Below are 135,876 nucleotides of genomic sequence, written 5' to 3' on the forward strand. Positions count from 1 at the left end.
CTAAGCAAGGAGAGGGGAACAGTTGTTTTTCAGCAGACCCAGATTCTCCGAGTGCTTAAACAGGTTGTACAGAGAGGGTAACATGGGTCTCCTGGCCGAATGCTCCCTAGGAACCATTGTCTTCAGATCAAACCTACCTCCCATTAAGGTTTTAGATGAGGATCATGCTGTAGCTGTTTACTTTACCTCCAGGACAAGGTGTGAGCTACTGTGCAGCTTTCTGACACCAGAAGATGGTGAGAGATAAGCTTTTCTGTACACTGTATCTCAGGGCTCTGATCTTCTGCCTCCGTCCCTTCCCCAGCCTTCACAACCACCTTGCTCTCTTCCAACTGAAATGATTCTGCAGGGTTATGGAGAGCATCAAGGAAGGAAAGCCTGGCTTAATGGAGGGAAAATACGATTATCTTCTTGTCAGCTTGAAACAGATGCAAATATTTATGATAGTTCAACAGTCAGAGCCATAGGGATGTGAAAAATATAGAATAGTTTATTTACAGAGTGACCAGTTTTCAGGCTTGAAAAGCAAGATGCTCATTTCAGAGGGGCCAGATGGGATCCAGGAGGTGAGCAATGGGGTCCTGGGAGTTTAGTTGTTCCAGGAGCCATCACCAGCTCCGAGAGCTGTGGTGGTGCAGGGGGGATGTCCACTCCGCTCCTCCCTGTCCTGTGTCACACCCCGCAAAAACCCCGCCAGAAATGTATACTTGATGGTTTCCTGGGAAAGAACTGGTCTTTAAGGGATCTGGAAAAATGCTGGTGGTCTGGAGCCAACACAGTCCATCCTTAGTGAGCCTGGTGGGCATTACGCTCTGAGGTCCTGGGATAGTTTTGGAGTTGGGTTAGAAGGAACTATAATACTGTCTGTACTGTCCTGTGCTGGGTCAGGCTGGAGATGTAAATCGTGGCCAGCTGGTTGGAGACACAAGGCGCAGCTGAGTGCCCTCGTCTGCTGTGACAACATCGTCTCCCAGGGTCTTAGTTCTGGAACTGACTGAGAAACAAAACCAGTGTTTAAGAGATTAAAGCAAAAATTCACACAGAGCCTTTCCAGGTCCCATGGAGCAAGGGTGTGTGTTCAGGAGCAGAGAGGGAAACTCAGGGAATAGTTGCTTTTGACTTGTCTTCTGTCTCTGACCCATTTTCTGTCTTGGTAGCAATACTGTAGTAGTAGGAGCGTATTGTGTTTTCCACGGAAATAAATCCTGGGCGCTCTTCCCATCTGCAAGGGCAGAAAGGAACAAATAGAGTCAACAGAAGGGACAAAAGTGGACTGATGCAATAAGAATATACCAAGCACAGAAGAACCTGGGGAAGCACAGCAGCCCGGTTGTACCAGGGGAAGGCAGCTGAGACTTTTCTGGGGTGGAGACGGGCAAAAGCACAAAGGCTGTGACATCTTCCAGGGTTGGAACAGGCAAATGGAGGGGTATGATAATAAAGAAATAAGTGCATCATTTATTGTGGACTGGGCAATGAGACCAAGGCAGGAGGCACCATTTGCTTTGTGTTGTCACCATCTAGATGGTGTGATGGAGCTGTCACCCAGCGAAGAGCAGAGCTGGTGAGAGCCGTACCTGTATGTCCAGCATTGCTGCATGAGCGCGTACATCTCTGCCGGGCAGTCTGTGGGGCAGTCCATGCGCTTCCCTTGTTCTATGAAGCTGATGACCTCTGGGCCTTTCATTTTCTAGGATAGGATCAAGTGGGAAAATGCTTTAATGTTTTTGGAGCTGGCAACAGGGTTAGAAGAGACAGATTAGAGCTAGGCCTGGGGTAATGCTTTGGGTCTGTGCACCACGTGCCCTGTCCAGTCCCTGTCTGCAGCCCCACACTGGTGTTTCACGCTGTGGCCAGCCCAGCCTGCTGACCCCATCCCAATCCTGGCAGTGGCTGAGCAACTGATTTTTCAGTTCTGCAAGCAAGCAGAAGGATCAAAGAAAAGATCTGCTTTGATTCAAACCCAAATTAGTTTTCTGTTTCTTCTGCCCTAAATGAACACAAAGCTGCAGGATCCAAACAATCTAATTTGTGCCTTTTGTAAAGTGGAAGCAATCCTGTCTCCTTGCCTCTCCATTCAGCAATGGGAAGAGCACCAACTCAAGAAAACAGAAACTGTAGTTTCAGTGTGTGTCAGCCTTTTACAGAGCAGGAGAGCAGACTGTGGCATCCACCCGTGATGGGCCCGGCTCTGCCTCACCTTGTAGGGTTTCTGCCCGTAGCTGAAGGCCTCCCACATGGTCACGCCGTAGCTCCACACGTCGCTCTTGCTGGAGAACGTGTGATAGAGGATGCACTCTGGGGCATACCATTTCAGGGGCCACTTTCCTGCCGTCCTGGCCTGTAGCAAAGCAAAGAGGGTCATTTCCACCCCGAGACACAGACTGCTCTGAGCTGAGCTGGGATTCTGCTTTGCTAAATGTTTGTGTCAAGTGTGATCCCACGCTGCTGAAAAATTCCCCGTGCCCTGGGCTGGGAGCTCGCTATCTGGATCCTTTGCTGTGCTGCCACTAACCTTGTAGTAGCTGTCGTCAGCGCCAAGAGCCTTGGACAGTCCAAAGTCACTGATCTTGGCATAATGCTGGTTGACCAGCAGGACATTTCTGGCTGCCAAGTCTCTGTGGACAAAGTGTTTTTCCTCCAAGTATTTCATCCCCATGGAGACTTGGTGCATTAGTTCCACAATATTGCTGACTGTAATCTCGTCCCTGGGGAAGATAAAAAGACAATACAGTAATAAAGGACTTGCCATTACTCTGTACACGACAGTGCCCTCTGAGTTTTCTAGCTGCAGGGGATAATAAATGTGGACATCTCTGCTCCAGAAGCATCAGTCCTTATTACATCGCAAGAAAAGACATCTCTGCTGTTACCAGCTGCTCCGCACCTACAAAGCCAAGCTCGCCTGGCAGCAGAGAGTTTGATGAGAAGCGCAGCACATCAACCAGATGCATTTTATTCACTACTCACTTCCTGGAAGCCAAGAACTTGTTGAGTGGCCCTCCAGAAGCCATCTCCATCACGAGCATCAGGGACTCTGCCTCGCAGACCCCAATCATGCGGACAATGTAGGGGTTGTCCAGCTGATGCATGATCTGCGCTTCCTTCATCATTTCATCCTTCACTGTTTTCTCATTGTTGCTCTTCAGCACCTTTATGGCCACATCGATCTGCTTCCTGCACAGGGTGCAAGAGGAACACATGTGGGAGGAATTAAACAGCAGCTGGACTTGCATATCACAGCCAGGAATGCAAACCACTTCTCACATGATACTGTCCAATCTCTCAACGGCAATCTCAGTAGCCTGTTTGACAGAACCCTGCACAAAAATGGTATCCCAGGCCAAAGAGAGAAGAATCACCTCACCCTTACAAGTGTAGGCCAGTATTTGCCATCTGCAGATCTGAAGGCACATCACCTCACACACCGAGACCCGCATCATCATTGCCACTTTTCAAGGGAGAAACTGAGGCACAAAGTGGGCAAAGGCCAAGGCCATCCTTGTGGACTCATAGGCAAAGAGCAAGAGCCAAGGATGGCACATCTCTTCAGTCTCACTCCTTTGCCCTGCCATGGACCAAGATGACCTCAGAAGCATGGACTTGCTCCTCTGAGCCCCGCAAACGCCTTCAGAAGTGGCAGGTCTGTGCCAGGGTTGGGCAGTGCAGATTACACTCTCAAGGGCAACGAGGCTGTCACTGAAAGTCTGTGGAAAGTCCTCGCTGACCCTCCGGAGCATCTCTTATACCTCCACCCCATAATCACTTTAAGGTCCATCTAGCTAGAAACAGGATAGCTGGGGACACCTCCGAGCTCAGCATCCTCCTCCCACTGCCTCAGCATCCTGCAGGGCAGCACCACTCACTTTCTCATTTTGTAGACTCCTTTCTTAACGCAGCCAAAGTTTCCTGCCCCCAGTTCCACTTCATCAATCATCAGATGATCCCTCTTCAGGAAAAGCTTCTTATCCTTCAGTTCTTCTGGATCACTGTATGGGCTTTCATAGACACTGGTGTCCATAGGTAGCAGGCGTGACTTCCCTGCACCTTCCCAAGAGATACAGGTTTTAATAGCTGTAAATAAGATATCCTTCCCCATCACTCTTTCCCTCGCCAGCTGGGAAGGTTTTCTCTAGTCTCTTGGCCAATTTTCCTTCAAGCTCCAGCATTCAAGCCTCCCTCCTGGTCATCTCCTTTCCTTTCACAACCTGTGGCCTCTCCTAGTGAGCCAGGGTGGGGAGAGGTGTTTGCACATCCTCACTCCACATGTCAGACCCTGCAGGACCTGGGCACGTGCGTGATTCCACCCCACTGCAATGTCACTGAATACACTGAGTTTTTACTAGGAGGAATGGAAGATGGGGAATGAGATGGGGCTTGATTTACTGGGTGCTGAGTGTGGGCAAACAGTTTTGCAATATTTTTGTCTCAAGGCTCTGAAACGAGCGGGATGCTCCTGGGGGCTTTGCAGCACTACTCTTTGAGCAGAAGGTGATAGAGATGTGTCAGGTAACGCCATGGTTCCTGTGGCAGCCCCAGGTCCTATCTCCTCCCGTTAGGAGGAGAGGGCTTTCAGAGACACTTACCTACAGGCTCTGGTGTGTATCCATCTGCATTGAGAGGTCCAAGGTGTCTCTGGAAAAGAAACAGGGATAAAGTAGATAACGCAACCAGGGGAAACTGTTTTGGTTTAAAGTGGGAGGGGAGAGGGATGAGGAGCCTCTGCAGCCTGCTGAGCCCCAGCCAGTGGCTAGAAAGCCTTGAGGTGGGCACGAGAGGCTGGAGTGGTATCGAGACGACTTTTCTCTTCCAGTCATGGCTGGCAGGTACCTCCACTGCAGCTGCACAGCGGGAATCAGACCCCGGGGGGATTCTCTGCACGGATCCTGAATGCAGCATCACCTTCAGCAACCAGGCTGTGGGCTGTGCAGGCAAGGTGCTGAGGGCTCTGTGTCTACCCGAGCAGTGGGGGGGACACACACAGGGCTGCATTTTGCTCTCTGCTCTCCCCCCACTTTCCCCATCCCAAAGTGACAAATCTGCAGCAGCAGGGTCATCCCAGCCAAGTTTCTGCTGGTTGTTTTGAGGCAGGGAGCGAAGGGAAGCCCGGAGGCAGCTCAGCTTGCAGCCAGCCCACCTGCCTGCCTGGAGCGGCCTCTGTGAGCACACACGGACACTGTCAACAGCCACTGTCCCCAAAGCAGACAGTGACAAAGCCGTACGGTACGTTTCTCCAGCACAGCTTTGAACGCCAGTGCTGCTCGCAGCAGAGTTGCCACAACGTGAGAGCCCACAGCAGATTGTGCAAGCTCCCTGAGAAGACGGGTGCATGCTCAGGGCTCTATTTAGCCTCCGCTAGGCTCCAGGATGGGCTTGTGTAGCCCGAAGTAGCTGGTTTCAACACTGCTGGGCACTGGGAGGCGGTGACTGAGCGCAGACGTACCCCGAGGCTGGGGGTGCAGAGGGAGCACAAAGACTGGCCAGGGGCCAGCAGAAAAGGCTGAGCATTCCCAGAATCCCACCACATCTTCCTCGCTCCCGCCTGGCAAGGAGGGCAGGGGGAACAGGGCTCCCCGAGGACAGGCCCACATGTCGCGAGGAGCGCAGGATGAATGGAAACCATTTTCAGCTCAATGGTAGCTGTGCCCAGCTATTCCTTGTTCCCATCCAAGCTGGAAAGGGGACAACATTGCAGCTGGGCTTAATATATTCCATTTGAGTTATTGCCTTGTAGAGAAGAGCGGAGTTTGTTCAGCAAGCTTGAAATGTAATAACATTGAACTACTGAGGTACCAATATACAGATCCTCCTGAAAACTTACGCTTGCGGAGGGGTGGGTTGGTGGAACCGGTGCTGCAGACACTGTGAATCAGGAGAGAGAAGTTGTTATTAATTTATGCCCCAAGCTGGATCAGAGCATCAGTCCTTGAAGGACCGTGTGGATGTCTGGGTCCGATCCCATCTCCTCCAAAGGCAAATTTCCACAACTTTGGCCTAAAAAGGTGTGGAAACATGCCTGGATGTGGGCGTTATTCCCAGAGCAGCCCTCAGGGGAGGCGCAAGCCCTCTGGGGGACCCAGAGTCTCCATCAGTCCCAGGAGAGCAGGAGTCCCACAGGCAGGCTCTAAAGTGATGTTTCTGATACTTGGGCCAGGACTAAGTGACCCATGGTTGAGTGCTTGGCTCGAGAGACCCATCAGGAGCCAGGCTTGCAGGACGTGGTGTTTCCTGCTGCCTAAAAAGCAGGTCATTTTTCAGAAGCCATCTGTTTGGCACCAGAAATCCCTAATCCATTTGGAGCACTGGTTCTCCCATCTGCTCCTGCTTTTGGGCCACCCTAGGCCAGCCCTGGAGAGTGGCCTTTTTCAGCAGAGTTTTCTGACTTGCCCTGTTTGCCAGAGGAGCAGAGACCTCGCTGTTCCCTCAGCACCAGCGTCTGAGCAGGGCTGGACATGGTAAGGGAAATTTGGGTTGGCGTTGCTCGAGCTGGCCCCACTTGGTGCTAAACTGAGGCGAGGGATGGCACTGAGAGACATCAGCTCACCTGGCATGTTGGGGTTGGGGCAGGTTTCCCTCAGGTAGAAAATCAGCCCGTCCGGTTTGAGTTTTAGGTACTCCACCAACTGGGAAGGGAATTGGAGGAAAAAGATATTATTGCAAGGAGAAAATCATCTCTTTTTTTTTTTTTTTTTTTTTTTTTGCTAGCAGCTTGTGTGGCTTATGGTAATGATTTCTCTCAGATTTATGGCAAACAGGGACTTAACTATTTCTTTCCCTCCTTTGTGTGTGCACTCAGGGATCTGCTAGAGCAAGTGCTTGCATACTTGGATGTCTGCCAGAGCTGGGAAGAATTTGGGAAGTTAACTAAGGACCAAAGGAAAAAGGAAAATCTCCAGCAGGAGAGCCAGGTAGGGTGTTTTCAGTCTAATGTTATTGTTGTCCCAGCCAGAAAGGTTTTTAAGTTGTGTCATGTTTGATAAAGTGTCGAAGAAACCTTTTGCTTTCCCAGAGGAACCCCAGGGTTGGCTCTGTGAGCCCTGGGCAGTTTTTCACTGCAGCAACTACTGGTTCAAGCACAGCGGGGACTTGACTCTGGCTGGAGACAACCAGCCCTGCCCCGGCCACCAGGCCGCAGGGGAGACGAGGCTTTCTCCTCCCCTCCTGCCCAGCTCAGATTTCATCTGCAATTGGGAGCCTGGCATGGTTCTGTCTCCATAAAAATGCCCCAAAGTCTTTGTTTTCAATCAAATTCAGAGTGAAAACAGTCCTGGGAATTTGAAAAATTCAGCAAAACAAAATTACTGTCCCCCAGACAGCCCTGCCCGGAGGAAGCACTGGTGTCCATCCCCTGGAGCCAGCCCAAGCTGTGTGCCATGGGGCACAGCTGGGCGCTGGGGGACATGAGATTCCCCAGCAGCACCAAGAGCTGCTGGGCTGTGTGTCCCATTCCCCAAAACCCTGACCCAGCCTCATGAGGGCTGCAGGGGCTTCACAACCCCCTCCACTCCCGAAAGCCCCTGACTCTCAGGTGTGGTGGGATGTGTCTCCTGGCACCCGCATCTTCCGTCCTGTAAAGATTTTGGCAGCTGGCTCAAGACTTCTGGTCTCCTCTATTCTTTGCACAGAAGTCAGTCACTTGGAAAACAGAATTGCAGTCTGCACATAACAGTTTTGCTGGGGCAGGGGCAGCATGGGTGCTGCATGGGAGGAACAGCCTAGGATGAGCATCTTATCGGGGTCTGCTGCAGGCAGAGATTTGAGCTGCACGCTGTGGCTGAACGTGTGACGGTTTGCCTGTGCGGTGCAAGTGTGATTAATATAACCATCTCAAGCATCCTGGCTTAAAGCTAGGAATTAAAAGCACTAATCCTCTTGTTTCCTTGGAGAGGCACCAACCCGGTGTCAGGCATGGAGCCAGTGGTAAAGCCAGCGCTATTTCAGAGCTGCCGTGATTTCCCAGACTTAGATTTCCTGAGCTAGGAGTGCACAGAAATGAATGCAACGAGGCGAGCTGGTGGACAGCCAGGCCCAGGGATGGAAGAGTTTTCCAGAAGGGGCTACAACCACCAACAAATGGCCTAAAAGCCTTTAAAGCTCCACGTGGCCCTTCCTGTCTCTCAAGTCAAGGCCAGCTGTAACAAGGGAAAAGTGCCTTTGTTTTATTAGGACACCAATGATCAGCATCCCACAGTACGGTACCTGCCACAGCGTGTCGAACTTGGTCCCCTCGGGGATTGAGTACTTGCCAGACTTGTCCTGGTCTATCCGATAGTGATACACCGTCTTGCCATAGATGAGGGAGAGGGCATAGGTGCCATTTTCCTTCCTTTCTCTCAGCCTGGTAGGAAGAAGAACTATTAAAAGAGCAACTCTAGGTTTTTCCCTGCAAATTATCATGTCTGCAGTGGTGGGGGGGTCGCTAAGTGGGCACTTGGTAAGGTGTCCCTGCACCCCAGTGTTGGAAGTACACCTTCCCAACACCCCTGTGCAGAGACTGAGGAGGGACCCTTCACCTTCAATCTCTTGCCCCTCTCTTCCATCCTCTCCAGATAATTATTTCTTGCCCTAACTCATTCAGGAGATAATTAAATTAAGGGCTGTCCACCTCTGCAGAGATGCAGAGCAAATGCTCTCTCCTGTATTTTATTAGCCATACGCTGTCTACATGTCAGTGTTAAATGTCTCTATCTACTAAATACCATATCTCATGTCATCCAGTGCATTAGCAAGAACACTTCACAGAGAAACCTAAACATGAAGAACAAATAAAGCCCAGACTGGCTCTTCCTGGCAGCCAGATATTTTCTGGACAATAATGGGTTTGGGGTATCAGACCCTGTTTTTGAAAGATCTATAACCACAGTCTGACCATATTCAGCTAAACCTCCTTTCAGGAACTGTCACATGAAACAACTACGGGGTGTTGGAGGTGGAGAAATGGTAAAAAGTACCGGGATCATCTGCCAGGTTTTTGCCTACTCACAGGAATTTCCCGTCAGGTTGTGCCCCAGAGTAGAGTCTGCGCTCAGCCTCGTCCCGGGCGATGCTGCCGTGGTACCAGGGCATCTTCTCATGGGCTGTGGTGGCAATGAGCTTCTCCACCTGCGGAGCCTGGCTTATGATGGCCTGTTCGAGTGCGTCCCCCTGGAAAAGGGTGAGAAATGAGACCTCCTGGCACTCCGCTGCATTGTTGCATGGCTTCAGCACAGGTTATTTGCACCATTTTGGGCAGATGACACAGAAAACTTGGAAGGCCTTGTAACTGAAGTGCCTGTAGCCTTAATCATGCCTATAAGAAGAGTGGGTCGAATTCTGTTCTGCTGCAGAGCAGAATTTCTTGCTTATCTAAATAGGTCCCATCCCTCAAGTCCAGCTGAAGTCACAGAATCACAGAATGTTAGGGATTGGAAGGGACCTCGAAAGATCATCTAGTCCAATCCCCCTGCCAGAGCAGGAACACCCAGGTGAGGTTACACAGGAGGCGTCCAGGCGGGTTTTGAATGTCTCCAGAGAAGGAGACTCCACAACCCCCCTGGGCAGCCTGTTCCAGTGTTCCGTCACCCTCACTGAGAAGTTGTTTCTTCTCAAATTTAAGTGGAACCTCTTGTGTTCCAGCTTGAAGCCATTACCCCTTGTCTTACTGTTGGTTGTCACCGAGAAGAGCCTGGCTCCATCCTCATGACACCCACCCTTTATATATTTATAAACATTGGTGAGGTCACCCCTCAGTCTCCTCCAAGCTAAAGAGACCCAGCTCCCTCAGCCTTTCCTCATAAGGGAGATGCTCCACTCCCTTAATCATCTTTGTGGCCCTAAGTCCATTGTCTTGCTGGTGAGGGAAGAGAGAAGTCATCGTGTTTGTATGGGGGATTTAACATGAGGCTCACAGGGCGTCTTTCAGCCCCCATTCCTGGGAGCGCAGGACCCTTTTCTGGTGCGTCTGCCTTCCTGGCTGCTCACTGTCCCGGGACACTACAACTTGTCAAGAGCAGTGCAGTCTGGAAATCATGTGGAAGACCCTAAATTACTTTTTCTGTCCCCAGACATTTTATAAACAAGGTGAGTTTTCGTTTGCCAGTAGGTGGCAATGTCCTTTGCGTTATCTACCAGTGTTCACTGATCAGCTTCACCGAGAAACCCGATAGAATACCTCATTCTGTCAAGCACCTTTGGTCTAAAATAGGCCAAATTTAGAGATCTTTCATAGAAAGACTCAAGAAGGAGAATGCCTGAGCCATTTTTCTGTGAGGACTTTGAAGTGTCTGAGTAGCCACGTTCATGGTGACAGCAGGTAGAAGGAAATGAATTATGTGACTGCCTGTGACCATTCACAGAGTTTTGCCTTATACATATTTATATTCCAGTTTGCAATAAAATGCAGGAACTTCTCTGTAGCTACTTTTAAATGTAAATCACAGACCTGATCCAGTACCCAGTACCTCAGTCTCATAGGCAAAACCTCCACTGACTCAAAGAGTGAGGAATACCTGAGGAAGAATTTAATCCTAGTTTCATTACATTCCAGCCCAGTGTTACAGAGGCAAAGGCACCTCATGCGGAGAGCGACGATCTAACTGCAGTGAGTGTCCCATGTGCTGCAGAGGAGCAAACGGCACATGGGGAAATGTTTGCAGAGTGTGCAAAGAGCTCTAAGGCCCTGCAGAGCACACACAGCACCAGCTTGGCAAGATGTTTATTCCTGTTACTGAAAGAGAAACTGGAAAAGAGAGACACTTAAGACTGCTCCTAGTGTCAGCAGCCCCCGAGGAGAAGGACCTTGCTTTACCGTGCTGTAAGAGGGGGACGACAGTGACAGAGGACAGGGCAGCAAGCGGCAGCAAGCTCTGAGGGAGCGCTCCCTGCGCGGTCCCACGACACCTTTGCAATGGCCAGTACCTCTAGTTTCCAGGTCTGCCGGACGTATTCGCGCACCATATTGTCCCTCATGCTGTCGAAGACCCCGGGCTGGGGTTCCACCCCGCTGGGGCGGTTGCAGGGCTTGCGGAGGGTGCAGCACAGCCCGTCAGCGTCCTTGGAGTAAAACTCGCAGAGCTCCTCTGGCCCGCAGTGCGCTTTGCCCCCCGCGATAGCGTAGGTCCCGTTCATCTGGCGCTCAATGGCATAATGGTAGAACTGCAGGTTGTAGACCATGGAGAGGACGTACCCCCCCAGGCTGCGCAGGCATTGCCGCAGCAGGAACAGCCCGTCCGACATCCCCGCCAGCTTGAGGTGCTCCTCCGCTTCCGACCTAGCGATGCTGCCATAGTAAAAGGGCAGGTGAGCAGCAGCATCTGGCATCTCTGCGGGGCTGCCTGGGTTGGCTCACGCGCTGCTGGTGTTCGATCTGGAAGAGAGAAGCAAAATTCTTCACCGACGCATCATTTTGCAAAAAAGTGTAATTGGAATTCTGACTTTGCCTAGAGGTTCTTCAGCCCTGAGCTACCTGTAGGATGACTTCAAACATCTCATGGAGAGCAGCAGTGGGGACATTCATACCCTCAGGCAGAGAATCCCACAGTGATTTCTCTATCCTGCCCTGAATGGGGCTAGAAAGTATAAGTAAAGATCCATCTGATCTTCATTTAAAAATCTGAAGCAATAAAAAATGCACTGAATCCTACAGTGAATTGTTCCAATGGTTAATTACTTTCACTATTAAAAGTGTGCTTCTTGCATACATCCCAAAGTTTTTAGCTTTGACTTCCTACCATTTTCTCTCCAGTCTTGTTCACAATAAAAGGAAATTCTTTTTCCTGTCTGAATAAATTAGTTTTACCATGAGAGTCTATAAGGCAAAATCCTTAAATGGAATAAGACTAAAACATTAAATGTCTGAAAAACTTTTAAATACACATTTGCACCAAGCACAACAAAAGAAGGTAAAGATAAACCCAAGTGCTTCTGGGCAGACATTAACCATCAGTTGACAGGAAGAAGAAGAAACCTTCCTCTAATTGTCTCTTGAAAAAATTTATGGATTTTTCCCCACAATACCTGACTCTGGCTGGTATGTGAATTGGCTGATACTCTGATCCCGTTTGGCGGCTCCTATTTCTACATGATGCACGTGCTCCGGAGAAAGCCGGAGCTCAGATGTGGCCAGCCATCACCGCAAGGTCACTTTAATCCCGCTGGCTCCGTTGAGCTGCAGCGTGGAAATGTTACCAGACCCCCTGTGCAGAGCAGCCTAAAAGCAGAAACAAACCTACCGCCGAGCTGCTGCAGCACCAGCTCGCACTGGGAGTCCAGCGAGAAACGGCACTTTGCTGCCTGAGTCACTGCAGACCTCCTCCTGCCAAAGAGCTGTAGGTCTTGTATCGAATCAGCTAAAATTCCACCCAATTTCCGGTGATTAGTGGAAACATGATCGTATTCGAAGGGTCTCATTTGTTCCCTGGAGCCCGATCTTTGATTCCGTCATTGCGCAGATGCTGACCCCCAAAACATCAGAGTGTTTGTCTCCATCTGCGCGTCCCGCAAATGCGTCACTTGCCTTCAGAGTAAAGAAAACACTGATTCTTCGGCCAGTGCGCTGGGTATTTCATAGAGTCACAGAATCATTTTGGTTGGAAAAGCCCCTCAAGACCACGGAGTCCAACCGTTCCCCCAGCCCTGGCACTGCCCCGTGTCCTGAGAACCTCATGTCCGTCTGTCCAACCCCTCCAGGGATGGTGACTCCAGCACTGCCCTGGGCAGCCTGTCCCAATGCCCCACAGCCCTTTGGGGAAGAAATTGTTCCCCACATCCAACCTCAACCTCCCCTGGCGCAACTTGAGGCCGTTTCCTCTGGTCCTGGCGCTTGTTCCTGGGGAGCAGAGCCCGACCCCCCTGGCTCCAAGCTCCTTTGAGGCAGGTCAGAGATCAGAAGGTCTCCCCTCAGCTCCTGTTCTCCAGCTGAACCCCCAGCTCCCTCAGCCGCTCCCATCACCCTTGTGCTCCAGCCCCCCACCAGCTCCGTTCCCTGCTCTCAACTCGCTCCAGCACCTCAAGGCCTTTCTTGTGAGGGGACCAAAACTGACCCCAGGATTCGAGGTTTGGCCTCCTCAGTGCCCTGATTCTTCCCAACATAACTCTCATTTCTGAACATGACAGGAGAAGTCGCTGCCCGCTGGGTTGTGTCCGCTGCGCTGTGCCAGATGTGGCCTCTGCTCTCGCGCAGTGGCTGGAGCTGTGCCTGGGCTGCTGGTCGCCCGGCTCCGTCTCACCCCGTTTGCCACAGCCCTCTCGGGAGCCCAGAGCCCGGGCTGCCTCCTGCCAACCTCCGGCACCGCTGGAGATGGGAAGGGGTTGGCTGGATATGTGCTCTGTATCAGCAGGAACTGGACAGGGATCAGGAGAAACCGTTCTGCTGTGTGCACCCTGCTCTGCTCAGCCTACAACAGCAAAGAGCCACTGGGAGATGGATTAATGGCAACCAGACTTTTCTCTGCCTATTTGTTTGTTGTCTTCATTAAGCCCAGAAATGGCCCTGATGAGAACAGGAAGGGAGAGCAGGCTCCGGCGAGGAGGCGTTTGAGCCGAGGCAGGAAACCACAACAGGAAGCCGTCGGTGGCGTTTGCAGCTTGGGTGCGGGACCAGCATAAACCGTATCAGGCACAGCATAAATAAGCCTGAACTGTGAAGCCCTTTTCATCAAATTCATCAAATGAAGCAAAGTAGGGTCTTGGCAGACCTGCCAGACTGGGACACAGAGGGCAAATGAGTCAGTGCTTGGAACCCAAATGTCCTGATACCTTGATGCCTCCAGGCATCAAAGCAGCCCAGACACTGGGCAGGCATATCCAGGCTCAGCTCCTTAGATGTGACAACAGCCGGGTCATCCCAACCTCCGCCTGGTCCCAGGGGAGGGCAGGTCCCAGGACGGTGGGTTGAGGGCTGTGGGGAGTAAGGGTTGCAGCTCTTGGTTCCGACTGCAGAGTCAGGCTCGTGAGTCACGTTCACAAGTCAAGGAAGAGGAGGCGCTGAGTGGGCAGTGGAAGGTTGACGGCCTTCTTCGTGTGTTACTAATTTCCGCTCGCTACCTGGGATAAACAGCGATTAGGTACAAGGATGCTGCACCCAAACATGCTGATTCCCTTGTCTGGAAAGCCCATGGCCAGAAGATCACAGCAAATGGAACATGTTTGACAATTGTTCAGACAGGTGAAAGTGAGATGGCAGAAGCCATTGATCACCACTGAGCTCCCTCAAGGTTTCCAGCTGCCTACACAGGCAGTGCTGTTATAAACAGACTGGTTTTCCTTTCCAAGCACAGGGCAGTGGGTCAAGAAGAATCAGAGGTTGGTGCAGGCTATGCGACCCATTTCATACACGCCTTGCTGCCACAAATGAACCCTGCTAGAAAGGGACCCTTATTAGAAAAAACTCCTGAGTCCCCAGCCGTGAGGGAAAGTCACCTCCTGAAGTCTGAGAGCAGATTTAAACAGGAGGATGTATAGCCCCTCTAAAGCTTTTGCTTTAAAAACGTTTGTCCTGCCATCCTGGCTCTTTCTATCGTCTGTACACCAGCCCAGAGTCATCTGGGTGTAGCTAAGCTCAGCTTCCAAACTCCAGCTCTGTCCCTTAACACCACTCCTGGGTGGACACTGATCCAGCCTCAACAGACCTGTGAAAACCTCATAGAACTTTGTTTTCCGGCGCTGCATAATGCAGATGAAAATGAGAATTGATTTAATAGATTGCTTTTATAAACATTGCAAACTGGTGCCTGGAAGAAGCTGTGCAAGGGACCCTCTACCACTATTAATTTCAAGTAACAAGACCTGATTTTTCCAGCACCTGTTTAATCTCTGTCCCTTGGGCTGTAGTGACTCAGACACCGGGTGTTTCTGTTCACTTTGGGCGCTTACCCTCAGTTAGAAACAGCATTTGGGGAGAACAACGGTAAAACCAGGGCTCTTGTGATAATGGCCATGTTTGCAAGTTGGCGTTACGATGTGAAGATGCACTGAAAAAAGCAACACCCACGTAAAAAGCATTCGGATCTGCGCACCGTGACACACAGGAAAGCCAGGCAGGAAACTATTGAGATGTCAGTCAATCAGATCTATATATAGCCGGCCACTTGCTTTTACTTATATCAGACAAGAACTGTCAGGAACTGGTTTGATTTTATAATTTCTCAGAACAGCAGAACCACTTTGTGCAAATCCCGAGCCAGTCCCCGAGAGCAGCAGGGTGCGCCGATGAAAATATTTTCCAATGAAAAATGAGGAGGCACTGACAAACTTTAGCATCCTGTCAGGACCGTGTTTTCTGTCTCATTGTCCTGGCGGCAATCATTCCTTCCAGCACAGCCCCGGGCTGGCCCTTTAAGGTGGCCGGGTCAGAGGAGGGACCTGCCTGGGGGTGGGAACCGTGTGATGGGGATAAAGGGGCTCAGGTGGGGTGCGTGCCGTGGAGGTGGAGCTGCTGCCCGGGTTTGTGTTGGCAACGTGGGCAGGGGTTGTTAACCATTCTTTAAAAGGTGTTTAACTGGGGAGAGGTGGCTGGAAGCAGGATCTGCCGTGGTGAGCGTGCCTGTGGTCAGCCTGGTTGATGGGGTCTCCAGAGAGCCAGGAATCCATATTTAAAGTAAATCAATAAGGGGAGGGGGTGTGTGTTAGAACTAGGTGAATGAGACAGGTAAACTGAGGCAGGCATTGGATAGTCTGTAAACCCTGTGGTACCCGACCAGTGGGGAACAGGGGAGGGAATTTGTGGCTGGGATTTGGGAGGGATATAAACAAGGGCTATTATATTGTCAAGATGATAGTTACCTGTGCTCTGAGCTCTCCAGGAGGGGCTGCGGAAGCTCCGCTGGTCCCCAGGGAGGAGTGAGGCTGGGCCTGCTGAGCAGAGGCTGTTACAGAACACAAGTGTCGGCAGGATTCAGAGGCTGGAGCAGGGCGTGAGGTGCAGAGTCGTGGCAGAAAGCGGAGCGAGTCTCCGGCTTCCCTCCGTACCTGTACACGGACCTTTTGGGCTCCCCAGGGCCGCAGAGGAGCAGCTGTCCCCCGGCCCTTCCCCTGAGGCCCCTTCTGTTGTTCCCAATTTGATCTGAGAATTAGATTTACAATGGAGAGCCTGGTTGAAGATGTGAAGGGCTGAAAAATGTCTGCAGTGTGCAAGTTCCCTTTCCAAGTCATTCTTCCCAGGAATAGCTGGCACTGTGCAAGAGGATGAACTGAAGGGCTGATTCCTGGAGCTTTTTTTTAAAATCTGAAATAACAAAAGACTTGACGTGCTGCTTAGTTCAAAGAAAAAACCTGAAAAACTTAACTTTGGATTGGCCTGGCTACATTCTTCTAATTGTTCTTGATTAATGTTTAATTTTTATTTATGCACTCCACAGCAGCTCTTCCCAAGATTTCCTCATGAGCATTCCTGGCTGTAACCGCTTTCCTAACCTCCCTGCTGGCTGCTCATTAAAACCTCAGCTACTCAACCATTTATTAACACTTGAACTATGTGTGAGTGGGAGTTCATGAAAGTGTGAGCCCATTTATGTTTGTGCTCATAAACAGTGTGCCTTTTCGTTGCATGTGAAGATAATAATCTTTTCAGCTTCTCAGGGAGTATTACTGACTCAGTCCTGCCTGAAATGGTTCTGTTTACAGAAACTCCACAGAAAAACCTGCCTGATTTCCCCTAAGGACCTTGTCTGCTCTTGCTGGCCTCGAAGCAAGCAGGTAAGTCCAAACTGCCCCTCCACTGCCTGCGGATCCCAGGCCAGGTGCAGAAACACTTCATGTACCTCCCGCTTTGAAGTGGAACACGGGAGCTGTTTGGCCCCGGGGACAGTCCACAGTCCTTTTTGGAAGGAAAAATGTAGAACTCCACACTTGCAAGGCCCACAGAGGGACCTGGCGCTCCTGTGATGCGCTTGGTGTGGAGGTTGCTAACAGTGACAGGACAGTACCAGACACGGGCTTTGAGAAAAGCTGGTGCCGTGGATCGGTGCCCCTGTTCTCCCTTCTAAATCCTTGCCCAGAGACCTGGTGCCACCACATCACAGTATTACTGGAGACCAAAACCAGAAGGGAAGGTCCTGCTTCGGTGTGTGTGGCCTTGGTCTTATGGTACATGTGTGCTAGAAGCAGCCAGCGCCGACCCAGTGCCTTGGGTCCCCTTGGCTCCGTTAGAACGTGTGTTCCCGCGAGCCAGCACCCTTGCTTGCAGTTACAGTTCACGGGGGCACCCGCTGCTCACAGCCCCCGCTGCAGAGCCAGCCTGACACTCGTACCTGTGCCCAGAGCCTCGGAAGCTGTCACCTCTGCTCCCATCTTGCAGCTCTCGGATCTTTCCTTCTTGCTGCTCTGAACCTGCCCGAGCGGGCAAGGGTGCTCGTCCTTCTCCAAAAGGGAGAAACGGTGCAACAGAGCACGGAAAATCGATGACATGCTTGTTTGGTACAGTCAGATGGCAATAAAGGCCTGAGCTCATTCATATCCTGCTGGGGGCTTGTTTTCCCTCTGTGCTTATTTGTCAAATGCTAATGAGCGGAAGCAATTTGCTCCTCGAGCTTTGAGATCAGGAGGGGGCTGGGGAGGGAAAGGCCACCTGCATGGGGGCCTGCTAGGTACAACTATCTGCCTTTTATGTTCCAGCCGTTGTTTTAACGGCTGGGATGGCCTTGTTCCCAGAAAGCAGCTTTCTGGTGTTAACCCTGCTTCCTCAGAGTTTTTCACTGATAGCTGTGAGCCTGCAATGCAGATGCCGCAGGGGCAGCATGAAGCGGAGCTTGGTGCTTCTCGCAGGAGCCTGGGGCAGATATTTCTGCCATGCCCTAGCAAGGGAGTTAAATAGGCAGCGCGGGCTTCCAGCAGCCAGAGCACAGTGAGAATATTGCAGCAGGAAGCACCGGTGGGTCTCTGAAACATGCAGATGGTGTGTTAGTACTTCTGGATTAATGCAGGTGAATTGTACGCATGAGCACGTTTCCTATTTGCACATAGTCATGCCTGTGGTGTATCACATGCTCTTTCTAGTGGGGTGCACCCGTCTCTTACTAAAGCCTTGTTGTCTGGCTATACTTTGCTTTGACTGTGGATGGGAAGACACAACCAAGCACCCAGGGAGAGCAGCACAGAGCAATGCAAGCGGCTGCTCTTAGTCTGCTTTGCGCTGGTCATCACAGGTAACAGCTGACCACTATAGATGGTTTGGCTAAATACTTGGCTCTTTCCCTAAATAAAAGGGTATTGATTCTTTATCTTGTGCTTATTTTCCATTAAAAGACCCCTGGGCAAATGTTTACCCTCCACAGTAGCCTGGCAGACCTTGATCAATCAGAACATAAAGAATCATCTTTTTCCTAAAATGCTGCGATGAGAGGCACAGAAGATTGAACTGAATGTGATTCTTTGTTTAAACTCAAGCTGACATTAATATTTCAGGAACATTCAGTGATGTAGACAGGCACAAGTCCCCTGACCCCCACACAGAGCAGAGCTTTGCCGGAGGCTTCAGAGGCTGGATTAGTGTGGGAACAGAGACCTGAGTTTTGGTGCCACTTGGAGCTGCCTGGTTTGTTGTATTATTTTCTCACAAGCCAGTGTCTCTTGGAACAGGGGGTGTTGGGGTCCCCGAGCAGGGTGACACAGCTGTGTGATGGAGGAAAGCAAAGTCACTGTGTCCCCTAAGGCTCAGCTGTTGCATGTGGGTTTGGTTTGGAAGGCTGTGAAAACACCCTGCTGAGCCTTTGTAGAGCCACTGAAAACACTCCTGGCTCCAGACCCATTGATCCTCAACAACTTTTAATTAGGATCTAACGTACATAGTTAAACACAGTTAGGTGCAGTTTCCTGCCTGATATCCCTGAGTGCTCTTGTGGTCCGATAACTCAGCTCTGGGTCATCAGGTGTAAACAAATGTCAAGCTGGAGCTGGTGTTGAAACTAACCCAGAAGAGCACAATCCTCTGGGTTTTGGGTCTAGCAGATGGTTTCATGGAGCCAATGACAGAAGACTGCAGTAACTTATGCATAAATTGGAGGACCAGGGCTCTGGTTTTTGGTTCTTTCTGCCTGGTCTCCCCGCATTACCATGTGAAGGGCTTTTGCTGAAATCACTTAGCACACAATACCAGGGGCCTAGAGCTTGACTCCAACCAGTACAGAGATTTTGGGGAGTGGCAAGCTGCAGAAAGGTTAAATTAGACACTTATGGGAGGGATTGATGGTCTGCGTGTGGCTTGGGTCCATTCATTGGCTCTGCGATGAGTAGTGTGGGTGCAGCGAAGGTGACACGGGGCTTTGAGTCGCATCGCTGTGAGAGCACTGGCTGTGATGCATCTTGCTGGAAATAAGTTTATTATGTCCTGCACTGGCTCGGGTCCTTCTCTGGAAGGACCGAAACCTGCTGAGCAGCGTCAATGCTGCTCTGAACAACGTGCCCCCCTCCCTGCTCTGGGTGGTGAAGTGGCTGACAACTCTATTTCCAACCACAAAATGATGGCTTTGTGGTTTGTTATTTTTTTTTTTTTTTTACATAAACATCTGCATCTGTGCTTTACCACTTAAAAATAAATGTAACTGGTGAGCTTAAAGTTTAGCAGCATTTATTTTTTTGCAATGCCTAGAATCTCCCTGGAAGATCGCAGCCACCGTCTGCACTGCATAGGGGTGTGCAGTTCTTGTCCTGAAAAGCCCAGGAAGAAGAAAAAGTGGAGGAGGAAGAGTAGCTAGAGGCAGATTGAGGAGGGGAGGACTGTGGTGTGTGCAGTTCAGTCAGGTCAGCTGTAGAGCTCCATATTCTTCGGCGTACAGGGCTCTGCAGCCCCTGGGCTGTGATGCCTTCCTGACGGGCGCTGACTTTTTGTGCTGTGCTTGGTGGGCTGCTGGGTCACCAGCTCTACCAGGGGAGAAACAAGCTGTCTAGAGGTAACACTGTTCCCGCAGTTTTAAAAAATACAAAATAAAATACATACCACCCATGTGGTTCGGTACCAGTTGCACCTCGGTGCTATTGAGATTACTTGTTTCAGTAGGTGATTTGATGCTAGAAGTGTTGGAAACGTTGCAAGTTCAGGAGAGAGCAATAAAAGCTGTGAAAGGCCTGACTGGACTGATCAGTGAGCACATGAATGCAGTACGCACATTAGTAGTTGACCAAGGGTGACAGGGAAAAATTTGGCAGCAAGGTAGAAGCATCTAAAGAGTATGATCATCTTTCAGAGAGGAAAAGCTGGTTTGGATGTGCTGATAAGATGATATGGCGGATAAAGGAGAAGATATTAATCAGTGGAAAGTAAGTCTGGTTATCAAGAAACATTTCCTAACAAGAAGATTCATCAGGATGTGGAACATGGGGAAATAGTGGAAGTCCCATTGCTAGTCACTCGAGACCGGATCAGAAAATGCACTGTAGGGAATAATCCTCTACAGGCAGGAAGAAACTGGGATGAGCTAATAGGACTTTCCCATATCTAATTTCTGCAATTCCGAGTTCCATTAGGGAAAATAATACTTTCAATTTCTTTCTCTGGCCAATGTAATTTCCAGTTCAGCTAATGTTCTGTGGAAAACTGAAAAACACTGGATGCAGAAGTATTTTGCTTCTGCTGTTGACATTTTTGGTGGCCTTTTGTTGAACATCAGTGTCTGAAATGAGGATATGTGTGGATTCTGAATGCTGCTGTGGCTCCTGCCCTTGCTTCTTTAGGACATCCTATCCCAGGAGCACCAGCAAACTTTTCAGAGACGTGGGCCCCTCCTCAAGAGGAAAACTGATGATGAAAAGTTGAAAATACAAAAACTGCAAATATATTAGGAAGTGTAACCTTACAGATTAGTTTGTTTATCCCCCCGCTAGCAAAGGAACCTTCCGCCTGATCCCCTCTCCAGTTCTGCCTGTGTGATGGGATTCCTTTGCGTCCCTGGGCGTTTCTTCCATAGCCTAATAGATGTACCCGTTAGGAAAGGTTTTCTGAGGTTTAATCTCAACTTTCCTTCGTTCCAGTTTATTCCGTAACACCACGGACTGTGCTTGAATTGATGGGACTTGGAGTCGTGCCTGTTTGCACAGCAAAGCACAGAGCAGTAACAGATGAAATGACAAAGAAATTAAGGGAAGTAAATGCGAGTTTGCCAGAGGCCTCTGTTTTTCAGTGTATTTGCTGTTATATTTGTCAGTAGGAAATCTCTGAAGTCCTTCTGGAGTATCTGGAGCATTATTCAGCAGGTGCCAGGTATCCTAAGTCGTCCTATGTTGCCGCTGGGGCTCGCAGGCAGTTCAGAGAGAAATTTCCAGAGGAGACAAGTTTTGATGCCGTGTCCAGAGGTCAAGGGAAGGGAATGGCTGGCCCTGAATATTGGACTATAAGCCATCATTTCAACATCTCCTGACCTATCTAAATCTTCAAAAAGAATATGGTGCCCCCTAATTTAAACCTTTTTTTTTCTTGAACCAATGGAGTAATTGATAGAAAAGCTCGAGTGGTCTTGTGATTAATTAATCTGAGACTATTCATGCCAACGTTTCAGAGGATCCCCACTAAATCCTGATGCTACTGGGGTGTGCAGGAAGGTATGAGCCGAGGAACAAAGCGGCCATGTCATGTAAGAGCTGCCGAAGATACCGACGGCAAAAAAAAGCGCCTCTTACCTGGTTTGCGGGTGGGCAGGCTGTCTCGTCGGGGCTTCCTTACGGCAATTTTGAAGAAAGAACAGGACGAAGGGGGAAAATGTTCTTCGGCGAGTGAGAAATGTGTCGATTTTGGAAGGCAGGAGAGGAACGGGCAGCACCATCCAGTGAGCTGTCTGGCATTTGCTAACCTCCGTTTACTGGTTTCTTTGAAATGTGACCTGTTTCCTTGTTGCACAGGAAAGAAAAGAAGAGAAAATAAAAGCTGTGTGGCTCTGAAGAGCTCTGAGACCTTCTCAGTGCCAGGAAATGGGTCTTCTATGGAAGAAAACAAATCAGAGGAAGGTGGTGAGAGCTGCTGTTGTTTAAAAAATAGTACAATTATTAGGAAAAAGTTCTTCCCAGAAAGGGTTTTTGGGCACTGGAACAGGCTGCCCAGGGCAGTGGTGGAGTCACCATCCCTGGAGGGTTGGACAGACAGAGATGAGGCTCTCAGGACATGGGGCAGCGTTGGGGTTGGGGGAACGGTTGGACTCGATCTTGAGGGGCTTTTCCAACCAAAATGATTCGAAGAAGGGCCCTCTGTGTAGGGCTGCTTGGGAGCTGTGGTTTGTGATGGTCAGGACCTCAGCTCAGCAACCCAAGAAGCTTCTCCATGTTGTTGTGGTTTTTTTTCCCTGCCCTGCTTTCTGGGCAGCAATTTGTTGTGCCAGAACAGCCATAACACCAAGAGCTGGGTGGGAACCGCCAACACCAGTCCCACCAGACAGTGCTTGTTTCTGGCAGGGTTTGCAGCTGCTCCTCAGGGACATCTCTCCCGTTCTAGAAAGTGTGTGTGTTTAGTTCTCCCATTGCCCCCCGACAGCTCATTGACCTGGAAGAGATGGGTAAAGGCTCAGAGTTCGGTGCCAGCCCTTGGTGACTGGGCAGAAAGGCTGTAGCACCACAGTTTGTTTCTGCTGAATGCAAAGAGGTGCCCCAAAGAGGTGGGTGGGGAATCCCAAAGTGTTTTGTTGTTGCAGGCAGAAGAAGTTGGGACCAGGGCCCTGATTGTGGCAGGTTGAGTTTGCTGATATCCAAGACTGATTGGAATAAAAACATATAGTAATAGGGTTAGATATGCAAATATCTTTGAGCGTTACTCAACTGTATGACATCTCATTGCCAAATCCCCCTGGAGGAGCCCTTTGACGTTCTGACGTGGAGCTGTAGGTGATGTTTACTCAGAAATCCATATTAAAGGTTTTTCCAAGGACAAGGCGAGATCCTAAGATAGAAGGAATGAGTCACTTGGGCAGTTTGCAAGGGTGAAAATGCAGCATCCCAACACACCCAACCCTGGAGCGCAAGCTCTTGGTCCTGAGCCCTCAGCAAGGCTCACCTGCACTTTTGTCTTTTGCCAAAAATCCCCAAGTTTAGGCAATGTACAATGGTCTTGGCAATTGCTTTTTGACGGCTGTGCTTTCAAAGCCAGCAGTGGCTCTTTCAAGCCGGAGTTACAAGTTTAGGAGACACCAACCCAATTGTATCGAACACCTGGGTTTAATTAAACTGAGTTTTACTGTTGGGCAATTAGTTTGCATGTCTCCACACTAGTGGAAAAAACAAAAACATTTGTTTACAGCTGGGTTTACTTGCAGACCCTCAACCTGCAATATTTGGGCTACAAACAAAGCAGCGTAGTTTGTTTATTACAGCAGTAGCTAAAAGACTGAATGGAGTGTTGTTGTGTTACAGTACAACCATAAAAAGGATTATTCTGTGGCCAAGCAGCGAGTCCCAACATGGACTTGGGGCCAGGCTGTGATGTAGAGGCAGAGCTGGGAAATTTGCCCAGGCCCTGCAGCATAGACATGGCAAAAAAAAGAGAATTTCTTTAATTTTATGTACAAAGTGGTTATACAAAATTACCTCGTTAGGGCTCGGCATCATTCACTATATATTTTAATGGCAAGGAGGATGGAGTTTGCAGCCTTACGAGCCTTTAAATGAGCCTTGACCTGGGTGTCGTGGTGTTGCAGCTGGGCACGCTGGATGCGTTTGAGCACCGGCCAGCACCACCGGGAACGAACGGTGCCAAGTTTTGTCTGGAAGCGTTGAACTTTGTGCTTCCCCAGGGTTCCATGCGCCATCCCCGCAGGGTTTCTACCAGCCTGGTGCTGAGCCTGGAGCTCGCCGCATCCCGGTGTGCTGGATCCCGGCGTAGCCTCTGCCACGCGTAGCCACAGGAGGGTGCAGTGTCACCGGCTGCAGAGCTTTGGGGACACGGACCTGGTGCTGTGCTGAGCACGGGGCTCCGCTCCATCCCAGGAGGGAGAGGATTTCTAGTGTCTCCTGGAAATGCATCCTCATCTCATCCCAGAAAGACAGGAAGCATCTGGCTGACACTGTTTGATGTAGGAGGTGAATTGTAGTGACTGTTCGTTCCCCATGAAACCCTGCGAGTGTCTGGTCCTTTTACCTTTCCCCATTTTCTGGACTCTTGTGCGGATGATGGAGACCTTGGTTTGGGAGGGTTTATACAGCTCTGAGGTGGCTCCACCACCCTTTCAGAGATGCGTCCAGACTGGAGTCAGACCTAGTTTTTGAGCCAAAGAGTTTGCATGGCCTGGTACAAATAAGAGAGTGTCCAGTTACTGTGTTTGGGTACAGCGCTGGCCCCAGGCACAGACTTTGTTTAAAAGACATATAGATGAGGTTCTTAGGGACATGGTTTAGTGCCAGAGTTAATGGTTGGACTTGATGATCTTGAGGGTCTCTTCCAACCAAAATGATCTATGATTCTGTGATTGTGTGTCCTTGTATATCGGGAGTCTATCACACCATATTTACCATCAGGAGGGACTGGAGACATCAGGGAAAAGCAAATTTCACTGGGAAGGGCCAGGGACAGACATGCACAGAGCCGCTCCGTGCTGGGCAGGGAAGATGAATTCCTGCAGCCTCCCTCTTCATTACACACCGAGTGTGTTTGGAGACAAGCTTCAGCAGACAGAGAGCCCCTGGTATGGCACTAGGCCATGCTTTCAGCAATTAAGTAAGCGGCACCATTCAATTAAACCCCAAATACTTTGTTTAGCTGCTCTTTTAAGTGTGTGCTTTGGGGGCTCAGACAATGGCCAGCATGGCCTGGGGAGGAAGGGAACCGCTCTTTCCACCCAGCCAGGGAACTGGCCAAAAACCCAGTGAGCGCAGTCCCTTTGAACTCAGTTTTAAAATGGAGAGCCAGGCTTTTCTAGTCTGAATGCCTGCAAGGAAGAGCGGCCCTTGCTTTGGGATGCTCTGGGGGCCAGGAACTCCCACCATCAGGCATGTCTTTTTGGGAGAAAAGGATCTTTTCCCTTGTTTTCTGAGGGCTGTTAGGATGCACGTGCCTACCGGGCAATGCCAGATATTTGAGGTCCCTCCTGGGTATCTCCTGCTCAGGTCATGCTGCTGCTCCCTCTGAGGAGTGGAGTTCGGAGGGCTTCAATTTGGGTTTACACGAAGCCATGGAAGAAAATGAGTTATGGCTGTTAAATGCAAAGATACGTCTTCTGGCTTGCACTTAGTTTACTGATAGCAGAGGATGTAGGAGAGTATATATCGCAAAAAGTACCACGGCTTCTTGCTTTTTTTCCTAATCCTTCTTCTCAGCATCCCATGGCCAGCATCCCTTTAGGACACAGTGCTGGTGAGGTATTTGTGGCTTTTCCTTCCTCCGTTCCCGTCTGCCGGTCGGACGGTTACAGCCCCGTGCCGGGTCAGCCTGGCTGGCACCCAGGACCGTTGCCAGGAGCCCGGGCTGTGCTGGGCTGCCCAGCGCCGGAGCGGCGGGTTCGGAGATGTCCAGGCCTGGAGGGGCCACGGCAGGACACGCAGGCTGGGGGTGGCTGTCCTGATCCATGCTATGCTTCACAGACCCTCCAGCCCCTTCCTGAGCCTTGCCTTGCAAACTTATCTTCAGGGAGCTTGCTCAGAGGCTTAGCTTATCTCTTCCCCCAGCAATTTTTCACCCCCTTACTTGTCATTCAAATCCTTTTAGACTAAAAGGCTCCTTGGGGGTGGTTTTGGGGTCTGTGTGTCCCCAGAGATGGGCTCAGGCTGGGTCTGCACTGCCTGCTGCCGTCCTTTCCCCGCATCCTTCCCCAGGACAATTCGGAGCCGTCCATTTTTATAACATTTGTAGAATTGCCAGGTAATTCTCTCTTTAAATTCTCTCCTCACCAAGGCTTACATATTCAACTTTCTAATCTCAAAGACGAATGATTTCAGAAGGAAGAAGGAAATGAGCTCCTGCCCTTTATTGTTGCTTATTGTTTAATGTGTCCTGAGAGGGCTTTGTTTTTAAACAAGCAGTATTTTATTATTTGCAGTGTTTACTCTTTGCTTCAGAAATATATTGTCCTCTGTGGGACACTCCACGGTGGCAGCAGAAGAGAAGTGACGGCACCACAAGAGCCAGCGGGGCGAAAATGATGTAACTCGGGAAGGAAGGGGCTTTGTAAAACATTAGCAAATTCTTGAGGGCTTTTTCAAAGACTTTAAAGCCAATACCTAACACTAGCGTAGAGCGCAGCTGCTTTTAAGGCCATTTCATCAGACCAACTTTTTGAAAGCATTTTGAAGACGATGGTTAAAATGAAGGATGGGGGTGGTGTTTGTTGGGAGGAAAACAAAAAATATCCTGGTTTGTTTTGTCTTTTTTTTTTTCCTGCTACTATCAGCATGACCTTTTTTGCTTTATCGCATTTATTGGGATATTTTCTCGCTTTTATGGGGATGTTTTCTCATCCCAGGAGCCGCCTGCATCGCCCCCGGGCTCTGCCTGCGCCAGGGCTGCCGGGGGAAGATCTGCCTGCTCGGAAACGCTGAGCTTTTTAGTTTTATACCCTTGCAGGCGAGACCTGCCTTCTGCACTGATGTCAGCACTCAGGGCGGGACTTTTATTGCCTTGTGGGTTTGGGGATTTTTTTTTTTTTGGATAATCCTGGCAAAATTCCTGAGCAAAGTTTTTTTTTTTTTTGAGCAGCCCCTATACATGCTGCCTCCGAGCCGCTCTCTTATTACTGCTCACTTCCTGAAAGGAGACTTTTTAGCAAAGCCTCGCGCTCCAGTGCTGCCCGGGTCTGACAGAAGAAGGTTATTGAGGAAGGCGACATAAACCCTCAGCCTGGAAACTTTCTGACACACGCAGGACGAACGGGAGAGAGAAGCTTTTGGCTGCTGCTGGGAAAAAGAAAAAAAAAAAAAAGCTTAAGGAGTTAAAAGGGGAAAAAGAAGAAAGAAGGGAAAACACTGGAAAAGGTAAAACACTCTTTAAAATAATTTTTCCAGAGAAATCTCTTTGAGGTTGGAGTGGGGTGGTCTGGGGTGGAGGGAACACGAATGTTCTTTGAAATCAGAACCGTCTCCCTGGAGAAGGAATGAGCCCGAAGAGCATTGCACGCTGGAAAAACATTTATGAGAATGAAAACCATGTTCACCCTTCTCCAACATTCAGAGTTTCCATAAAAACGCAGGGTTGTGTTTCAAAGTGTCTGCAGACGGCAGGAGCGGGGCAGCTGCGCTCGCGCTCTCTCCCTCGCCTCCCCCATCCCCACGCCGCTCGGCTCCTTTTTTTATTGCTTTAACCCATCTGATCGCGTGTTTGCTGCTCTAAAATATAATTCTCTTAATGCAGAGCCGCCGTGGGCGAAACTCGCAATTGCAGAAAGCAACAGCTGTAATCTCTGTTGCAGAATTCTGTGTTCCTTGCTGTCTTCATTCCTGAGAATAAACACACGCTGCGCTCCCTCTCCCTCTTTCCCCGTCTCGCTCCATCTTCAGGAGCTGCCAATGGCTCTTTTCCTCCCGTACGATGTGGTCAGAGGATTATAAACCGTCTGCCCTGAAAAACTTGCGATGTCCTTAACTTCATGTGCATCACCAGGCATTTGGCCCTCTTGCACTAGTCATATATTGCCTTGCTCTGATTATGTTTTAAGTTGTTTTTTTTTTTTTAAAAAAAAAAAATCAATCCTTCAGAACATGTTATTTTAAACATCAAAGTAAATATTAGTGATGGTGAAATGCCAGAAGATTATCTCATTAGAGCTGAAGGAGCTGTGCTATAAATAGAAAGGAGTTTATAAAATAACCTTGGCAAATATCTTCCAGAGGCAAAGAATCACCCGAAGGGCTGCGTGGAGCTGGTGGGAGCCGCGTTCGGGGCAGGTTCCCCGCCAGCCCTGGCTGTGCAGCAAAACTTAACATTTCACACGGAGCCTTGTTTTTTGGGGACTTTTTTTGGCCAAGCGTACACGGGGACATAAACTTCAGGGGCCGCTTGTTTCCCTGTTTCAGGCCACACCAATACCCATGTTGGCTGGAGATAGCTCGGCCACACCAGAGATCTGTTTCTGATTCTGTTCATTAACATTCTCGTTAGCAGAGCTCACGTGGAGACAGCGCGCGATCTAGCACATGATGAGTGAGAGCAGGGAGATTTTTTTTTTTGAAGTCTTTTGTTGGTTTCTGGTCTCCCCCCGTGCTACAGATGGCAGAAGGGGAAACGCTTTGGGCGCCCAGGTAACTGCAGCCGGCGCTGGCGTGTTCGCTCCGCTCGCCATAACCTGGTCCGGGCTAGTCTGAAATGTCTCCGTGAGGCTTCCTCGGGTTCTTGGGAGGTTGTTCCAGTGTCATGAAGTTTCTCCATATATGGAACATGCCGAGTGCTCCAGTTGCTCCATCCTTGGCTTCCCGTTGTTCCCGCTTCGCCCCACGGCAGCGCCGTCTCCTTGCCTTCTCCTCCTTAGATCCCTAAAATCTCCCGCACTCGCCTCCGGGTGCGTTGCCCTGGTTGGGTGGATGGGAACGGTCCTGTCATCTCCTGTAAATCATGCTTTTCCCAGATAAGACTCGGGGGGGCTGAGCTGTTTCGTTTGGCAGAGGAAGATCCCGATAACAGGACTGAGCGATGGGGTGAAGCGTTGCCCTCGGGGAAGGTGTTGCCTGCTCAACATAAACAGTGTCTGCTCCTCATGCCAAAGGCCTTTTAAGTACCAAACCTGTAATGTGAGAGGCCCTGTTATCGCTGGTGGCTCAAGACCACCCAGAAACTCTTATGGGGAGGAGTAAGATGATTATCATCGCGTGAAACCCTGGTCCAGAGGCACTGCGGGCTCAGCTGCCCAGAGGAGCAGCTCCATGGAGGGTTTTTCAGCACAGGTTGCATCAGGCCCACCCAGGGGATGATTCTGTTCAAGCACTTATCTAAAGCTTATCTGAAACCCCCAACTCCAAAACCCACTTTTCTTGCCAAGTTTCCAGCTATTAGTTCATTCTAAGCCTGAAACACTGCAGGATGTGTTTGTCACGTCCTGTCCTGCCTAGATCTCAAGTTAACACAAATTAACTTAAAAACAAACAGAATTTGAACCAAATTTGTCAAGTTTTCAGAAACAATTCGTTAGTGATTGGGATGATGTCAGCTCAGATGTGCTGGAGATATGCAAGTCAAAAAGATCTTCCCTTGACCTCACCACCATAGGAAATGTTTGTAGGGCGAGTAGTTGCAAACATTTCCTGGGAATCTATAAGCAGGTCAGATCTCATGCCGCGGTTGGGGAGTGAGAAACATGGAAAACCACCAGCCTGGATGCAGACTCATTTTTCAATGCTGAAGGAAGTTTTAAAGGGACACCATCAAAGCAAATTTTCCCATCTTGGTTACTGTGAGTGCCTCCAAGTCTGCAACCACTTCAAGAATTTGGAGATTCTCCACTGAGAAACTCTGCCAAAATATTTTAGCTCCATCTGACTTGAGTGGAGCGATGTCAGTGGCATATGTGAAGCGCAGGGTCTTTGTCCGGCTGTTCCATTGCTGCTCTCACCTTCTCCCAGGTCGTGAAAAGAATGCCTGGAGTATGTCACGTCTGACAATTCAGTATATTTACACACCCGTTTAGCATCCCAACCTACCATTATTGCTATTGTGTATCTTGCTCTTCCATCGTAGCTTAATTTTTAAAGGGAAAATGCCTTAAGAGGAATCTATTCCTGTGTGGGTCTGCAAATCCTTCTGAGCTCAAACATCCATTAATGTTGGTTCCAGCTGAGCTGAGCTCATGGGTGATATCCTGGCCTCCTGCTTTAGGAGTTGTGCCACTGACCTCAGCAGGACCAAGGCTGCACCCTGAAGTGGCTTTGGTCAAAACCACAGAGCAATGAGTTCAGTCTTATCGGGGTTAGAGGCTCTTCATTCCCTGGCCATGAAGGAAAGCAGTTCCTCCATGGCTGGGCTCAGAGAAAAGTATTTGATGGCCTTTGGGCTGCAGCTTCCTCATTAGGAAGCCACACGTGCTTGCAAGTTGCTGTATTTTCTGTCACACCCTGCCATACCCCATCAAATCCAAACCATCTGGGCCATGTGTTTCCCTGAACAGAGAACCTGCAGGGAGAGAAAAAGGGCCCGTAAACCCTGCACAGCAGATCTGACGGAGCTCGCTGAAGGGAGCCGGAGCCTGGAAACCATCTGCAGATCTTCCAGATCTGTAGGGGCTGGAGGGCGTCCACAGCCCGATGCCGTCTGCAAGACTTCATCTTCATCCCCCGCGCTTTTGCACAGGCTGTTGCCAAGTCAGTTCTCCGCTTGCCTGGGTTTGCCCTGCTGGGAAACGGAGCCAGTAGCATTCACCTGCTTGCGGGGACAGCAGCAGAAGCTGGGCTGTGTGGAGGCTGTGTGTTCGTGCTCTCGGTGCCCTGGCAGGCTGGTTGCTGCCTATACTCTGCAGAAGGGAATTCTCCATCCCAAGGCACTGGAAGCACAGAGCCAACAAGCACTGAGGAAGGTAGAGCAGAGCAGGATGAGCCGCCTCTCTGGCCAGCCAGGGGTCCTTGCCCTTTCTCTGTGTCACCATGATGTCTGAAAGGACATGTTTGTGATTTCCTGGAAGGACAACATGGTCCAAATTGATTTGCTGCTTTAGGGTCCTGCTCCACAGCTCACTGCGATTCCTCCAAGCCACTTCCCCTGAGTCAGCTTGGGTTTTGTGATCCAAACCTGATCTAATGTCAAAGTTAACCCTGTTCTGGGAGTGGGGTGGGACCAGAGATCCCCTCAAGTCCCTTCCAGCCTCAGTTACTCTTTGGTCCAGTCTGGCAGGACCAGGCAGTGCTGCGGATCCCCTGCCCAGGACTGTGGTGCTGTGGGTGCAGCCTTAGATGCTGCTGTGCCGTGGTGGGGGTAGAAGATGCTGCTGGCCTCTCTGCTCACTGCAGGTCCAATGGTGCTTCTCAGAGCCTTTCTGGGTAACAGGAGTCACCCAGATGCTTTTCTTGGGAAGCTCAGTGGGGCTTTCTTTGTCTCTCCAGCTTCAGCATATGAGCCTGTGCTGTATCGTGGATGCACGTGCTGTGGCAGGCGATGAGAGTGGCTGCAGTGGCTGTAGACCAGACACGTCTTTGTTGGAGCGTCCCAGCACAGGTACAGAACTGCAGATGTGCGATTTATGGCCCTGCCCTAAGGCCATGTTGAAGAAGGGGTCAGATCTAGCGTGCCACGCTCAGCGTGTGAGCTGTGACAGGTCTTTGTCAGGTATAATTGTGTAGAACTGTATAAAACCTGCTCCTGCCTGAGCCGGGACAAACAGCAGATCCCTTTCTCAGAGCAGATCCCTCCAGGAGAGGGTGGTTCTGCAGGTGAGCGGAGCTCAGCGTTGGCACAGGTGGGTGTTTGTCTTTACGCAGCCCCAGGGCTCAGTGCCTCGTGTTGCTGCATTGTGTAAGCACAAGGACTGCAGATGGCTGGTGCAGCATCTGCTTCCCTGCCTGCTCGGAGCCGTGAGTGCTCCTGGCCTTCCCGAGAGCCGGGGACACTGTCCCGGCATCCCAAGCACAGCTGAGATGTTCCTCGCTCCATGCTGGTGCAGCGGGAGCTTTAGGAGGACAGGCAGGGAGATGCAGGAGATCTGGATTCTCTCTTGGCGGTGCTGAGCCCTGCAGAGAGAAGGGGTAGTTTTGTGAAGGCAGGAGGCAGTCACACAGACATGGGGATGCCAGTTATGAAAACGGTATTTGTGCATGTATCCAGAGGTACTGATGGTGCGTGATGGCACACGGAGGAGCGTGTGGGTACCAAACGCAGACATGCCTGTGGGTAGTGAGCATCCTCATACAGCTAGAAATCATAGAACCATTTTGGTTGGAAAAGACCTTTTAAGATCATCAAGTCCAACCATTAACCCAACACTGCCAAGTCCATCGCTAAGCCATGTCCCTAAGAACCTCCTCTAGCACGTGTCCTCATGCACAGCTGCACACAAACAGCTGCAGCCATGGTCTGCATGCGTGTGGATGGCGTGTGCGTGTTCACACACATGGTGCATGTGTGTAGTTGGCAGGGGCACCGCATGGTAGGTGAGATGCACTTTCTTTTACCGCCCGTTCGGTTGTCTTTTGAATTCTGCTGTTTTGTGCATGGCTGGAGCCAGCAAGGAGAGTGGTGGCAGGAGGCCAGCAAGTCTGGGTCACATGGAGCGGCTCCAAACTATTGCATAAGTCCCGTCTGAAAGTGGACCTGCTTGGTGGAGCCATCTCCTTAAAGCAAAAGAAGGCTGAGGGCAGCAGCACTGCGTGCCCGGTGGTCACATCTGGCTGAAGGTGGCTGGTCTAGCAGCCACGTTTGGGCTCAGCCCTGGGGTTCGCGCTGCCCCGTGCCCAACACTCCTCCCTGGTGATGATGATACGAGCTGGCGCTTCTCTCACGCTTTCCTGTTGAGGACCTCCGAGCGTTTTACCACACTTGGAGAAATGTAATGACCCCGGCATTCCAGATAGGGCCAGATCCTTATGTAACACAGAGATAGGATTTCCAGAAAGCAAAGCAGTCGGTGTCAGAGCGAGGCCAGTGCTCCCAGCCCTCTGCTCGCATGCCCTCACTTTGTCATGGGTTTCTTTTGCCCCTTTGTGGGTGAAATTAAAGATCGCGCTGGATTCTGGAGAGGAGAAAGGGTACAGTCCTTTCCTCACTAAGATTGCACTGAATACATTTGACTGTAAAACAATTCTTATGTTTTTGTTGTTTTTTTTTTTTAAAGAACTACTCCCACACAGTACTGGAGCGAGCCCAGAGCCGTGTGAAGCTCGCTCGTACAAAGGGATAGAGGGTGCGCCCGGCTGCAGCGCAGCCTGAGCCGGGGGCTGGAGCGCTGGGGACCCCAAGGGGACGTTCCCGGCTCACCCGGGCTGGTACCAGGTGCTGGCAGAGGGACGGGGACCCGGGCTCAGGCCCCTCACCTCGGGTTCAGACCGGCAGCATCAGTCTGCATTGCCCACGTTGCTGGTGAGTGTTGGATTTTATTTTAACAGTGCGAAAGCAGCATCTTGGCTCTGGACAAACTCTGAATTTGACCCCACAGTCACTGGGCTAGGTGTCTGCAAAGAACTGCGCTTGGGCTGGGATGAAACAGCCCTTACAAGCAAGGCGTCGTAGGTCCCTTCTCAGCAAGAAAGGGAAAGGCAAAAGCCCTTGACTTTCCTCCAGCGTGGGCTTGATAGAGGGATCAGCCAGAGGGATGGCGAGTGGATCCTAAAGGGTTGCTGTAGCGCAGTGTAGGCAGGAACCGTCCCGTGGCTTGGAGCTGCTGTTTTCTGGTGAACAGCGACAGCTACGTGTTTCTAATTCTTTGCTTGCCGTGCCCCCAGAGGGGCCAGGCTTGGAGCAGCAAAGCAGATTAAGGTTCAAGCTCTTGTTTTCAGTTCTGCAGACCTGTGACTTTAACCCATTTTTTGCATTCTGCAGCCGATGCTCCTGGCAGTGAGCTGCTGATTAGTTAATGCTGATGGTGGCTTTCTGAGTGTCCCTTTGTTAGAGCAGCCTGAGCTGAAACCAGGACAGTTCCTGTAGAACACACAGAGGATTTATCCTTCTGCCTTGTGGCAGTATTTGGGAACTAGGTTTCAACCAAGGGTTTACAGCCCAAACTTGTGGTGACAGCAGGTGAGAAGGGGGCTGTTTTTTTCAGAAAAAAGGTGATTTTAGGATCGGCATCCATGAGCTCCGGGCACTGTGAGGTTTGCCGTGTGGCCACCGTGGGCAGCTGTGACAACAGGCAGCAGGTCAGAGCCCAGTGTGCGGGGCAGGGGTGTTGGTGCAGGTGCTGGGAAACACGGCAATGCTGCAGCCAAACGCCTCTCCACGCATTGGCATGGCCAGAAAGCATCAATCTCAGCACCCTGCGGTCCCCGTGGCACTTAGCTTGGTTTGCAAGGAAAATAAGGCCCATGGAGCAAGCCACGTTTGCAGCTCTTCCCCCTGATGGTAACATTTGAACTGGTCGGACAATGTCAAGTTGGAATGGGTGGATGGAGGAGCAGGAATCTCTGCGCTGCTGTGTTTGCAGGGGCTGCAGAGCTGCTGTCCCGTGGGGTCGGGGGTGAAGCTGCCAAGCTGTGGGGCACGGCATCACGATAACCTGCTGTGGTCAACAAGTGCCAGTACCCAGTTCTATAGAAGAATGTAGTAACCATGAGGGCTGGTGACTTTTATTCATTCGTTAATGCTGTTGCTAATAGCACAGCCCAGAAAGGCTGGCTGTGGTGAAGCGGCCCCACTGTCCCTGCTGTCCCCGCTGTCCCCGCTCACAGGTGCTGCATGTCAGGAAGGTGTCAGTGGAAGGGCCTGGGGGGTATTTCCTCCTATCGGGGAAAGCTGGAAGAAGAAATCTGTGTTTGTATTTATTTCTCTCTCTCTCTCAAAAAAAAAAAAAAAAAAAAAAAAAAGGAAAAGGACACCTGAGCTCATAATTTGCAAAAGTTGGATGAGAAACCTGGAAGCCACTGGGTCCTGCATCTTTAAAAGCAGTTAAATTCCTTTTCTCTGCACTAGGAGGCACCTTGAACCTTCCTCTTGGCCCCGAGCAGAGCCCATCTGCTTCCTATTACCTTCCCATAAAGCTGCCTCCCCGGCCAAAAAGCCAGGCTTTCAGGGAATTCTGTCTGCAGCCCTGATGTTGAAATTAGTAACAGTTGTCATCTGTTTTTTTCCTTTTTTTTCCTTTTTGCTTTATTCCAGCTTAAATTTTAAACCCCCTCCCCAGCCTCCCCTTTCTCACATGTTTTTGGGGTGGGGAGAGGTGACCTCAAAGCCGCCCCTGCGGTGTCACCGGCATCCCTCGTCCCCGGCTCCGGGTTCACCTTGGCGCGGGGAGCAGGAGCGTCGGCCGCTCGCGGGGCGCCTGCCAAGGACAACGAATTCCTCGGGAAAGAGCAAATCGGAACCGGCCCAAGCGAGGGAGGCACGAGACCGGCGAGGTCACCCCGTGGCCCCTCCGTCCTGGCGTCCCCACCGCCCCCCGCGCGGGCTCCCCGGTCGCTGCCGCTTAGGAAGCAAAATCTGAAAAGTGAGGTTATGGAAAACTTCATACGTATTGGAGTGGCCGCGGAGCCCACGCTCCTCCAGCGCTTTCCTCCTTGTTCCGGGTCCTTCTCTTGCAGCGTTCGGGCTCGGCGGGGTCTCGGCGGTGAAATGCCGCTGGGAAGGGGCCACGTTTTCCTTGCTGTGTGCGGGGAGGAATCGAAGCCGAGCCCTTCCCCCCAGCCCGGCTTACGGGGAATTTTGCAGCTGTAGTTCCTGATTTGTGCTGATCTAAAGTGCCTCCTTCCCCTAAGGTTGGGATTTTGGCACCTTGATGCCTGCAGCTCCCTCCCAGCCCCTTCTCCGGGAGATGCTGAGAGGGCAGCATGAGACGAGGGCACCAGTTGTGACAGCTCAGGGTCACAGAGAGGTGGAGGAAGGACGGGAAATAACGACAGCCTTGAGGAAGTGGGTTCAACAGCTGGAAAACAAGAAAAATTAGGAGTGTGAAGCCCAGGAGAAAATACACTTCAGCTGAGCAGCTTTCTGTCCGCAGACCTTGGAGCCGTGACAGGATTTAAAAGCTGGAATCTCGAGCTTTAATAGATGCTGAAAAATGCTGACTTAGGAGAGGGGCCGCAGCACGCCCGGCTTTCATTTCACCTTCTCCCTTTTCCAGTGCCCGTCCCGCGGCGCCGGGGGAGCAGCACAGGGCAGCCCGCGGCATCCCTGGCCCTGCGGTGGCCCTGGCTCTGTCGCCCCTGCGCCAGCCGGGGGTGACGCTGCAGAGGATGCTGTCATCAGCTGGGCACGACCTCACGGACCCACGGCGCTGATCTCTTGCGGTGGAAAAGGGCAGAAGAATTCCTGCCCAGCCCTCTTGCCTCTGCTGCCTGCTTCCCTTTACCGGTCACGGGACAGCAGAGCAGCCCAAGATGAGATTTAGGTAATTTTTCCCGCATGGGGCAGTTTATTCTCACAGTTGCCGATGGCGTGCGCAGTCCTTGAGGGGCCATCGTGGGTGTTGTGTCCGGGCTTTGCAGAAACCAATTTGCAGGTGGCACCAGGTGTGACTGGCGAGACCAGCCCAAGGCCTCGCTGCTGGTCTTTGGCTGGTTTTAACTGTAAATGAACAGTTAAAAACCTTAACATTTAAGCTATGGAACTCCCAAGTTGTGATTTAAAGATGCGTGATTAATCCTCCCAACGTTTCTGTCTAGTAGGGAAAAGCCATTAACTTATTTAGATTAATTATTGGGGCAAGAATTGTCTCTCTGCTTTCTTCTTGTATCTCATCTGTATAGCCTCTGGCCTGTGATAGGTGTTATTCCAAGCCCCCACAGCACAAATAACATTAACTGCGTAGTAAAGATGGGAAAACAGAAGTAGAAATAAATCGCAGGCTCCCCTGAGGACGTGAGGTGAGCGTGGCAAAGCCAAGGAGGATCCGGGCTCTGCCCTGTGCTCTAGCCAGTCATTAGTCTTTGCTATTTAAAACACACAAAAGCAGAGCGAGGCGAGGGTTAATGACATTATTCCGGATGTTTCCTTACTGGGATGAGGAGCACACACATGCCATGGCTGTTGACACCTTTGCAAAGAGCAGCATCCTCCAGTCTCCAGCCCAGGCTCATCTTCTCGGGCATCCGTCCTGCCTTTCCCCACGTGTCCCAGTGCTGAGGTCAGGGTTCAGTACGTATTTATCTGTCACCTTTGCAGGAACGTTTGCGTTTCGCTGCGGGGCTGCTGTCGAGCAGACCACGGCTCTTCAGATATTTGGGATTCTCCGGGCGGTAGTTAGGTATGTGCCGCATTCATCGTACACGTCATCTCATCGCTGGATAGAAACAAAAACCACAGGCTTTATGCAACTCTCCAGCACTATATGAGCTCTGTGTAATTGCCTCAGACTGAGTGGTAATGATCTGCAAGCCAAAAATCTTTCACTGGAGCAATTAGCAAATCATTTTAAATACCAAATACAATTGGAATCTCACGATCCAGTTGTGGATGGAGCTGAGGGTGAGAGTGAGTTCACTGAATGGGTTCTTTGTTTTCCATCACTTTTTCAGGTTTAGCCGACACACTCTGAGAGCAAGTGCTCATCTCTCAGGGCAGTGACAGTCATTAAAGTGTATTTTAAAACCAGGGAAACTGGAGTAGAGAGGATTTCTAGGTTGCTGCTCACTGCCACCGTGCTAATGCTTTTATTCCCTGCTGTCCTTTGAGAGCTCAGGTCACTGAGAGCAGGTCACTCTTCAGTCTGCGCTTCCTCACGGGCGTTGCCACAGGACAAAGGGTTCCCATTTATTCTGAGCTCCTTTCCTCAGCTATAAGGTACATATCAGCCCTTCAGTGTCCCCAGGAGAGCACCCGGGTGTGCAGTGTCCCCATAGCAGGACAACGTGGCTTTCCAGTGTTGTGAACTGATGTGCTTAATTGCATTTGCTTCCCATCCTTTCCTCTTTCTTTTTCTTCCTTCCTTTCTTTTCTTCCTTTCTTTTCTTCCTTTCCATCTTCTCGAAGATCAGGCTTTCCTCATTCACCCTCCACACCATTTTCTCCCTTGTGTCTCTCCCCCATCCTTTGTTTCCCCATCTCTCCGTGCGCTCATCCCCACTCTCTCCTTCGCAGGGGCGATGCCACCGACAGCCCGCGCCTCGAATTAGCCCATGCTGACCCCAGCACAGCGAACCGCAGAACATCATCGGCCTCGCTGCTTTGGGGAGAGCACGAAGTGGCCAAGGATGCCTGCGGAGGGACCGAGGACTCCTGTCTCTACATAAGGCGTGGCTGAGGGAGAGACATGGTGGGACAGCGCCCTTTGAGCTGGCACAACACTCCCTGCACTGAGACCAGCGTCGCTAACCATGGCAATAGCTTGGAGGCTTCTCACATGGACTGTCATCTTCACCGTGGCTCTGTGCAACTTCCCCGGTGACACGTTCCAGTCACAAGGTAGGGATCACCATGGGGAGGGGAGCTGGATCTACCCACCTCTGCTGGCAGAAACCCTAATGCTGTCCCCGGGGGAGGAATCGACGGGATGTTGTGCTGGGGAGTATGTGGAGACCCCTCAAAATCTGCTCGCTGTGCTGCAGCAGAGCTTCTCCTGCTACAGGACCAGAGGAGTGGTTGTGCCACCGTACTCGGCGCTGGTGAGGCCGCACCGTGAATCCTGGGGTCAGTTTTGGGCCTCTCATCATGAGAAGGACATTGAGGGGCTGGAGAGAGTGCAGAGGAGGCGAGGAAGCTGGTGAGGGGCTGGAGCGTGTGATGGGAGCAGCTGAGGGACCTGGGGGGTTCACAGAATCCCAGAATGTTAAATATTGGAAGGGACCTCGAAAGATCAGCTAGTCCAGTCCCCCTGGATTAATTGCAGCAGGGCCAAAGTCAGTGATGTACCTGGGTTGTCAATTAATGCAATGCCATTGGGCTGTAGTTTCGGTGGCCGTGGGCCATCTTGTGAAGCAGAACTGGAAAGAGGAATGGGGGTAATGAAAAGCCACATGCTGCCCTGGGGCTGAATGCTGTCTGGTTGCTAAACGGGAGGCACTGCTGTGCTGGGCGAAACGAGGGGCAGGCGGACACGGAGCTGCACGACATGCAAGGTTACGCAGGCGGATTTTCTCGGATCTGAAACAAACACGATTTCTGGTCCTTTTTTGCCAAAGCCTCTGGCAATGCCTGAGGTGACTGTTCTGGGCGTCCCGCGTCCATCAGTTCACACCTCCCTCCATCTGCAGCACCGCGCTCGCAGCGACGCTCTGACCCGGCCTTTGCTGCCAGATTGCCTCCATCCGCTCAAATCCTCCCTCACGAGCCCCTGCACCGTTTGCTGACATGCCTCGCTCTAAACCCAAGGGCTCGCTGAAATTCCGGTTAATGCATTTGTGCTTCCCCTGAGCAGGTCTGGGGGATGAATCTCAGCCCGTGATGGTGCTGGGAGCACCAAGCTGGGGACTGAAGTCTGTCCCCTCCCCATTCCCACCCAGTCCCAAGGCTCAGGCTGCCCCGTGCGTCCCTGTTGCTGCTAAAGCGCTTTTTTAGGCTCCCTGCGTCCGGAACGGTTGGCGTCAGGCTATTGATGTTACTCAACACGTCTCTTCACCACGCTGCTGAGATAGTAAGTACATAATCCTCACAACACCCTTTCAAGAGGGTGAAACGCTGTTATCACCTCTTAGCAGTTGGAGGCACAGAGAATAAAGGCCAGTGTTTTCAACAAGCCACTGATTTTGGCCCAGTGACTTGCCCCAGTTAGCAGTGGAGCAGGATTCCTGTGCCCTGTTTGCACGATTCCAGATCAGCGTATTTGTTTTATGCAGGAAAAAGATTAAGGTATCATAGTTATAAGCTGTAATTATCTTTGTGGGAAATAGCAGCCTCTTCAAGCCGGCAGAGATGCAACAAGATTCAGATGTAACATGCACACTCAGGCCGCAGTTATTAACAGTTCGGAGACCGGCGGCTGAAACAATTGACCAAGGATTCAGCACATGCTCAGCATTGCTGAATGGCTTTTAATCTAAAGGAAGTTTTCTGCTGGTACCTTAGTTTAATTGTAGGGATAGATTAGACATTCCCTGGTTTGTGGAACGTTAGGTGAGGCTGATCTCAGTGCTCCAGAATCACATGTAAACCGATGGACCCTTGGCCTGGGGCTGCCACAATGCCAGGGCAGCCTGAAGCCACGAGATCCCACAGTGTTTTCCATCCCTTAGGAATCATGTCTGGGCTGCAGCTGCAGCTCCTCTTTGCTCCTGTGACAAGACCAGAGCAAACACCTGCTTCCTTTTCATCCTTTGAGCAGCTCTGTAATGAGAGAGGCAATGGCGAGCACACACGGAGGGAAATAAATCCTCCCTCCTCCACTTCAACCTTCCTTCTTTTCTTCTTTTTGCGTCTCTTCTTCTTTTTGTTCTCTTCACCCCTCTGGCTCCCCTGTGTCCTTTCCCTTCCTCTGCCGTCCCTGTCCCTGCAGTTCTGGGCTCCCTTTGCAGCAAAAATGGGGCAGTGAGGAACCTCTCCCCGCAGCCCAGCCCTTCTGCTCCCCAGCTTTCCCCCTCTCCTGGGAGCTTTGTGATTCCTCGGGGCACCCGGTGTCCTGCCCAGCCACAGGTTGGTTTTCCTGGAGAAAAGCTTTTTATAGCCCCTCTTCCCGAGCAGTTTGACAGCAATCTGGAAACACCAGGCTCCTTATCACCAGTGCAAAGCCTTCCGATACGGCGGGTGCAGGACTGCGCGTTTCAGGCCAAGATCTATTAATACAGTGTGAAGTGGCTGAGAGGTCAGAGGGCACATGATGGCTTTTGTGGAAATCCTGATCTCTTAGAACTTAATCTAATCTTTTACATTTTTAGAGGAGAGCATGGAGCCAGCAGTAACACCAGGTGAGGACACTGGCTTCTTCCTTGTGTTGAAAGTCTCCCTTTATTATTTTTTCTGTTTGTGGCATCCTAAAGCATCACTTCCTAAAACATTCCTGTGAAGCAGGGCGCTGCTTAGACCTTCCTGTGCCTCACTTTCCAGAGTGACATCCCTGAGAGGACACACAGTGACCAGCACCACAGCAAAAGCAAGTTCTCTCACAACCTCACCCTCAGGCTCTGGACTTTCCTCCTGGACGTACCTTGCAGGTCAGGATCAGAGACTGCAGCTCAGGGTTCCAGGGCTTTTCTAGCCACTGCGTGCACAAACCTCCTTCCAACTCACTATTTTGCAAGCCCACATGGACTGCAGAGAGGGAAAAAGAAAAACAAGACCCTTCTGATAGCAAATCTTTCCATGCACGAGGTCATTGCTTAAGTGCAAATAGTCACTCTCGTTTGCCCGACTGCATCACACGTGAGGTGGCGTGATGCGGGAGAAGCTGGAGCACGGGAAGTTAAAAAACTAATAATTATTTCTGGCTTGTCGAGGCAAGGGAGAGGTGCCAGAAGCGCTTATGGTTTGGAAGGATGGGAGCTAACCCCTAAACCCAGCTGGTGGGAAGGACTGTCCCATTCCCGGTGGCCAAGGAAACCACTTGGTCAGGCTCCCACACTGGAAAACACACTAGAGGAAAAGGAAATTTTCCAGTGCTGCCATGTGGTAAGAGTGTAATTTGGAGTCCAAGTTTACAATGACTGGGAAGGCTTTGAAGATGGGTGCTGTGGAGCCAGGGGAAACGCAGGTACCCTGGAGCAGCCCGGCCCCTCCTGTTTGCTTAGGAAACAGCTACAAATAGGATGCAGAAAGCGCAGTAAGAATCTTCCCAAGTGAAAAGAGGGCAAATCCTCCCCCACTCCATGAGCAAACCCCTTTCAGAAGATCACACTGTGATGGGGGGAGCTATCCAGTCCATGCACAATATTTTACATCTTCCAGCGAAGGCTCTGGTACTGAGGGCTGTCAGACAGCCAGACCGCCAGTCACATCCAGCCTGGCAGTCCCTGTCACATTTTGCTTGCGAAATGAGAAATTTCTGTAGAAGCCGCAGAGCGCCGGTTTCTTTAACAACCGAAAGTGTTGCGTTACCGTGTGAGCGCAGGCAGATGTTTTGGACAGTGACCTTGTCAGAGCACATTTCCTAAGTGGTAAGACAGGCTCAAAAACTCAAGTGCCCCAAGAGAAGCTGCTAAGCCAGGCTGATATGATAAGGAGCACCAGGCTGGTGAGCTAGGAGGTCAGGATGGTGTCGTAGAGGCCGGGCTGGGGAATTGGGATGTCAAACTTATTTTCTTGCTGCCTTTTTAGCCCAGCTGGGGAATTCTGGTTACCCTCTTTCTTATTTCGGTTGCAAGACTGGCATTGCAAGGACGCTTTGTGCCTTTTAGGAGGAGTGACTGGGGAGGCTGGTGTGGTGCTGCTGTTATCAAAGCAGAGTGAGCAGGTCCGTGTGGCAGATGTAGATATTCCGAAGAACCCCGCGGTTCCTTACAAGGCTGTCATCTCCTGAGACGTCGTCACCCCAAGGCTTGTTCTGGCTGGTTTTGAAGAGACCTTGTTAGCTTCATTGCTGAAAGGATTGATGTTAAAATAACCCTCCAAACCACAGAGCGTGACTCTGCGCAACCTGAGTCCCTCTGCCCAGCGGAGATGGATTGATGGGGGATAGTCCAGGGCCAGAATTTGGGTGTCCTGAATGTCCCTTTGGACACATCTGTTGCTCTCCATCACCTGCAGAGGAAGATGATGATGCTCTGTAGGCTCGAGTTGTATCGATACCCCAAGGCTCTGTAGGCTGAAGGCCTGTGAGAACGTCCCAAGGACCTGCAGCCTGTTCTCCAGGCTAAACAGCCCTAGGTCCCTCAGCCGCTCCCGTCACACTTGTGCTCCAGCCCCTCACCAGCTTCGTCCCTTCTCTGCACTCTCTCTAGTCCCTCAATGTCCTTCTGATGATGAGGGACCCAAAACTGAACGCAGGATTCAAGGTGCGGCCTCACCAGCGCCGAGTACAGTGGCACAATCGCCAGGTGCTTTGCTCTGACTCTGTTGCAGAATGTCATTCCTCCTGTGTGTTGCTTTCCCTCCCCAGAGGAGTTCCTCTCCAGCCTCGATCACTATGAAATCGCGTTCCCCATCCAAGTGGACCAAAACGGGGACTTCCTCACCTTCGACGTGAGAAGCCAGCTGAAGCAACGCCCTCGGCGCAGCCTGGGCTCTTTGCCCTACGAGCCGTCTGAGCAGCAGGTTTTCTACAAAGTTTCTGCCCACCGAACCCAGTTCCTCCTCAACCTGACGCTGCACTCCAACCTCCTGGCTGAGCACTTCACCGTCGAATACTGGAAGCGAGATGGCATGGACTGGCAACACGATTTCCATGAAGACTGCCACTACGCCGGCCACCTGCAGGATCAGTACCTGAGCTCCAAGGTCGCCATCAGCAACTGCAATGGACTGGTGAGTCTCTGTGTTTCACCCAGCCAAGGGCAAAACTAGAGCTGTCCGTAAAGCAGAGCGTATTGCATCTTCTTTGGTCTTTGCTGGAGATGTGCAACCTGATTTGGATCCCAACAGGTGGCTCCATGGTGGTGAGGAAGGGATGGGGTTGGTGTCAAGCTAAAATATCAGCATTGAAACTGGTGAAGGCCACATCTCTTCATTACATCTGTCAGGGTTCCTGAACTGTATTTGGCTTGTACTCCATTTTCTACCTAAGTCAGTGGACATTTTTCCGTTGATTTTAATTGGAATGGGATATTCAAGGCTCTAGACCATCATTCTCTCACAGAACTCTCCCCTCTGCTTCCCACAGCAACAGCCGAAAGGTGTGTTTTGCATGTGCTAGTGAGAAAGAAATGCGGGAGGGTGGGAATTCCACAGCACAACTGGGAGCATCCGAAGTGCGTTCAGATCCTTACAATTGCAGATACACTCCTGGGGCTCCCAGTCACTTCTGTCCAGATTTCAGGAGCTAAAAATGGAACTTCTGGGGGAAGTCACTGAAATAATCAGTGGTTTTTTTAACGTGAAAAAGAGAACTCCAAGAGGAGACAAGATGACATTCTTCAGAAACAGCAAGGCTGCTGCAAGGATGGTGCAAATGATTTATTTTGCATGTACTAACAGCTAGGACTAGATGGTCCTAAATATCAGCGGGAAAGCTAAACGGTAGACATAAGTGGTGAGGATAGCTGAGCTCGGGACTAGATTGCTTGGAGAGTGCGTGGCCCCTGCATTATTCGAGATAAGAACAGGCCAGACAAATCCCTCTCAAAGATACTCCAGGTATGATTCATTAGCTCTTCCAGCACTGAGAATAGACTAAGGACTTCCATCCTTATTTTTCTGTGATTTTTCTGATATTTCTGGCTCACAAGGCACGTTTCATGACCTGCCAGATGCAGGGATGGGGTGAACATACCCTGTTAGTGAATCCCAAGGATGATGGCTCCCTTGGAGGGGTAACATGTAGAAAAAGATTCCATGGGCCAGATTCATATTTATGCTACGGCCGCACCTCTTAGCAGTGTTCTGGCAGCGTGGAAGAGCTTCCAAATGGGAATGCATTCACTTTTGATTTATTGCTAAATTACACTGCCAGAACAGTGCTGTGGGTTATTAACAGAAATGAGAATCTGACTCATTATATCATAGAGTCTAATGTTTCTATCTCACAGCCAAAAATCAGAGCTGCGTAAACTCTCGGTTCCCTAGTTAGCCCTTTGTTTAGATAAGGAAACTCTGCTGAAGTCCTAGACAATTTACTGGTGCTCGCTAAAACACTGAAGGGTGTGCTGGCTCAGGAGGGATCTGGCATTAACCCACCTTCCCATTTCAGAGGGCAGCAAGTCCTGGGCAAGCACTGGCAGCCCTTGCACTGAGGTGGTTTAGTCCCCAGGCTGTGTTTAGCTCTGGAGAGGTACCGGGGCTGTCTGGAGGAAAATGCAGCCAGGCACAAAGAGGGAGGGAGGGTCATCCAAGAACCTCTCCTTGTCCTGAGCTCTGCCCTGGAGAACTGCGCACATCAGCAAGGACTGGGTGGGAGGTCTTCTGAGCTAGTGAGGATGATAAGGTCAGGAATTTGGACAAGAGGATACCGGTGTGTCTTTAGCTGGTGGGGTCAGGGCTGCACTTGCCACCAGAGAAGACCTGTTGCAGAGCTCTGGTTGATCAGGAACAGCGGATCCGGTCGTGCTGTCTCCCGGCCACAGCACGGTCCCCTCCCAACAGGCATCCGTCTGCTTTGGAGGGGACAGGGAGGGACACAAAAGGGTCTCCAGTTGCTGAGGGCTCAAGGTTAAGGTCATGTAGACACGTGCCAAGGGGACACTGCAGATGATGACCCACGTTTGCACAGACCTGACTCGCTGGTGATGCAAAGGGTGTTGTGAGTTGTGTTGGTGAATGAGCACAAGCAGGGACCAGTCGCTAATTCCGAGGTGAGCTGTGCACAAGGAGGAGGGAAAGGGGCCATGGCATCCACAGAAGCATCCAACACAAAGCTGTGAAAACAGGTAACAAGCCCCAAGCCATCCTGTCCTCAGACTCCCACATCCCTGAGCAATCTCTGTGTCTGCGAGGTGCATCACTGGAAACAGCTTTGTTTTCACCCAGGGTATAACTCGTGCCTTACGGCACCCCAGCTTTGGACAGCCAATATCTGGGCACTCTCCTGTAGAATCGTCCTTCTGGCCACACACACTGTCACCCAGGGCTGAAAGTCATTGGGGCAGAAAGTCACCCAGGCTTAAGTTGTCGAAAAAAAAGGGCAAAATGGTCCGTTTTCCAAAAGGCGTGGAGCTGTGAGCGGCCAGCGGGGCCAAGCACGGAGCAGCTGGAGCCTGCGGGGAGCAACCCGGGGAGCTTTGCCTCAGCCTGGCTGGGACATGAAATCTCTGTGTTAAGCAAAGTCGTGTTTCATCTCACCAGCTGCACGAGACCTATGTCCTACCATCCAAAAAAATGGCAGCAAGGAGAAGACATCTTTGGGAGAGAAATGCCACTCTCTCACCTCTTGTGTCAGAGCTCATCAAAGGACAGTTTAAAGGCCAAGTTTTCCATGCCGTGCTGAAATTGTGCTTTCATTTGAAAAGCCCTCCTGAAGCCGGTGTGAACGTTAAATGCTTGGAGCAAGGCAGATGCTGAGGTGAACATGGAGCTGCTCGTGTGTGTGTGCAAGGAGGTGGGAGAGCTGAATTGCAGCATGTGGCCGGGTTGCTCTTAAGTGTGGTTATAAGCTAATAGCATAAACCATCCTTGCTCTGCAGATGACCTGGGTGAATCATAGACAGGATATCCAGTTTAACTCCCCCACAAACCACAGGGATCTCTCTAAGGGCTTCTCGCCACCCCCTTTCAACGGGCTCGTGTCACGTCCAGCACCTGGACCTCAGCGCTCGGGCTTTGGGGTCAGTGGTGGGGCAGTTTTCAGCCTCATGTGACGGCCGAGCTTTTTTGCTGAAGGACACCAGGCATGTGGTGGAGCCTCCTGTGCTCTGCGGAGGCTCCGGGTTTAAGTAAGAACTGCCCTTTTTCTAGCAGTACATGGTTTTTAGGCAAGACGTGCTCTCCCCTGCTGCTCTGCCCCAAGCCGGTGGTGACCTCCTTCTCCCCGTCCCACAAAGCCAGCAGCCAGCTGGCTTCGCCGGCCGACACTCGGCTTTCCGCCGGAGCCCTCGCCAGGCTAACCTCACAGTACCTTGCTTGTGTTTGAAACGGTGGAGCTGAGCCAAGAGCAACAGCGCCTGGTGCAGAAGGAAATCCCCCAGCACTCTGGAGATGGGGGCTTCTCCACACACACTGCCCCGATTCAGCTGTCGTGACGGGGAGGGAGAGGGCGAGACACCAATGACAGAGGCAGCGTCCACCCCAGAGAGGCTCTCCCAGCAATAATGCTCTTACGTAGGTGGTGCCTTCCATGCAACGACCTTGAGATGTTTTACATCCTGGCAGATCGGGGCTCCTGTTTCCTTGCGCAGAGAGGAGCTGGTGAAGTGCTGTGACATCCAAAGGAAGGTGCAGAGCTGATGGCAGGACCGGGGTGTTTCTGCACCCAGAGCTGTGGTGGGAGGACAGCCAGGAAACGTGGCTCTTAGTCTTTTGGGTGACTTCTTGGCCTGTTGAGCAATGCCGGGCACATTTCTGTGCCTCGGTTGCTCGCTGGTGAAGTTGAGCCGGTAGCACACCCGCGGTTCGTGGAGTTAGGTGAGATTCGATACCAGAAGAGAGCTGTTAGAGTGATGGAACTTCTGCTTGTGTCATGTTGCCCTGCCAGAGTTTTTTAGGTTGCTGAGGTATCTTAGGTAGATGGAAAGCTTGCTGCAAGAAGAGAGACCTTGCAAGGAGATGGTGGGTTTGGCTGTTCATGCTGCTGGGCTCATCTCCTGCCCCGTTGTCACGGTCTCACGAGTGGGTCCCCTCACAGAGAGCAAAGTCTGGGCTCACAGCTGAGCTTCATGCAATCAAAGAATTAAAAAAGGCAGAAAACCAAAGAACAAATAAGGGAGCAGAAACAAAATCGTGGGTGGTTGGGCAGAGGTGTAGAAGGGGCAGAGATGCCTGTGGGGCACAACCCAGGTTTCAGGCTGCAGAGGAAGATCGTGGCTCCTGCTGGCTGCCTTGCTGCAGAGCCGACTTCGGATTTTAAAGATTCGGTGTGTTTCTTAAAGGCCTTTGAACATCTACACTTCTCTGCAGCTCTGTGTCCAGGTTTCCCAGCTGGTGGTAATGGTCCTGAGCTGCTTCTGAAGGTTCTTCGATGAGGCTGAAAAGCACAGGCAGTAGATCTCACTGCTGAGTTATGCTGCTAGTTGAAATTACGGTATTTAGGATCCCACAGACAGCTCTCAGTTAAACCAAGTGGGTGGAATAGGAAACAACCTATTCATAATTTTGCAAGAAAAGATTATGATTTCCAGAGGACTTTAGTGAACACAGATGTCCCAAGGCACCCGTGACCATCTGGCTCGGTTTTCTCTGGTCCATAAGTTCATATAGTTCAGCTTTTGTGCGTGAACGAAGGATTTCTTCCCATTCTCAAAAGTATTTGCCAGCCCCCAGACGTCCAGTGGTTAATCATCGAAAAGCTCATTAGGAGAAGACACCAGTAAGTCACCCAATTCTCTCCCCACCTCTCTCATTGCCTCCCGTCTCTTTCCTTCCGCAGCACGGGGTGATCGTTGCAGACGAGGAGGAATATTTTATTGAACCGCTGAGCCCGGGAGCCAATGTCAGCACGGGGGGCGAGGGCAAGGGCAGCCCCCACGTCGTGTACAAGCGATCGTCTCTCCAGTACCCACACATGGATGCAGCCTGCGGCGTGCTAGGTATCTGTGCGCACCAACACATCCCCAGTCCATCCCAGTGCAGGCTGGGAGAATCCCGGTAGACCAGGCTTTGAAGGCCCACACTGCCCTGTATGGCAAAGAACCAAATTTATCTCCTGCAGTCAAGAAAGTTTTCTGTATTTACTTTTACCCATATTAAGGATTTCTGGTGGCTTGGTCTCTGGAAAGTTCTTGTACTCTCTTCTTCGCAGCAGGGCTTGTAAATTGTAAATAGAGCGTGGAACAGAAGAGAAAAAAAAATGCCTCTTATTGTTCTTAAGAAAATCCTCCCAGATTTGGCCAATTTACAAGGTATTGAGAAATTGTAGCTTACGCATGCTCAGAACAGACTTGTCTTTGGGTTTTAGTCACTGAAGAGCGTGTCTGAGTTGAGATACATCTGCTGCTGCTAGAGACCAGATGGAAAGATGCTTCGTAGGGCGGGCTGTGGGGTCTGGTTAGCCACAGTGGGCTCTGGGAGATGTTGATACAGAATGAAAATTGCACATAGAATCATAGAACAGTTTGTGTTGAAGGGACCGTCCCAGCTCCCCCAGTGCCCCCCCTGCCATGAGCAGGGACATCTGCACCAGCTCAGGTTGCTCAGAGCCCCGTCCAGCCTGGCCTGGGATGTCTCCAGGGATGGTTCAGCCACCGCCTCTCTGGCCAACCTGGGCCCTTCTCTGAGCTCACTCCAGCACCTTAAGGTCTTTCTTGTCATGAGGGGCCCAAAACTGCCCCCAGGATTTGAGGTGCAGCCTCACCACCTCCATGTGCGGCCCTGGGCAGACAGGAGGACAGACAGGAGGACAGGCCCTGGGCTGCAGGAGGAATCACTCAGCAGATCCACCTGATGGCAACGGGGGCATTTGCTGGGTCTGGGCCTGGTGCACAAAGAGCCTTCAATGGCCTTTCCTTCCCTGAAACCAAGCCTGCCCCTCACCTCCCCATGCTGCCAAATCACTGCTGGAGGGTGCTAAATAAATCTCTTTACCTCCTCAGATGAGAAGCCCTGGAAGGGGAGACACTGGTGGCTGCGGACACTGAAGCCCTCCCCTCTGAAGCCGTCAGGCAACCACAGCCAGCGCGGGCAGCTGCCCCTGAAGAGGTCGGTCAGCACGGAGCGCTACGTGGAAACCCTGGTGGTGGCCGACAAAATGATGGTGGGGTACCACGGGCGGCGGGACATCGAGCAGTACATCCTGGCGATCATGAATATTGTAAGTGTTATAACCACATCACGGACCTTGGGGGACCCCAGGGGCTCACGCACCCGGCAGCAGGCAGGAATAAATCCTGGCTTTCACCGCAAATGTCTGGGTTTGGCAGAGGGTGCTGCGTGCTCTTCCTGAAACGACACAAGCAGGATGGAGGGAATGCAGTGGGGAAAGCAGATCTGTTCCAGGATGGAAGTAGCTTCTCCCCATCCCCAGAGCGAGACATTTGGGTCAAAAATCCTGATGTGTTGTCACTGCTCTTGAGCAACAATACTCTGGGCATGCAGGGACTGTTGTACAGGAGATGCACTACAGGAGAGGGAAACTCTGGACACTCTGACCGTGCTCCAGGCCGGATCTGAACGGGGAGAACAAAGCCCTTTCTCTGAACAGCATCTCTCATCTCAGATTAGCATTGCAAATAGGGCCAGCCAAGCTGAGAAACACATGGGAAAGCAGAAGGACAGGGAGCTCTCACGCGTGGGGGCTGATCAGTGTGAGGGGAAGGGAGAAATACCCTCGTTCTTCCATACGGTGCTGCCCGCAGCTCTGGGTTACTGCAGAGGAGCTTCCCCTGCAGCATCACATTTGGGTCATTGCTGGCAGCAGGATACCAGGCTGGATGTATCAACAGCCTGAATTGGCCGTGCTGAATCCTCCTGTGAGGTGAGATAGGCTTGGAAGTTATCCATCAAATGGCTGAAAGACCCTCTGTGATGGTTCTTTGTCCTGTCCTCTGCAGGATCTCTTTTCATGGCTTGCTCTGTTTGCATTTCTAAAGCAGATGCCAGATTTTTGAAACAATACTGTTTTGAACTGTTTCGTCTGCTGTAAAACACCCGTCGTGTGGCAGCAGATTTCTGAGAGATGCTGTGTTGTTCCCTGTTGATGGGCAGTCAGCAAAGCTTCGTCCCTGCAGCTGGGTAATGCCAGGACCGCGGGGTTCCCCACCTGACTGCGGGCAAGGAGCAGGTGCTGTGGGATGTCAGCTTGGTTGGACGTGAGCCAGCAGTGTGCCCTTGCAGCCCAGAAGGTCAATTGTTTCTGGGGCTGCATGAAAAGGAGCGTGGGCAGCAGGTTTGGGGGGGATTCTGCCCCTCCGCCCCACTCTGGTGAGACCCCCCTGCAGGGCTGGTCCAGCTCTGGGGCCCCCAGCACAGGACACACATGGACCTGCTGGGGAGGGGCCAGAGTGCCGGGTGCTCAGCGTGTACCAGCCGATTGCACCATCACCCAGCCAGCGAGCTCATTTTTAAGACTCGTCTTTTCTTGTTTCTTGGAGGTCAGGTTGCCAAACTTTTCCAGGACTCGAGTCTGGGCAATATTGTCAATATCCTGGTGACCCGGCTGATTCTGCTCACCGAGGATCAGGTAAGGTGGGCTTTGCCGAGCTGCTTCCATCATGTCTCTGCCGCTCCTTTGGGGTCTGTGTGTTCCCCCTGGATGTCACCCTGGGAGGTCCCCGCAGTGCAATCTGTTGGGTGCACCACATTCTCTCAACTGCCACATTGCTTCCATTCCAGCCCACCCTGGAGATTAACCACCACGCCGGGAAATCCCTGGACAGCTTCTGCAAGTGGCAGAAATCCATTGTGAACAGGAACGGCAATGGGAACGCTATCCCGGAGAATGGCATCGCCAACCACGACACCGCAGTGCTGATCACCAGGTAAGGCCGAGCCCGGCCTTGGCAAGGCTCTCCTTAGCGGGGTGTCCTCTGTGTCCCTGCCCTCCATCTCTGTCCAAGCGATGGCCTCAAGTTGCGCCAGAGAAGGTTCATATTGGATCTGGGGAACAATTTCTTCCCTGGGACCTCCTGGGAGCTGCCTGTTGCATCCATCCCTCCTGGGGAGCTCCTGGGAGCTGCCTGCTGCATCCATCCCTCCCTGGAGCTCATGAGATAAGAGCCTGGAAGCACCAAGGGAGGAGTGAAAGGCCGTCCTGCCCCAGCTTCACCCTCCCAGGGCTGCGGCATTTGCTTTTCCTCCCCTTCTGCCGCATGTGCAGGATGCCAACGCCGGCTCCGAGTCCTTCGGCCTCCCAGCAGATGTTTGAGCTCACCCGAGATGACTCGCCGGGGCTGCGCCGGGCTTGGACAGCACCAGCGCATCCGGCCCCGTCGCTAATAAATTCCCCATCTCCCGATAACATCTTGCTGAGCTGCGGACATTTTTTCTCTTGCAGGGACGTGTCAAACTAGAGCCTCCAAAGGCATTACTGGTATTCGCTCAAAACAGAGTAACAAATGTTTTTCACTCCCTTGGTTTCCTGCTGGGGGTGAGAGGTTTGGACCCTGTGCCAGGAGCCAAAGGGACAGGAGCCATCACCGGGAACATGTTACGTTTAACCCATCGCGGGGTCAGGGCCAGGCTGGACAGGGCTCTGAGCAACCTGGCCCAGTGGAAGGTGTCCCTGCCCGCGGCACAGGGTTGGAACTAGATGATCTTTAAGGTCCCTTCCCACCCAAACCATTCTATGATTCTATGAAACGACACTGAGTTTTGAAATGGAACATGTTTTAAAACTGAATTTTTTCCTTGGTGGTTTTGTTTGGGTTTTGTTTTGGTTTTGTTGGTTTTGGGGGTTTTTTTGGTGGTTTTTTGTTTGGTTGGGTTTTTGTTTGTTTTGTTTGTTTTTTTTAAATTCAGAATTACATATTTGACTGATATGATTTGCTGCAAGGGACTTGACTTAACAGACAGGAGACTGGCCCTGTGCTGCTGGGCAGAGCCCTGAGCCTGGCGCCTCCCAGGGGATCAGCGGCTGGTTCCTGGGAGGGCACTGGGGGAGCTGGACCACCCACCCAAAGACCTTCAAGGCTGGAATAACATTGTCCTTGCTGACCTAACCACTTTTCATCAAAACTGAACCTCCGGCCCTATTGAGCACTGCCCCATAGCTAAGGGACAGGACCTATCCTTAAAAATCTGGGGAAAGTGAGTGTTATACAATACAGATCAGAGACATCTTACCTGTTACAGTCACTGCTTTCCATTCCAGAAGTGTCACCTGAGCTGTTTGTGCTGTTTTGAAGTAGTTTTTATGTCAACGCCGGTAAAATGGAGATGTGCTTACGAAAGGTTTTGGAGCAGCCAGAATTGCAAGTGTTCTTAACGCTGCCTTCTCTTTCTTTGCAGATATGACATTTGCATCTACAAGAATAAACCCTGTGGCACCCTGGGTAGGTGGGATTTTGCTGCCTCTTCGGCCGCGCGTTTTCAGGAGCGGGGCGAGCGAGGGTGGCACGGGGGGAAGCAGCGGAGCCAGGAACAGACCCGTGTTTTCCAACCCACTCCACCGTGTAGCCTCCTTACTTCTGTAAACACTACAAAGCAGCAAGCCGGAGGACGGATGGGCTCTGGAACGCTTCTCCATTATATCCCTGGGTCGGGTCCAGCCTGATGATTAAGAACCGCTCGCATCTAGGGCTGGTCCATAGCCTAGTGGAGTATTCCTGGCTTAGCAGAGAGAAATAAGACTCTTTTTTGTGATGACTATAAAGGGAGTTCTTTATTTAAACTGCTAGACGCAGACAGACCCTGCAGCTCTCTCTGGCTGTGGCTCCTAATTTGTCTTGCCCTGGTCTAGACTAAGCAGTCAGGGAGGGATTACTGCTCTGAATCACTGCAGTTAAAAAGGAAAAGTTGGTGGATCTCTGACCTGATGTGGCTGCAGACGAGGTGCCATGTCGGGATTTGTTCCTTTAACAGAAGCTGTTCCTTCCTTGGCCCTGTGCAGTGGGCACAGCCCGTGGTGGTGGGACAGTGTCCCTGGGCCAGGGGAATCCTCTGCTGCAATTTGAGGGGGATTTCTGCAAGATCCGGCCCCCTAGATGGAGTCAGGCTGCATTCCTGGTCATGGTGGGTGTCAGCCAGAGCCAAGCTGGCTGAACATGAGCCAGTGTGTGCCCAGGTGGCCAAGAGGCCACCAGCATCCTGGCTGGTACCAGCCATGCTCAGCATTAGTGAGTGTGAAGCACATCAGTTGTCCCCAAACGCCACCCACGTCCCCTGCAGACGCTTTGTGCTGCCCGTGTGTGACAGCTCTATCTGGCTTCCCCAGGCCTGGCCCCCGTCGGCGGGATGTGCGAACGAGAGCGAAGCTGCAGCATCAACGAGGACATTGGCCTGGCCACAGCCTTCACCATCGCCCACGAGATCGGCCACACGTGAGTCCCGTGCCAGGATTGTCCCTGGGAGCGGCTGTTGGGTTGTTCCTGCCAACGGGAGCTGTAAACTCCTTCCTACAGATGATCCAGATGTGTTGAAAATGCAGCAGCTGATCATCTCACTCTTGCCTTGGTGATGCTTTCTAGGTTTGGCATGAATCACGATGGGGTTGGCAACAGCTGTGGCTCCCGCGGGCAAGAAACAGCCAAGCTCATGGCTGCTCACATCACCATGAAGACCAACCCGTTCGTATGGTCCACATGCAGCAGGGATTACATCACCAGCTTCCTGGAGTAAGGAATCCATCTCACCTTGCCCTTCCTTCTACCTTGCAACCCGCACACACCTCCAACCTCTCACAGTCGCTTGTGAGGAGGGGGTTAAAGCCAAAGAAAAGCCCCCAAAGCACACAGCCCATGCACCTTCTGTCTGAGTTACCTAAGAATGAGCACGTGCTCCCCAGCCCCGAGGGCACAGATAGAAAGACTTCAGAGCACTTTCTCAGCACTGGTTTGGCCCAGAGGAGGCTGTGGGGTTATCCCCCCAAGCACATGAGAGCTCAGGCCTGTGCGCATCCAGGAGTTCCTGCTGCTGGGGCTCCACCACGACACTCTCCTACCAGCCTTTCTGAGCTCTGATTCTCATCTCTTTGTCTCCAGCTCCGGGATGGGATTATGCCTGAACAACGCTCCTCCCAGACAAGACTTTATCTACCCAACGGTGGCTCCAGGACAGGCCTACGATGCAGACGAGCAGTGCCGTTTCCAGTACGGAGTTAAATCTCGCCAGTGTAAATACGGGGTAGAGAGCCTTCCTGCTTTACTATCGGTTCCCAGGGGGTGGGGGACAGGGGCTACAAGGGCAAAGGGCTGTGGGGCTGTTCCTCTGCTGCCCACATCACTTTGCTGTCCTGCTTCAGACAAAGGGCACTGGCACATTCCCTGTGAGCTTTTTGCCTTGCTTCCCTGGGAGAGGACAGAGAAGGTTGTTTCCCATCCACAAAGGTTGACTCCAGCTCAGTTTTGGTCAGATTAGTCTCTTGCCTCTGTCTGGTACCTTGGCTGGTGCTGGACCCCAAGGTTTGCAGCTGAAAGCCAAGCTGCAGTCCCCTCATCCAGAAACCTCTCGCCGAGGGTTTGTACACAGATGTATTTTTCACGATCTTTACTAGAAGTCATTATGCTGCTCACACAAACTTAGGCAGAGAAGCTTCTTTCTTCCAGGTGAGGTGGGTCGATGTGCTGTAGGTACGTCTGAGCGACAGCTGCCCAGCTAAGCCACCCCTGCATCACGCTGCCATCCCCTGCACTTTGAATCCAGGAAAGGTTGTTTCAGGAGAAAAAACGTCACCCTGGATCTCAGCCTGACGTTTTGCTGTTCTTAACGTCCAGGACGTTGCACGCTATGTGACAATAGCGGCAAGGGGGAAGCATCAGCACTACCAGGCTAATTTGACTCCTTAATGCATCAACTTTCCCCGAGAGAAAACAGAGGAGCCAGCAACACAGCAGCTGTGTTGTCTGAGGGACACACGTGTACTTGCACCCACCCCAGTCCAAGCCCTGGAAATGGGATATCTGCAGCTGGCAACACCTTGCAAAATTTTATCTCATTTTCCCCCCACTATGCTGAAAAAGCTCCTGTCCCTGTGTCCCAGCCCAACTGGTGCTTCCCAACTGCACCGACGTGCTGCTGCCCCGGCCTCACAGCCCCTAGCACAAGCGAATCCTAATCTCGGCTTTATTTCTTTGTCTCTTTCTTCCTCCCGCCCCTCTCTCTCCCCCCAAAACCTCGCTCTTTCCAGGAAGTCTGCAGTGAGTTATGGTGTCTGAGCAAAAGCAATCGCTGCATAACCAACAGCATCCCTGCTGCCGAGGGGACCATCTGCCAAACCAACACCATTGAAAAGGGGGTAAGGAAGCCCAGGGTGCCGTAGCAAGTTGACAGTGAGTGATCAAATCCTTCTTCCAGCAATAACCAGGGTTGTTGTTTGCGTTGGTGAGCGTGGGGTTGATTCAAGAGCACCCACCAGCCTGTCCTCCCAGAACACGGAGCCACCCCCACCCTCCCCAGATGGCCGGACATAAAAGGGGCTGATCAGAAAGGTGGGGACAGACTTCTGAGCAGGGCCTGTTGCAATAGGACAAGGGGTGATGGTTTTAAACTAAAGGAGGGAGATTCAGGCTGAACATGAGGAAGAAATTGTTGGCCCTGGGAGTGGTGAGAGCCTGGCCCAGGTTGGCCAGAGAGGTGGTGGCTGAACCATCCCTGGAGACATCCCAGGCCAGGCTGGACGGGGCTCTGAGCAACCTGAGCTGGTGCAGATGTCCCTGCTCATGGCAGGGGGGGCACTGGGGGAGCTGAGAAGGGCCATTCAACACAAACCATCTGTGATTCTGTGATCTGGTCTTGCAGCCAGCGCGTGTCCATGGTTGCTGCAGGAGATCCATCTGGGGTCTGCTCCCAGCAGCCAGGGTGCAAGGGCAGAGCCCGTCACAGACGTTCTGAGGTTCCTAGAGCACATGGAGGGATTTGCATGGGCTGGGCAGGCTCCTTTGTCCTTCCTGTAAAAGCAGCAGCCCCAGTACCTCCAGTCTGGAGCATCAGCAGGGCCACCAGCCAGAGCATCTCCTCTGCGTGGGGTCGCACCCTTGGGTGCTGGTAGGCACGGTCTCCAGCTGCGTGTCCTGGGAGGCTGTGGCTCATTTTTCCCTGCCCGTGGAGCTGGCTCAGGAGCCGGGAGAAGCTGTGCCAGCAGCTCCAGGGTGGGTTCTCAGCCCCTGGAAGAAGCACACAGCGGTTTCTTCCTTCCTGGGATTATCTCAGCCCCCGAGGCACCGTGTCCGGCACCGTGCCCGGAGAACGGCAGCGGGTCTGGCGCTGTCCCGCTCCTTGCGTCACTGCTGACTCCAGGGGTGCTGGACATTTCCAGGTCCGAGGGAAGTATTTTATAGGCAACTTCGTGTGAGTGTCTGTCACCAACAGGACAGACACAGACCGATTCTTTAGAGATCCTCAGCAGAACGATGACACAACAGCACTGTTGTTACGATCAAAACTTTATTTTAACCTGGACCTTCTGCAGATTGGGTCATTTTAACACATTAACTGCAGCTTGAGCTGCCAGTACATGTACAAAACTCCATCCTGGGAGGAAGCAACTGGTGGTGGAGGTGTCCATGTCTCCCCGGGATCCTGGTCCTGCCACGCAACAGCAGCAGTTCTCATCCAGATCCCACCCGGGACTCATTGCCACACACTTCTATAGGCAGTGACACATCCCTGGTGACAACATGTGTCACCCTGATTGACCCAGGACCTCTTTAGAAGAGAAGGGGTGTTGTGACCCACTTGCCCATGGCCGGGGTTGGGAGTGGGGACAGCGGTCCCAGTGCCCCTGCAAACCCCCAGTATGCAGCGTGTGCAAATGGTGACACTGTGACCGGGGGGAGGGAACGCCTGGGGAGAGGCAAATGGAGAACGTGACTCCAAGGCCAGCACAGCTCCAAGCTCGGATTTCCCAGGATCCAACCAGATTCCAGCTCTGAACTGGCTGCCATATGCGATGGAGGCTGGGGAGCGCCCTGGGAGGAGCAGACAGTGTGCTCAGGGTTCTTAAATAGAATCACAGAATCACTTTGGTTGGAAAAGCCCCTCAAGCTCATCGAGTCCAACCGTTCCCCCAGCCCTGGCACTGCCCCGTGTCCCTGAGAACCTCATCTCTGTCCAACCCCTCCAGGGATGGTGACTCCAGCACTGCCCTGGGCAGCCTGTCCCAATGCCTGACAAGCTGTGTCTTTCCCCAGTGGTGCTACAAGAGGGAGTGTGTACCTTTCGGCACCCGGCCGGCCGGCGTGGATGGTGCCTGGGGAGCCTGGTCGTCCTGGGGAGAGTGCAGCAGGACGTGCGGCGGAGGTGTATCGTCATCCGTTCGCCACTGTGACAGCCCGCGGTGGGTGGATGTGCACGTGGCCGTGCCGCTGTGGCACTGCCTTGTCCCGGCTGCACAGCATCGCTGCTCGGGTCAGGGGGGAGGGCAGCAGCCAGGTGCTTGTGCAGCTCTGCGCTCAGTTCCTGCGAGGGTCTGGGCTCCTGCACACAAATCACAGAATCATTTTGGTTGGAAAAACCCCTCAAGGTCATCGAGACCAACCGTTCCCCCAGCCCTGGCACTGCCCCGTGTCCTGAGAACCTCACCTCCGTCTGTCCAACCCCTCCAGGGATGGTGACTCCAGCACTGCCCTGGGCAGCCTGTTCCAGTGCCCCACAGCCCTTTGGGGAAGAAATTGTTCCCCAGATCCAACCTCAACCTCCCCTGGCACAACTTGAGGCCGTTTCCTCTCGTCCTGGCGCTTGTTCCTGGGGAGCAGAGCCCGACCCCCCTGGCTCCAAGCTCCTTTCAGGCAGGTCAGAGATCAGAAGGTCTCCCCTCAGCTCCTGTTCTCCAGCTGAACCCCCAGCTCCCTCAGCCGCTCCCATCACACTTGTGCTCCAGCCCCTGTCCTCCTTTCACAGCAACTCAGTGCTTTTGCCGCTGGTGCTGGGTCTGCAGCCACAGACCCAAAGCCACTTGCACAACTCCTCTGTGCGCTTTGCAGCTGAGCATGTGAAGATTTTTAGGGGACTGCGCTTCTGCAATAGCCCCTCCAGGCAGGATCTGTCCTTGCAGCGGTTTAGGGTTGGGAAAACCCATGGTGTTCCTGCAAGCTTGGGGCAGCTGCCTGCCACAACCGCGGCTCGCTGCCCTGAGCTGGTTCTCCCATCTCATTCCCTGTTTTGCAGGCCCACGATCGGAGGGAAGTACTGCCTGGGCGAGCGGAAGCGGTACCGGTCCTGCAACACCGACGTGAGTACCGGTGGGCTCGGGGAGAGGAGCGGTGGTGGGACAGCAGGGCTTTGCTGGTGGGGCGGGCAGAGCTGCATCACGGCGCGGCTGTGGGACACACAGAGGAGGTGACAGGGACCCAGGGGAGGAGGTGACAGCACTGGTCAGGGTGAACCGGGCTGTCCTGACAGCAGTCCCGCAGTGGGGAAAGCCAAGCAGGACGATGCACGCCTGCGCCGGCTGCGAGCTGGCTCGGAGGGCAGGTGAAATGAATGTACCTGTGGGGATTTGACATCAAGAAGGGGTCTGTAAAGATAATGTTGAAAACGGGGAGAGATCAGAGCAGTACTGATGTGACAGCCATTGCCTCTTGCATGCTGCAGGTGCAGGCCTGACAGGTGAGAGCAGCTCATGAAACAGCTCCTTTCCCAGGGCCAGGGGTTAAACCTCAAGGGGAGCAAAGAGAAATAACTGTACTGGGGAGTTCAGTGAAGCTTTGAACATGGGAAATGGTAGTTTTACCATCCACAGGCTGGTTGGGAGGAAAATAGATGGCTCCCCATTGCTTGCCCTGGGTTCGCACCAAGCTTTTAAAGGATTGCTTGCAAGAACGAGTGTTGCATCTGCAGACAGACCGCTGGGGCCCGATGGCTTGTGCTGTTAGTCTTCAAGTAGCATTTAGCTTTGCAGGAAGGATGCTCCTGCCATACGTAGCGTCCAGTTGTCAGGGCTGGTGTCCATCTCCCAGAAGGGCTGGTGTTAGTCGCGGCTGGGAGCCCTGTAGCAGCTCCTGCGCCCGAGCAGATGGGGCAGGCGGGTCCCCCCAGGGTGATCACTGGCTGCGTTGCCGCAGGACTGCCCGCCGGGCTCCCAGGACTTCCGAGAGCTGCAGTGTGCCGAATTCGATAACGTCCCCTTCCGAGGGAAGTACTACACCTGGAAGACGTACCGTGGAGGTGAGTACCGCGGGCTGAGCATCCCCTGGCTCGGGCAGAACTGGAGCGGGGCCGTGCAGGGCTTTGCTCCCCGCCATTCTCTGCAGGGACATGTCAAGTGGTCTGGTGGGCTCTTAGTCACAAACTCCACTAGCCCAGGTCCCCCAGGCTGCCCACTCTGTGTCCCTGGGGTGTCCTGGATCTACGTGCATCCTTCCAGGCATCTGCCCACGACCATCCCACCGCGCCCTGCGTCACTTACCCCTGTGCAATTGCTCTGTAACTTTATTCCTCTGCTAGAAACAATTCCAGCTGCATCAGAGCTGTTGTAATTTTTTTCCTCGAGTGTTTCTTTAAGTCCTGAGTGAGCAAAGAGGAAGACAAGAGAGAGGAGTTGCTCATGTCTGGTACCTGATGGGGAGAAAAGAGTGGCTCTCCCTACACAGGCAGGTAAAACTTCCAGTTTGTGCACAGGCAGAACTGGTGGATCCTTCACAGAGCATTGCTCCCCTCTTCCCGAGGTCAGTCCTCCTGCGTCCTGCACAAGTGTCAAGCGAGGAGAGGGGGCAGGAGGCAGAAATCTCTTAATAATGAGAAAGAACAGCACATCTCCTTCATGTAGTTAATGAACTTGACTGGGGAAATCCTTCGCAGCTGTGTAAATAAGCACAACCTCCCAGCGGGGCTCCTGCAGCTGGAGCAGATGTGCTGAGGCTGCAGGGGATGGATCAATAAAAATGGAATAAAATTGCAAAGCAGTAAGTCACACAAAGACCCTGGTGGATGCCAGGTTGGCAGAGAGCCCCGCAGGCTGGATCTGCCCTCGCTCGGACCTCTCTCTTCCCCAGGCATGGCCCAGTGTTGGAGTCCAGAGGATGGTTGGCCAGTTGAACATTGACCCTTGACTTGTGATCTGGCCTTGACACCAATTTTTGCTTTGGCTTTCAAAAAAAGCCCCTTCTTCTCTCTCTGCTTCAGCTCCCTCTTCCATAAAATAAGGTGGTGAAACGTGTCTCCTTCCCAGGATGCTGTGAGCATTGGTACGACTGTGTTTGAAGGGATCTGGGAGGTCGCTGTCTCAGCTCTCTGGGTTGGCTGCAGGTAACGGTCACGAGGAGCCGTGCTGTTCAGCTGTTTTCTTTGTTCGGTGTTAAAGGGATTCACTGTCTTCCTCTGCAGTGGCCCAGGTAGGGAAACTGAGGCACATTCACAGGAGTAGAGAGGTGCTGGAAGCTGCAGCTCCTCAGCCCGTTCTCAGAGCCAAACCCCTGGCCGGGAGAACACCCGTCTCCCAGCTCTCGAGAAACTGTGTGTGCTGAGACCTGCCTGGGACCCGTCAGCAAGTGACTCTTGATGGGATTTGGGGGATCAGCTCTTCGTGGTGCAGGCTGTCCACACCGGACCCTCAGATCAGTTGGGACAGTGGAGGTGGTAAAGTGTCACCCCCTCACCTATGAACAAATTTGCCCGAGTCTGGGCAATCTGGCAGGATTGGGGAGAACTGATTGCAGCCGTTCAATGAAGGGGACTTACAAGAAAGATGGAGAGAGGTGTTTTACTGAGGCCTGTAGTTACAGGACAAGGGACAACAGTCATAAACAGAAACAGGGTAGATTTATGGTGGACATAAGGAAGAAAGAGTGTACGATGAGAGTGGTGAGAGCCTGGCCCAGGCTGGCCAGAGGGGTGGTGGATGAACCATCCCTGGAGACATCCCAGGCCAGGCTGGACGGGGCTCTGAGCAACCTGAGCTGGTGCAGATGTCCCTGCTCATGGCAGGGGGGGCACTGGGGGAGCTGGGACGGTCCCTTCAACACAAACCGTTCTGTGATTCTATGACTTCAGCACCACCGGTACTCACCTCTTCACTTGCCAGCAGGATTGTGTGACACTTGGTGTCACTGGGATGTCAGAGGTAGATCTGGGGGTAGGGAGCGTCCCTTGCACCTCCACTCTCTCCTCCATGTCATAGATCAGACCCCTGGGGAACAGCCCCCTCTTGTCTTCCTCTTGCCATTAGTTTTGCTCTCAGGACCGGTGTTTAATCCCTGCAGCCCCTGCTACCAGCTCCCCCAGCCCAGCACTGGGAAGGCGATGAGGGCACCATCATCTCCCTCCCGGGCTCTTCCAGTGGTGCCCAGAGAGCTCTGGGGTGGCGGGTGTCCGTCCCTCCCTCCCCACTGGCACGAGCAGCCCCCCAGGACTCATCCTTGTTGGTGGCCTCGTCCCCGGGCTCTTGCCTCCAGCCGGTCACAAATCTGCTCTTGAGGCTGCTGGAGAGGGCACCAATCCCACGGGGAATTTGGGAAGAAGCCGCCTGCTGACAGCCTGACGCCAGCCGCCGGGTCACTGGCAAGATGAGGTCGGGTTTTTCGCGGGGCCGGTAGGACATTTTCCTGTCGGTGATTTATAATGGTCCCGGAGCCCAGACCCCAGGATCGCAAGACGCAGCCCCAGCGAGAAGCGCTGAGCTCAGCTTTTCGGAGCTCAACAGTCAGCAGATACCTCGTGGAATGTGGCTTTAATTGTTTGTTTATTTTGCTTTATTCACTTAGTTATTCATTTTGCTCTTGGCGGACGCGAGAGCCAAGGGAGAGCGGAGCAGCTCACGGAGCTGGGGGAGGAATGGGGCGGAGCAGGGGCTTGCAGAAAACAGGAGATTGCTCATCATAAATTGTAATGAACTTTAATTCCTCCATGGGATGGGGCAGGCAGGAGGAACAAAACATCCTCCAAGGCGCTGCATAGCCAACTGCAAATATTCTATTCTAATAGCTAGATTAAATATTAAAAGGAGTACGCGGCAGACCTGACTGTTGCTGACCTTGGACTGCTCAGCTCCAAGCTCTGAACTGAGCCTACGTTTTGCCGTTCAGCATCTGTGCCCTGGCATTCGTGGCCCAGTTTGTCCCCAGCTTGACACCAGTAAGGCCCTGCTGCCTCCAGTTCATCCTGTTTCTCCTCTCAGAGACACTTGCTTTGAGTCATTGGAAGTGTCACCTGAGGACTTCTGCCTTTCCTGGCTTTGAATGTCTCCAGGGATGGTTCAGCCACCACCTCTCTGGCCAACCTGGGCCAGGCTCTCACCACCCTCAGGGCCAACAATTTCTTCCTCATGTCCAGCCTGAATCTCCCTCCTTTAGTTTAAACCCATCGCCCCTTGTCCTATCACAACAGGCCCTGCTCAAAAGTCTGTCCCCATCTTTCTTATGAGCCCCTTTTAAGTCCGGAAGGGCCACACTAAGGTCTCCCCGGAGCTTCTCTCCTCCAGCTGAACCCCCCAGCTCTCTCAGCCCGTCCTCCCAGCAGAGCTGCTCCAGCCTCGGGTCATTTCTGGGGCTCCCCTGGCCCCTCTCCAGCAGGTCCATGTGTGTCTGTGCTGAGGACCCAGAGCTGGACGCAGCACTGCAGCTATTTGTAGCAGGAAACAAGGAAGGGAACGGACAGTGCATGTAAAGAGTTTAGCAAACCCATCTGAGAGCCCTGAAACACAGCCCCAAGTTTCTGGCTGTTTCTCAGCTCTGCTGCATTGCACAGTCTGCCCTGCACCCCAGTGTCGGCCGGAGAGAGCGCGGCTGGAATGAGCCACACGCCGGCGGGGACCGAGGGTCTGTGCAGCTGCCAGGAGCGAGGCCACCGGCGGGAGAGATGCTCCCGAGCCAAAAATCCCTGGCTAAATCCCAGCTGCGTCTCAGTATGGCCAGCACAAGCCCTTGTCGCAGGCTGGTGGGACAGCTGCATGTGTGGGATGCGCGGGTGCTGGTGGCACAGCCACTCTGAGCCGGGAGGTCCCGTGGCCGCCGTGGGTCCCTTGTGATTCGGGTTTTCCTACCTTGCAGGTGATGTTTTGCACCTGAGGTCTGGCTGGGCAGACCTGGAGCCCAGGCATGTGGGTAGATGGCTGTGACTTTTTGTTATGGCTGTGTTGTCCCCCTCGGTGGCCCTCGTGCTCCCTCACCCAGTCAGGGGGGCTGGCTCTACAGACGAGGCTTGATCGAGCACCTTCTCCAGGGGCTTGCCCAGGCATCCTGCTCCCCGCCAGCATCCCTCCAGGCAGCTGAATTCCCCTCTCATGTCTCCTCCCGTTCTTCCCTCTCTTTGCTTTCCTCTTTCTTCTCTCCAGCTGCGTTTGGGTGCTCCCGGGCACAGCCGGGCCACCCTCCCCTCCGTCTGCCCCTTTGATCTGCCGGATCGAGTTGCAAGTTGTGCAGATTTCCATTGCTCCTGACCTCGGTGCTTCCCGGCTCTGGCACACGGCTCACGGCTGTTGCTGTCCTCTCTCGCAGGGGGTGTGAAAGCCTGTTCCCTCAACTGCCTGGCCGAGGGTTTCAACTTCTACACAGAGCGAGCGGCGGCCGTGGTGGACGGGACGCCGTGTCGGCAGGACTCCAACGACATCTGCGTCAACGGGGAGTGCAAGGTGCTGCTGGGGACGGAGGGACAGGGACACAGACCCCCAGACACAGACATGGGCAGCCCTCTGCCCCCGTCACCCATGGGAGTGGGAGCACGTCCATCCACCTCTGGGCTTGTGTCTGTCCGCTCTCCATGCACCGGGTGCCCGCGTTAGCGCTGGGTCTCAGCATTTACAGCCCATGTAGTTCCAGGCACTTGATATTTCCCTTGAAACGGGATCTGGAAGGCTATAAAAGTTTAATTATAAGAAAGTGCTGTGGGAGCAGTGCATGTCCCCAGCAGGCGGGCAGACAGGCTCCCTCTGTCTGTCTCCCTCCCTTCCTGTGCCTCTGGGATCTCTTTGTCTCCACGGGGCTGAAATTACAGTGGAACAAAAGGAGGATTGCACCATCGGTAGCCACAGCCGTGCTGGTGACCCGCTTGCCAGCCGGCATACCATGGCAGTGGGGCAGAGCCGGAGGCTTCACGTGGGCGCTTTACCGCAGGGACACGGCTCTCCTGGGGCTGCTGCAGCTCCACCAGCTCAACGCAGGCACCCCAGCATCTGCCATGTCACAAAGTCACAGGATTTCTGCCTGTGCCCCCCGCCTGCCTTGGAGAGAGCCCCCCAGGGCTGTCCCTGCACAGAGGAGGCAGAAAGGAGGGCTGGGCAGAGGGGATGGTGCTGAGCTCTCCCTGGGGTGCAGAGCAATGGAGGGGAGTGAGGAGGAGCCCGGGGGAGATCCCCGCTCCCTGGGATGCTGCAGGTTACGTGTGGGGAGGACAAGACCCCACCAGGATGGCTAAATCCCTGCTGCTCCTTCCTCCAGCACGTGGGCTGTGACCGTATCCTGGGCTCTGACTCAAAGGAGGACAAGTGTCGCGTGTGTGGGGGAGACGGCAGCTCCTGTGAGACCATTGAGGGCATCTTCAACCAGTCCCTGCCAGAGGGAGGTAGGAGCAAGCGACTTGGCCAGCACAGCGGTGTCACCCACCCTCGAGTCCCTCCTCAGCTTCACATGCTCCTGGGGACACACAGCACAGGCAGGACCATGTCCCAGGGAATCACCCCCAAGGGCAGGACCAGGCTGCAAGCAGGGAGCAAATCACTCCTGTTCACCAGCCCAGCTGTGCCGCAGCCACTGCTGGCACCCAAGTCCCTGGCACAGAACGCCCAGCTCCTTCCCCGCTCCCCAGCTCAGGCTGCCCTCAAGCCAGGCTGTGGAGATGCCCGTGGAGATCCCAGCTCCACAGCACCTCCCCAGCACAGCCAGTCCCATCATGAGCGCCCACACTGCGAAGCAAGCAAGCCCCTGTCCTGACAGGCCATAGCACTTTTTCCATTTAATTGCAGCGGGTGGCTGAACAAACACACTTCTCCAGTGCCTGTGGTGCCGGCACCTCGTTCAGTGTTTAACCCACGGGTGACAGGGTGGCACACACTCCCACCCAGCGCAGGGCTTGGAGGCTGAGCATTGCTGCTCACTGCTCCCGGGTTGTCTCACAGGTTACGAGGAGGTGATCCAGATTCCCAAGGGCTCTGTCCACATCGACATCCGGGAGCTGAACCTCTCCATCAACTACCTTGGTGAGCTGGGGCTGGGGGACACTGAAATCCCAGCCAGATGCCCTGAGGGGCTGCCATTTCCCCATAATTAATAGGGTGTGGGAAAGGCTCAGCATGGAAAACCTCCCAGCGCAGCAGAGGATGGGCTTGCGGGTCCTGGGTTGGGGACAGAGGGAGGCAGCAGGACAGCGTGACTCGGTGTGGCACACACAGCCCCCGTCTGGCAGTGCTGCCTCCGTCCTGCACTCCCTGTTCAGCAGCGTAACCCTGAGCAAACCCCACACCCCGTTGTTCCTGGCGCTGTCTGCGCCTCCTTGGCATTCCCCCCTCCGCCAGCATGTTGGGCTGGGGATTAAAAATAGACCTGCTCACATTTTCCTTGGGTTTAATTTTCCAGCCAGACTCTGGCTGGTTTTTACAACAGGCTTTTTTTTCTCTTTCCCCTTGTCTTCTCTTTCTGTCCTTCGAGCAATGGACAGCGGTGGTGGGAGGTGGGCAGGGGTGCTCACTCCTGGCTGGCACCAGTGGGAGGTCACAACGGGGCTCTCCTGGGTTCGGCGATGCCGACGTCCCTCCCTGCCCAGCCCAGGGATACTGGGGACTCCTTGTGTCCATCCAAACTGGATTTCTGTACGCTGGAGGCACAGCCCAAGCTCGTATCTCTGTCGACTGCTGCCACCAGTCTCTTGCACTCCGGGATCTGCCTCAGTGAGAGGGGAGGGCGCATCCTCATCCTCAGCAGTACGAAGCGTCCTCCCCGCCCCAGAGCATCGTGGCAGCAGCAGCGATGCAGCACTGGGCGCCAGCGCGGTGTTGGTGGCAGAGAGCAGGGAGGGAGAGCGTGGGAATGCGAGCAGGAGCGAGCGAGCCGATCCCCCTCTAGTGACTCGCTTGGGCAACCACAGCCAGGCTCCCCGGGGACCAGCCTCCTCCAGTAGCCCCAGCAGCCAAGACCCAGTTTGCACGGGTGCAGTTGAGCCTGGCTTTATGGCCACAGCTCGTCACACTGCCAGGCATCCCCAGCACCACCCGGCGCAGCTGGCTGAGCTCCCCACGACATCGTCCTTCCACAGCGAGGTGACAGGCAGGCTGAGACAAGATGATGGGTACATTAGTCCCACCTCTGCTAGTGACTTCCTGCGTAACCTGACCCAGGCATCTACTGTATTTCCTATCTATTCCACCTCTATAAAATGAGGCCGACAACATTTACCCAGAGCCCTGAGCCTGGTCAATGCGAAGCGCCCAGCCAAAGCTGGATGCGTTCAGCCTTTCTGCTAACGCTTGCTCCTCTCTCCTCACAGCGCTGAGAGGGGAGAGCGGTGACTATTACATCAACGGGAAGCTCTCCATCGACCCCCCGCGGCGCTTTGACATCGCAGGCACGACTTTCCACTACAGGAGATCCCCAGACGAGCCTGAGTCCCTGGAGGCCTTGGGACCCACCAACGTCACCCTCTTTGTCATGGTTGGTAACATGGTTCCTTCATACCCTCACCTGGTCTGGGCTAAAGAGACCTTGCCATGACTACATGGGTATTGAGTTCCTCAGCCCCTGTCCTTGCTGTCTGGGGTAAAGGGGCACAGACATCAGAGGTAAACTGGGCTAAGTTCTCAGGTCTCCCTCCCTAACCTGCCAGGCTTTGGAACGATTCAATTTTTAAGTGCATAGGAGCTTGTTCTCTGATCCTGTCACCTTCATGGCTGCACCACTGTCATCACTGGTGGCTGCCACGTCAATGCTGGAAGGGACTGGAAGGGGAAGGTGGGGAGATTTCAGCTGCCCCGGATTTTAGAGAGCACAAAGAGGTCATAGGATGCCATCTCTATGGTCACAACCATGCTGGACTTGGGTGGCACTGACATCTTGGTGGTGCCTTTCTCCACAGGTCCTGGTGCGAACAGAGCTACAGGGGATCCGGTACAAGTTCAACGCGCCCATCGGCAGGGACGCCTCCAACCAGTATTCCTGGCACTACACCCCGTGGACCAAATGCTCGGTGCTGTGTGCAGGGGGTGAGCTTTGACCCTGTGCTGGTGTGGGGGACACGTGTCTGCACCCTGTGACTCCCATGCCGTGTCTGGGCCACATGAAGCAGCACACACATGTTGGCATCTGCTTTGCTCTAAAGGAGCTCTCAGGTTTCTACATATTCCCACCCTGAACATGCAGGTTGGTGTCAGTCACCACGATCTTGTGGGCAGAGTGTCAGGACAAACAACCTGGACGCCGTTCTTTGGCTGGACCGCAGGTGCAGGTGGTAGAGGTGATGGAAGGTGGTATGATAGGCTTGAAATTCCTTTATTGTGCAATGCAGGACAAGTTAGCCGGTTGCAACAGCCCCTCTGGCTTTCAGATCTACATGTCTGTAAACTGAAACAGCTCTGATGCTTCCCTGAATCCCTGGGGCTGGTTCCCATGTGGAGGGACACAAAGGTTTGCACCATGTCTCATGGGTCTGGGGAACGTGGCTGCGAGTGACTGAGCTGCGATTCAGGAGAAGAAAGAGGCAGTTTCAAAAGCAAGGCTTAATAATGGTCCTGTTTAAAGCTAAGGGCCCTCGCCTTGTGTGCAAGGCCTTGACAAAGTGGTGTTCCAGCTATTGCCCAAAGTGCTGCCCAGAAAGTGTCACAAGGCCAAGGTTAGAACAGGTTTATTTGAGGACAAGACCTTGGAACACTTCGATCCTCCATCCGCTGTGAACTCTGCCAGCTCCTGCCCCGGCTGCTGAGCCTTCACCCCATCCATTTTTTCTGGAAATGTTAGAGGTGAAGGAAACTTTGGTTATGAATAGAGAAGTAGGTTCAGGGTTGATGGGGTGCGGTGACACGTGGCTGCGCTGTCATGTTGCCCACGCGGGAGCAGAGCTGTGGGGCTCATACCTGCAGCCGGGCTCAGCACCAACCTCGGGCTCCTCCTCTCTTTCCCTCTCACCTCTTCTTCTTGCAGGCAGCCAGATCCAATCTGTGGTGTGCAAGAAACTTTCTGACAGCTCAACTGTCTCCAACCATTTCTGTAGCCCTGAAACCAAAATGCCAGAGCGGCAGAGGCCGTGCAATACCGAGCCATGCCCCCCGGCGTGAGTACCATGCCTTGGAGCAGATCAGGGGAGTGTGGGTGGAAAAGCCAGTGTGGAGGAGGGTGAAATTCACCCTTTTCTGCCATTTCCAAGTCAGAGTGCTCTGCTGCAGTCCCCAGCGGTGACACTGCCCACCTGGAGCTGCTCTGCTGGGGAGGGGGGACATTTTATTCCTCTGTGTCCCCTCATGAGCACACAAGCTGCACGGCCCAAGTGCAGTGCTGCGGGGAAGAGCAGGGGCGATGCAGGAGCAGAAACCTCTCTGCACCACAGTGCTCCGTGCACGAGGCTGCACGGTGCCCTTGCTCGGTGAAAGGTGCGCCGAGCTCATGGTGTATTGGCCAACAATGCCAATGCGTGACCTCCTCCCTGCGCTGCTCTGCTACTTGCAGAAGGGAGCCGTCCCTGTCTGGTCCCTCAAATATTGTCCCAGCCCTTCCCTGGCTGGTCCTTGCCCCTCTCTTGAAGGGATAGGGGAGATGTGAAGGAGCTCTGTGGTTCAACCAGAGCTGCCTGGGAGGCTGTGGCCGGCACAGGACTAGGGCTGTGTACAGGCATCTGGGGACAAGTGTGGACAACCGTGCCCCTTGCAAGCTTTGCCATTTTACCTGTCTCCAGCTGGGTGATTGGGAACTGGTCTGACTGCAGCCGAAGCTGCAACGAAGGCGTCCGCACACGCAGCGTCTTCTGCAAGCGTAAGATCTCTGCCACCGAGGAGAAGACTTTGGATGATGCTTCTTGCACCCACCCACGGCCAAAGATGCTTGAGCCTTGCAATAACCAGACGTGCCCTCCAGAGTGGGTCGCCCTGGACTGGTCTGAGGTAAGTGCTTAACATCACCCTCACCCCTGTGGTGGCACTGGTCCTTAGGAGAACAGTGTCACTCACTAGGCCAGAGCATCGCTGGTGGCTGCTGGCCATGGAGAGCATGATGTGGGAAGTGGTCTTGTAGCTCAGGAGACAAGCAAGGCTCTGGGGAGACCTTATTGTGGCCTTTGAGTGCTAAAAAGGGGCCTGTAAGAAAGATGAGGACAGACTTGTGAGCAGGGCTTGTTGTGATAGGACAAGGAGTGATGGTTTTAAACTAAAGGAGGGTGATTCAGGCTGGACATGAGGAAGGAATTGTTGGCCCTGAGGGTGGTGAGAGCCTGGCCCAGGTTGGCCAGAGAGGTGGTGGCTGAACCATCCCTGGAGACATCCCAGGCCAGGCTGGACGGGGCTCTGAGCACCCTGAGCTGGTGCAGATGTCCCTGCTCATGGCAGGGGAGGCACTGGGGGAGCTGGGAAGGGCCCTCCAACCCAAACTATTCTATGATTCTGTAAGGTGGGAGCACCCATGGGGAGCACCAGTGCTGCTTCTCCCTGCTCTGTGCCGTACATCCTGACCGCACCTGTCCTCTCTCTGCAGTGCACCCCAAGCTGTGGGCCAGGTTTCCGCCACCGCATCGTCCTCTGCAAGAGTGGTGACCACAGTGCGACGCTGCCCACCTCCCAGTGCTACGAAGGCTCCAAGCCCCCAACCAGTATGAGGTGCAACCTGCGGCGCTGCCCCCCACCACGCTGGGTGACCGGCGAGTGGGGAGAGGTAGGGACAATCCTTTCTGTGGGATTATTGAAGGAGAAGACTCTGCTACCCCAGCCCCTCAAATCCTGGCGCACATGAGGCTTTTACCTGCCAGCAGAACCTGATGCGCCCACCACAACTATGTGTGGGGCTGCAGGAGGGTGCAGGATGGAGAGCAGGGCAGTGGGAGCGCTGGGCCAGCTGCCGCAGCCCAGCCTGGCAGTGGGGTGACACTGACAGTTCTCCCTGCTGCTGGGTGACACCGGGGTGCAGGAGGCCTGGGAAAGCCCGGTGATTTGGGGCTGGATGGAGAGACCATCGCTGAGTCCTGGAAGTTTGAACCAACTTTTTGGGAAGTGGGGCCACAGCACTGGAACGATGGCATCCAGAACCCTTTGCACCTCCTTAGACCCGGCCTTGGCCTCTCCCCCTGCATTATTAAAGCCGTGGCGGCTGCTGCAGCTCCCTGCTGTGCTGTTTCCTGCAGTGTTCTGCACAATGTGGCCTTGGCCAGCAAAGAAGGTCCGTCCAGTGCCTGGCTCACACCGGGCAGCCGTCCAGCGACTGCATGGAGTCCCTGCAGCCCCCCAGCATGCAGCAGTGCGAGACCAAGTGTGAATCAGGACCCACAGATAACCCTGAAGGTGAGGGGGATGGGGGGGCTTCCAACCCAAACCATTCTGTGATTCTATGATCTTGCTGCTTCCTGGCACACAGCCCCAGGCCCTGGCCATCGGGGTGCACGAAGAGCTTGCAGAGGGCTGGTTAAAGGTCCCCCTGGGACTCCTCGCCCCTGAAGCAGCTGTAACTCTGCTTCCTTCTGTTGCCCATCCAGAGTGCAAGGATGTGAACAAGGTGGCCTACTGCCCGCTCGTCCTGAAGTTCAAGTTCTGCAGCCGGACCTACTTCCGACAGATGTGCTGTAAAACATGCCAGGGGCACTAGAGACACAGCGTGACCCCCGTGGGAAAACTGGAAGGCAGAAGCTCCGCCGGAGGGCTGCCGAGCCGTGCTCTCCCTCTCCGCCCCGGGAACCTCCCCTGGGTCCAACACAGACACTGGTCGTGCTTCCCGTGGGAGCCGGCGTCACCCAAACCCGTCCCCCAAAGCCATGCACCCTTCGCCCCTGAGCTTCACAATGCAGGTTCCCAGTTAAACCACTGCCAGCAGCTGCAGACACCGCCACGGCCCAGTGCCGCAGGAGCCGGCCGATGGAGAGGGAGAAGCTGGGCAGAGCGCGGCAGCAGGGACATTACTTGAAATTCTGACGTTGTTATTTATTAGTAGCGGACCCAGGTCCTGCAGGCACCGACAGCCTCCGAAGCGACACCGCTCGTCCCGCTCTTGCCTCATCCCCTTGTGCACCCACGTCCCCAGGGCACCGTGGTCCATGTGGGGTGTCCCCGGGGAGGCTGAACACACCGGGAGCTGCTGCCGTTCACTTGGGGACCCCAGGGGAGACAGGGAGGAGGTTTCAGGTGCCACGGGTGACAAGTGTGGCTTGTGGCTTCTGGGCAATGGATGAACTGCTGTGGGGTGTGAGGCTGGAATGGGAATTTTTGTTTCCTTGGTTTGCATCCTGCCTGCCTTGGGACATGCAGCCAGGGACAGAGAGCAGGTCACTCAGTGAGCAGAGCGGTGACACCAGTTTAACTGGGAGAGGAGGTTATTTACACTCTCTTAACAACCTACTTTGATTGGGGTCTCCTCCTATTTTTCCTTAAAGCCCTTGTCACTATTATGACTATTTTTTATTCCAGAAACACGTTGAAGCATGAGCCAAGGTCAGGGCTGAGCCGTGCTCAGGCTTGCAGCCAGTTAACGGGCGTCAAGGACGTGTCGGGCTGCAGGGAGCAGAGCAAAGGAGGATGCAGGACAAGAACTTCTCGGTCACAGTGTCCCCACTGCTGAGCTGTGACTTGGGACCCATCTGCCTGGTCCTGGCAGGGCCATCCCCAGTGAACGCCTCGGCCTCCGCGGCTGCTTTGCCTCCAAAGGTGCTTTACTTCCAAAGGTGCTTTTGCCTCCGAAAGGTGCTTTGCCTCCAAAGGCAGCCTCGTCACATGCCGCTGTGGCCTCGGTGCCGGTCCCCGTGCCACCCGCTCCTCCGCCCTCAGGAAACCTCCCACGGGGGGAAAAGAACAGGCTTGAAATTCCTCCAGGTCACCTCCTGGCCAGACCTGGGCCAATGCACATTTTCTCCATAGGCCACTGAATATCCAGTCTACAAAGCATGTGCTTTTTGTTATTGGTATTGTTATGATGATGATGATTTTCAGGCCTTTCTGTGTCACAAAGATGGGAAATGGTGTCCAAAGCCATGTTCTGCTCCCCGTGGGGGTCACACAGGGAGGTGGGCAGCCCTCTTTCCCCAGAGCAAACCTCTCTGCCCTGCCAGCCCTCGTGTTCCTCGACCGTCTGGATTTTTTCCCCGCTCATCAGCCGATCACAGCTTCTCTGGTGCTCAGCAAATCCCGTTTGGCTGTCGAGCGGGGCCCTTCATTTGTCTTCCTTCCTGGTGCCATGCTCCTTTTTGACATTTTGGTGAAGGGAGTGGGGGGTGTTTTCACCTTTTTATATAGATATATATATAATGAAAAATGTTTAACATACTAACTCTGAGGAGGAGCGACGTAACAGCATGATTTATAATAAAGGAGTAGCTACGATCCTGGGCACAGCTTCTGCTCCCAGTCTTGTTTCTCGACCAGCAGCCTGGGCTCCGGGCAGCCCCGCAGCGCGACGCTCCTTGTGCTGACGCTGCCGGGGGGCTTGGGCAGCAGGGGAGGGTTTTTCCTGCAGCCACAGTGACCAGAGCGGGTTGGAGATGTGGAGATTCACCCAGAGCTGCTGCACGACACGTAGGAAGCGGCTTCTCCTTGGCAGACCCCCGGGGCACACAGACCTCGCATTGGTAAGGCTGGTTTGCGATTTTAGGAGGGGGGTTGTTTGAAGAACTACATGTCTGTGAACTGAAACAGCGCTGATGCTTCCCTGCACAATTTCACGTTGGCTGGGAGTTTATCGTTCCCATAGTCATGGTTTTGTAGCCCTCAGACACAGGGTGTGAATTTTGGGGTTGTCTTATGCAGGCACAGGAGTTGGACTCGATGATCCTTGCAGGTCCCTTCCAACTCAGGACATTCTGTGATTCTAAGGCCAAGGCTAGAACAGGTTTATTTGAGAAGGAGAGCCCTCAGGAACGCTTTGATCCTTTGCCTTCTGCAAACTCTGCTGATGAGATGCGTGCCCAGCACAGGGTGTGTGTTCACCGAGGATGGTTTCTGTAGCGTGACCTCCCGGCGCTGCTCGTCCGCCTGCACGCTGGAAAGGGCGAGGGAGACACCCCGTGAATATCTGGGGGGGCAGCCGGGCAGCGCAGGGTGGGGAGGAAGAGTCCAAGGAGCACTTGAAGCTCCACTACGTTTGAGGGGAGACGGACGGATGGATGGATGGATGGAGATAAATGGATTGGTTGCTGGCTGGGAGACACAGGTAGGCTGGTTGCACTACAACCTTGGCTTCCCGCCTGCAGCATCGTACCTGACCGCTGCCGAGGAGCTTGGCCGATAGAGCCTTGGATGGGGCCAGACCCTCCCAGCGCGGCGGGCGCCCTTCTTCAAGCACAGCCTGGGGTCAGCGCTGCGGTACCCAATGGGCTCTGTTGGAAGTGGTTCCACCTCCATGGCTTCTTCCTGCTCTTCTAGAGCTTTGACCGCCATGGGCTCCATGCTGTCCTCTGTGGTTTTGCATTGACAACTGAAGAGTTTCCACATGTCTTCTAAGGTTTGGCATCTCTTGTAGTCGCCCTGAGACTCCATGGGGCAGCTTTGTTGGGCTGCAGAAGACAGTGATCGCCGCCTGAGGCTTCCCCGCTCCGTCCTGCTCCGACTGCCGGTGCTGCAGCTGCGAACACTGGCATGGCAGCCAGGGCCACCTGCCTTCTTATGGGGCGGGGGGACAACGGGCAGCGAGGAGGTGGTTTGTGACATCAGGAGGACATTGTGATGGCACGTGGGTGCCTGTGGCTGTCGGGTGCTCGGCCTGACAGAGGGAAGAGCAGGTTGCCCAGGGCTGAGGGGCCCTGAGCCCCTGCCCAGTCCCACCGTGGGGGGTCCCCACTCGCCCCAGTGCCATCACCCCACACCTGCTCTGGGGAGGAACCGCTGCTCTGGTCAACAGAAGCTGAAGCAGCCACAGGCTCTGACATGGCCAGTTTTCTTCCCTTCCAGCCTGCTGGTGGGCTGCCCCAAGCCTGGCATTTCCAGAAGGTGCCATACATTCCAGAAGGTGCCATACATTCCAGAATTTGCCATGCATTCCAGATCAGGCCCCACTGGTTGGCAATATTCTTACTCCTCCAGCCCTGGCCCTGGTGGAAGGCTGGGCGCTCCTTTCAGCACCCTCTGCTCTGCAATGCGAAGGCTGATATATAGTTAAAAAAAAAAAAAGTGTTTCTAGGATTTCTGTGTATAAAGCAGCCACGTGCTGTCCCCACATGGCATCAGACCTTTCCCTGGAAAGCTCCCTGCTTTGCACACACTCCCTTACCTCTGGGACTTCCACCCTCTCTGATACCCAAGGTGTCCTGCCAGGGCGAGGGGGCTGGATGATCACCCACCCTCCCGGTCACGGGTGATGTCCCACGTGTCACCAGGATGGAGAGGGGGGAGCGCAGCCCTGGGTGGGGGCTGTGCAGGAGCTGAGCTGGTGCAGATGTCCCTGCTCGTGGCAGGGGTGGCACTGGGGGAGCTGGGAAGGGCCCTTCAACCCAAACCGTCCTGTGATTCCATGAAGATGGGTCCACGTGCACAGGGTTTGCAGGAGCTCTGGCTCTGCAGTCACAGTGGGGACCCCATGCAGCCGTCCCCCACGCAGCTCCAGCAATGGTCTTTCTGAAATGGCTTCACCCCGTTCACAGCCAAAATGTTTCCGTAAGTCTGGCCTTTTATATTCAAAAGACCTAAAAACCAAAACCAAATCAGCAACCAAAAGCATCTTGCTCCTAAAGCCACCTTAAAGCAGAGCAGCCCCAGCACTGACTGCCTGCTCCTGGGGGGGTCACATCAAAGTGTCACCTCGGAGCGGGGCGAAAGGTTTTGTGGAGTTCCTGGGCATCCCTGCAGTCTCTGCCCAGCATCCCCTGCTCACCCAGCTCGGTGACACCGTGTGCCGCAAAGGTGGGGTCACCCCGGGCGGGGCCACGACAAGGCCCCCCCTGCAGCACAGAGCCACCCTCATCCTCCCCACCCCCAGTTTGGCACAAAATGAGGAAGTGGGAGGAGGAAAGAAAAAAATCAGTTGCCATTTGTAGTCACAGCAGAAACACAAAGTGTCTCGGGATGGCCCTGAGCCCTCGGTGACAGGAGCCCGTGTGCCCTGTGCGCGGGACGCAGGGACACCATGGTGAGTGCACAGGGTCCCTCGCTGGGCTCCCCCCACCCCGGCCACCCTGGGCACCCTGGGGGTGTCACCCTCTCCTCCTGCCACCCCGGGGCTGTGTCAGCCCTGTCCTCTCCTGCACCCATCAGGGTCCTTTGCTGCTTTCTGGGAGGCGCCAGGAGCCTCCCCAGTGTCCCCGCTGGAGAGGGGACGGTGCTGCCTGGGGCTGGGGACAGAGAGCGGAGCTGGGGGTGAGGCAGCGGTGGGGAGCAGCCGGGGATGGGTGCTGGGTGCAGGGTCGGTGCCCCCCGGAGCACTGACCCGAGCAGGATGGAGGGCACCAGACGGCGAGGCCGGGTCAACACAAAGCGGTTTTGATTTTGCTGTCGCCGGTGTGGTACCCACAGGAGAGAGAAGCCTTGTGTTCTGTTCCTCTTGGCCCAACTTCCCACCAGTGCTTCTGGTTTCAGCACTCGTGGTGCAGACAGAGCGTGGTGCATGGCGCAGGCAGGGTGCAGGCAGAGCATGGTGCAGGGTGCAGGCAGAGCGTGGTGCAGGGTGCAGACAGAGCGTGGTGCATGGCGCAGGCAGGGTGCAGGCAGAGCATGGTGCAGGGTGCAGGCAGAGCGTGGTGCAGGGTGCAGACAGAGCGTGGTGCATGGCGCAGGCGGAGCGTGGTGCATGGTGCGGGCAGAGCGTGGTGCGTGGTGCATGGTGCGGGCAGGGCGCAGGCAGAGCGTGGTGCAGGGCGCAGGCAGAGCGTGGTGCAGGGTGCGGGCAGGGTGCAGGCAGAGCGTGGTGCAGGGTGCAGGCAGAGCATGGTGCAGGGTGCAGGCAGAGCATGGTGCAGGGTGCAGGCAGAGCGTGGTGCATGGTGCAGGCAGGGTGCAGGCAGAGCATGGGGCAGGGTGCAGGCACAGTGTGGTGCATGGTGCGGGCAGGGTGCAGGCAGAGCGTGGTGCAGGGTGCAGGCACAGTGTGGTGCCTGGTGCGGGCAGGGCGCAGCATGGTGCCAGGGGCTGCTGGAGACAGTCATACCCTCCAGGCTGGCTCTAAGCTGGGAGGGACCTTCTGGATGTTGGTGCCCAAGGTCAGACCTTGCACCCCGGACACATATGAGGAACAGGGGCTGTGGGCAGAGCACGGCACAGTGGGCAGAGCTGGTGGTTGGTCTGGAGGCAGAAGAGGAAGACAAAAGCTCTCAAAATGAGGCAGATGCTCAGGCATGGAGTGAGAGTCTGCACGGTGTGGCCACAGCCACGTCCTGCAGCCCGCAGCTCTGCTCCCTCTGCATCTGGGGGTGACACTGTCCCCAGACATTTCCTCCCGGCCAGGAAGGGGACGGTGGCCAGGCTGACACGGAGGCTTCTCCACCCCGCAGTTGTGGTTGTCACCTCCAAGAGGCTGCTCAGATGCTGTCTTCCGCAAGACACCTTCCCCTCCCCACCACCACAAGAGACACAAAGATGTTTTGTGGCTTCATGACGGGCCGTGGGGCTGCGCAGCCACGAGCTCTGAGGTCCGGGCCAGACCCCTCCCCAAAATGCAGTAGAAATGCCCCATCCCCAAACGTTGCCTGTCCCCCGAGCCAGCGTGGTGGTGACAGCGATGCGACGCCCCGCGCTGCTCTTCTCGAGGCTTCCTGTGGTTTTAAGGTGTTGGCTCCTCTGGGCTTGCCCTGTCTTGAGATGAAAGGTGCCACCTTGGGCTGCGTCCGCTCCCTGCTCACAGGGGTTTTTTCGGTGGCTCAGACCTGAGCTTTAAAGAAAAACAGATGATGTTTTGCAATTGCTGCTGCAGGGCCGCTGCCTCCCTGCCTCAGCGATCCTGTCACGCACCCGCAAGCCCAGGGACGGGCAGTGGTGACGGTCCCCATCCCGCAGCTGGGCATCCTCATGGGATCGTGCATGGGGACACCAGCAGAGCAAAGACCCTTGTGCAAAGTGGCTGCAAATTGCACCTGGGAGCCGAGGCCAAGGGCTGCCAAAAGCTGCTCCCTACTCGGCTTGAGGATGAAATGGCCTCATGTAGACATTTGGTCCAGGCCACCCATTAGTCCCTTCCCTGGGGACGCCCATGGGGTGGCTGTCGAGCTGCTGCTCTTGGCTCAGCCCTGGCTTTGGCCTGGGACAGAGGAGGGGACTGAGGAACCGCTGCCCGAACCTCGGAAAGCAAATTCAGTCTGTGCCCCCGCTGCCCGCGGGGACGCTGCCTGCAGCCACCAGCCCTCACGGGCTCGCTGGGTGCTGAGCACAGGCCGTGTCACAGATTTGAGGAGCATCACTCCTCTTCATCCTCCCCATGAGGCTTTTCCGCAGCTTAGCGAGTCCTGACCCTGCAAAACCCCTGCGCCACCTCTGAGGAAAACCCGGCAGACTTTGTGTTCCCAGAACCAGGGTGGAAACGGCCACGGCCTTGCAGATATTGGGGACAAAACCTTCATTTAAAGCGAGCTGGTGCTTTCCCTGCTGCTGTGCTGCACCAGGTGCCCTGGCCAGGAAAGCACCGACCCTGCGCCCGGAGGAAGAGGAGGTGTCGCGAAGGCACACACTGCTGACAGCTCTGAGTTTGACTGTGGGAGAAACTCCAGGTGTCAGCTCAAAAGCGACAAGCTTGCAATACAGGAAATGCTCGTATTTGCCTTAATTTGGTGCCAGAACCAGCCACGCGAGCCCAGGTTGGCTGTGCCGGGGGACGGGAAACCAAAGCGTCGGACCCCTGACCCGCTCCACGTGAAGCACGAGGCTTGGGCCAGGTTGGGTTGAAGCTGGGAGGCTGCTGGCGTCACCGCCAGTCCCTGCGTGACAGCAGAGTGACCTGGAGTGAGCGACCGAGCGCGTCTGTGCTTTTCCAGGTGTCCTTTCTAGGGGCTTGTTAGGATGGAGGGGAGGAAGAGGAGGGGAAGGGCAAGAAAAGAGCCCGTAAGCAACAAATGGGAGAAAGAGCAGAAGCTCCCGGCGCAGTTTCAGGCTGCATGAGCAGCCCCGACCCCCCGGCGCCCCCTGAGCCGACCCAGGTCCCTGTGTCCCAAGGGGAGGCGGTGGGACAACGAACCCAAAAGCCCCTCTGCCAGCTCTGGGGGCTTGAGTTGCACTTGGGAGGGAAATGGATGGTTTTTGGGGTTGCAAAGGGCAGCAGCCCAGCCGGGTGGAGCAGCACGATGCTGCCGAACGCCTCCACGATGGTCCCTCTGTCCCCTGTCGCCATGGTGCCGGGTTGTGCGGAGCATCCGAGGGTGGGTGCTGGGGGGCGCGGGCAGCCCGCGGAAATCAGGGGCAGATGAGAGAGCGCGAAAGCATCAGGGTCTGGAGGCCTGAAATCTGGAGAGCCAGCAGGAAAATGAAGAAAAAGGGGAAGAGAAGAAAAGGGAAATGGAAAGAGTAAGAGGCCGGGGGCAATGTGGGGGAGGAGAAGTGAAATCGGTGCCGGGAGCGCTGAGGGGAAAGCAGAACCCGGGACCGGCACAGAAAACCCGTGGGCAGGTCCAGGTGGGGTGTCCCCTCCCGGCACCGCGCCGGGGACACGCAGCCACCGTGGCTGTGTTTCCTCTGCAGCATCAATGACAAGGGGCCTTTGAACAGTTTTCTGTTCTGCACAGTGAAATCTTACCCTCCCCTCACAGCCCAGGGTTGGTTTCAGCACCACAAGGGCTTAAATCACAGCCCAGTTTTCCTGCCGCCCCATGGCCCCAGAGGACAGAGCTGGTGGGCGGCTGGAAAGTGGGTGCTGGTGTCTCCCTGGGCAGGTTGGAAAGGGTGACAGGGACACGGTCACACCCCTGCCCCAGCGTAAAGGGGACACGGGGACGCAGAGGATGCACAGTGCTGGGGGACACCCCCACCAGCTGCAATTTTTGGCCTTCCCTTGGGTTATTTTTGCTGCCCCTTTGACTCATCAGCAAAGCCTGTGCAGTAATTGCTTCGTTAGCCCTTTGTTACCTCCAGGAGCAGGGGTGATGTTATAAAGACACCTGCAGGGCCTGTGCTCCTCTCTAGGGTGCCAGACCTGTGGGGAGGCAGGATGAGGCCAGAGAGATGGGACAAGTCTGGGTGCAGCAGAGCTGAAATTTGGAGCTTTGCAAATTCCCACTGTGGCCAAAACACCCGGCTTTGCACCAGCTGAAGGTGCCAGTTTTGAAGCCACAGCTGGGCTGGGAGCCAGTTATAGCAACCAGGCTGGACACGAGGAAGAAATTGTCGCCCCTGAGGGTGGTGAGAGCCTGGCCCAGGTTCCCAGAGAGGTGGTGGCTGAACCATCCCTGGAGACATCCCAGGCCAGGCTGGACGGGGCTCTGAGCAACCGGAGCTGGTGCAGATGTCCCTGCTCATGGCAGGGGGGCACCGGGGGGGCTGGGGAGGGCCCTGCAACACAAACTATTCTATGATTCTACCAGTAGCTTGGGCGGGCTGGGTCTGGATCCAGGCTGGTAGCCCCACTCCCTGTGTGGTGGCCCCAGGGCAGCCGCTGTGGCCCCGGGGCAGTTGCTGAGCCCTCTCCCCACAGGGCAGCAAGGAACGCTTCCACTGGCAGAGCCACAATGTCAAGCAGAGTGGTGTGGACGACATGGTCCTGCTGTCCAAGATCTCCGAGGAGGCCATTGTGGAGAACCTCAAGAAGCGTTTTATGGATGATTACATCTTTGTATCCTTCCCGGGGCAGCAGGACGAGGACAGGCAGCGGCAGGGCTTTGCTCCGAGGCTTTGCCAAGGCACGGGTCAAACTGGGGCTGTCCCAGTGCTCAGTGTCCCATCCCCACACTGTGGTGCGATGAGGTCGAGATCAGCAAGGGGAACGTCACTGGTCACCAGCTGAGTTGCACTCATTGGAGAAGCTGCAACCCAGGACAAACTTTGGTCCTTCCTTTGTGGCCACAAAGCCCCATCCCTGGAGACATCCCAGGCCAGGCTGGACGGGGCCCTGAGCAACCTGAGCTGGTGCAGATGTCCCTGCTCATGGCAGGGGGGGCACTGGGGGAGCTGGGAAGGGCCCTTCAACACAAACCATTCTGTAATTCTATGATGTGCTGTCTCTCTCTGCTCCTGCACACTGGAAGCCCACTTGCCTGTGCCAAGGGGCCAGACCCCAGTGGCAGCAGTGGCATTGTCCCCTGTTGCTGTCACCCAGCTGCTCCAACGCCCACGGCAAACCCCGGATGGAGTGAGAGCATCCCTGCAGACACGGGGACGAGGTGCCACCCCTTGCTCTCCACCGGGCTCAGCCCACGTGGGACGCCAAGAAGGCACCGCAGGGGTGCAAAGCTTCCACCCTGCCCAGCGTTGTACCCGCTGCTTCTCCCCCCAGCCCAGATGCTTTTGCGGTCACTGGCCCCCATCACGGAGGCGACAGGTCCGAGCACCGTGCTCGGTGGCTCTGCTGTGCGGATGGGGAGGTGACCCCACACCCACAACTCGAGGTGCTGACCCCCCGCCTTGCTCACCCCACACCTGCTCGGGGCTGCGCCCCAGCTCGGGTGGGGAAGGGGACACAAGCCCTGTGGGGCTGGGGCTGAGCCGCTTGCTCACGCCGCCGCCAGCGGCTGCGGTTTCCCTGAAGATGCGGCTCTGTCCTTACAAGGCGATGCTCTGTCCCAGGCTGGCGGTGACGCAGCCATCCTCCCCGCTCTTTCAGCAGCCCTGGGGCTTTAAATGTGTTTAGGGGTTGGGTTTGGGGTTGACTTTTTTTTTTTTTTTTGGAGGAAAAAAAATACCCCACACAGCCTCTTCCTTTTTCTATTTTTTTTGTGCTACTGCGCACAGAGCCCGTCTAGCCATGACTCAATGCCCCACGCTTCTGCATTTCCCAGAAAAGCCCCTCTCTTCCTGCCCTTCGGCTGCTCTTCCCCCTCCCCTGCTGTCAGGTGGGCCAAGAACAGGACACGGAGGGCTTGGGGTCACCCCACGGACACCGCTCTGTCCCCAGCCTCCAGCTCCCCTTGGGCACTGGGGGCTCGTCCCCATCTGCCGCTGCAGCATTTCCAGGCACAATTCCCCACTTTTCCGTTCTGGGTGACCCGGGGAGGCTGCAGGCAGGGGGTGAGGAAGGCAGGAGCCAGCAGTTCCCCCCTCTCCGTGCCTCAGTTTCCCTGCTTGTAAGACGGAGATGGGCTCCTGCTGCAAAAGCTGCGGATGGAGAGTGAGCAGCTGAGTGGAGAGTGATCACTGGGAGGCTGCAGGATGCTGGAAATGATGCTTTTGGAGCTGATCTGCAGCCAGATTAAGGCAGCACAAAGCTGGGGAGCTGCAGGGATGCTGCTGCTGTACCCTGCACTGGTCACACTGCGGGGGACACGCTGGGGACAACTCACAGCAGCAGCTCTGCCTGCACCCAAGCTGGAACCCTCACGATATCCCTGGTGCTGCTTCCAGGCAGAGGCAGGGACCCCCCAACACCTTCTTGCCATTGTTGCCTCTGGCGCCACCTCCCAACACAGCAGTTGGGGCAGGAAGGGACAGCGGGACATGGGAAAGGACACACGGACCTTAACCTGCCGCTCAGACCTATATCGGGCCGGTGCTCATCTCCGTCAACCCCTTCAAGCAGATGCCGTACTTCACCGACCGGGAGGTTGAGCTGTACCAGGGGGCGGTGAGGATGCTGTGTGACATTCGGGGGTCTGGCCAGGGGTTTATGGGGTTTAATTTGGTGCAAAACACCTGGGGGGTGTCCCGTGAGTGTCCCCATCCTCCCTTTGGGTGCTGCAGAAGTTGGTGCTTCCCAAACACGTTGATGGAGAGTCAGTAACGAGACTCAGGAGCAAATCCACATTCCTGGGAAATTCTGCTTATAAAAACACACCAAAGCAACCCAAACATGGGAAAATTCAGCCCGAGCGAGTAGCTCTGCCACAAGAAGCTTCCCAAGGAGGAGGGGAGAGTTGAAAAAAAACATCTGACGCACTGCTGATTAGCTCGTGTTTGTGGCAAGAGATTAATTCCCCATCCCCGCTGGGTGCCACCGCCTTGCGCAATGTGTGGGCAGGGTTAAGGGGATTTGGGGAAGGGGGTTCAGGATTGATCACTGATGGCTGCTCTGTGCTCAGTGCTGTTGTTCTTGTCCCCCATTTAGGCTCAGTATGAAAATCCCCCCCATATCTATGCCCTGACCGACAACATGTACCGCAACATGCTGATCGATGGGGAGAACCAGTGCGTCATCATCAGGTAGGGGGTACGTGGGTGCAGCCGGGGACCCCCTGACACCGGTCACCCTTTCTCCCCACACCCTGGGGTCATCTCGGCTAAACACAGTGGCAAGAGGTGGCTGAAGCCCGATGGTGGGTCCCAGGGAACCCAGAACATGGGAGTCCATGGAGGGACCCCGGCATCCTGGGCCATGAGCACCAGGCGGGGACCGAGCCTTGTGCAACACGGCTTTTCCGGCTGAGTGTTGCAAGGGAAATGGTCAGGATGTGGGGCAAGGGCAGAGACTTCCCCTCAAGGCTCCTAAGTCTCCCTCCTCCCCTCCAAAATCCAGCAACAAGAAATACAACAGCTCCTGGAGCAGCTTCTCACCCAGCCTTGCTCCAGCCCCACTTATCACAGAATTGCAGAATAGTTTGTGTTGAAGGGCCCTTCCCAGCGCCCCCAGTGCCCCCACTGCCATGAGCAGGGACATCTGCACCAGCTCAGGTTGCTCAGAGCCCCGTCCAGCCTGGCCTGGGATGTCTCCAGGGATGGTTCAGCCACCGCCTCTCTGGGAACCTGGGCCAGGCTCTCACCACCCTCGTTCTGTCCCAGAGCATCCCCAGAGCACCGGGGCAGCCCTGTCCCCGGCATTAGCACGGCCACACACTCAGGGTACACAGCAGGAGAGCGGCCACGGCCCCCGCCACCCACTGTCACCCCCTGGCTCTAATCCAGCATCCCACCCCGATGCAGTCAGGGACAGGTGGATCCGGTGGGGCTGTCTCACATCTCTGCTCTAACATTTGTACAGCGGAGAAAGCGGGGCTGGGAAAACGGTGGCAGCCAAATACATCATGGGCTACATCTCCAAAGTGTCCGGGGGTGGTGAGAAAGTGCAGGTACGGCCGCTCCCCACGCCGCCGTCGTGCATCGCTTTGCCTCCCAACCCAACCGCTCCCTCACCTGGTGGTGGCTCCAGGGCTGGGGACACACAAAGCCCCTGGTTTGTCCCCAGCCTTAAGGCGGAGCTGCTGCAGTGGGGTGCAGGTGTGTGGCCCCCCCTGCTCAGCTCCTTCCTCTCCTCTGCCCCCAGCACGTCAAGGACATCATCCTGCAGTCCAACCCGCTGCTGGAAGCCTTCGGGAACGCCAAAACCGTCCGCAACAACAACTCCAGCCGCTTCGTAAGTCACCGGGGCAGGTGCAGAGGGCCGGCGTCGCGGCTGGGATCCATCCCAGCGAAGCTCCCGGTGTGGTGGGATAAAAGGGAGAGAATGTGGGGGGCAAGGGGTCCCCCAGCTCCAGCTCTGAGCGGCCGCTGTGCCGGGGCAGGGGAAGTACTTCGAGATCCAGTTCAGCCGGGGCGGCGAGCCTGACGGTGGGAAGATCTCCAACTTTCTGCTGGAGAAGTCGCGGGTGGTGAGCCAGAACGAGTGCGAGAGGAATTTCCACATCTACTACCAGGTATGGGGGGGGACACAGAGCCAGCCGGGCTGCCGCAGGGACCGGGTAGCCGCAGCCCCCATTTCTGTCCCAGCTCATCGAAGGGGCGTCCCAAGAGCAGCGGCAGAACTTGGGGATCATGAGCCCGGATTATTACTACTACCTGAACCAGTCGGACACGTACCAGGTGGAGGGCACAGATGACCGCACTGACTTCCATGAGACCATGGTGAGTGCCCCAGAAGGGGAGTCCCCAAAGGGAAAGTCCCCAAAGGGAGACTGGGCAGGGGCTGATGGGGTCCCCGTGCCCCCAGAACGCCATGCAGGTCATCGGCATCCGGGGCGAGGACCAGCAGCTGGTGCTGCAGATCGTGGCGGGGATCCTGCACCTGGGCAACATCAGCTTTCAGGAGGAAGGCAACTACGCTCGGGTGGAAAATGCCGACTGTGAGTAGCCAGCTCCCCCTGCTGCAAGGGGGACAAGCGGAGGCACTCACAGAGGCCTTTGGCAATGAATTGCAAACTCCCCATAACACAAATCCCCTGGCAGAAGAGAGAGGCAGCATTGGCATCTTCCCCTTGTTAGACATGGGGAAACTGGGGCAGCAAGCAAATGGCACAACCAGAGCTTAAATAGAATCACAGAATCATAGAATCACTTTGGTTGGAAGAGACGCTCAAGATCATCGAGTCCAACCGTTCCCCCGCCTCTGGCATTACCCCATGTCCTGAGAACCTCGTGTCCGTCTGTCCAACCCCTCCAGGGATGGTGACTCCAGCACTGCCCTGGGCAGCCTGTTCCAATGCCCCACAGCCCTTTGGGGAAGAAATTGTTCCCCAGATCCAACCTCAACCTCCCCTGGCGCAACTTGAGGCCGTTTCCTCTGGTCCTGGCGCTTGTTACTTGGGAGAAGCAAGGGAATTAGCAAGGGGATAGATGTCAGGGGTCGCTTGCTGTGATTTAGCAGAGGAAGGACCACATCCTGCATCCCCGGTTGCTGCATCACTGCTGTGCTTTGCACTGGGACAGGACTGGGGTGTCTGGCAGTGGCTGTGGGCAGCGTGACGGGGGTGTCTGGGGAGCGGGGAGCCCTGACCGCCCTCCCCCTTTGCCCAGCCCTGGCCTTCCCTGCCTACCTGCTGGGCATCAACCAGGACCGCCTCAACGAGAAGGTCACCAGCAGGAAAATGGACAGCAAGTGGGGCGGCCGCTCCGAGTCCATCACCGTCACCCTCAACGTGGAGCAGGCGGCTTACACCCGGGACGCCCTGGCCAAGGGGCTCTACGCCCGCGTCTTCGACTTCCTCGTGGAGGTGCGTGGTGCCGGTGGGGTGGGCTGAGCGCGGCCGCGGGAGAGGATGCTCACCGTCCGCTCCTGGCCCCACCACCGTACACCCCGATGAAGGTGGCTCGTCCCATCTCTCCCTGCAGTCTATCAACCGGGCGATGCAGAAGCCGTATGAGGAGTACAGCATCGGGGTGCTGGACATCTACGGCTTTGAAATATTCCAGGTATAGAATCACAGAATGGTCTGGGTTGGAAGGGACCTTCCAAGCTCATCCAGTCCAAACCCTGCCATGAGCAGGGACATCTTCACCCAATTTGGCCCCATCTACTCTTTTCCTCTTTTGCCCTTTTGCAGAAAAACGGCTTTGAGCAATTCTGCATTAATTTTGTGAATGAAAAGCTGCAGCAGATCTTCATAGAGCTGACCCTGAAGGCAGAGCAGGTACAGGGGGGAGTGGGTTATGGGGAGACCGCACCAGCACCCCAGTTCCTGCACCCTGCACCCCAGCTGGTCCCAGTGCCACGCTGGAGAAGGGTGGCTGTGCGATGTTCCCCCCAGCTCTCCCTGTGCTTCCCCAGGAGGAATACGTGCAGGAGGGGATCAAGTGGACCCAGATCCAGTACTTCAACAACAAGGTGGTGTGTGACCTGATAGAGAACAAGCTGGTGAGTGGGGTCCTCTCCCCGGGGATGCTCACTCGGGGAGCCAAGACACCCAGGGAGGGGGGTGTTGGATGGGCTGGGTGCTTTTGGGGACAGATGGCATTAGCTGGTCCTACCAAGGAGCATCCCTGGGAGAGCAGCAGCTCCATGTCCTAAGCTGTGGTTCAGCCTGAAGCAGCTTTGACCAGTGCAGGGCACTTGAGCACAGCCAGGTGCAGGATTGAGCCTTTGAACACCCACAGCTCCACTGTCCCTCCCCCAGAACCCCCCCGGTATCATGAGTGTCCTGGACGATGTCTGTGCCACCATGCATGCCACCGGCGAGGGCGCGGACCAGACCCTGCTGCAGAAGCTGCAGGCGGCCGTGGGCACCCACGAGCACTTCAACAGCTGGAGCTCGGGCTTCGTCATCCACCACTACGCAGGCAAGGTACGGCACCCCACACCCGCGTCCTGCACCCCACGGGGCTGAGCCGAACATGAGCCAGCGCGCGCCCAGGTGGCCAAGAGGCCACCAGTATTCTGCCTTGTTTGAAGAAAAGTGTGGCCAGCAGGCCCAGGGCAGTGACTGTCCTCTGTGCTGGGCACTGGTGAGGCCAAATCTCAAATCCTGGGGTCAGTTTTTGGCCCTTCATGCCAAGAAAGCCCATGAGGTGCTGGAGCGAGTTGAGAGAAAGGAACGGAGCTGGTGGGGGGCTGGAGCACAAGTGTGATGGGAGCGGCTGAGGGACCTGGGGGGTTCAGCCTGGAGAACGGGAGGCTTAGATCGAATATTGGGAGCAATTTCTTCCTGGAAAAGGCTGTTGGGCGTTGGAACAGGCTGCCCAGGGCAGTGCTGGAGTCACCATCCCTGGAGGGGTTGGACAGACAGAGATGAGGTTCTCAGGGACATGGGGTAATGCCAGAGGCGGGGGAATGGTTGGACTGTATTATCGTAAGAGTCTTTTCCAACTAAAATGATTCTGTGATTCTGCGATCCCTGCCCCCAGGTCTCCTATGATGTGAACGGCTTCTGCGAGCGCAACCGGGACGTGCTCTTCACCGACTTGATCGAGCTCATGCAGAGCAGCGAATAGTGAGTCCTGGCAGCACTGCGGTCCTGGGGGCCACCCCAAAAGGGCTGGGGCAGAGGGCAGCATCCTCCACATCCAGACCACAAAGCTTTGCTGGTCCTGCCTCTGCTGGAGTCACAGCTCGGGGTGCTGAGCATCCTGCATCACCCCGTGGGTACCAGCAGCATCCGCCCACTGAGTGCAGCAGCACCCAGGGGTGCAGGGCTGGGAAGGGGGGTGCTCACCAGCACCCATCTGCTCGGCCTGGGGGCAGTCCAGGGGGACAGTGCAGGATCTCCCAGCAGCAGCAAGCAGAGCTGGAGCTGTTTCCAGCTCAGCGCCTGCTGAGCTTGGGGAGCTTGGCGGCTCTCACCCAGGGACTGTCACCTGCTTTTCAGCGGTTTCATCCGGATGCTTTTCCCAGAAAAACTTGATTCTGACAAAAAGGGACGACCGACCACTGCAGGCTCCAAAATCAAGGTACGTCCCGGGGGCTGTGGGACAGTAGCTGCCTCTGGGGTAGCAGCAGGGTGATGGGCTCCCACCAATGCCTTTAACGCTACAGAGGTCGATCCTTGCAACAGAAACAGGCTAATGACCTGGTGAACACGCTAATGAAGTGCACGCCACACTACATCCGCTGCATCAAGCCAAACGAGACCAAGAAACCCCGGGACTGGGAGGAGAACAGGTAACAGAGGTGCCTTGTGATGTATTGGGGAGACGAAAGAGGCCAGGGAGCAGGACCCAGTGATGAGGATGTGGCCAAGACCAGTTTTCATCCAAAAGCTGCACCTCTGGGCTGGTCCCTCTGTGGCCAAAGGCACTGAGCATGTCCCCCACCGACCTGCCATGCCCTGCTCTGTCCCTCCCGGCTCCGCAGGGTGAAGCACCAAGTCGAGTACCTGGGGCTGAAGGAGAACATCCGAGTGCGCCGGGCAGGTTTCGCCTACCGCCGACTCTTCCACAAATTCCTGCAACGGTGAGAGACCACCGGGATGGGGGCTTGGGGGTCCCCGCAGTGTGGCCATGACTCATGTCCCCTCTCCTGGCAGCTATGCCATCCTCACCCCTGAGACGTGGCCGACCTGGCGCGGGGATGAGCGGCAAGGGGTGCAGCACTTGCTGCGCTCTGTCAACATGGACCCAGACCAGTACCAGATGGGTCGGAGCAAGGTGTTTGTCAAGAACCCCGAATCGGTAGGTGATGAAGCTCTGTCCCTCACCCCACAGCCCAGCGCCCCCGGGGGTGCTGCACACACTGAGCATCGCTGTGGTGAGACCCCCCTGCAGGGGCTGGGGGCCCCTGGCTCATCACCCCGTGTACCCCCACAGCTTTTCCTCCTTGAAGAGATGCGGGAGCGGAAATTCGACGGCTTTGCCCGGGTGATCCAGAAGGCCTGGCGCCGGCACGTCGCCATCCGGAAATATGAGCAGATGCGAGAGGAGGGTAAGGCCGGGCGAGGATGGGGACACCGGCACCCGGACACCTCTTTTAGGGTGCCCTTCGCCGGGGACAGCCCCGCTGCCAGAGCCGCAGGAGAGCAGCAGCCAGCTCCCAATTGTGACACTGACGAGGAGGAGAGTGAGGACAGGACAGTGAGCTGCCCAGGGTCATTTCCTACATCTCAAAGGAGGGTGCAGATTTCTTGCTCCTATTTCCAGCCCTGGGAGGGGCTGTAGGACAGAAACTGGAGCCTCTTGCTGTCTCACTCATTTAATTGCCTGCACGGAGATGGAGAGGAGCAGCTGAGAGTTGAAATTTGCAGAGGGATGGGAAAGGCCAGTGGTCACCACCTGACCCCATCATTGGCATTTTCCCACCCTCCCAAGCATGCCGTGAAAAATCAATGGGAAAAACACAGCAGCTGGGTCCCTCCCTCCCACAGCACAAGTTTTTTTTGAGGGCAGTTAATGGGTTTCAAAGCCAGCCAAGCTTGAGCAGCTCAGATTCCTCCTGTGGCATAAAACGAGCCCCACTTCTTGCTGCCACAGTCCCCACGGATCCCACAGCTGGTTTGGGAGGGCAGGCAGGGACCAAGGGCTGAGCCGCCGGCGCAGAGCCCTGTCCCACCAGCATCACTTTGGGGTCCCACACAGCCTCCAACATCCTCTACAACTTCAAAGAGCGGAGGAGGAACAGCATCAACAGGAATTTCGTGGGCGATTACCTGGGCATGGAGGAGCGGCCGGAGCTGCGCCAGTTCCTGGCCAAGCGGGAGCGGATCGACTTCGCCGACACCATCACTAAGTACGACCGGAGGTTTAAGGTACGACACACACGCAGGGCTTGGGACAGGCCAGGCTGTGGCTAATGGTGGCTGCCCTTGGCTGGGAGGTTTATGTAGGGGGCTTGCGCCCCCCTGCAAACACCCCCACACCCCCTGCTTCCCCCCTTTCCCAGCCCATCAAGCGGGACTTCATCCTCACCCCCAAGTACTTCTACGTGATCGGGCGGGAGAAGGTGAAGAAAGGTCCAGAGAAGGGGCAGATCAAGGAGGTGCTCAAGAAGAAGGTGGAGCTGCAGGCGGTGAGCGGCGTCTCGCTGAGGTGTGTCCCTTGGCAGGGGCTTCACCCACCAGCATCTCCATCCTCCAGTGCCCCCAGCCCCCCAGCCGTGAAGGCAGCCGGGCACCGAGCCACGGGGAGGGGGCTCCCCACAGATGGAGCTTTGGATGCCAGGGAGGTTTCCAGCTAAATCGCCCTCCAAATTTGCTTGGGGTGGACCCGGTTCCCCAGGGGATCACAGCTCCACCCCAGCACTGGCTGGCACCAGCCTTGTCCCCCACTGACACCCCCACGCCGGGGTTGCTCCCCCAGCACCAGGCAGGATGATTTCTTCATCCTCCACGAGAGCGATGCCGACAGTTTTTTGGAGTCCATCTTCAAGACGGAGCTGATCAGCCTGTTGTGCAAACGCTACGAGGAGCTCACCCACACCAAGTTGTGCCTCTCCTTCAAGGACACGTAAGGATGGAGAACGGGAGAGGTGACAAAGGAGGACAAGGTCCTGTCCCTGTGGCCTCACGGCCCCTCTCTCCCCCAGACTACAGTTTCGGGTGAAGAAGGAGGGCTGGGGCGGTGGCGGCACCCGCAATGTCACCTTCGTCAGAGGACAGGGCGATGTGGCCATCCTCAAAGCCGGAGGCAAAACCCTTACGGTCAGCATCGGGGACGGGCTCCCCAGGAATGCCAGTGAGTGCCAGGGTGCCTGGGGGTGGCAGTGGAGGGGGAGAGGCGCGCTGGGGCCACAGGGCACAGCTGGAGGCCTGGGGACGTTGGGGTGAGCCAGCGTGTCCCCCAGCCCTGCAGGGTTTGCGTTTTGCCCAGGAGGGACCCGGTTCCGCTCGGGTGATGGGGCAGCATGAGGTGTTTTGGGAAAAAGGGCAGCTCAGTGCAAACTGCAGGGAGCTCAGCTCTGAGGACCATCACTTAACTGGGGGCTCATGTCCCCCCCAGAGCCCACGAGGAAAGGAGCAACGCAGAGCAGAGGTGGCAGCAGGTGTCCGGCACCCTCCCGAAATGTCCCACCAGCACCCAGAGGTGAGAAGGGCAGTGCCAAGGGGGGGTCCGGGGAAGGGGGGACCCCGGCCTGGATCCAGCCAGTGCTGCGCTCCCAGGGGGGTGCAAACTGAGCCTGGGCCCCCTGTAACACACCATCGCCGGTGTGGGGGGGTCTTCCAGGCACCTGCAGGAACGGGGCGCCCCAGTTCCCGCGTGGCAATGGCCGGGCCCAGCGCGACACCTACATGGCGCCCCAGAAGCAGGCGCGGGGGCCACCGGCCGCAGCTCTGCCCGCTCGAAACACCGGCCGCCAGCCGAAGACGAGACCCCCGTCTGAGCAGAACATGGATTTCCTCAATGTGCCTGACCAGGGGGTGGCCGGGTAGGTCCCATACTGGCACCCGCATCCCCGCAGCCCCATCCTCCCCTCCCACCACCGCCAGCCCCAGGAGATGCTCTTTCTGAGCAGCTCGGCTGCCCGATCCAGCAACAGCCCCACCAGCTCTGGGCAACCTGGACAGCATCTCCCAGGCTTTTGCACACCCCAGTTCTCCCAGTTCAGGCACTGAGGGGGTTCAGCCTGGAGAACAGGAGCTGAGGGGAGACCTTCTGATCTCTGACCTGTCTGAAAGGAGCTTGGAGCCGGGGGGGTCGGGCTCTGCTCCCCAGGAACAAGCGCCAGGACCAGAGGAAACGGCCTCAAGTTGCGCCAGGGGAGGTTGAGGTTGGATCTGGGGAACAATTTCTTCCCCAAAGGGCTGTGGGGCATTGGAACAGGCTGCCCAGGGCAGTGCTGGAGTCACCATCCTGGAGGGGTTGGACAGACGGACATGAGGTTCTCAGGACACGGGGCAGTGCCAGGGGTGGGGGAACTGGTGGACTCAATGCTTCTGAGGGGCTTTTCCAACCAAAATTATTCTATGATTCCATGACCCACCCGAGCTGCAGACACAGAGCACCCCCTTGGTGGGGCTCAGCAGGATGGACAGAGGGTGCAGCACATCCTGCTCCCCCCGCTGTGGACACGTTTCTCCCATTCCCGCAGCATGCAGCGCCGGCGAAGCCTGAGCCAGCGGCCGCCCCCGGCCGGGCGTCCCAAGCCGCAGCCCAAGGTGACCGTGCCGCGCTGCCAGGCGCTCTACCAGTACATCGGGCAGGACGTGGACGAGCTCAGCTTCAATGTTGGAGACATCATCGACATCCTGCTGGAAGGTACCACTGGGATCCTGCCCTGCCCCGCTCTGCCCCACGGCAGCACCATGCCTTACCAAGGGCTTTTTTTTCCCCCTTTCCCAGACACCTCCGGCTGGTGGAAAGGCCGGCTGCATGGCAAGGAAGGGCTTTTCCCTGGGAACTATGTGCAGAAGATCTGAGCAGCCACGTGGCAAAGAGGGGGTCACCATCCTCCCACCCCGTCTCCACCGAGGCTGTGCCGAAGGGGCCGCTGGTGGCTCCATGGCCGTTCTCCACCGACACTGGCACTGAGCAAGCGCTTCTTCACAAGCCCCCTGGCCTGTCCTGGCTGCTGGGCTGTGCCGGTGGCAACCACAGAATCTCGCAGCTGCTTTAGCTGGTGGCGTCTGTGCAGCAAGGACCGGCTCTTTGCTGCTTCTTCGTACTCTGGGAGTGGAACTGCTTTGGTGATTCTGGGGTATAAATAGAATTATTGTTAATAATTACAGTAAATAATCAGACTTAGAAAATCTGAGGAGGTCTTTTGCAGGGGGCTGAGTCCCTCCTGGGGTTGTTCCGTGCGGTTTGCAGCAGGGAGAAGGACGAACAGTGCTGACATGTCGGGGCTCATCCCTGCACGGCCTCCGCTCCCCCCGATGCGCCCTGCGCCGGAGGAAGTGACGCCAGCCGCTCCGGTACAGCCCTGCCTCAGCCTCGGCCCCAGCCCTCCTCTTCCTCCCTCGCACAGCCCCACTGGGGCTGGCCCCCCGGCAGCAGAGCCCCAGCCCCAGAGACGGGGGCATAGAGGGGTTCAGGGGACCCTGTGTCCTCCAGGGCGGGGGCGGAACACGGCAGGAGGCTGCTGGGACATGAAGTCCTCCATGGCCCCACGCTGCAAATGGTGGTTGGGCCTCCCCATCACGGGTTTTTCCAATCCCTGCGACCCTTGGAGTGATTTTTTTTTTTCTTTTTCCTGTAAACCACAGGTTTTTAAGAGTCCTTGCACTGCAGAGCTTTGCAGGGAGGAACAGAGCCTCTGTTTCCATTGCAAGGAAAAAATTGGCTTTGGGAACTCTGGGGATTTAGGAAACTCCTTTCTGCACCTTCCTTGAGGCTGGAGGCGGGGCGGGCAGCGCCCCAGCCCTGCTGGCAGGTGGCAGCTGGGCCAGGTTGGGCACTCACTGGGGTGCTCCAGGGGGCCCTGGGTGCTCTGAGCGTCCTGGGAGGCTCCAAGGGGCTTGGGCTGCTCTTTGGGACTGTGGATGATCTGATGCGCTTGCGATGCTCCAAGGACTTTGGGGTGCTCCAAGGAACTTGGGGATGCTCTAAGGGGTGCAGGGTGCTCTGAGGCGTTTGGGGAGCTCCAAAAGGCTTGGGGTGCCCAGGGATGCTCTAAGGGGTGCAGGGTGCTCTGAACGGTTTAGGGAGCTCCGAAAGGCTCGGGGTGCCTGGGATGCTAAAGGGTCCAGGGCTTCCCAAGGGGCTCGGAGTGCTCTGAGGACCACGGGGTGCTCCGAGGGCACCAGCATGCTCCGAAGACCCCTGGGATGGTCTGAGGCCCCTGGGATGCTCGGGGGAGCCCGGGATGCTCCGTGGCCCCCGGGATGTTCCGAAGGCCCCCGGGGCGCTGGGATGCAGAGCCTGCCGCTGCCGCTGCCGCTGCCGGGGCGGGGGCGGGTAAAGGGGAGGGGTCGTGCGAAAACACCGGGAAAAACGGCCGGGGGGACCCGGGGCGGGGCCGGACTCCCCTCCCCCGCCCCCCCCTCCCTTCCGCACCGCTTCCTCCTCCCCCGCCGCTCTCGCGACAGCTCCGCGCAGAAGATGGCCCCGCGGCCGCGCTGCCGCTGATGCGCTCCGGGCGGCGCCGGCCCCGCAGCCCCGGTACGTGCGGGACGGGACGGGACGGGACGGGACGGGACGGGGAGGCAGCGCCGGGGGGGACCCCGGCTGGGGGGCACCCGGAGGGGGCACCGAGACGGGGGACACTGGCAGCGGGGCTTTGCAAGGAGCCGGGGCACGCTGCGGGGGGGCTCCGGGCAAAGCCGCCCTGCCCGTGGCGGTGGCACCAGCCGTGGGACTGTTGCCCACGGGGGGCTCCAGGTTACGGGGGCCACTACCCGGGGGGCGACTGGCCATGGGGGGTGCGAGCCGTGGCTGTGTTATTGCTCACAGGGGCTAGTAGCTGTGGGTGTGTTACCCATGGAGGGCTACTAGCCACAGAAACACTAGCCATGGCGATGCTACCCACGCGAGGCTGCTAGCCGTGGGGTTGCTGCCTGCGGGGCTAGTAGCACAGGGACAGCTGGCCACCGGAGCTGGTAGCCCCCAGTCTTTGCAGGCATGTGTGGGAGCACTGGGACCCTTTTTGCCACCCTGAGTATCCTGGGGCTGCACCCACCGCGGTCTTCCCACGGTCTCTCCATCTTCCCGCACACGTGGGAGCCGCTTTGTTGCTGTCAGGGGCTGGGGGGATGCGGCTGCTGGAGCGTGGGGGCTCCCACAGCTCGGCCACCGTGTGAACTTGACCAAGGCCGGGGCTGCCCGGTCAGGGGGCAGTTCTGTCTGGGCTCGAGGAGGATGGTCTGTCCTCCCCAGATGGCTCCTGAAAGGACAGAGGGATTTTTTCCAGCTGAAGAGCTGATGTAGCCCAGCTGGCCATGGGCAGCCAGGTGAAGGTGGGCGCCAGGATGGTGCAGGGACGTGGGGACATGGCAGCATGGCTCTTCCCCATTCGCACGCCACCCTGGTCACCGATGGCTTGGAGCAAGCTGGGGACATGGCAGGGACCCCAGGGCAGCTCTGTGGCGAAGGCAGAAAGAAGAGATGCTTCCCAAGGAACCACCGAAGGGCCTTGGCCGAGCTGTCCCCATGTCCGCCCTGGGGACGTGGCACAGTGGCTGTGCCGGGGCTCAGCGCTCACCCCTTGGGTGCCCACGCTGCCACTGGCAGCAGCTGCACCGACGTTTGGGGTGTCCTTGGAGTGAGGTAAAGGAGAAAAACGAAGCAGCGCAGCTTTGCTCCAGCCCGAGGTGGGATTAGGGCATCCAAGTCACAGTGGATAGCACCAAGCCTGGGGCTGCTGGGTGACAGATGCCCAGAGCATCTTCATCCCCTCTCCAGCTCTTGTAGGGCTCCCTGTGGTGGCTGAAGGTCCCAGGAGAATTTATGACGTGCATTTTAATTTACAATGTGCGTTTTAACCCCATGACCGGTGGCTGGAGCGTGTGCCGAGGTAGGCGGGGGACTCACGGTGCTGCTGTCACAGCCGGTGCGTCCTCCCTCCGCGCCGCTCCCCGGCTGAGCGATCACATGAGCCCCTTGTTCGGAGCCTTTGTCTCTCATCTCCTACGCCAACGAGCTGTGTTTCAGGAAGCCTGTGCAACCTCTGGCTACAGACCACGTGGAGATGCTCGAATAGGATTATTTGTCCCATTTATCCTCCTTGGGTGGGTTTGTAAAAGTCTTACGTGCTTAGCAATACGTATAAAGCCCCCGATTCATTTGAGGGAGATGAGCTGTATTAATTATTAACTGAATCAGCACCGGCGGCTGCTCTGGATGGCCAGTAGCTGCAAGCCCTCCTGTGCACCCCATCACCATCGCCCCCCCAAAAAGGATTTTTCTGGGGTCCCCATTAACTGCAGGGGCTGGAGCGAGGGAGTTGGTGCCAGCAGGTTTTCAGGGAGATTGAACCTGCATCAGGAAAACCCTTCCAAAAGCGACACTGAGTTTGCGGTGGCTCCGGGATTTGGGTTTCCAGGGCAGGGTTTGCACCGGCACTGGGAGACTCACATCTCCGGTGGCCACGTTGGAGACGGTGGCACGTTGGCAGCACCTGGGTTGGAGCATCATGCTCAGGGTTACAGAACAGAGAGTCCTGGAGAATGAAAAGAGTTGGACGCCATCCCATGGGAGGTGAGAAATGACAGCAAAGTGATGCAGGTGCCACCAGCTCCCCAAACACCAGGGCCTGGGCTGAGCATGCGGTGCTGCCCTCATGTCCGCTGCCAGAAACCCCCCTGCCCTGAGCAGCTTTGCTCCGGCGGGATGTTGGTGGGACAGCGAGATGCGCACAGGTGGCAACGAGGTGTCCCCACATCCATCCCGCCTGCCCTCACTGGACCTGCGTGTTAGCACCTGCTCAAGAGGCATTTTCTCAGCTTTTCCAGAGAAAAATCAACTTGAAACACATCTCTAGGGTACCACCTGCAACCGGGAAATGGAGAGCAGCATCAGACAGTGCAGCTGAGAGGAGGGGAAGGAGATTTTGGTACAAGCTGGAAAATCTGAAGGTACTGCTGGGTTTGACCCTGGGGCAGCAGGAGCAGGAGCCGACAGCCCTGCCGCGATGCTACCGAGGAAGAATTCCCTGGTGACTTGAAAAACATTGCTTGTGCTCTTGCTGAGCTCTTGGTGCAGCGGGTGCGACTGTCCCACTCCCTTATGGCCCCATCCCAAGGCCGTCGGAGACCATCGGTCCCCGCAAGACCGTCAGCGGGATGGGGACAGGCGGTGATACTGAGGACTCATCCAGAGTCAGCGTTTCCAGGTGGGGACCTGGGCAGGTTTGCTACAGGACTCACGTTACCAGATGCTCCAGCAGCACTGCAGCCTCCCAGCCTTGGGGACAGCCACCGAAACGTGGTGGTGCCACACAGACCCTGCACAAGGGGCTGAGCAGGAAGGCGCAGCCCTGCCTCGACCCTTTTAATGCTTTTTCTATCAAGAGGGGATTCCTCAGGCTTTTTTTTTCCCAGCAAAAACTGGCCTTTCACCCTCCTGATAAAACAAAGCACCATCGAAGCCGCTGTGAACTTTCCGCACGGTGTTTACCCCGCGCCCCTGGCCGCGCCACTTCGTGCAGACCAAGCAAACCAAAAATAAAAAAAAGCAACACAACCCCCAAACAAAGCCGTAAGCCTGGGGGCAGCTGGAAGAATAATCCTGCATGGATTTCCCCCCCCTCCGCTGATGTATTGACCGCTGGGTTGCAATCCCAGCGCCGCCGGTTGCTGCAGTAACAGCCGCTGAGCCGGGCTGGAGTGGAAAAGCTGGAAAATGCCTCTTGAGCAGATGGTAACGGGCAGGTCCGGCGAGGCCGGGAGGGATGGACGTGGCTGATCCCCAGGGACATTTGTGTTCGGAGTCACCGAGCTCTGGGGGGAAACATTAACCCTGTAACCAGCTACAGATGTGCATGTTGCAGCCACTCCACAGCCCCAGTGCTTATTATTATTATTATCATTATTATCATTATTATTACATGGTGTTTCAAAAAGGTGGACATTGCTATGAATTCAACTATTGTCTCAATGTTGTCCGTACAGCACGCGAAGGGAAGGTTTATAAAAAGGTTACTAAAACTTGGTAACTTGTTAAACCGTTTGTAAATTTTTGTGTAATTGTAACATGTTGCCATCGTGAAATATACGGCTTTGAAATCGGGTCCATCTTTTTGAAACACTCCGTATTCTTGTTGTTGTTGTTGTTGTCATTGTTTTCTTTTTAACTTTGAGGTTAAGAGACTATCGAGAAATCTCCCAGAATAAGGGACTTTTCAGATGCTTTTCCCTAGGATTTGGTATCTGGCTTTTGCACGTCGAAGCCTTGTGCCGAGGCTCCGTGGGGCTGCGCCAGTTGAATTCTGGGGACCGTGTGATGTAGGTTGTGTGGAAGAACCGTCCCCACACATCAGCTGGGGCAGCACAGCCCGATGCTCCTGGGCCTGCAATGGGACCAGCTGCTCCTCTTGGCTGGAAAACCCTTTGAAACTGGGATGGGGGAGCGTCCAATGAGCCCCGTGGCGTGGCTGGGGGCTGGAGCTCCTGCAGTCCCCGTTTCGGTGGCACTGAGACTGCACCGCCTTGGCAGGGATGGGGGTCCTGTGGTTTGGGGGCGGGTTTTGACCGTAGATGCTGTGCTGGACCTTACCCCAAAGCGGGAGTTTGGCGACGTGTGGGGCAGGCTGTGCTGGAGGGCAGCTTGGGGGGGAACCTTTTGGGGGCATCGTGGAGCGCCCCTGGGGCGGGAGAAGAAGGAAGGGATGGCGATGGCTCTGGGGGGGCCACGCACAACGCCCCCGGGGTGAAGTCCTGCTTTTGCAGCATGTTCCTCCCACAGAGATGCTGCAAAGCCCCTGTGAAGCCAGAACCTCCTGCCAGCTTGGCCTGGGGGGTCCCCGAGCAGCAGGGTCGGTCCCACAGGGACGAGACACCGAGGAGGAGGAGGAGGCAGTCACATCGCTCCGTGCCAGCGCTTAACCTCTCGCCCTTGCGCCCAGTGTAGCATCCCTGGGAGAAGACGCCGTCGGCAGGACGAACCTCGCCCCGTGCCCACCAGCGGCCAGGCCATGAAGACGGAGAAGGATGAGGCCGTACCCACCTTCTCCCTGGGGGGTAAATACACCGGAGAGGGTGCAGGTGAGTCCCTTGTGCTACAGGGTGGGGTTGGCAACAGGATTCAGGGCAGGACGGAGCAGGAGAAGCCTTTTGCTCCTTTTGCTGTGTGGTCCCTTTGGCTGAATCCCACCCCAGAGGGGTGGCTGGGAGCACCCTGAGGGTGTGCAGGGTGTGCACGTGGCATCGCCCAGCGTGTTCGTGACCAGCAGGCTTCGCCTTTGTACCGACAGATTTTTCTAGAGCAAAGATGCCCCCGTCTCATTGAGGTGCTGGAGCGAGTTGAGAACAGGGAACGGAGCCGGCGAGGGGCTGGAGCACAAGGGTGACGGGAGCGGCTGAGGGAGCTGGGGGTTCAGCTGGAGAACAGGAGGCTTAGATCGAATATTGGGAACATTTTCTTCCCCCAAGGGCTGTGGGGCATTGGGACAGGCTGCCCAGGGCAGTGCTGGAGTCACCATCCCTGGAGGGGTTGGACAGACGGACATGAGGTTCTCAGGACACGGGGCAGTGCCAGGGTGGGGGAACGGTTGGACTCCATGATCTTGAGGGGCTTTTCCAACCAAAACGGTTCTGTGATTCTCTAACCATCTCCAGCCCCTTCCAAGCCCGATGCCCCCAGCCCCCGGTTGCCTGCACCCCTGTTTGTCAGGGGTGGGGAGGAGGGCAGAGGGGGCCGTGGTTTGGGCCGGGGCTGGGGCTCGGCGCTGCCCGTGCTGCCCACCGGCCTGTCCCCGCAGGTTGCAGCAAAGCGGCTCTGCCCGGCGGCCCGATGCCGGTGGTGGGGAGCAGAGGGACCCCAGCCCAGGACCTGCGGCCCCTGAAGCGCAGACCTGTCCCAGGTGAGCCCAGCCCTGCCCCGCGGAGGTGACAGCAGTGGCGGGGGTGAGGCCAACAGATCTGTCTCCTTCCAGGGAAGCATTACCAGTGCTCGAGCTATGGCTGCAAACTGGCCTTCCCCAGCATGCAGGAGCTGATGGACCACCTGAAGGTCCACTACAGACCCACGCAGTCCCTCGAGGGTAAGACTGGGACACCCTGTGTCCCCCCCAGGTGCCTTTTTTGGCTGGGAGGTGGCAAAGCAGGGCTTGGAGCTCAGGCAGCGCTGGTGGTGCCTGCACCTCCAGGAGATGCTGCACAGCACTGGGCAGGAGTGGGGAGGGCGTGGGAGGTGCTGGAGACCCACTGGTGGGGGTGCCTGGGGGTGCAGTGCGGTGCAGCCGGGCTGGTACTGACTCTCTCACCCCATTTCTTCGCTCAGGCAAAACCTTCCAGTGCCCCACGCTGGGCTGCACGGAGACCTTCCCCAGCATGCAGGACCTCATGGCCCACATGAAGGTGCACTACAAGCCCAACCGCTACTTCAAGTGAGTCCCGCTGGTCCCCGTCCCATCTACATCCCATCTGGGGGCACCCTGCAGCGCCCAAACAGCCCCGAGCACAGGGGATCCCCGCCTTGCAGACTCCTGCAGGGCCGGGGTGGGGGGATGCAAAGGTGAACGCTGATGCTGATGCTGCTTCCCCGGCCCCCCAGGTGTGAGAACTGCCTGCTGCGCTTCCGGACACACCGCTCCCTCTTCAAGCACTTGCACGTCTGCTCCGACAGCGCCAGCAGCCCCGCGCCCCCCAACAAAGCCGACAAGCCCATCCCGCCTGCTACCTCTGCCCCGGAGAAGGAGCCCCCGGCCAAGCCCCCCGAGGCGCTGCCCAAACTCCTGAGCGTTATCCGGCCCCCGGAGAAAGAAGCCATCCTCCCCAGCGTGGACACTGCCCCAGCCGCCCCCGCCGCGCTCCCCACCAGCCTCCCCGAGCTGCCCGGCTCGCTGGAGGCCATGCCGCTGGTCTCGCCGGCCCCCCACCCCTTCCCGCTGCTGGAGCCCAGCCTTTTCGGGCCGTCGTCCTTGACTCGGTTCTCGGGGCCGCCCCCTTCCTCGGTGCCGGGGCCGTTCCTGTCCTACGTGCACCCTTCGCCCTACAGCTTGCCCCAGCCCCTGGCGCAGCATCGCCTGCGGCCCTACGTGCCGGGCCACGGCCCCCCCGTCTCCAACGCCGTCTGGAAGAAAAGCCAAGGTGAGCGCGCGGGGCCGTTCGGGAAAAACCTTCTTCTCATCCCGCCTTGACCAGCAGCTCCCAGAGGAGGACCCGCCGTTGGCCAGATGAGGATTCCCCCTCCGGCTGTCCCGGCGCCCCCCCCAGCCCCATCCCACCTCCACCCCTGCTCCATCCCCCCCGCAGGGATGCTCGATTGGAGAAAGCACCAGCAACCACCAAAAAAAAAAAGCAAGCCTCCAAATTTTCCCAGCCCTGCTGCTCCCCGGCGTGCTGGGGGTGCGAGGCGGGGGGGCCAGGCTTGGCCCGCCCCCCACACCTGTGTCCCCCCCCCGACCCCAGGGAGGGGAAGACCTAATGCTTGTCTTGCCCCTCGATTCCCTCCGCAGGTGTGAGTGTCAGCCCACTCCTCCCATGCTTTGGCTCAGGAGTGACCGCAGGTTAGTTTGGCACCTACTGGTTGGGGGCTGCTTTCTGTCACTTTGGGGGGGCGGTGGGCAGCGGGGGGGGCTGCAGGGGCTGGGAGAGGCCCCACGGGGCTGCGATGCTCCCCGGAGAGCAGAGGGGGAGGGCAGGCTCCCTCATTTTCGGGAGCTGCGGAGAGGGGATGCTGCCCAGGTAGGGTTGGAGATGGGGGGGTCAGCAGCTGCACCCCCCGGGAAACACCGAGCTGGTTCCTCCGGCGCCCATGGGCAGAAGTAGCAGGAGAAGGGGCTGCGGCAGCTGCTTGGGCTTGAGCCCCCCCAGCTCACCCCAGCCCTGCAGCTGGAAACTTCGCTCCATGGGGTGCGGAGAGACGACGGGCAAAGGGAGGTTGGGGCCGGGGGGCACAGCCTTGCTCTCTGCTGCCACATTTGGGGTTTCCTCTGTGGGGAAGGGACCCCTGTGCATGTGGGGCTCGGAGCAGGGGGGGCTCCTGCCCCCGTAGCACTGTCTGATCCGAGCCCCACAGCACCCAGCACGATGCTGCCGGCACCTGGGGCCGCCCGCCCCGCACCCTGCGCGGCTCCTTCACGCAGCTCCCGCCAGCGCGGGGGCTCCCGGCACAGCCCCCCCAAAATACCGGCCATGCCCGGGGCCGGCGGGCGAGCGCTGTGCTTCCCTCCTCGCCCATCCTTGCAGGACACTCGTCCAACAGCCGCATCGTGTGGGAGCACACGCGGGGCCGCTACACCTGCATGCAGTGCCCCTACTCCACGGCCTCGCGCGAGGAGATGACGCTGCACATCGAGGACCACCGCAAGAACCCCCCCCCGCCGCCCGCGCGCATGGACGCAGGGATGGGTACGGCCCTGGGCGGGGAACGGGAGGGACCCCAAATGCTGGGATGCTCGTGGGGAAGGGGCTCAAGCTGCCTCACGTGGATAACGTGGATCCTGCTCCTGCTGCCCTGGAGTGGGGTGACCGGCCATGGGGGTGGGCAGTGGGGTCTGGCTTTCCAGCCCACAGCAATGTCCCAGGAAGGTGTCTGCGTGTCCCCACACTGGGTTCGAGCCCCCGAGCAGCCTCGGGGGGAGCTGGGGTGTGAGGGGCTCGGCTGTGGTGCTGACAGCTCTCTTCCCTTTCCCTGCAGATTTCAGGGTGGGCATCACCTCCTTCCACGCCAAGCTGCCGCCGGAGATGGAGAACTCCCTGTACTCCCAGCTCTGATGGCCCCAGCGCCCACGGGACTGGTCCTGCGCCTCCCAAACCCCCGCAGCCGGGCAGGGGACACCGCACAGCCCCGTGTCCCCGCCCTGGGACAGGGACCCACCTTCCTGGGTACCGGGAGCATCCCCCAGCACTGAGTGGCAGGGAGGGGGCTGTTGGTTGGGTTTTTTTTTGAATTTCTACCTTCCCTTTTGGTTTTGGAAACTCGAAGCCCCCAGACTCCTGTGTCTCCCGCCCCTAAAGGTTTAGTTGCTTCAGCTCCAGGGGCTCTTGGGGGGAGCCTAGTAGGTTGCGCAGGAGTTAGTGGACTTGTGTGGAATAAGGTCTTAAAATAAAAAATGGGAATTGTACAGGAGCGGCGGGCGCGAGAGCCTCTGTCCGTCCCCACGGCGGCTGCGGCGAGGGTGAGCGGTGCTGCCCCTAAGGCTCCCCCCATCCAAAGGAGGGGCAGATGGGCTCGGGGTGGGGGGGTGTCCCCCGCGCTGGGGGCTGGTCCTGCCCTGGGTGGGGAAGGGTGAGGAGGAGGGGTTCTCCCTGCCCCCCCAGCCCCTAGCAACCCATCCCAAACCATGTGGGTCCTGCTTCACGCACAGGTGCCAGCCCCATCCCGGCAAGGGGAAAAGTTTGTTCCAAAGTGGATTTTGCGCAGGCACAATGCCGCACCCCAGCGCCCGCGCTGCCGCTGGCCGGGCACCAGCTGCTCCCAGAGCAAGGGACGGGAGCGCTGGCACCCGCTGCTCCGCACCCCGGCTCGGGTGCTGCCCCCAGCCCCGGGCGTGCGCACAAACCTCGGGGGGCTGCCCCACCGCCGCTGGCTCAGCCCTGGCTCTTGCCCCTGGAACTTCCCCTTCCCAGACTCATTCACCCCAAAACATGGGTCCCGGGGAGGGGGTACCCACCGAGCAGAGCCCCGGCACCCACGGCTCGGCCCTGGCGTGGCGGCTCAGGACAGGGACTGTGCCCTGGGGCGGGGGGAGTCACCAGAGGCAGCACCGGGACAGTGAGGATGGACAGAGAGAGCCAGATGGACAGACAGACAGCGCTGCTGCCTCAATGCACGGGAGCGAGCGGGGGGCTCCCTTCTGCGGCCGGCAGGGTGGGAGCGGGGCAGCCGGGCTGTATGTGAAATGGGGGGAGCGCTGGGAGGGCGGCACGGGCAGCACCGGGGTGCAGCAGACCCCGGAGCAGCAGTGGGGAGCAAAGCTGCTCTGCATCCCCGCACTGGCCCCGCAGGGCCTGGGGATACGGCCCCCCCCAGCCAACAGCCGTGCCGAAGTGAGAAGCCTGAACTGAAGCCCCCGGCTCCTGAGTCCTGATGGAGCAGCAACTCATTCCGGAGCCTGAGCACCATCCTGCACTGGGGTTCCCTCTCCCCACTTTGTGTCTGTACCCCAAACACCCACCTTCCTCCTTCTCCCACCCCAAAACCCAGCAGTGAGGGCACAGGACAGACCCTCCACCCCTCCTAGAAAAGACTCGGGAAAAACTGGCCAAAATTTCCACGCAGTGCTCCCAGCTGCAGCTCAGACACCCCCAAAGCAGAGGCAGCCAAGACGACGTTCATCGCAATGGATTTTTAGAAACTGAAGCCTTTTATTAAAAGTTTTATCCAAATTCTGTAACAAAAGATACAAAAGGGCTGGAGATCCTTATTTCTGGGACTAGTCTGACCAATCAAAACCTGACAGTTACTAGGCTAATATAAAATCCATACAATCTGCTAAAAATGCAGGGAAAAATTAGAAGTAACTGCTGCTCTGAAATTTCTTTTAAAAATTCCTTTTAACATTTATAAGTTACTCAGTTTGCATTTTACAGGACTAGTTCTTCTCCGAATGGTTACAGCTACTGTACAACGCAAGAGACAACAGCAAGAACAGAAACAAAAGCAACAGAAACTCGGATGTGCCGCAACACACACCCGTCCCCTGCGGGAACCGCGCGTCACCCCCAGCGCCGGGTACCCACAGACACGGGGAGCGCCACAAAGCGCCCGTGGGCACCGCAGCAGCAGGAGAACAGCGGTTACCCCCCCAGCACCCAGCAGGTGCCATCCCTTGGGTGCCGCGGGGCCAATTCTCCCCCAAAACCAAGGGCTGTGCCGGCTGAACCCCTCCACGTAGAGGAAGGGCTGGCGAGGGATCGAAAACCCACCTGGCTGAATCCCCCCCTTGTCCCCCTTCCAGCCACCGCAGGGACACGGGGGACACGTCCTCCACGGCACCTTCTTCGCGTAAGCCCGAGCGGGTGAGAGCTGCGATTGCTCTTCGTGCTGAAAAGAGGAGGAGGAGGATGCGGACACCGCGGCGGCGCCGAGGAGACTGTCCGGAGCTGGGCAGAAGGACCCTGAGAACATACAGGCTAACACGGACTCCCGGGGAACGCCGAGTTAGGTGCATCACAGTGATACTGGTTGAAGGTGTTTCTGTACAGTGCGGAACGGAGGTCGACAGAAGCGCAGTATCCCTCAACTTGCCCTTTCCTATCTCTTCCGAAAGGCGAGAGGCTGCTGCGGGGGGACGAGAAGCCTCGTCACAGCAGCTCACAGCCGCAAAGAAAAAAAAGAAAAGAAAAAAAAAAAAAATCAGACTTACTTGGACATCCAAGTGAAAGTTATTAGGCGGCCACCGGGAAAAATATTCCAGTTTATGAAAAAAAAAAAAAAAAATAGGAAAGCAAGTGTAGGGCTACTGCAAGGTGCATCGTCAGAGGTACCAGGTCATGCAAGCAGCCAACCCCCCCTCAAGCCCCCGGGCACCCACATTCCCCAGCGCTAAAGTATCTTCAAGCATCTCCAGAGATCACATCACCGTTATTTCTGATCAAAGAGACCTCAGCGATCGTTCGCTTTGAGTCCATTTGGATGAATCAGGTTTGTACCCACTGCTCAAGACGGCTCAAGCGTCTTCAGAAAAGCTGCTCTGAGGGCGCGTGGATACCGAACGCCTTCGTTGCTGTCAGCTGGAGCTCTGGGTCCAGTGTGGCAAGGCTGATTTCAGACACAAAAGATACCCTAGGAGGAAACTTTTTTTTTTTTTTTTTTTTTTTTTTTTTGCAAACTGCTGCACAAACCACAGAACGGAGAAAGCCTTTGGTCATGAGATACTTGTGAGAAAGTGAGCCTTGTATGGAAGATTCCCCTGAATGCCTACAGTATTCTACATCTTAAAAAAATATATTGTGGATGCTGCAGCCATACAAAGGGGGGAGGAGCGGGAGACGGGGATTTACAGTCTCACATAGACACAACGGGGAGGTTAAGACAAGCACAGTCATAGTCTGTAAAACTGATTGGCTCGCTCGGATCAGTCATCCTCATCGTCCTCTTCGTCTTCTGGATCTTCCTCTCCTTCATCCTCTAGATTTCGTTTTCTCTTTTCCCCTCGCGGAAGGTCTGCAAAAAGAGGTGAAGCGTGAAGCTCTGCTCGGTCTTGCGGAACAGCATCTGAACTGTGGCTCCGAGCCGCGCCAGCCGCGGCTTTGCTGGTGAACAAACACAGACTAGACCGGCACCATCACGGAGCGGAGATCACCCTGCCCAGCTCCTCCTGGCACCCAGAAAAGCCTGGACTAGCACGAGACGTTAACTATTTTCTATGACCTCCAAGTTCCCTACATTTCAGCAGCTGCTTGAAAATGCTTGTTGGGTTTTTTTTGTCGTCTTTGTCGAGCACCCCCAAAAATGTAGCACCTGCAGAATTTAGTTATTTCTGACCAAGGTCATTCAAGATCATCTGAAGTCACGTCAGCCACTCTGTTGTGTCAAGGCTCGTTCAGGTGTTTGTGGTTTGTCACAACCAGGAGTCTGGACCCAGGTCTGCCCTCCTCTCCAGAGCCGAGACCGGAACGTGTCCCTCCAAGAGCATCTCCTCACGCACACGCTAACCCGAGCTTCCGAGACAGAAGCACGGACTATCGCTTCAAGCTACCTACAACTGGCTTTCTAGGCAATTTCTCTCTTTAATATTTGGCAGATTTACCCAGCTCGATTGGTATTAGCAGGCATTGAAGCCTGTTTCTCCATCACCACTGTGTGACCCCTTGGTTTATAACCACTATTCAACAGTCAGGCATAAGCACCAGCTTGAGCAGTGCCCGTGAACAGACGCTGCACTTTTTATCGAGGAAAAACGGCAGGCAACAGCAGCACACCGAGCTTGGAAAGCTCTACAAAACCAGCAAGCGCGTGAGACTGTTGAGGCAGCTTTACAAGCACTTTGTTAAGATTTGACTCACCATCATCAGCTTCATCTTCTTCATCATCTTCACCGTCTTCCTCCTCATCTTCCTCCTGGAGTCAAAAGAAGGCACTTTGTTGCAAGAACCACAATCCCAAGGTGTCATTTCACAGCAGTGCAGCTTTATCACTTGAAGCCACGGGAAGTACCGGGCCAAGCAATAAACAGGTCATAGACTCACAGAATCATTTTGGTTGGAAGAGACTCTCAAGATCATCAACTCCAACCGATACCCCACCCCTGGCACTAACCAATGTCCCTGAGAACCGCATCTACACGTCTTTGGAACATCTGCAGGGATGGTGATTGTGGACCACAAGTCAAAAGGTGTACGGGAAAAGGCAGAACACACAGTGACACTCCGCAGATCTGCCCCCAAAGAGTCAGATGGGTCACCAGATGAAGGGACGAAGGCGCTACCGTACACAGCAACATGGTGCTGATTTGTACCGAAAGCCTCACCTCATCATCTACTCCGTCCTCCTCCTCTTCACCTTCCAGATCATCATCTTCATCTTCTTCATCATCAATGACTTCTTCATCCAAATCATCTTCCTCATCATCATCCTCCTCTTCCTCACCTTCTAGCAGAAGAAGAGGGAGGTAAGTGTGACAGTTCCCAGACATGACATTCCCGCTTCCAAAGCCAGCGCGAGGTGAGCAGCGGGCAGGAACCGCACAGAACGCGTGTGCACAAGAAGTGCCAAAACAAGCCCCGTGCACTTGCAGCACGTCTCATTTCTTACGCAGGCTGCCAAGGGAGGGAGCGGGGTTACCCAGGCAGCCCCTGCTTCACTGGCAAGTTATAATCCCCCTCTATTTAAAAACAGAAGGGGAAAAAGGGTTGTTCCCCAGCAAGAAAAATCAAGAGGAGAAAATCCTCACCTTCCCCGTTCTCATACTCATCTTCCAGTCCATCCCCATCTGCTTCAGGGTCTGAGTCAGGGGCTTCCTGGTCATCAGCATCAAACCCGTCCAGGTAGGTGAGCTGGGGCAGGAGGGTGAACACGCTCTCCCGGTAGTTGATGAGCATCGTCACCTCACAGTTGAAGAGGTCCAGACTATGCAAGTTTGGCAACTTTTTCTGCAAAGATCAATTTGTTAGATTATTTACAAGTTGACACGGTTTGAAGATCAGGCAGCCATCAGAGAACAGCTGGCTTGCTACCCAGATCTAGTACAGAAGTGTCTTTGCATGCATTATTTGTTCCTCAGACCGAGAGAAGTTATTGCTCTTGCTAACTGTAACCCAAGATTGCTTTCCAGCTCCTCTGTCCTAGTTTCCCCTCCTTGGAGTCAGCTCCCTGTGTAACCGTTTGCAGATCTTACTCCCTTCGCAACGGGGTGGGCGACAAGCACGGAAAGCCCAGCTCCCCGAGCAGCACTCATCCTGCCCAGAACGTCAGGCAGAATACTCCAGAGCACAAAATGGGGAGACCGAAGCAGAGTGCCTGCAGACTGCGGCTCCTGGTCAGGCCATCGCCCCGCGCACCTCAAGAGAAGGAGGAATAAAACGTTTCAAGCTCTTTCTGGAGGAGACGGAGGGACCAAAGGCAACAGATAATGAGGCAAACGCCCCAGAGTCAGAATCGCAAGGCACGAGCCTCCCTTGGGGCAGCTCGGATGCCTCGGGAACCCCCTGCAACGCATGCTGTGACAGCACCCGGGGCGAGAGCGTCCCGGCGCCTTCGGTCTGACGTGACGGACACCCTCACTGGTGTCCAAGCAACTCAGCTCCATGACACCCCAGGTGCCACCTACCTCCAACTGCATCCGACCCATTAACGGTCCTTTCTCAGATGGACACTGAGCACTGCATCCACAGTTTTACTCATCCAGCCCAATTTCACGCTTCTTTTAGCAACTGGCTGCTGGTTTTCCAGACAGAGGAGCCATTAACTATTAGCCCAGCCTCAAATTGGACCCACTCATCTGTTCCCATCAGAACCACGAAGTGCTGTTGGAACAGTTACCAAGACGTTGGACTTGTGCTGCACAGACACACTCCCCAAAGGAAACAACGTCCTCCCGCAGGTTCCAGCACGGCCTCCCACTCACCAAGGGCTCCAGGGTATTGATGTCTTTGATCTTGTTGCCGCTTAGATTCAAGTGTGTCAGATTAGGAGTTCTCTCTGCTAGAACTTCAAGGCCACCAGAAATCCTGTTATCGCTCAGCTCCAGCTGCCAGGAGGGAATGTCAAACGGTCACAAAGTGTCTCGGCTTGCGACATGGGGAATAAAATGGCTCTGAGAATCGGACTACAGTGGGCGACCAAGGGCCAGACCCTGTTCGTTAGACCACAACAGAGAGCAGCAGTTCAAGTTTTCACTTGAAACCCCTTTTCACAGCACTCCCAGCCATTTCCACACTGCAGGACACAGGGGCACGTGCTCTAAAATCCAAACTATTTATGATGGTACTGAAGCTTCTGACAGCAGCGCAACAGCAAGAGAGAGAAAGGATGCTAAACATATAACAAGCTCTAAAGCATTTTGTTGCATACTGAAAAACCACCTCTCACTTGCTCAGGTTGTAAGCTGCAGAGGAACAAGCAAAATTTGCCTTTTTCTGGCAAATGCAGGGAAAATAATTGTCAGCGGGAAGGGGCAGCAGAAGTGCTGGAGATGGGACCACAGGTCTGACTCACCTTCCGGAGTTTGTTAAGTTTGGGGAGGTTGGAGACTGACAGCAAGTTGATGTTGATCATGCTGAGGAACTCCAGGTTCTCGAAATCCGAAGAAAGCCCAACGATCTTCCCATCGTCCGAGCGGCAGTTATCAAGAACCAGCTCCTTCACCTGCCGACAGAGACACCCCGCAGCTGTCACCGCACCGGCCGCAGTGACGCTCCAAAGCAGACGGTGGGTCTGCAGGTCCCCTTCACATTAAGGGACACGCAAGATCTCAAAGCCAAATAACTTTTGTGAGGGCACAAGGTGTGAATCGTGGTGGTTTGGACTCTCCCCTTGAAGCACGAGCCGTGCACCACCCCAAACCCCGCAGCACCAGCCCAGGTTCACCTTCTCCACTAAGAAGCACTAAGTGGTTGAACCACGAGGCCGCAGCAAAACATTTCACGCACAAGGGCATCAAGAAGCCTTCGGAGAGTCACGCTTCAGGTTTCGCTAAGAGGCCAAACAAGGTCATTTGGTTTTGTGCCCTTCAACTTTCTCCCCCACGCCACCGGGGTGCTGGAAAACCTGTACCCAGAGCATTTGTTTCCCTGTGACAGTCCCCACGCAGAGGTGACACATCTGCCTGGGCAGCTCTCTGAGCAGATGAGCTCAGCCTCAGGCTCCCAGGGCAGGACCACCGATGGCATCTCATGTTTTTGCCCAGCACAGATGACACACACCGAAGCCATCGCTGCTGGGTAATTCAGCACAAAAAAAAAAAAAATCAACCCCCTCTGGCATCAGGACCACGAAGCACCAGCACAGAACTGCTACCCCCAAAACACCCGGAGGGTGAACATACCTGGCACCCCCTTCTCCCCCAAAGCGCAGGTGAGAGCTCAAGCCCCAGCTCTCACAGGCCACTGCCAAAACTTGCTTTGAGCCCACACATTCTTCAGAGCAAGATGCAAAAATTCAGCCTTGGCCGGAAGGCTGGAGATGCTCTCCAAACTCCTCCTTCGCAGTGTTCCCGTTTCACCCCTCTTGCTCGGATCAGCCAGCTATTAGAGGGCTGTTTTAAACGCGCTTTGCCTTAGTGGCAGCAGAGTTGCGGGGCTCCGGTGCCACCTCGGCAGCACAGGCTCCGAATTTATTAACGCTTCAAACCCCAGAAGCGGCCTCGCTGGTCGGGGCTTCGAGCTGCGCAGCAAACGGGCTCAGCCCAGAGTTTCGTAGCTGAGCTCAGCTTGCTCCCGACGCCCCAGATGAGCCTCCGACTGCACCGAGACCGTCCCCACGGCGGGTGTGAAGGTGGCCAAAGCCACCATTTTGTTGGTGCGGGCACAGCGGCCAGCCCGAGCGCCACCGGGTTATGGGCCAACCTGGCTGAGCGCGGCTCTAGCCCGGCGCAGAGCCCGGCGCAGAGCCCGGCCCACAGCCGGGCCGGCCGCTCCGCAGCAGCCCCGGCTCGCTGCCCGGGCACGGGGCTCTGACCCCCGGCACATTCCCGGCGCCAACCCAGGTCAGACCCGCAGCCTCGGAGAGACGCTGCGACTCCTCCGATCGTCCTCCTCCCGCAAACCCCTTCGCCAGCCACAAATCTCTAGCGAAAGCTCCGCTTGCAAGCTGTGTTTCCAGGATGTTAGGCTGCCCGCGGCCGCACGCTGCTGCGACACGGCAACTCGTCCCCACGCCGAGTGACAGCCCCCGGCTGTCCCGCTGCCGGCCGGGCCCCGAGAAGGGGCAGCCGCCTTTCCGCGGCCCCGCCGGGAGGTGCGCGGCCCCGGGCCCGGCCCGCGGCGGCCAGCCCAGGGGAGCGGGCGGCCCCGCTGCCCCCGCCGGGAGCCGCCAAGCGGAGGCGGCTGAGCCCGGGCGGCGGGAGCGGCGGCTCCGGCTCTTCGTGCCCGCGGCCCCGCACCCAGGCCCGCCCCCCCGGGGGGCCCCGCTCGGGCCTCGCACCGGGACAGGCGGCGCTGAGGCGGCGGCCGAGCTCTGACAGCGCGGCCCCCGGGGCAGGGGGGGGGGGGAGCCCCGACGGGGCGGGCCGGGGCAGGCCCGGGCGGCCGCTAACATGGCCGAGCCGCCATGGCTGCGCGGGGCCGCACCGGCCTGGCTGTGAGGCCGCGGCGGGAGCCAGCGCAGCCCGGCCCGGCCCGGCCCGGCCGCCCCCCAACGCCCCCGCCGCGGGCCGGGCCGGAACGGGACCCGCCGCCGCCGCCGCCGCCGCCGCCGCCGCCGCCGCCCCGGGCCGCGCACGTGCGCGCCGCCATGCTGGGGGGGGAGCGTCCCGCCGCGCGCTCCGCACCCCCCGCTCCCCGCTCATCCCCCGCTCTCGCCGTGCGGGACCGTCCGGACCGGGCTCCCCGTTCCCGGCCCCCCGCCGCCCCCGCGGCACGTGCGGCCCCGCTTTCCCCCCCCCACCCCCGCCACGCGCCCCACGGCCCCGGGCACCTCGCTCGGCTTCTTGTTGCGCAGCTCCAGCGTCAACCGCTTCTTCATCTCCATGGTCGCGCCGCCCCGAGCCCCGAGCTCCCCGCGCCGCCCCGAGCCCGCGCCCCGCGCCCCGCGCCGCTCCCGCCGCCCCGCCCCGCGCCGCCGCCCGCCCCGCGAAGGCGCCAACGGCAACAAAGGGCCGCGCGCAGCGCCCCCTGCCGGCCCCGCCCCTGCGCCAGCGCGGGGCCCGTGCGGCCGGGAAGGCAATGGCACCTGGGGGGGTCACAAGGGGGGCGGTCAGTGGGTCAGAGAGGTTCTCCTGCCCCTCTGCTCTGCCCCGCGGAGGCCGCATCTGGAATATTGTGTCCAGTGCTGGGCCCCTCAGGTCAAGGACAGGGAACTGCTGGAGAGAGCCCAGCGCAGCCACCAAGATGCTGCAGGGAGTGGAGCATCTCCCGGGTGAGGAAAGGCTGAGGGAGCTGGGGCTCTGAGCTGGAGAAGAGGAGACTGAGGGCTGACTCATTCATGGTTATAAACACGTAAAGGGGGAGTGTCAGGAGGATGGAGCCAGGCTCTTCTGGGTGACAACCAGTGACAGGACAAGTGGCAATGGGTGCAAACTGGAACACAGGAGGTTCCGCTTAAAGATGAGAAGAAACTTCTTCATGGTGAGGGTGCCAGAGCCTGGCCCAGGCTGCCCAGGGAGGTTGTGGAGTCTCCTTCTCTGCAGACATTCCAACCCACCTGGACACCTTCCTGTGTAACCTCATCTGGGTGCTCCTGCTCCGGCGGGGGGGTTGCACTGGATGAGCTTTCGAGGTCCCTTCCAGTCCCTGACATTCTGGGATTCTGTGATTCTGGACCGTGCACTCCCGCAGACCCCACACTCCCCCAGACTCTGCGCTCCGCCGGCCCCAGGGCCGCCAGGGTTCCATCCCCGGGTGCCACACTCATCCCCAGCACCACATTCCCATCCCCGGGTGCCACATCCCATGCCCAGCACCCCATTCCCACCCCAGGCCTCCCCTTCCAGCCGCCGCTGGGGCTGTTCCTGCCCGCGGTGCCACAGCCGGGCAGGCTGATAAAGCCGGGGTGTTGCCCGGGCTTTCTGCTGAAGGAAGGACGAGATAACTGCGGGAACACCCTCGTTGCTCTGAGGGTCACGACGAGGTTTTTCCCGTCTCCCATCCGACAGGCAGCCCGCAGAGGGCGGCGGTTCGCCCTGGCCAGGGCTGCGCCGCGGGTGCGGACACGGTGAGCTGGGAATCCTGCTGTCACCAGCCGGGCGAGGAGAGGGTCAGCGGGGCGGCTGAGCCAGGAGATGCCGTTGGGTGCGACGGAGCCGGTGGAACACGCTGCACGGGGCTCGGGAAGGTCCCCACCGCCACACGGTGCCACCGTTCCCAGGGGCCCTGTGCGGGAGGAGGATTCCTGCATGATGTGGGCACTGCTGGCGATGGCTTCGTTAAAAATCACGCTAAAATTATCCAGAGAAATCTCTCCGGTCAACTAGCAAGCCTCCAAGTAAACAGGAACACGAGGGCCCACAGGACCAGCCTCAGAGTCCCTCATTGTCCCCCTTGGCAGCTGGCCACTGCTTTGCCTTGGATGGGAGGAAACGGCTTTCTGGTACATTGCAGTTACTTTGTGCCAGTCGCCTCAAACATGAACCTTATTTTATTAGGAGCAGCAAAATGAAGCAGTGATGTTCAACGGAGGGGTTTAAGCTCCAAAGGGGCCAAACTCTTTCTTTTTTTCTTTCTTTTTTTTTTTTTTTTTTTTTTAAGCACAGATAAAGGACACCTCCATGAAGAAAAACTTCATTTCACCGTGGTGCAATTTTTGCAACTCTGTGCCCCCGAAACGCCCAGCGCTGTGGCTGGGGGGAGCTGGGCAGATGCTGCGAGGATCAGATGTGACGAGGGCACTGCAGGAGCAGGGAGGCCACGATGGGTCTGGCTGCAGGGCCCAGAGCATCCTCTTATTGCCCTGTCCACGCTAATCGCATCCCCACGGGTCACAGAATCAGAGATTTTTGGTGGGTTCAAAAAGACCTTTAAGATTATAGAGTTCGACTGCAAGATCATTGAGTCTGACCGTACCCAGGTCCCCAGGGTGAACCCAGGCTCGTCTGGCCCTTTTTTGGCTTCACACCCACCCAGGAGGTCCCAGCACCCGAGGGGTCCCCAGGTCTCCCCGCTCCGAGCCCCCCGGGCTCCAGCAGCGGTTTCTGCAAGCGGCCCTGGGCAGAGCAGCTGGGAGATGAGCCGAGAAGTCCCCCCTTGCTGATCTGCATTTGTTTTAAGGTCTCTTTCATGTACTCTTTGAGGCTCGTTTCCTGTTCTTTGTAGAAAACAATGCTCCCCCCTCCCCGCCCGTCCCAGGGTGGCTTTGTCTCCCCTCCCGTGGGCTGCACTCCCTCGGGAGTTGAGCTTTATGTTTGGCTTAAAATACAAAAACCCCGCTCTGATTTAACCCAATTGATTCTAAAGCTGCGTCTGGTGTTTGATGTCTGGTAGATGCATTTAAACCGATCTCGATTTTCTGTGTTTGAGCAGATTAACATGAGGCTGGTAATTTACTGTGCGAGTGACAGGCTGGACGGTAAATGCTGACACGGGGTGAAATTCAGGTCTGGAGCTTTTCATGCAAGCTGGAGCACAGATGCTGGGAATAACGTATCATCTGTCTATAATACAAGACAATATTATCTGCTTCTGTTTTGCGCTGCTTTAACTATTTCATTCCGAGCCCAGTGCCTCCTGAGAGTGAACCCTGAATAAAGAGGCCGTCACTGCTGTCTGCGCGGCAAGGACCTTCTCCTTTGCCCTCAAAACAGGGACAAGATTCCCCCAGATCTCCTGGCAGCTGTAGATCCCCAGCAGCTGGTTCTGCTGGGACGTACTGGGATGCAGCCACAGGAGCGATGGGGACACGAAATCGGCTGCGCCGGCGGGAGCCGGCACCTGCGCGAGCCCCGGAGAGAGCTGGTCCCTGCACGGCTGAGCTCGTTTACCAGGGTGACTCACTGCAGGGAGATTTTTGGGGCAGCCTGGGGCTATTCATGTGCTGGGTCCCCCCCCGCCAGCCCCCGTGTCCTCCGGTCCCCCCGCCGCCCGGCCGGTCCCGCCGGGTCCCGCTGCAGCTTCGCCCGGTGCCGGCAGAGGGAACCATCGCCCGGGCCACGAGCAGAGACTCGGCACAGAACGGTCTGTGTTGCAGGGCCCTTCCCAGCGCCCCCAGTGCCCCCCCTGCCATGAGCAGGGACATCTGCACCAGCTCAGGTTGCTCAGAGCCCCGTCCAGCCTGGCCTGGGATGTCTCCAGGGATGGTTCAGCCACCACCTCTCTGGCCAACCTGGGCCAGGCTCTCACCACCCTCATGGCCAACAATTCCTTCCTCATGTCCAGCCTGAATCTCCCTCCTTTAGTTTAAAACCATCGCCCCTTGTCCTATCACAACAGGCCCTGCTCAAAAGTCTGTCCCCATCTTTCTGATCAGCCCCTTTTAAGTCCGGAAAGGCCGCACTAAGGTCTCCCCGGAGCTTCTCTCCTCCAGCTGAACCCCCCAACTCTCTCAGCCCGTCCTCCCAGCAGAGCTGCTCCAGCCTCGGGTCGTTCCTGGGGCTCCTCTGGCCCCTCTCCAGCAGGTCCATGCGTGTCTGTGCTGAGGACCCAGAGCTGGCCCAGCCCTGCAGGGGGGCTCACCAGAGCGGAGCAGAGGGGCAGGATCCCCCCCAAACCTGCTGCCCACACTCCTTTTCATGCAGCCCAAGATGCAACAGCCAGGCAGCCTTTTGTATTTCTGGATAAGATGCAGGCACCCAAAATGTTTGGATGCCACCAGCTTCCCTTGGAGTTCACCTTCAGGTTAGGCGTTGCTGTGTCTGCTGGGATGGACACACCCAGGGAACCCCACGAAACACCTTTCACCCCACAAAACACTTCAGTCCAGAAGGATTTGCAACACATGTGAGCAAACAGGTGCAAAGTCTATGTGTAGGATTCTCAAACACCACCGCTCTTTGCTTCGTATCTCAAAAACATGCAGTTAACACAATACCCACCTCATCTTTCAGAAGATCACCAAGACCATGCCCTGTCTCTGAACCATTTTCCTGTCAACTAGATTACGCTTCAACTGTGTCAGGGGCATCGATGGGTGAACCCTGATGTCTTTCCCTTCTCTGGCCCAGGTTACACACCTCCCTACCCCCCAGCTCTGATGCTGCAAAAATTCCTGCTTCCAGGCTTCAAAATCCCACCCCGCCACCTATGTGTGTTGTCCGGAAAGTTTCTGTGAACAGGTAGGAAAAATCAGGATTTCTCAGTTTGTTATCACACTGGTGCTCAATCAGAGCTGCACTTGCCCCTAATTTGCAAAGTTTGTGCTAATGTTCTGGCTACTGATAGGAGTAACATCGCAATAAGAGCATCCCCGGACGAACTGGAGTTCATCCTCATCACCTTCATCACGCCAGAGCATGATGGGGGGACACTGTACTCCGCTCACTGCGCTGGGCATTGAGGACACGCAAATGGGATTTGGGCAACTCTGCTCTTTGAGAAATAGTCCCGCAAGTGGGATGGTTCCCTCCCCCAGTTCCCATCCCAGTTTCCCAGTCTCAGGGGAGTGCTGGGGAGATAAGCAAGGACCTAGCCTGGAGGCTGGGTTCCCAGAGCATCCTCCTCCTCCTCCGTTGTGCAACCTTCTTGCCTTCCCTGCGAAGGGTGTGGGCAGAAACTCTGGCAGGCGGACGCTGCTCGGGGTGCAGCTGGGCTTGGGAAACAGCCCTGCACCGGCACCAGAGCACGGGAGAGCCCGGCAGCCTCCCCGTGCCATGCCCTGCCATGCCGTGCCATGCTGTGCCGTGCCGTGCCGTGTCATGCCGTGCCGTGCCATGCTGTGCCGTGCCGTGCCATGCTGTGCCATGCCGTGCCGTGCCGTGTCATGCCGTGCCGTGCCATGCTGTGCCATGCCGTGCCGTGCTGTGTCATGCCGTGCCGTGCCGTGCTGTGCCACGCCGTGCCATGCTGTGCCGTGCCGTGCTGTGCCGTGCCGTGCCGTGCCGTGCCATGCCGTGCCGTGCCGTGCCATGCTGTGCCGTGCTGTGCCGTGCCGTGCTGTGCGGCACATGCTCCAGCATCCCGTGCCACGGCTGTGTGACAGCGCGGCATCGTCCCCTCACACACCACGCGTGCCCTCGGAGATGGGACAGGACAGCTGGATCGGGCTGATTTTACACCTCAGAGCTATTTCGGAGACAAACTCAGCCCTGATGCAAGCAGGGAGTCAAGCGAATCGCACCAACCTGGGGTTATTTTGGGCCTGAGTTACCCCTTCATTTATTTAGCATGTTGCCTGCAGATGCTTTAGCTCTCAGGACTAGTTGGTTTTATTATTTAGAGATGGTTTTTAGACCCTCTGTGTTCTCAGTGAAAGCTGGAAATTTTAAAAAGCGAACAACACAGTCAAGAAACAGGGAGTTATCGAATGAATAAAGGAAATGTCTGTGCTGTTGAGGGCCGGCATGGGAAGGGACGGATCAGGGTCTGCAGGAGAGTGGTCTTGACGTGCCCGTGTTTGATTGTGCTCGGATCAGCGGCTGGGAACGCAGACAGAGGCTGTTCGATAGCTCGCAGGAGGACACAAGCGTTGCTTGTCATCAGGGTTGAGTTTAAATCACAAAGGATGCTCTCTGCTATGAGGAGAACTCATAGAATAGATGGGAAGGCACTGGGAAGGACTGGGGTGGGATGGGGACGTTGCAGGGAGGTGCAGTAAAGGAGCCTCGAGGACAGGGAACAAATACACGTTATTTCCCACTCCAGAAGTGACCCAGCTGGAGGGAATCCATCAGGCAGCAAATAGCCAAGAGGAGGTATTTTTTCACCCAGAACCTCATTAAACTGGACCTCATTGCCACAGGATATGACCTCAAAAAATAACCTTTAAAAGCTTGAGATTGGTCTGTTCTGACTGGTTGAACATGATGGTCCAGGACCTCCAGCTAAGGAAGTGTTAAATCACTGACCACCAGAACGTGGGGCAGGATTATTTCCTGCTTACCTTCCTTTTCGTATTCCTTCCAACAGACCAACACCACACGTGAGAGGGTCAGAGGCAAACCTGTGGTCTGCCTTCCCAGGTGTTTACACAGTTTTGACGAGGGCATTAATTCCCCAGGCTTTACTCTGTCCCTCGCCACGAAGCTTCTCCCTTCCCAAAACAGAGACAGCAGCTCCTTTTCTGCCCAGGGGGAGCAGAGAGTTAAGAGGGGCCGTGGGGTCTCCCCGTCTGGGGTACTCAGCCCTGGATGGAGAATCCTCTGGTTCCCAGGACTCTGGTGTTAAACCTCTGGCAGACCTTGCACCAACCATCACTGTCTCCTCCTGCCAAAGCTTTGTCCCGCTCTGAGAAAGGATTGCGGCACTAGATAAACACGTCTACCTGGGCGCCAAGCGCTGCCAAGCCTCTGCCAGCTGTGATGTAAAGCTGCGGGCTCAGCCCAAGCAAAAAAAAGAAAATTTCTCTTTGTCTCCTTCCATTTTCACGTCTCTTCAGAGTCAAGATTCCTGCAAGAAAGGTTGCAGGGCAAAATTCAGCAAGAGGTGCCTCCCTGCTCTGTGTCTGCTGAACCTGAAACCTTTGGGGACTCGAGGCAGCCCTGGCTGTGTCTGTGACCCTCGCCTAAGTGAGAGAGCCTTGCCAAGAATAAGGTGGTTTTACTCTGTCCTGATTCAGATAGTTTATATTTTCATCCACAAAGAAAGGTGAGAAAAGTCTCTGCTCAGCCCCCGCACATCCAGCAGCTCCTGCTGAGTTGCGTAAGCCCAAGTCTGCGGCGTACGCACAACCGCGGCGAGAAGCACGTGTGACACATGACAGCACCGGGAGAACTTCCCTTAATTATCACTGTGATTGCTGTTCCTATTAGCAATTAAGGCATTTGTTTTAAACCCGTCTGTATTTCAAAACAAGCACGGGGTGGTCAGATTGGCAAAGACTATTGGTATGGCATCCTGCCTGGAGTAAAGATAATCGAGTGCCTGGGTGATTGCTCAATGGTGATGGATTGACGGGGAATTTCTCTTGGACTCTGAGAGCAAACCCTCTGGGGCCTGACAAGGATTGTGCTCGGCTCCTGCGGAGCCTGCCTTGCTCAAGTATCAGGGCCACGATGTTGTAAAGAGCAGGTGTTTCAGACATTTGACACTTTAAAGCCACACCTCGCGTGGGATGCAGGCTGCCTGTGCCGGTGCTGCTGATGCATTTTGGTTGCCTGCAGCCCCTACCTTACCTGGTGAAGAAACACAGATATTTACAGCTCTGCAGATGTGGAATGGGTACATCGCTCCCGGAAGGCTATACAGCAGCAATGAAGATGAATGTTTTCATTTGGCTGTGTAAATTTAGCATGTCTCCCGCTGCTATTATTTCTTCCAGACCGCGGTTTGCTAAACGGCTTCCAAACCAAGCAGAGGACGCGAATCCTGTCCCGTGGAGCCACGAATGACAGGGATTATCTAACTGTTCAGCACTAGCGAGGCTCCCGGGTCACCTATCTGTATTTTTATACCTGAAAGCATGAAATTGCAGCCCTGGAGCTAAAGTCATGTACCAAAAGCAAAAGAGCCGGCAGCAGGACGGAGCCTGCCCAGGCTGTTCGGGGCTCTCCTGGACACGGGCAGAGCGACGCCGCGGGCGTCAGGGAGCCAGAACGCCTGGCTTCCCTTCCCGACTCGTCCGCCGCCTCGCTGTGAGGACGGAGCGAAGTCATTTCGTGTCCTGGCAGCCCAGGGCTCTGACTCAGGCTTCCCGAGCCCGTGGGGACGCGGGACGCCAGCGCTCCCACCCCACCGGCTGCTTGTGGCCACCCCTCTGCCACAGTCACAACAAATAAATAAACACGCAGGCAATAAATCAACACACGTGCCCCTGAGCCACGGCTTCCCCAGATGGGCTTTTTGAAAAAAAAATCCCCTCTCATCAGCAGCTGGGGGGAAGCCTCCAGCTGAGGTGCCACAGGACAGGGCAGGCAGGACCGGCCTCCAGTTAAGCAGCTGGATCCCTCAAACTTACCCACCAGAGCCCCCACATCCCCGGTTTGGTGGCACGGGCAGCAGCAGCGTGTCCTCACCACGGCGCGCGAGGGCACGGCATTGCAAAACAGTCCTGGGAAAGCCCCTGCCCCTTCCAGCCCCTGCTCTCGGCTGCCTCGGGGCAAAACCCCCAAGGGATGACGGAGAGGAAGAGGAGCCAGGATGAAGCTCTCCAGGCTACGGCACATCCCTTATCACAAAGCCTGGGATGTTTCCTGAGGTCTTGCGAGACAGCATCAGTCCTAAGGAGCGGGAAGGGAACAGCTAAAGGGACAGGATGAGGAGTAAACCTCATCTGCGAGGTTCTCCTGGTGCAGAAGCGACACATCTGAGCGAGCCGAGGTGGCACCTGCTACAAGAAAGGTGGGGAGCAGGCAGCAGGTCTTAGCAAGGAGGTGAGGACTTTGGGTGAAGCTCTGAGAGAAAGAAGTTTCTAAGACAGGGAGGATTAGGGGAATGTCTCTGCAACTCTTACATGAGAAAGCTTCACCCCTGTGCTCCCTGGGTACCTGCATCTCCCCAGCCCGCTCCCACATCAGCATCCTCACCATCCTCATCATCCCAGGCCCTCTGACTCCAGGCAGGAGGATGTACCATTAGGAGGAGCTGGGCAGCAGGACTCGCCCGGCAATCAGCCTCTCTTTATGACCTGAATGCTACTAATCGATGAATCAGGGAAGATGCGGATTCGTGACATCCTCCCCAGTTATGTATCCGCTGTGTGGCACAGGATATATCAGTGATGTTTGGGTGCTTTGCTCATGCTGAGGATGCCAGAGGTTTTGGGGTGGGAAGAACCATTCTTTTCAAAGATGTTCATACACTCCAGGCATTGTGTCTGGGCAATGATCCATCATATTTTCAAACCCACTTCTGCCACCTTGCCTGGCTGACACTGCACGTCACCTTCCTCCCTTCGCGCTGGGGTGGACAAGTCACCACTTGCTTCTCACTGAGATTCCCCTGGGGAACCGGGTACCTTCTTGCAGCATGTGAATTTGGGATTTATAAGTGAATAAGAAGCAAATTCACCCCGGATTTTCTCAACACAGACGCCACAGCGCAGCCATCTCTGGGGATTGCCTCTGATCTTCTGCTTCAAGCCGCATCGTCTGTCCCAGAAAGAAATCCAGCCCTGACTTGGTTGCATGTAACGGAGGCTCCATCATGTCATAATAAAAGCTGCTTCAGTGGTTAATTACCCTCTTATTTCAAAATATGTGTGGATTTGGGAAGCTTTTGTAAGCCCTGGCGTCTTCAGGAAGGGCTCAGGTCTCCCAGGCATGCTCCTGTTTGCAAAGTTGCCACCCTGAAGTGTCCTATTCAGCCAATTCTTTAACTAAATAATGAAGTAAACTAGCCAGAAGAAGTGTGATTTGATAATGAAATTATTTTTTATAATAAAGCAGTAGTTGGGGAAAAGCTGAGAAGCGGTTTGAGTTTAACCCCTGAAAACAAGGCAGCATCAGCTTGCTGCGTGCTTTTTGGTAAAAACAGTTTTATTGGATTTTTTAACCAGCTCTGCAAGGCAGGTTGTATGGATCAGTCCCTGCCCTGGGAAAAACAGGGTTAGGATTGGGGTGTGTGCGCCTGCGCAGGGAACCCGCCTTGGGGCACCACGGATGATTTCAGACGGCATTTCCACCCGCAATTCCAACCCTTCCAGCTCACGCTCCTCTGCCCTCCCTCCCTGCCCCTGCCCATTTGGGTGCACAGATATAAACCCTCCAGCCAAGATGTTTCCTCCAGGGGCCGGGGAGGTTTGCCCGGGGGGTGTGCGTGGCTCTGGGCTCATCCCAACGCTTTCCCTAAAGACAGAGCAAGGGTTTTTCCTTGGCGGCTGCTCCGGGTGAGCTCACACCGTGGGCGCTCCTTCAGAGCTAGAGCGGCCGGGCAGGTTACCGCTCCGGCTTTGCTAGAAACCTTGGAGCTCCTGACGCCTCAAGCCCTGCTGGCCCGGCTCGAGGAAACCCAGGTGAGCCAGGCTGGGATGGGATGGGATGGGAGGAGAGCACTCTGGTCGCTGCTTCAGTTTTTCTGATCCCTTTTTCTTCTTCTGCTTCCTGTCTCCTCCATCCCTTCGACACACCTTGGCTGATGTCTGTTCAGCCAGGAGATGGGATTTAGCACCTGCAGAAAGAGTTGTCGGGCATTGGGACAGGCTGCCCAGGGCAGTGCTGGAGTCACCATCCCTGGAGGGGTTGGACAGACGGACATGAGGTTCTCAGGACACAGGGCAGTGCCAGGGCTGGGTTATGGTTGGACTCAATGATCTTAAAGGTCTTTTCCAACTAAAATTATTCTATGAGTCTATCTTGGGCATGATTTTTTTTTTTTACCTTACACAACAACTTGCATTGCTGTAAAAGTGCAATGCAGAGCAGCAGGGATCAGGAGAGAATCACTGCGGTGTGAACAAGCACATGGAAGCCCAAGATCACAAAGAGGCAGATCCCAAACCAATCTGCCTGCCCAGCTCTTTTGTTTTTCTTCTGTAGCTGTGATCTCATCTGCTTTGGGGAACCAGCCAGTCTAGATTAAAGGGAGGGCATCATTAACCTGCCATTGTAAAAGAACGGTGGAGGTTTATCCACAAGTGAGTTTATCTGGTTGGAGGAGGTTATAGAAGAGCTTGTTGGTATTAGTGCTACGCTCCTGTGTTTTCTCCCTTCGAACTTCTTTTTGGGAAGAGAAGCAGAGGAAGCTGTGGTGGCTTCACATCACTGCACACCTACAGTAACCACTGAATTCGATGGTGTTGCTCAGCTGAGACCAGTGTAAACAGGGACTTGACTGTTTCTCCGCAAGCACAAGATAAATTGATGAGTGGTTTTAAGATAAACTTTCCTTCCTTGCACTAGACTCAAAGCTGAAAGGATTCTCAAAGGAAAAAACAAAAAGCTCTGTTTTCCACCAGTGCCTTGGGAGCTCAGAGATGCTGCTGAAGTGTTTGGTGTCACCCCGGTACCTGCTCATTCTGCAGAGCTAGAGAAGCATCCAGGGACGTAACTGCTCAGCTCCGGGGGATTTCTGTGGCTCTTGTGTACCAAACACGCAGCTGCCAGGGTTTGAACGGTGCTTCCAAACACCTCTAAGGTGGCCATCCATTTATCGGCTTCTGAAATAGCTCCAGGCTCTCAAGGGCCTGAAACAAAATATGCCAAATAGGAAATCTGATCAGAAGTTTTATTTTTTCAGATGAGCAAAAGAGGGCTGAGAAATGATGCTCAGGCTGAGGATAGGAAATTCCTCAGCATGGGGAAGAAAAACAGGCAAAAGATTAGATTTTTGTCTAGAATCCCACCTGTAAACGGGGGGACCTGGCACTGGAAAGTGCACTCGATGCCTTTCACTGGGAGAGCAGGACGGAGCTCGCACGGCAGCACACACAGCGTGCAATCGCCGCCGCCTCCCAGCGCCTCTGCCCTGCGCCCCGGGACTCGGGTGACAGCCAGGGTCTGTGCTGTGCCCCAGGCTCAGCTTGCATAAGCCCAGCTCCAGCCCTCAGGAAGATGCTGAGAAAGGACTAACGAGAACCGAGCCAATGAGCAATAAACCCGGCAGAGTTGTCCACTCCCAAAAGGTAGTTCACAGCCTACACAGTACAGGGAAGTCTTCTTGGCAGAAAGATCTGAGTCATAAAGCGAAGAGAAGGGAGAAGACGGGGTGACAAGGACGGGGCTGGAATGGGGATGCACCGCATGGCAGCAACCATCCCTGATCAGAGACGTTAATGCCGCGGATGGGGCTCTGGTGACTATTCCCAGGCTTGAGTTCAAGAACATTTGGGGAGAGAGAAAGGAATATTCTGCAATATGATATGTGCTGGGAAGAGGATGAGACTTTCATAGCAGGGTAAGGATGCTGTGCCGGAGGTGCAACGCGAGCACGTGTGTGTGCAAGGGGCAGGCAGAGCGCACGTCTCCCCTTTCCCTTCCCCGGCTGCAAAACTAACCCGCTCCTCTCCCTTTTGCAAAGGTGGCCCAACGATGCCGAGCATATTTTCCTACCAGAGCGCTGAAGTCGACTGGTGCGAAGGCAACTTCGAGCGCTCGGCGATCATTGCCGAGTACTACAACACCGTGAGTGTGGGCGCATCCCGAGGGCAGGCGGGGGCAAAAAGGGCTCCTGGAGCTGCTCTGGGAGACGAGATGCAACAACCTCCCGCTCGCTCCTTTGAACTGCCTGGTGTTGGCGGGTGCTGGTGTGGGGAACATTTTCTGAGTTTCAGGTACACCATGAGACTTTTATTGCTTATAACAGGCAGTTGCTCATAAAACGAGCTGGGGTCAGGGGTCCTTGTGGCACATGTGGGGCTGAGTTCCCAGCGAGAAAGCCCTGGCAGTGATCCTTAGCCCAGATTCGTGCGATCCTGTTATACCAGTCCTGCCGCTCTCCTGCCACCTGGGGTAAGTCTCGCACAGGGCTCGTATATTCCAGCTAAACGTACAGGAGTGGCAAAACGAGAGGCAGCGCTTGCATGAACCGTGTCGGGCAGGTTGGGAATCCGGAACTCAAGGCAGAGGAAAGTTTCACCTCCTGTGATCCCGCGTGATCCAGACTCCATCCCGCGCCAGGCCCTTGAACGCAGCCTCCGCATCTGTCTGCAGAGGACTCGGTACATACCCTGGTTCCCTGAAAATAAGACAGGGTCTTATACAATTTTTGCTCCAAAAGTTGATTACTTTTTTACATGTATAGCTGCCTGGACACTATTTAAATTGACCTTTTTAATGAACTGTAAGCAGAGCTTATTTTTGTAGTAGGTCTTATATTTCGAGCATCCTCGAAAATCCTGAAAAATCATCCTAGGGCTTATTCTCAGGGTAACAGGGTAACCAGTCATTGCAAGCACATCCTTGCACCTCAGTGCAATTACAGGCTAGCAGGCGTGTGAGGCATGTGGCTTTACAACCTTTCAAAGGTCTTGTTTACAACTTTTAGCAATTACTCTCGAACATCAGAAGTTCTTGTTCTCATGGAAATGCCTCTTCCTCTTTTTTTTTTAAAGCATTTCCTGCTTTTAATAAATTGCCTATAATAACGATAATTCCCCTCACCTGAGTCCCACAGCTCTAATTGCCCAAAGGAGGGAAGTTCGGGCTGTATATAGTCACTTCTTTTTGAGACAATTAAATAAAGGTCAGCCAGTCCAGACCAAATCCCGCTTCCCCCTGGCAGCCGGCTGGATGTGTTGTGCTGCTGCCTGTTTGCTGGCACCGCGGCCCTGCCAGGTGAGCTCGGAGCTGCAGAACCAGCGTGGAGCTGCAGAAACCACTTCGGCTCACATCAGCATTTCAAATGGAGCTGGAGATGCCAGAGGCTTTGGTGTTCTGGAGCGTCACTGGCAGCACTAGAGAGGGGCTGGTTTCCACGAGGAGCAGGAAGTCTGAAAGTGGTGGTTTTAATCAGGATTCATTCTGGGAGAGAAACTCACCCTGAAATAATTATATCAATATGGACTTCAGCATCGATTTGCCAGAGTTTCAGACTAGCTGAGAGTCCAGCCAGCTCCTTCCCCAAGGCTCCTGCACCACTAAATGAGCAGGGCTTCCCAGCGGAGCATCCTCCCCAGCGCCTTCTTCCCAACACTGCCCGGGGCTCAAGCAGGGCAGTCTTGTGCTGCTGAGAATTGCTCCGTGCCAGCCGCGCTCTCTCTCAGGTCTGCTTGGGTTGGATGCTTTTTATTAGGAATAAGCACCAAGGGTACGAGCAAAGAATGTAAACAGCATTTTTAAATACCTAATAATACACGGTGGCTAGAGATTGGTTGCGGTTTAGCAGCAAAGCACTGACTATTTATAGTGACTCAGTGACCCAGAAATTTATTGTCTTCTGGCTGCTCGTAGGAGAGCAGTGTTGTGCTCCATGAGGGCCATCAGCCAGGATCTTGTCTTTCTACCCTCATTTCTTTCCTGAAATGACTGATCCAGGATGCTGGTAACGACACCCGAATCCTCAGCAGCCTCTCTGGCAAAGCAGCAGGTGCTCTGACACCACGAATGCTTCATCGATCGACGGAGATAAGCTCAACTGCAGGTGCAAGTTACCTAGATAAGCCCAGAGAAACACTTTCAGAGCGTATCGGGCTCAGCAGCGCCGCGGCATCGCCCTCGCCTGCCCGGAAGGTCCCGCGCAGGAGCCCAGCAGCTCCTCGCGCAGAGCTCTGCCAACACCAGGCAAACAGCCCTGTCCTGCCCCAAAGCGCTGCCGCGACATCGCGACGTCAGGACGCGCAGCCTCATCCTCTGCTGCGCGGGTCGGGCAGTTCCGAACTTGCTGTACAGGTCTGCGGAGCCTGGGAGATGTTCGCTTCTGTCCCCGGCCCCGTGGGCTCTTCTGTCAGCTAAAGCTGCTTCACAGGCTTTTCAGTGAGCGAATGCGCTCCAGTGAGTCTTGCACAAATCTGCTTTCACTGCAGGAGACGCCTGTCCTGAGTAAAGACGAGCGCACGCCTTGGCTGCTCTTGCTCTGCTGCTGTGCTCACAAGCTCTGCAAACCAGCATCTCCCGTCCCAATCCATATCTGAGACTTAGAGTCATAGAATCATAGGATGGTTGCAAAACCCTCCTAACCACATTTGAGACGGAGCTTACCCCATCCTAAAGGGAAGAGGTAAGACGACAGTCACAAACCAGGGCTTGGATCCGACCCTGTGTCCCCACAGACACGGTTTTGTAGCAGCTCTCCCCTAAGCTGTGAGTTTGCTTGCTCTGCAAGGAGTCGGTTTATCTTTTCGACCCTATTGGCACAATTCCCCTGATCATCCCTCCCCTCTGCTATCTGATCTTGCACAGCTCACGCTGAATTAACGAAGCGATAACAGTGCTATCATGTAATTAATGGCGTTGCCCATTGCGGCGGCGGTTCAGCAGTCTCCAAGCCCCGCGTTTCCTCACTGCGACATGCATGCTGGCACTTGCATGCTGCTGCCTTTTCTGCAAGCATTCCCTCTCTTCTTGCTATCCCTGCTTGTCTTCCAAAAGCCTCTTGAACCATTTCACAGAAAAAGAAATGTTTGCAACACAGTTGTTACTTTAACACAGGGTTTGGTTTCTCGATCATTTCCGAATGGTTTGACCTCAAGTGTGCAAGCGGGACCAGCACTTCTCTTTTCAGAGCTGGAACGGGAACAGGCCTGGATTTGCCTCTAAGCACCTATAGAAAACCAATACACTTGGCTTGAGAACTACTATTAATTGGAGCATCAACTCGTTTCATGAAAGCCTTAGTGAAATGCAAGATTAATCTCCAGGTATTAAAGGGAATAGACACTTTACATTAGCCGTAAATTATGTTTCCCTCTGGAATACGAGAGGGTGTGTTTCACACATATGACAACATCGCCGTGATTTGCAGCCCTGTTACCATGAAGTTAAATCCCAGGGGACGTCACAAGCCAAGCGTCGGTTTTGCAGTTTTCCTGGTGCGTGAGGCTGTGGGGTCAGATTCCAGGCGGGGGGTCTGGGTCAGCACCTTCACCTGGAAGATGAAAGGAAAAGGAGCGTCAAGCTGAGATAAAAGTCACCCTGGTGACTTGCCAAATGACATTTTAGCTGATGGCTCTGCCCTGCTCTTCCAAAGCCCCAAAGAGCCGTCTGGCAGGTAGAACACAGTGCCACGGTCCCAACCTTTCATGAGCAAGAAAGATTTTTCCTGGCGGAGGCTGCGCTTCTCCATGGTATCCCTTTACTGAGCTTGGAAAATCAGGTGAAAAAGCCTGGTAAGAACCTATAGAGGGATAAGGACTACTTCAAACTCCATTCCCCCATGGCTGCGGGGTGGAGCGGGCCTGATCCAGCAGACAGGTCCAGGCTTTGGGCACTTGCTGATCCTCCCCAGCTCCCACATTTTGCCCATCAGCATCTTCTGTTCCCCGAAAAGCACCGGCAACCAGCCGGGCAGCAGCAACAGGCTGAGCCCCAGCGCCACCCACTCAGACACATCAGAGTCTGTCAATACAGCAATTCCGCAGAGCTGGAAATCAGGGCAGAATAATTTCACTGCATTAAATCGCTAGGTGTGCTTAAAGGAGGTTTATGACTTCACGTAATTACTGGTGTCCAGAAATACCTCCCCGCTCGGGGCCTCGTGGCTTCGCACCTGACGCTGCAGCACGTCACCTCCACCCTGCCCCTTCCCACCTCCCCACGTCCCACTCGCCCCGCTGCTCCCACCGCACCCACTGCCCGCTAACGATGGTTTTCCTGACTGGGTGCTCCTCACACCCACCCAGTCCAGCCAGCTGCTGGCCAAAAAGGGCAGAAGCCATCCAGGGAGATTTTTGGCAGGTCTGGGTTGACAGGAGAGGGAGATGGCTGCGAGCAGAAGGGGTTTGGAAGCTTGCTTGAAGACGCTAAACCATCACGCAAAAGGGGCACAGTTCCAGCCTGGCGCCTCGGGAAAAGCCCCTGCCCTGCGCCAAGAGTGACACCCGCGTCCGCGCGACGTTGCCCGCTAGATACCAGTATCCTCTTCACACGTGGAGATACTGAGAGCACATGGTAGGACGGGACTTGCCCAAGATCATGCAATAAACTGAACGTGCCTCTTGTTTTGCAGATCAGCAATGTGGTCTTCTTTGCCCTTTCTCCTGCCCTGCTCTACCTGAACCGGCAGTACCATCAGCACCGCCCCGTGCCCTTGTACATCATCTCTGGCCTCCTCCTCTGCGTAGGTGGGTGCCAAGGCTGCGAGAAGACCAGACAGGTTGCCAGAGTACCCGACCGTTCGCTCGTGATGCCTTTGGAGGCTGGTTCTTGGTGCCCGAGGCGCGGGGGCAGGTCGGGGTGGGAAACCCAGGAGCCAGGTGTGTTTGCAGCCCCGCGGCTGGCGGTCCGTGCTGGCTGTGCACGCACAGGAAACCCCCGCGGTGCTGAGCGGGCTGACTCGCTCAGGCCTCCGTGAACGCCACGGTCCACGTCCTGCCCTTCAGGAACGGTGTGTCCTGCCCTCAAGAGCTTCCCAGGACAGACGGGCTTGCACAAGGACGGAGCTTTGCTGACACAAGTTGTCCTTGCTCCTTGCAGGTCTCTTCTCCATGTACTTTCACATGACCCTGAGCTATGTGGGACAACTCCTGGACGAGCTCTCCATCCTCTGGACACTGGCTGTGGCCTATTCCTTTTGGTTACCAAAAACCTACTTCCCCAGGTGCATCAAGAGCAGGTATGGCCCTGAGGGACATTGGGTTGCAGGCTCTGAGGGGAGGGTGGGGACAATGGCATTGATGTGTGTGACCCATCCATCCCTCCCCAAGTCCCCAGCCAGCTCCCCTGCAAGGGGTCAGCGTGGCGCTTATTGCAGTTTGGTTTGGGACCGGACTCTCCACCAGGCAGCGGTGAAGGGAAAGGGCTGTGCTGGGCTCCCGTCGACTGGAGCTGCTTGTCTTGGCGAAGCTGCAGAGGGAGCTTTGCACGGAAAACATCAAAATTTATTAGGAAATTAAATGTTCCCGAGCACTGCTATTCAATTAGCCGTGCTGACAAACTGTTACAGCTTCTCCTGCCATGCACAGAGAGCTTTCCCTGAAGGCTGATGGGGTTTCCTGCAGGACAAGCTGGTCCGAGTTAACACCCCGCAGCTCTAAGGTGGTTTGTAGGAGGGGTGGCTGTGCTGGAGGAGCTCGGCAGAGGGGATGGGGAGACTGGGTGAGCACGGATCTGCACAAACAGGAACCCAGCAAGGCTTTGCTCGAAGGTTGGTCCCACCGGGCAGCTTTGCCCCCTGAGCCAGCCCGGTCAGAAGCCTTGCAGAGGTTTGCTCCCAGCCTGCTCTTCCCATGCCAGGGAGGAGGTCACCAGGAGTTCACTGGGAGAGGTGGCTGGGGGAGAGGGGAAGGGGCCTGGGGAGGGATTTGCATGTGAAAGGCGCCGCTGAGCGCCATTGTTGTTCAGTCAGCCCAAACCTCCACGTTTGCCCCGCTCAAGCCCCCGCTGCCGCTGCCGGGACTCCTGCTCTGCAGCCCTTCCCTCTGCAGGGCTCCCGATGCTTTTGCTTCCCAACGCTCGCCTGGTGGCACCGTGAAACTGCACGAGTTACCTCCCCAGCTGCGCTCCCGGCTCTGTCATGGACTCACAGGGGGGATTTTGGCAAAGCACGGACCTAAACAGGTACCTCAGCCTTCCTGACAGGACTAACTGCAGAGGCTGAGGTTGGCCGTGTGCAAATTTGGTTGAACTCGAAGATCTTAAGGGTCTCTTCCAACCAAAATGATGCTATGATTATATTATTCTAGACAGACTGGAGTTGCTGGAGAAGGGTTTCCTCTCTCAAGCAATGAGAAGGACCTCTCCCATCCCTAGCACAGAATCATCATAGAACAGTTTGGGTTGGAAGGGACGTTTAGTTCAACCCCCCTGCCATGAGCAGGGACATCTGCACCAGCTCCGGTTGCTCAGAGCCCCGTCCAGCCTGGCCTGGGATGTCTCCAGGGATGGTTCAGCCACCACCTCTCTGGCCAACCTGGCCCAGGCTCTCACCACCCCCAGGGCCAACAATTTCTTCCTCATGTCCAGCCTGAATCTCCCTCCTTTAGTTTAAAACCATCGCCCCTTGTTCTATCACTGTATGCCCTTGTGAAAAGTCCCTCTGCAGCTCTCTCCTTAAGGTACTGGAAGGCCTCTCTGGAGCCTTCTCCAGGCTAAGAACCCTTCCATACATCATCCTTCCATACTTTGCACCTTGGGGGCACTGACACTCACTCCCATCTCCCTTTAGGAAGCATTTCTTCTGGTTGACCGGTATCACCACCGTCGTCAGTACCTTGATGTCCTTCGTCAAACCTGCTGTCAACGCCTATGCACTCAACTGCATTGCCTTCCACCTGCTGTACCTGATGTGGCGGGAGCTCAAAAAGTAAGGAGGTGGCTGAGGGGGGTGATCTGCAGGTCCATTGCATGCTCCTGGTAGGAACACAAATGGCCGTGATGCTGCACGACAGTGAATTGAGCCCAAGTCTTCATCAGCCGCATGTTGGACTATCAGCTTTGCAATGAGTTGGGGGAGATTTGGGAAGCAGTGTGGGGTTGGGAGAACCCACCAGGATCTGGGGAGAAAGGCAGGAGAGCCTTGGCATCTCCTGGCATCATCCTCACCCACAGAAAGTCAGAAAGCCCCTCTTCTAGCTTGTCCAGCTCTGATGAATACTCTCCAGAAGAAACTCCCCGGGTTTTGCCCTGTTGCATTAGCATTTGCAGACAGGAACCAGCCCTCTTTAAAACCCCCTTTCCTTCCAACGCAATCCTCCGCTCCCTCTCTCTCGCTGTGTCTTCCAGGTGCAACGACAAGAGGGTTCATCGGATGGCCGCGGTCATGGTGGTGTGGTGGGTGCTGGCCATCAGCAGCTGGATCAGTGACCGCTGGCTCTGCGGGCTCTGGCAGGCCATCGGCTTCCCCTACCTCCACAGCTTCTGGTAAGGGCTCCAGCGTGGAAGCAGGTACCCCAGCCCAAACGTTTCAGGAGCTAAGGAGCTACAGCGGAGGAGAGGTGACAGCAGGGATGTGATACTCAAGCAGGGAGCAGCTGCATCTCTGCCCAGCCCTCTCTCCCTTTTCTCTGTTGCTATTGATGCTGCTCCTCGCGCTGGCTCCAGCCCAAGGATTTAGTCCTAATCACTGCTTACTATCCCTGACCTCCTCCGCACCAGCCGAATGGTGTTTTGCAAGGGAAATTGTTCCAAAAGTCCCTCCAGGTAAGTAACGTGCCTTCCAAGCGCTGCTTTTGCTCTCAGGAAGCTGTGTGAAGTGCAATGTTCTTTGAGTTATTTTAACAGCCAAAGTGAAAGACAGTGGTTTGCTTGGAAAAGACATTTCAGTGCGTGGTCAAGTGCGGCTCTAAGTGCTGCACATAGCGCACGTTCTCAGATTCATCCTCACAAACCACTGGGATGACTGGGACGGACACCCAGCGCTGCTGGGCCAGGCCAGGCAATGTGGAACGAGTGCTTTGGGTTTAAGCCCCCTATGTCACCCCATCTCCTCCACCCAAGGAATTGCGCCCCCCAGCTCACAGAGCTCTTCTAGGAGTTCCCCGTGGGCAGGACCCGCACTCTCTGCAACCCTCATGTATTGCGGGATTGGGACTTTGCCTGTCATTGCCGTACCCCCGGCTCAAGCCACGCGGTGGCAATGCCAGCTGCAGGAGGACCAGATGGAGTCACCCCTGTCCAACACATTTTTTCGGTTTCCTCGCCAGGCATGTGCTGATAGCCATATCCCTCCTGTACTGCTTCCCACTGGTCATCTACTTTGACGTCAGGCACGAGATGCCGTCGTTTAAGCCCAAGCTGGGGTACTGGCCCAGCGACTCGTGGCCTGTCGTGGTGCCGTACATCGCCCTGGAGGAACCCCTCAAGCAGTACTAGAGCCGGGTGCCCTCAGGCATCCCTCAGGTATCCCTCGGGTATCCCTTGGGCACGGGGTGCGCGACATCTGCACGGGGAACACCTCAGCTGCGCACTGCTCCTCGGACAAGGGCAATGTGGCTATCGGATGGGTAGGGAGCAGCCGAGGCCTCGTGGTGCCGGGCATGAAGCAGTGTGGGAGCCCACAGGTGCCTTGGAAGACTCTGCCCAGGCTGGTGTCCAGGGAACTGAAGATCCTCCAGCAGATCCTCACTGAGAAGGGGAGACGGCGCTTCTTCTGTGTCTTCTGCATCAGCCAAGTGGCAGCACCCCTTGCTGACAAGGGCACAGCAGAGAACACAGAAGCCAAACTGGTGACAGCTGGGTTTCTTGGGGGTGCTCTAATTATTATTATTAATTTTATTTATTGATGTATGTGGTCTTGCTCAGGAGAGCTGTGCATTAAAGCTATGGACATTGATTTGCACTGAGCCCCTTTTTTTCCCCTGACCACATCGAATCCCCTGTTATCTCCTAGTCATTCCCACAGGCAGGGCAGCCAAAGCTCCCTTTGACCCTAAAGAGAAAGCCCAAAAGAGGTTCTGCTGGCCCAGATCCTGGGGTGCTCTACCCCTTCTTCATCTCGCAGTGCCTCTTGTTCCTCCCCAGCTCTGACAGTCTCCCATGGCTATTTGGAGACTCCTCTGCTCGCCAAAAGTGCTGACTGGTGGCAGGGAGTGAGGTCAGGAGCCAATACATTAAGTAAACACATTGGTACATTTGCAAGAGCAAAGAGAAGATGTAGAACCTCGGAGAAAGACCACTGCCGTGCCATGGGTGCAAAGCGACACCTTCCACGGCGTCACGGTGAAGGATTCGCTCTCGTGGTGACGGGACACACTTCTGTTCTCTGAGTGTTGCTGCCTTACCATGACAAGGTGAACCACGGCGTGGGTCTGGGTCCTCTCCCAACCAGTGGGGACTCTCTGGAGAGCACCAAAAGGTTGGCAGAGTGGCCGAGGTTGGCCAGAACAAGGTAACATCACCCCAGGGACCACGGGCTTTTTGGGCCCCTGTGAGTAAAGCAGAACAGAAGAATTCTGGGCTCAGCACCCGAGGCAGAAGGCGCTGGGCATCCTGCCACGCAGCGCCGGTGCCGTGGCCCTCCCGTGGCCCTCCCGTGGCTGCTGCTGCCTCGTGGGTGCCTCTGCAATGGTCCCCAGAGCCACTAGATGGCAAATTCGGCTCATGAACCCCGAGCAATATTTCATCTCGGGGAAGCGACGCCTTGCACAAGGACTGAAGCCCCAAGGCCTGGTCCCCCTGCCCTCTCCATCCCCCGGCACCGGGGTCAGACACCTCTCCACCAGCACCATCACTGACAAGACACCTGCACGAGGTGCAGGACAAGGGGGACCTGGCCCCAGCCTTCGCATGCCCTCGTCTCCCCTTGCCAGGGCCCATCTCCTCCTCTGTTCGCCTCTTTGTCTCTCCCTCATGCCATCACTCTCGCCTCTCCCCCCACCACCCCATCTCCCTTTCACTGACCCTCCCCGTTCCGCTCCCTCTCGCTCTCCCCCCGCCGCTTCACTCCTTCCCCAGCCCATCACATTCTTCTACAGCCTATTAATAACTTCTGGGCAATTGCACCGGGTCCCCGCTGGGCTCGGCCCCTCGGCCGGCGCTGCCCTGCGCAGCCACTGAACGCGCCGGCAGCAAGTTCAAAAGTGCAAGCGGGGCTTTCACAGCCCCTCTCCCCGTCAGGGGGTGGAGGAGGCTGCTCCCAAAGAAAAGCCGCGTTGCCAGGGAGCCTGGCACAGGAAAAAGGGGTCACCTTCACCTCCAACGGGACGGATGGAGATGGACAGGCGTGAGCAGCCCAGGGATCGGAGATGCTGAGATGGAGGGACGGAGGCTGCGGCGTGGGCAAGGAGGGCGAACCGGTCGCCTCTGGCCACCGAGCTGGTGTGGTCGTCAGTGGAGAAACCCGGCGGCAAAATCCCCCGTGCGGAATGGTAATGAGGGAGGTGTCCCGGGCGCTGCTGCCTGGAGAACAATGTTGCTGCAGTTAAGTGACTGTAACAGGCTGCGATGACAGCCGGGGCCGTGTTAAAAATGCCTATTCAAGCAGATCAAGACATTGAGAGGCCTCGTGGGGATCTGAAACCCTCAGGGATTTCTGGATGAAGCCAGAAGCTGAATCCCCAGCCCTGGGAACCTGAGGAAAAAAAAAAAAAAGAAAAAAAAGAGAAAAGAAAAGAAACCCACAAAGCAGCTCTAAAAGGACTGCAGCGCCGGAGGCAGGGCCTCCTGCTCCAAGCGGGGCTGTCGCATGAGAAAGCAAAGCAGCCGTGACACCGGCGTGTGAGTGCGGTCTGGGCGTCCCCAGGGTTATCTGAGGCTGGGCTCACACCTCCAAAAGGTCCCTGAGCTGCTGGGGATGCTCTGTCCTCCCTGCCAGGGAGCCCCGGACCCAGCCTGTGGGGCGCAGCCTGCGCCGCAGAGCTGGCAAACACCCCACGAAATGAAGGGGGCCCTCAAAGGGACAAGTCGGGGCATTTATGCCTTGAGCTGAAAGGGGTCCTGCAGGGAGCAGGGTAAAGCTGGGAGCCCTTAGAGGGCAAAAGGCAACAGTGGCCCCTTCTCACTCCCCAGGCCATGGGGAGCTCTGATGGAACCTCCTGCAGCGGGACCCTTGGCCAGGCAAGCATCTCTGCGGGTGTCACAGGCAAGGCAGGGAGAGCTGCAAAACCACGTGCAGGGACCTGAGTTAGGACCAGTCAAAATTAAACTTTTCCTTATTTTTGCCAGATGAGCCCTAACCCGGATGGTTTCCCCGGTTTGGTTCGCCATGTGGCTGCCCAAACCACAAGAAAAGAGGCAAGAGAAGGAGCAGGAATGAGGAAGGGGATAGAGGCTGCTGCTTTCAAATGGTGCCAGATTCAGGAGGTTGTGAAACAATGGCATCTATTTGGTGCAATCACAACAGAAATGAAATAATGATGTTGATAACGCACCGGTCCTGCAGCATCAAGGATTAACACTTACCTGTTCTGCTGCACCCAATTGCCTCCTGCTGTTAGAAATTTACGCTGCAGAATTTGGCTCGCAGACTGGAAAACTTTTCAAGGCAGAGTGATTTATCTGTAAAGGACATTGCACATTCATAGACCTGCATAAATAATGCAAAAGTAATTAATAATAACCCAGTCTCTGCTCTTACCAATGCCAGGAGAAGCAATTGCTTCACTGGAGTGTCTCTTATGCCTTTTGCAAGAGATCTTTGTTTGTTAATTGTCTCAAAGAGAAAGGAAGATAAGAGCTTTGAAACATGAAATGGATGTCGCTAGGTCCTGGGATTTTATTGCCGGCCTGGTAATCTTTACAATTGATTTAAAGAACCCTCTGCTGGAGTCATGTTAAAACAACATTGATTCAGCTTTGATTTTTTTTTTTTTAGTTGTAATTTCCTAGGTCTGCAGTCAGAAGTTTGAAACTGTGAATGCAAAGGGAACCCAGGAAAGAAAGAGACAAGCTCAAAGAATTATTACCTCTAAAGTCTTGTCCTTTCAGCTCTAAGTGCTACTTTTGAGGTTTGACACGGGATTTCCAACTCAGACGCTGGCAATTCTGTTACACCCACATCACAACTGCCAGGAAAGATGTTTCATTTTTTTATTTTCACAGTTTTACCTACATCCTTGCTATCTAGTTTTCATATAAGACAAAATTAGCCGTAGAGACATAAACACCAGGATTTTCCAGATATGGATGGCTGTTCTGGACCGATGAAAGGTATCAGGTCCTGATTAGCTGAAAGTCGTACTTCAGTGAATATTCTGTCCCTGTTTGCAGCAGTCGGGTGCTGGGTCCCCTGCCCGCGTGTTTCTGTATGAGCTCCCGCGGTGGCCACACACGTAATCGGAGCTGGTTTGGACCAGCGATCACAGAGCAGATTCAGGTTAAAGTCACTGCTCAGTGAGAAGAAGCACAACCATTACCTGGCCAAATAAACCAGGTGACCAAAAATTATTTTTAAGCAAAAGACCAAACGACCTCTTCAGCTGTTTCTATAAACCCCCATGATTTGCTTCCACGTAGTAAGACGTTCTCACTGCTGCTTTCAGAGGAAAAATGAGCAGCTCCCATTTGTCTGACAAAGTGGTTCAAATAACTTCAATTCTCCAGTAATGGCTGCTATCAAAATACCTAAAATGGAAGGATTCCTTTTTCTGTGCCTTCACGTTACAGCGCAAAACATGGTTTCAATTAGGACCGTTCTCCACTTTTTTATATTCACTTTCTATGAACATTCAGTCACTTGGGTCCTGATTCATGAGCTCACTGAAGCACATGGTTTTTATAAATGTGTTTAAACATAAAACTGAATCAGTTCGTTCCAAAACGGTACACTTGAGTTCACTGTCACAAATATTCAACAAAAAGGCAAAGATTTATCTCAAATGCTGAAGTATTCACCAAAAGCAACATTCAGTTGTGCATTGGGTTATAAAATTCACAATCTGCAACCAATGCTGCATTTATTTAGATAGGCCTTCCATAAGAGACCAGCTGTCTCCGTTCACTAAAACACTTAAGCATATGTTTAATTTTAAGAATATGAATAATTCCATTGATATCAATGGCACTTGCTTACACTTAAGAACATATTTTGCTGGGCTGGAGCCAGAAATAGTGCCATGTAATGCCAATAAAGTGCAAACTGCAATATTTCTCTAAGTGCTTTCTGGGACCAATTGAAAAAGTAATCAATGAAGAACTGTAATGTGAAAATGCAAAAATTAATGTATGTGAGATTTTGCTATTTACTATCTTAATATTGCCACAAGAGCACTGCCAAGTAAAATCAACCCCAAATCTGTGAAATAGAGCCAAAATGGCAACAAGTTGAATTTGTTGTTCATCATGAATCATCCTATGAGGCTTAAAGATTTATTAATGTAACATTGAAGAGCATTTATGATCCTTACAGAAAGACACACACATAGATTAAAGACAGGGTCTGACCCTACAGGT

At 55.3% G+C, this 135,876-nt stretch overlaps 6 protein-coding genes across 16 annotated transcripts; 4 read left to right on the forward strand and 2 right to left on the reverse strand.

Moving 5' to 3' along the window:
- Nucleotides 1-1,098: 1,098 nt before the first annotated feature.
- On the reverse strand, nucleotides 1,099-11,298 carry LOC135999144 (tyrosine-protein kinase ZAP-70). Of its 2 annotated transcripts, none has more exons than XM_065652661.1 (12): nucleotides 10,897-11,298; nucleotides 8,984-9,144; nucleotides 8,200-8,338; nucleotides 6,545-6,623; nucleotides 5,822-5,862; nucleotides 4,587-4,635; nucleotides 3,867-4,041; nucleotides 2,971-3,177; nucleotides 2,516-2,708; nucleotides 2,201-2,341; nucleotides 1,578-1,690; nucleotides 1,099-1,222 (listed from the first exon to the last, which is right to left on the reverse strand). In XM_065652661.1, exons 1-12 carry the CDS (start codon nucleotides 11,296-11,298, stop codon nucleotides 1,099-1,101), a joined length of 1,824 nt encoding a protein of 607 aa, XP_065508733.1. The 2 variants fall into 2 exon arrangements, with proteins under 2 accessions (XP_065508733.1, XP_065508732.1); XM_065652660.1 differs by having other exon boundaries at nucleotides 3,867-4,047.
- A 15,338-nt stretch (nucleotides 11,299-26,636) lies between these two features.
- On the forward strand, nucleotides 26,637-72,038 carry ADAMTS10 (ADAM metallopeptidase with thrombospondin type 1 motif 10). 3 transcript variants are annotated; one of them, XM_065652449.1, is made up of 25 exons: nucleotides 26,637-26,850; nucleotides 37,514-37,837; nucleotides 42,399-42,763; nucleotides 47,472-47,631; nucleotides 48,634-48,851; nucleotides 50,136-50,219; nucleotides 50,372-50,517; nucleotides 51,986-52,029; nucleotides 52,911-53,016; nucleotides 53,164-53,310; nucleotides 53,677-53,818; nucleotides 54,822-54,929; nucleotides 56,824-56,969; nucleotides 57,800-57,863; nucleotides 58,696-58,798; nucleotides 63,064-63,197; nucleotides 64,003-64,126; nucleotides 64,680-64,760; nucleotides 66,044-66,207; nucleotides 66,629-66,755; nucleotides 67,690-67,819; nucleotides 68,438-68,642; nucleotides 69,229-69,405; nucleotides 69,872-70,028; nucleotides 70,220-72,038. In XM_065652449.1, exons 2-25 carry the CDS (start codon nucleotides 37,750-37,752, stop codon nucleotides 70,327-70,329), a joined length of 3,330 nt encoding a protein of 1,109 aa, XP_065508521.1. In that variant the 5' UTR covers nucleotides 26,637-26,850; nucleotides 37,514-37,749; the 3' UTR covers nucleotides 70,330-72,038. The 3 variants fall into 3 exon arrangements, with proteins under 3 accessions (XP_065508521.1, XP_065508522.1, XP_065508523.1); XM_065652450.1 differs by having other exon boundaries at nucleotides 53,677-53,807; nucleotides 54,826-54,929; XM_065652451.1 differs by lacking the exon at nucleotides 64,680-64,760.
- Nucleotides 72,039-74,704: 2,666 nt separating this feature from the next.
- Nucleotides 74,705-91,485, forward strand: MYO1F (myosin IF). Its single transcript, XM_065652229.1, has 28 exons — nucleotides 74,705-74,790; nucleotides 79,270-79,407; nucleotides 81,262-81,351; nucleotides 81,832-81,926; nucleotides 82,702-82,789; nucleotides 82,984-83,073; nucleotides 83,222-83,353; nucleotides 83,427-83,561; nucleotides 83,647-83,779; nucleotides 84,450-84,646; nucleotides 84,765-84,845; nucleotides 84,977-85,063; nucleotides 85,201-85,287; nucleotides 85,547-85,714; nucleotides 86,274-86,359; nucleotides 86,735-86,816; nucleotides 86,921-87,027; nucleotides 87,220-87,318; nucleotides 87,392-87,536; nucleotides 87,672-87,786; nucleotides 88,437-88,606; nucleotides 88,741-88,886; nucleotides 89,157-89,303; nucleotides 89,383-89,531; nucleotides 89,796-89,879; nucleotides 90,021-90,222; nucleotides 90,886-91,052; nucleotides 91,137-91,485. The coding sequence occupies exons 1-28, from the start codon at nucleotides 74,788-74,790 to the stop codon at nucleotides 91,211-91,213; spliced, it is 3,300 nt and encodes a 1,099-aa protein (XP_065508301.1). The 5' UTR covers nucleotides 74,705-74,787; the 3' UTR covers nucleotides 91,214-91,485.
- Nucleotides 91,486-92,819: 1,334 nt separating this feature from the next.
- ZNF414 (zinc finger protein 414) lies at nucleotides 92,820-101,453 on the forward strand. Of its 3 annotated transcripts, none has more exons than XM_065652231.1 (9): nucleotides 92,820-92,894; nucleotides 97,299-97,432; nucleotides 98,149-98,250; nucleotides 98,323-98,430; nucleotides 98,670-98,775; nucleotides 98,943-99,478; nucleotides 99,847-99,897; nucleotides 100,580-100,741; nucleotides 101,031-101,453. In XM_065652231.1, the coding sequence occupies exons 2-9, from the start codon at nucleotides 97,363-97,365 to the stop codon at nucleotides 101,105-101,107; spliced, it is 1,212 nt and encodes a 403-aa protein (XP_065508303.1). In that variant the 5' UTR covers nucleotides 92,820-92,894; nucleotides 97,299-97,362; the 3' UTR covers nucleotides 101,108-101,453. The 3 variants fall into 3 exon arrangements, with proteins under 3 accessions (XP_065508303.1, XP_065508304.1, XP_065508302.1); XM_065652232.1 differs by having other exon boundaries at nucleotides 92,822-92,894; nucleotides 97,294-97,432; XM_065652230.1 differs by lacking the exon at nucleotides 92,820-92,894 and adding an exon at nucleotides 95,285-95,562.
- A 1,223-nt stretch (nucleotides 101,454-102,676) lies between these two features.
- LOC135998923 (acidic leucine-rich nuclear phosphoprotein 32 family member B) lies at nucleotides 102,677-110,489 on the reverse strand. 4 transcript variants are annotated; one of them, XR_010607661.1, is made up of 8 exons: nucleotides 110,412-110,489; nucleotides 107,994-108,143; nucleotides 107,404-107,526; nucleotides 106,231-106,429; nucleotides 105,808-105,929; nucleotides 105,344-105,398; nucleotides 103,702-104,501; nucleotides 102,677-103,616 (listed from the first exon to the last, which is right to left on the reverse strand). XR_010607661.1 is itself a non-coding variant. In XM_065652235.1 (7 exons), exons 1-7 carry the CDS (start codon nucleotides 110,463-110,465, stop codon nucleotides 104,413-104,415), a joined length of 789 nt encoding a protein of 262 aa, XP_065508307.1. In that variant the 5' UTR covers nucleotides 110,466-110,489; the 3' UTR covers nucleotides 102,677-104,412. The 4 variants fall into 4 exon arrangements, 2 of the variants coding, with proteins under 2 accessions (XP_065508307.1, XP_065508306.1); XR_010607662.1 differs by having other exon boundaries at nucleotides 102,677-103,379; nucleotides 103,466-104,501; XM_065652235.1 differs by having other exon boundaries at nucleotides 102,677-104,501; nucleotides 105,808-105,926.
- Nucleotides 110,490-120,256: 9,767 nt separating this feature from the next.
- Nucleotides 120,257-131,305, forward strand: ACER1 (alkaline ceramidase 1). 3 transcript variants are annotated; one of them, XM_065652500.1, is made up of 7 exons: nucleotides 120,257-120,470; nucleotides 122,474-122,577; nucleotides 127,058-127,172; nucleotides 127,525-127,663; nucleotides 129,215-129,352; nucleotides 129,772-129,909; nucleotides 130,692-131,305. In XM_065652500.1, exons 2-7 carry the CDS (start codon nucleotides 122,485-122,487, stop codon nucleotides 130,858-130,860), a joined length of 792 nt encoding a protein of 263 aa, XP_065508572.1. In that variant the 5' UTR covers nucleotides 120,257-120,470; nucleotides 122,474-122,484; the 3' UTR covers nucleotides 130,861-131,305. The 3 variants fall into 3 exon arrangements, with proteins under 3 accessions (XP_065508572.1, XP_065508573.1, XP_065508574.1); XM_065652501.1 differs by lacking the exon at nucleotides 120,257-120,470 and adding an exon at nucleotides 122,165-122,350; XM_065652502.1 differs by lacking the exons at nucleotides 120,257-120,470; nucleotides 122,474-122,577 and adding an exon at nucleotides 125,666-125,750.
- Nucleotides 131,306-135,876: the final 4,571 nt, after the last annotated feature.

This window comes from Caloenas nicobarica, chromosome 27 (assembly GCF_036013445.1).
Source record: "Caloenas nicobarica isolate bCalNic1 chromosome 27, bCalNic1.hap1, whole genome shotgun sequence".
NCBI classification, from domain to species: Eukaryota; Metazoa; Chordata; class Aves; order Columbiformes; family Columbidae; genus Caloenas; species Caloenas nicobarica.

What these genes read in the sequence shown, in the direction of transcription:
- ZNF414 (XM_065652230.1), top strand. Translation starts at nt 95,513, where the DNA reads ATGGGGACAGGCGGTGATACTGAGGACTCATCCAGAGTCAGCGTTTCC. An exon ending in TCCAGAGTCAGCGTTTCCAG is followed by an intron (nt 95,563 to 97,298) that starts GTGGGGACCTGG and finishes CGCCCAGTGTAG; the next exon opens with CATCCCTGGGAGAAGACGCC. An exon ending in ATACACCGGAGAGGGTGCAG is followed by an intron (nt 97,433 to 98,148) that starts GTGAGTCCCTTG and finishes CTGTCCCCGCAG; the next exon opens with GTTGCAGCAAAGCGGCTCTG.
- LOC135999144 (XM_065652660.1), bottom strand. Translation starts at nt 11,298, where the DNA reads ATGCCAGATGCTGCTGCTCACCTGCCCTTTTACTATGGCAGCATCGCT. An exon ending in GGAGTCTACAAAATGAGAAA is followed by an intron (nt 3,178 to 3,866) that starts GTGAGTGGTGCT and finishes CACCCTGTGCAG; the next exon opens with GAAGCAGATCGATGTGGCCA. An exon ending in CAGCAATGCTGGACATACAG is followed by an intron (nt 1,223 to 1,577) that starts GTACGGCTCTCA and finishes CTGCCCTTGCAG; the next exon opens with ATGGGAAGAGCGCCCAGGAT.
- LOC135998923 (XM_065652234.1), bottom strand. Translation starts at nt 110,465, where the DNA reads ATGGAGATGAAGAAGCGGTTGACGCTGGAGCTGCGCAACAAGAAGCCG. An exon ending in TCAATACCCTGGAGCCCTTG is followed by an intron (nt 106,430 to 107,403) that starts GTGAGTGGGAGG and finishes TGATCTTTGCAG; the next exon opens with AAAAAGTTGCCAAACTTGCA. An exon ending in AGAAGATGAAGCTGATGATG is followed by an intron (nt 104,502 to 105,343) that starts GTGAGTCAAATC and finishes CTCTTTTTGCAG; the next exon opens with ACCTTCCGCGAGGGGAAAAG.
- MYO1F (XM_065652229.1), top strand. An exon ending in ATTTCCACATCTACTACCAG is followed by an intron (nt 83,354 to 83,426) that starts GTATGGGGGGGG and finishes TTTCTGTCCCAG; the next exon opens with CTCATCGAAGGGGCGTCCCA. An exon ending in TCGGGTGGAAAATGCCGACT is followed by an intron (nt 83,780 to 84,449) that starts GTGAGTAGCCAG and finishes CCCTTTGCCCAG; the next exon opens with CCCTGGCCTTCCCTGCCTAC.
- ADAMTS10 (XM_065652449.1), top strand. Translation starts at nt 37,750, where the DNA reads ATGGCAATAGCTTGGAGGCTTCTCACATGGACTGTCATCTTCACCGTG. An exon ending in GCCCACGAGATCGGCCACAC is followed by an intron (nt 53,017 to 53,163) that starts GTGAGTCCCGTG and finishes GATGCTTTCTAG; the next exon opens with GTTTGGCATGAATCACGATG. An exon ending in CTCGGTGCTGTGTGCAGGGG is followed by an intron (nt 66,756 to 67,689) that starts GTGAGCTTTGAC and finishes TTCTTCTTGCAG; the next exon opens with GCAGCCAGATCCAATCTGTG.
- ACER1 (XM_065652500.1), top strand. Translation starts at nt 122,485, where the DNA reads ATGCCGAGCATATTTTCCTACCAGAGCGCTGAAGTCGACTGGTGCGAA. An exon ending in TTGCCGAGTACTACAACACC is followed by an intron (nt 122,578 to 127,057) that starts GTGAGTGTGGGC and finishes CTTGTTTTGCAG; the next exon opens with ATCAGCAATGTGGTCTTCTT. An exon ending in CCCTACCTCCACAGCTTCTG is followed by an intron (nt 129,910 to 130,691) that starts GTAAGGGCTCCA and finishes TTTCCTCGCCAG; the next exon opens with GCATGTGCTGATAGCCATAT.